Consider the following 140,199-nt stretch of genomic DNA (forward strand, 5'->3'; position numbering starts at 1 on the left):
CTCCCCTGTTCCTCTTTCAGCTTGTCATTATTTTCCCTTCTTACACGATTCTTTAACTTGGCTGCCTAATGTTGCCTTGTTAGCAAGTATGAATAGATAAATGGGTTTTTAATGGCACATCTAGCTTTGTTTTTTTATTCTTCCTTTTTTTAAGCTATCATAAGCACTCTATATTAACTCAGCTAGAGGAACTAAGACAGGGAAATCTCAAAGAAGTCCATACAGAATTTCAGGAGGACAAATTTTAGTGATCTCAGATCAAAGGTGGATAGCATGTCATGGCTTAAAATTCTAAAAAGGTCTGCATTGCTCTCCTACCAAGCACTGGTCTGTGGCCCATTGCTTGATTGATGATTCTTTTACTGTTGAAAGTCAATCCTGAAAGGCAGAAGCTATCCATCATTTTAACATTTTCACTGTCAGTTCTAAGGCTTCTTTATGGACTTGTTATTGTTTGTTCTTCTTTATAATTTAATCACAGTTCCATTTTTCATTGCTTCTCGATTTTCATTACTGGAGCTTCCAGATCATTTGCATTTCCAGCTATCAGAATAGCGTAATCAGCATAGGACAGATTATATTTTTTTCCTCCAGTTTTAAAATCACACTCACGCTCTTTCAATCCATCCTCTCTCAATATTTACTTATTAAATTTTTCACACCACCTGCCTGCAAGCAACTATGCCTATAGGTTGAATAACGATGGAGCCTAACGCTTTATTTCACTTCTTTGCCAGTCTGTTTTATCATATTCCACCCCGGCTATGATTTCTTGCCCTGTGTAAAGGTTTTGCTTGAGAACAAGTGTTCTGGGATTCCCATTTTCTATTGTTAGGACAACCATTTATTTTATTGATATGAAAAATAACTCTCACAGCTTTTGTGGCAGACATTTGTTTGCAAAAAGAAAATATTGCCTTTTTTGTTACTTAAAATCATAATACTGTCAGGGAAGAAATTGTGTTCCTTTAGCTACAAAAACATGCTAATTCAAACCATCAAGGAAGGTGCAATTAATCAGGAAGAATGGACTTTAAAATAAATAAATAAACTTGCTTTCCAAGCTAAATCAGGTCACCAACCAGGTTATTTATTGGCATCTGTATGCTGTATAAAGTCTTACTTCAGACATTAATTCTTTTTGAAAATGGACGAATGACAAAGGAATGTTAATTTTGTTTTCGGTCTCCTTGGTAAGAAATCTATATGTTTCTTTTCATTCATCTTGGTATTTGTATTGGAAAAACCTGACAGGCAATAATGTGCAGCAAGACAGAGGTCACCATGGGGAAAAGGGGGAGGGAGGGAGGGAGGGAGGGAGAGAAGGAGAGAGAAAATGTTTTGTGATCCATCGGCCTATTGTTCAGAATGGGCAGGATTTTTCTCTCTCTCTGCCATATGTTTTAAGAGAACCAAAAATCATCTTGCTTCTTCTCAATGAGTCTAACTAAATCTAGCCTAATTTCAAATAAAACCATTCCGGGCTCCTCCTTTTTATCCCCCTTCAAGCATTGGTTGGCACTGGGATCTGTTTCGCAGATCACAGCTAGCAAGTTCAAGCTAATTTAATTTCTGAGGGGCGGGGGAGGGAACCATGACTTGCTAAATGAGCTGTTTGCTTGGTCTTTGTGAAAAACAAAGAGCCCACTATCTGGATATTTTTCTATGAGCAAAAAATTGCTACTGTGGGCGTGCGATTTAGGTTTCTTTATAAAAATAGTGCCCGGATAATAAGGATTTGGATCAATGTTATTGCAGGTGTTAGATGCCAGGAAGAGAAGATTTGATTGTGGTTGTAGGAATTCTTCACATGTACTTAAGCGAGTTGAGCCATTTAATATAGCTGCTTCATTGCTGATGTTTAAACAACTGTGGGAACACTTGTTTATGGCACAGCCCTTATTCATCTTCAGAACAATCCTAATAGGTTGATTGTGATCACTTGTAAGAAAAGGAAAATAGAGAATGAAAAAATGATCACACCTTCTCATAAAGCCAAAGTTCCGGGTATGTAATGGTTCCCTTTTTCACAGGAGTGAGTAAGTTGGAAGGAATAGTTTACAGTTTAATACAATACCTTCCAAACACATCCCAGTTGTGATTGTCAGTTTTGCATTTTCTTTTCTTCCTTTTTAAACATTTCTGGGGAATCTGACTCATGACCTACTTTCTAAATAGGTGTCTCAGTAGGGTGGTTTTTTTTTTTTTTTAGTGATTTCATTCTTTCTTTCTCACCAGTGTCACAAGCCTGCCAAAAGCAGCTCAATGTTTCCCCAGATAACCCAGACATGTAAAATGTCTTGGTTGTCAAGGCAACCAAGAGCCCAATGTTGAGGAAGGAAAAACAATCTCCACCTGTGTAAATTTATTACCAAACAAGAGGAATACAATACCACCTTATTGTCATCCTTTTTTTTTCAAAACCAGCCAGAGGGAATTATTCAATCCCAGCAGATTAAAAAAGATTTAGTGCACTGAGAAGTCATTTTAGGCAATTCTAGTAAAATAGACATCCAAGATTAGTTCCTTTTCTGGATTTGGGTTTGACTTCATCTTTCTTTCCTTCTACAGTTGGAAAAAAGGAAAAATAATTACCCTGATAATTTCCTGAAGCTCCACAGCACCTGAAGTCAGCCTAGCATTAATACAGATAGCAATCAGGTTCTCACCAGCCTGATTTCTGTCTTCTCCAATTTTTCCAACCCCTTCAAGCAGTTCAGCCAAAGGAAGCAGCAGGATGCATAAAGTTTTTGTGCTGAAAATGGCTGCACGTAGGAAGGAAGGTCTTGGAACACTGTTGTCAAAATTTGGGTTTGGAGGCAAGGACTAAGAGTGTCCTATATTCTTTGATAGATTTGGACGCCCTTTGAAACACAGTTATATACTTCAGTGTCACCTCTTCCATTGACTTCCCAAACTACAGTCTCCTCTGTTTAATAATTTAATAATGTATTAAATGTACAGTATATGCTGGCTAACTCCCAGCGACTCTGGGTGGTTGTCACAATTCACTCGGCTTCCATATTTATTTTGACTTCCTGATCACCTTGCCTCCCTTCACTGGCTGTTCAGAAAAGACTGTACACTGGCTGTATTCAAGGGGAAAGTGCAATTTTCCTTAATGGATTATCATTCATTTTTCATACTCCTGGTCGATAGCCATTACAACTTCAATTTAGATCAGGGGATGCCAACCTTGGCAACTGTAAGATTTGTCGATTTCAATGCACTGAATTCCCCAACCAAACTGTCTGGTTGCAGAATTCTGGGAATTGAAGTTCATGAATCTTACCAAGATTGGATACACTTGTTTTAGATCATGTAATATAGCAATACTCTTCCTTCTAATTTTATATATTTTTTCTTTCCTCCAAGCCCCCAGTTCCCCAGGCTCTGTCAAATTCAGTGAACTCACCACAACTTCTGTGAATGTGTCTTGGGAGCCCCCGCTTTTTCCAAATGGAATCCTTGAAGGCTACCGGCTCATTTATGAACCCTGCATGCCTGTGGATGGTAAGGAACTTACAGGGAGCAGATATGCAAGTCTGGATGTGCATGACTGACTAAATCAAGCACAACAATTAATGGCAAGGGAACACACCTTGCTGTCTTAGAAGAATGTTCTAATTTATGACTATGGGACTACAGATTTTAAAAGTTATGTCTGCCCATAACCAGGACCTTCTGAACTTCAAATTGTATTTCTACATCTCAACTGCATAAGCCATCAGTAAACCCCCAGCCATAAAAGCAAGGGGTTCTAATAGCCATAACTTAATCAGTTATGAAAAGATAAAAGGCATTCTTCAGACAACCTTTGAACCCTGGTGATTGGTTTATTTTTCTCTATCTATCTATCTATCTATCTATCTATCTATCTATCTATCATCTTTTATTTGTTTACATTGTACCCCAATGTCAGTCCACATAATACAAAAAGCAAAGTTGAGCCCTGTGAATCAACATCATTCAACAAAACAGATGTCAAATTGTAGTTCTCAATGCTGCTTTCTTACTGTGTTCTCACATGAAGGATTAGAACCATTGTAAAACCATCGTCACAAGGCCTGATCCTGCCAAGTGGCCCAGTAAAATATCATGGAGAATGGGATACTGAAATCAGCCACTGCTTCTTTCCCTAGAATGGCCCAATAGCAGCCTCATCCCCTGTTGCAGACCAGGGTGCTTTTATTGGATGCCCCCAGACCATGCTTTATTCCCCACTCTACCCAGTCTCCTGAATCCATCTCAAAATATGCACCTTTCTGCCTTCCAGGCGTCAGCAAAATTGTGACCGTGGACGTGAAGGGAAACAGTCCTTTGTGGTTGAAAGTCAAGGACTTGTCCGAAGGTGTCACCTACCGATTCCGAATTCGAGCCAAGACCTTCATTTATGGTCCAGAAGTAGAAGCCAACATCACCACAGGGCCAGGGGAAGGTAAATCAAGGAAATTGAGAGATGAGATTGCTTTCTCCATCATACTTCACCTACTCTTAACAGATCTTAACAATTAGAATTTAAACTAGGACCTTTTTTTTTTTTTTGTCTTTTAATGACCCCATAATCCCTTACATTGGGGTGGAGTCAAGGCAGCTGAATGGAGCAGAGTGTTTACTGACCGGATGCCCTTCCTGTAGCCAATGCAGAGTTCGCAGCAAATACACATTCTGCCAGAGAAATATCCGCTGCTACCTAAGGTCAAACTCACAGCCTCCTGATCGTGAGGCAAGAGATCCACCTCTAGGCCAGGACCATGCCCAATAATAAACCACCACCACGCCCAGAAATATTTCCTCTATGACTCCAGTTTTTTAATAGGATCCTGCCTAATCTGAGATGCTTAAAAAGTACTGGATTCAGTTTCAGGTTTGATAAAGAGTTTCTCCTTCCAAGTCTGTTGATTAGTGTAGCAAAATCATATTTCTTCTTTTTTCATATTTAGACAGAATGGAACTGAATGGTTTTCTACAGTCATAATCACATAGAAAGCAAAGAGATAACTACACAAATAAATATAATGGCTAATTATACACACCATCATTGTTCTGAACTGTCCCCCGATCCCAATGTTCTAGAGTTCTCCCTATTCCTTGGCCTAGCAAAGATCATTGAAAAAGTTGGCATCAATTCATGTGGCCCATGCAAATCCTTAAAGAGAAAAAAATGTCATAAAATAATCTGAAATGCCAGAGGCCTTCGTGTTTGTGTAATAATAAGGTGACTCTTTGTAAAAGGAATCTCAGTTGTGCTTACTCAGTTGTTTCTTCATATGTTCCAGTGTTGAGTCCAGCATTGTAAACCTTTTAAGCTCAGTAAATGTGGATTACCCAGTATCTGGAAAAATTTCTCTCTGAAAGCCACTTAGTTTTGCATATGGAATGTTTTCCCTAGCTGAGAAATGCCTATAAATAGCAGGTATATTATTTAATTAACCGAACGGCTAACATCCACATTAAACCAAAATGTCTATATTATAAATTCATGAATCAGCTCAAACTACATTTTTAATGCTTCAAAAGTTTCTTTTTAAATATAACAGGATAACAAGAAATGAATATAAAATAGCTTACTCTGTAAAATATCATTTTTCTGGTATTTGCAACCTACCAGAATTGTAAAATTCAGCATCAAAACACACCTTTGGTAACATTTTTTTGTCTTTCATATATTATTTAGTGCTAAAATATTTTATTGATATATTTTAGTTTTATAACTTGCTTTTCATTCAAGATTTCAAATGAAATATTCACTTTCTCCTCCCATCTCTGCCCACATACCAAATAACCCTATTATGAGTAGGTTTAGGCTGAGAAAGCTTAATAGCCTTCAGCCACCCAGTGAAACTTCATGAGACTGCACTGTAACTAAATAATATGTTACTTTGTGTAATGAATTAGGCAACATTCAAACATTCTTAAAAACAGGTTGTAAAATTTGGCCCAGCAGTCCACTGATGATGTCACTTTTCATATTCCTCCTCAGCCTGGGGGGAAAAATTTAAAAGTTTTTTTTTAAAAGTAGCCTTTGGGAAGGGGGGGAACCTTGCTTGTTTCTCCCCCAAACCATTTATTGCGCTCTTATTTGGGTCCATTTGACCCTAATTAAAGCCCAGAAGATACTTGGGTTAGGACTGAGTTGTCCAGCTGATATCTGCTTAGAACAGGGCTAACGAAATCCCGGCTCGTGGGCCAGATGCGTCACATGCTGACCACGCCCACGCCCGTTTTAGCATAGGGGAAAAAAGTCTCGATACATGACATGACGCAGCTGTGACGACGTGAGTTTCACACCCTGGCTTAGAAGATGATATAATTAAGGCCACTGGAGATAGACAATGTGGAGAAGGAAATGCAAGGTCCACCATCAACTCCACAAGAATACTGTTTCAATACTAGAGGAGCATTCTCCAATATCCTTTAAGACAGAGGTCTCCAAACTTAGCAACTTTATGACTTGTGGATTTCAACTTCCAGATTTCCTCAGCTACCATACGGAATTCTGGGAGTTGAAGTTCACAAATCTTAAAGTTGCCAAGTTTGGAAACCCTTGCTGTAAGGCATGATTCTTATAGGGCTCATCTGAAGTCTTTGTGTTACCTCACAGCACAATTTTTCCACTGATATGATATAATGATGTTGTTGTTAAAAAAAAATGCAGGTGCTCCAGGTCCTCCGGGTGAGCCCTTCATCTCCAGATATGGTTCAGCCATCACAATCCACTGGTCGAGTGGTGACCCAGGAAAAGGGCCCATCACCAGATACGTCATTGAAGCACGTCCTTCAGGTACTGATACTGGATTCAGTTCATCTTCCTTTGATTGTTTCACCCATGGCTCTGGGCTCCTTTGATTATTTGAACAGCCAGAAAATCAACTGAACTTTCTTACCTTGAGCCCCGTTTCTTCCAGAAGATCTCTAAATGAGTAATTTATTTGGGTGTGTTCTTCTGCTACCTCTGGATCAGAAATGATTGAATAATCTAGTCAAAGAAGAGATGAGATGGAATTATTTTTTCCTTATGAAAAAACTAGACAAAAATGGTAAATTAAGCAAAGGTCAGTTTCTTCCATGAGTAACATCATATATTCATATAAGGTGTTAATATTCATTAGTAGTTCTTTCATAGCACAGTTATTCTAGCTGCACACATTTTGGAAATTAACTTTTCTGGTTCTTGATGTCATAACAATTGTGAGCTGCTTAAGTAACTTGAAACTGAATATCCAGACCTGGGAATTTCTTTCTGAATACATTAAACTAATATATTTCAAATCTCTCCGTAATGTGGAATGACAAATTAAAGGCACTTTTCCCCCATTGATGCATTTGCCTCTTTCCAGCCAAAAATCTCATTGGATGAATTTACTTTTTGGGAGTCTTCCTCTCCCAAAGGATACAGTATACTCAGCTTTCTCCTCCTCCCTTTTATAAGAGGATAATTCCGGGAAATGAAATGTTCAGCTAAAAGGGATGATTGATGAACCCAGAGGCCAGGAATTGAGTACATACAAGGACATAAATCACCCAACTGCTTTGAAAGAGACTTGGGGCTTCCTTTTTTAATAAAGCTGCTGCAAAATAACTGTCTTTCACAGACCTCAAAATGAGCAGATGTCAGGGCATGGAGGTTATTAATTGTCATTAAGTCTAGAATGCTTATCAAAGAATGTGTGAAAGACTGACAGTACTTATCCTGACACAGAAAGTTAACAGTACCTGTAATGGATTATTGATGTGCACATATGAATTTTGCTAATATTGTACACAGCCAAAGGAACCAAAACTGAACAAAGATGCAGCCACATTAATAGAGAGATATCATTCCTAAGCCAGAGATTGTGGGTTCAACTCCCATCTGGGGTGCGTGGAAAGAAACTCAGGCAACTGTGGCAGAGAGCAGGCTGTCAGAATAGAGCCTCGAGTACCACAAAGTACCACACAACTGTCAACTTAGGAATGATTTACAAGTTGACACAATCATTTTAGCATCCTGAATGAAACAGGATGTCATTAGAATTGAAAGCATCGTAAGTGAAGAGAATCATAATTGATCTTCTGATCTTTGCACCCCATATATTTTCCAGCTTCATAATTTTCCTTTCTAATTCCATTCTCACATTCATTTATCCTGAATCTCTTTTCTGAACTAGCTTTTACTTTCTCTTTTTATACAAATCCCTCTTTACAGTTCTTATTCTTTTTTTTCAATGATATCATTATGGATTCTTTCCCCCTTCCCAGAGAAATCAAATTACTTCTGAGCATTTATTTGTGTTCATCCTGCTTCTTCTTGCATCCCATTGTCTTCAGCACACCATCAATTTTTAGACTTTAAACTCCTTGGAGTGCAACCTATTTAAATTTGGATGCCACTCTGGATTTTCAGAAGAAATAGAGATCATATTGCTTCCTCTCCATGTAATATAGAAGTCGAGTTTTGAAGTCTTGCTAGTATAACAGAAAGAACTACCAAGAGAGACTGAGGAATCATTCAATTCTATAGAGACTAAGTGCCACTCATACCCCTAAACTTTAACCAGCTTTATTTTGCTTTTTTTTTTTAATTTAAATGATTTTTATGGCTCTACCTAGTGCCTTCCGTGTTCTAGTTGTTGACACATTGTACAAAGGATGGCCAGGGGAAAATAAAGTGTTTAACATGGGAGGAAATACAGGTAGTGCTCAACCCATTTGTTTGATGACTGTTAAAAGTTACAACAGCCTGAAAAAGTGACTTATGACTGTTTTTCACCCTTATGACCATTGCAGCATGGTCGTGATCAAAATTTGGATGCTTATCATCACCTGGCTTATATTTATGCTGATTGCAGTGTCTTGGGGGTCACGCCTTTTGCCACCTTCTGACAAGCAAAGTCAATGAGGGAGCCGGATTCACTTAATAACCGTGTTACTAATTTAACAACTCTACTGATTCACTTAACAACTGTGGCAGGAAAGGTCATAAAATGAGGCAAAACTCACTTAACGACTGTCTCATTTAGCAATGGAAATTTGGGGCTCAGTTGCGATCATAACAACTGCCAATAAAAGCAGTATCTTAGGAAAGACCAAAGATTTCTACAAGAAAGAAAAAAGGAAAAAGAACGAAAGAATTCTTTTATTGGCCAGGTGTGATTGGACACACAAGGAATTTGTCTTGGTACAAATACTTTCAGTATACATAAAAGAAAAGATACATTCATCAAGAGTCAAGAATCATAAGGTGTCATCATTAAGTGTCATCACTTAATGATAGTCATAGGGTACAATAAGCAATCAAATCATACTAGGAAACAGTCAATATAAATCGTAAGGATACAAGCGACAAAGTTACAGTCATACAGTCACAAGTGAGAGGGGATAAGGAGTGATGAGAAGATTAACAGTAATAGTAGTGCAGACCTTGTAAATAGTTGAAGGGAATTATTTGTTTAGCAGAGTGATGGCGTTCGGGAAAAAACTGTTCTTGTGTCTAGTTGTTCTGGTGTGCAGTGCTCTATAGCATCGTTCTGAGGGAAGGAGTTGAAACAGTTTATGTCCGGGATATGAGAGATCTGTAAATATTTTCACAGCCCTCTTTTTGACTCGTGCAGTATACAGGTCCTCGATTGAAGGCAGTTGGCAGTAATTGTTTTTTCTACAGTGCTAATTCCTCTCTGAAGTTCATGTCTGTCTTGTTGGGTTGCAGAACTGAATCAGACAGTTACAGAGGTGCAGTTGACAGACTCAATAATTCCTCTGTAGAATTGAATCAGCAGATTCTTCGGCAGTTTGAGCTTTCTGAGTTGGGGCAGAAAGAACATTGTTCGTTGTGCTTTTTTGATGACATTTTTTGATGTTAGGTGTCCATTTTAGATCATGTGATATAGTAGAACCTAGAAATTTGAAGGTCTTTACTGTTGATACGTGTTGTCTAGTATCGTAAGAGGTGGTAGTATGGGAGGGTTTCTTCTAAAATCTACCACCATTTCTACGGTTTTGAGTATGTTCAGTTCCAGATTGTTCCGGTTACACCATGAGGCAAGTTGTACAACCTCCTGTCTGTATGCAGATTCATCATTGTCTCAAATGAGACCAATCACTGTTGTGTCATCAGAAAGTTGATCTGAGGAAATTAATCTGGATTTCTAAAGATTGAAGCTGAACTTCCTTTTCCTTTTCCATCTCCATGGCATTTATCCCATGGGTAAATAGAAGCCCCATACATTAATTTTTAATGTTGGTCCCTGTTAATCATGTGCAGCAATCTATCTGGCTACTAAAGCTATAAGGTAGTCCTCCAATAAAGAATGTATAATGTAAGTACCATGATGCTTCAGCAGACAGCTGTACAATGCAGATAACTCATAAATCATATAAATATGTTTCCTCCTGCCATGTAGGTCAAATATACAGGCCTGTGCTAAAACAAAATCATAGGCACATCCTCTTTGTGACTCCTCTTTGTTGCTTAAACTAATCAGCAGAAATTCTAAAATGTTCTAGTGAGTTTATAAGGTAAATCTTCCATCTAAGACATCCCTGTGCATCTTCTATGAATTACACAGTTTGAGGAGACAACATGATCTATATTCTCAACTGGCTGCAACTGCAACTAATTAAAAGTAAATCTTTCTAGAGAACTATGAACCTGCTGTACAATGACATTTTCACAACTGTTGTGGGACTCTGCTCACTGCTATTTGGAATTGGCATTCCTTTTGATTTTTTAAATCCCTATATATATATCTATTCTGCATGCAAGAATATTTTGGACAAATTGAAATTAAAATATCAAGTATTTTTTTAAAAGTAAAGATTCCTGTTGTACAAAACAAACAAATGCCGCAATTAATTGCATAAACAAATTGCTTGCATGTTTCTGTCATTATTTTTAGAACTGGGACCCTAAAGTCACTTTCCAGCCCATAGGACACCATTCTCCTACATCTGACATGTATTTGTGTATTCCTGTGTTTCTGCATTTCATATTGCAACTTTACTGATCTCTTTCTCTTCCAGATGAGGGATTGTGGGACATTCTCATAAAGGATATTCCCAAAGAAGTGACTTCTTACACTTTCAGCATGGATATTCTGAAGCAGGGTGTCAGCTATGATTTTCGAGTCATTGCCGTCAATGACTATGGCTATGGGACACCTAGCAGTCCATCTCCTTCAGTATCAGGTATTAAGGATAGAATCTAACTTCTGTCACGCCAACATGCTTTGAACTAACCTTTAAGTAAAAACTATAGGAAACAATGTGCATGGGGCACAGGTATCCCTATAGGAAAAAAATTACTTGATTCCTCTTCCTGTTTTGCAGCTCAAAAAGCCAATCCCTTCTATGAAGAATGGTGGTTTCTGGTGGTCATTGCTTTGGTGGGACTCATCTTCATCCTCCTCCTAGTCTTTGTCCTTATCATTCGTGGGCAGAGTAAGAAGTATGCCAAGAAATCTGATTCAGGTGAGTACCAGCATCGTCTCAAGCCTTCATTTGCCATAAGCAGGAGTTTTCCACTGAGGGCACTACACATCAAATAGCCATCCATACATCCATCAAGCTTGTGTGCCACCAAATTGGTAGAAACTCACAGCAGCTTGCAAGAAATTAACAAAAACACCCAAACCAATTTAAAAGTCCAGGGTAAATATAAAGATAATTATTTAACCAATCAAAATTACAAGGTGATGGTAACAAATTATTCCAGCAAATTTTCTTTGGAAAGATGCCCTCTTCGATACTTTATAAAACATGAGAAGGGGTGGGGTAAATCTTAATCCTTAAAAGGATGGTATTTCATAAGGCTGACACAGCAGTTGAGAAGTGGGACCACCTGGTCTCCATTCCCCTTATTTCACAAAAGTGTAGTAGGATCAAAAGTTTCTCCTGAGAAATACATACTGGCCAGGACAATTTGGATAGGAGAAAGTAATCCAGTAGGTACCTAAATACCAAGTCATATAAAGTTTTATATGTCAAAGCCAGCACTTTGACCCAAAGTAGTAACCAATGTAGAACCTAAAGCATCTTTATAGTCTCCTTGGAATAAGTAATATCCATCAGATACCAAACCATTGCATTTTGCACCAGTTGCAGTTTCGGGGTTGCCTTCAAATGCAAGATTCAAGATGTTCGTGTTTCTATCAGCAAAATGCTGTGTCAAATAATCTCAGTGACTACAGAGGAGTTCTCCCTGTTAAACCCATCTCCAATAGGGAATTGGCAATGCTAATGAAAGCTATTGATTTTGTGACCATATTAACTGTATCTATTTAGCTAAATTCCTGAACACTTCAGTGGTAAGCATTACTTTCTTGTAAAGATAAGTCACATATAAAAAAAAAGTTCACTGTAGGTGATCTGAATGCTTTGGAACTTATCTTTAAAAAATCCTCAAGCAATTCTTAACATAGCCAATGCAATTTGCACACACCTGTCATTTTTTCCCCTCTTCTGCCTTACACAAAATCCACCTTGTAGCACAGAGCATCATCTCCACTGGCCGGCTCTAGTGCTCCACAATCTTGGTCACAGTTCTCCAAGTGAGCACGAGCAGAAATTACCATGCACTGTCTCTTAAAATAGTCGTGTAAAGCTTTTATTGCTGGGAAGTGATCCTTCCCCAAATCCCCTCATTGAGGAGGTAAATGCTAGGAATCCCAAAAGGGCTCAGCACCCACATTTCAGGATTGGGAATACTGAGAGATAATTAATGGCTTGTTCTTAATTAGGAAATTGATGCTGATTTCCTTAAAAAAATATTTTGCAGTACTTGCTGTAAATCCTTAATTTCATTTAGCACATTCCTATTTACCCCAATTACTCTGTGTTATTCCTGTGTAGGATCAAGAAGAGGTAAATAATAAGAAATAGTATGAGAATTATTGTTGTAGTTGAGCAATGAGAGGCTAGACCAGGGCTTGGGTGCAACAAGACTTTATTGTAGCAATAAAGGACTGAACGTGTTAACCCTGCCTGGAGCAGGCTCACAGCGATCAGCAACTGGCCGGACCCTGCAGCTGGCTTTTATAGCCGGCTGGCGAGGGAGGCCAGCCAATGAGGGACAGCAAACGCCCCCGCAGCATGAACGGACCTGGGTGGGGACTTTGGCAAGTTCCAGGGACATAACACCCCTTCCCCCAAGATGCGAACACGCATAGTCACTTAAATAAGCGGGCGGTCTGTGCTGGCGCCCCGAGCGCCGTAACTCCAGTGAGTTACCAAGTGTCTCAGAGTTCAAGGCAACCGGTGGGGTTGGTGATGGGGTGCAGCCTCGCCCTGAGGGTTGCACAGGCACCGGTGTTGTGCTTATGTTTGGTGATGTCGTGGCCCCGTCTACTGGTTCTGGTGGCAGACCCGTTGGGCAGTCCCGGTCTACTGCCTGCTCTCCTGGTCCGGGCGGTGGTGGTGGAGCAACTCTGGCGTGGTCTTCGGTGGGAGCTTGGTGTGGCACCTGGGGGTCGACCTGAGCCCACGATCCGACATTGGCGAAGGTACCCTGTCGCTTCCTTAGCTGGTCCAGGTGTCTTCTCCAGATGCGGCCGTCTTCCAGCTGTACTCGGTACGACCGGGGACCGGTGATGGCTACTATCACTCCTGGAATCCACAGCGGGTCTCCGGCATAGTTCCTTGCAAATACATGTTCCTGCAAGACAAAATCTCTGACCCCCGTCGTTGAAGCGAGAGGGGTGTCAGGGCAATAATGAGGGTGGAGCCTATCCAACACAGTTCTTAGGCGTCTACCCATTAGCAGTTCAGCAGGGGATTTGTTGGTGACCATGCAAGGGGTCGAGTGTTGGCTTAGCAAGAAACGGGAGAGTCTGTGATGCCAATCTTCTTTGCTGAATCTGGCTAACGCTTCTTTTGTGGATCTAACGGCTCTCTCCGCCAGTCCGTTGCTGGCAGGATGGAAGGGAGCCGTGAAGATATGTCGGATACCAAGATTTGTGGCAAAACGGCTAAATTCTGTTGAGGCAAACTGGGGGCCGTTATCCGAAACTATGGTATCTGGTAGCCCGTGTGTTACGAATAGGCGAGTTAGAGCCTTGGTAACTGCTAGCGTGGTGGTCGTGGATAGTTGGGCCACATCGATCCATTTAGAGTATGAATCTACGACCACCAGGAAGGTTTTGCCGTGTATTGGACCCGCTAAGTCAATGTGTAGCCTTGACCAAGGCGCGTTGGCGCTCTCCCACTTTGTGGGGGTGGTGACAGGAGGGGATGGTCTGGATTCCTGGCAGGGCTGGCATGAGCTTACCCACTTGACGATGTCGTCGTCCAAACCAGGCCACCAGGCGTAGCTCCATGCCAACGCCTTCATCCGGACGATGCCCGGGTGGCCCTCGTGTAGTGCCTCTAAGACTGGTGTGCGAAGTGAGGCCGGAATAACAACCGGTGCCCCACAACAGGCAGCCCTGTATGCTAGACAGCTCCTGTTGGCGGGTCTTAAAAGGTGTGAATTCGGCTGAGAGGTTAGAACCCGGCCACCCCCTCCTCACCCAGTCTAGTACCTGGGCGATGGTTTTGTCCGTCCTGGATTTGGTGGCATGTCGAGGGCGGTGACAGGAAGGTCGAGCTCGGTGACATCGAAGATGGCATGGACCGGGCTGGGTCTTCTGCTGGAGCTGGCAGGGGGCAGCGGCTGAGGGCGTCTGCGTGGCTTAGCGTTTTTCCTGGGCGGTGGATGAGCTTGTACGAATAAGCCGCCAGGAACAAGGTCCACCTTGTCATTCTGGGAGACAACACTTGGGGAGTCTGCTTGTCTCCGGAAAGAAGACCCAGGAGAGGCTTGTGGTCCATGATTAGCTCAAAGTTGTGGCCAAACAGGAATTCATGAAATTTCTTAATCAGGCCACAGCGGCTAAAGCCTCCTTGTCGATCTGACTATAGTTACGCTCTGTTGCTGAGAGCGTTCTGGAAAAGAAGGCAATTGGTGCCTCAGAGCCGTTGGGTAGTCTGTGGCTTAATATGGCGCCAATCCCAAAAGGGGATGCATCCGCGGCTAGTACCAGTGGGAGGTGTGGGTCAAATTGAATAAGGACCGCGTCAGATGTGAGCAGTGACTTGACTGCACGAAAAGCAGTGTCTTCCTTGTGTCCCCAGTGCCAAGGTGCTTTTTTATCTAAGAGCCTGTGTAAGGGCTCTGCTACTGATGCCTTGTGAGGCAGAAATGATGCATAAAAGTTCAATAATCCCAAAAAGGCTTGGAGCTCGGCTTTAGTGGTTGGCGTGGGTGCCTCATGAATTGCCTTGACCTTGGACTCTAGGGGGTGAATGCCTGAGGCATCAATTTTATAGCCCAGAAAGTCCACCTGTCTAGTGGCAATGGCACATTTTTCCTTTTTTAATTTGAGGCCATGCTGTCTGAACCTGTCTAACACTGCTCTGACTCTCTGGAAGAGTTGGGGTCTGTCCCTGGCCGAGACCAATATGTCGTCGAAGTAGGGTACTACGCCAGGGAGGCCCTGTAGTATACGCTCCATGAGGGATTGAAGATGCCGGGGCAACACTTACGCCAAACTGGAGACGCTTGCACCGGAATGCACCCCTGTGGGTCACAATGGTCTGCAGTTCGGCTGTTTGGTTGTCAACAGGGAACTGTTGATACGCTTGCGACATGTCCAATTTGGCAAAAATGTTGCCAGGCTCAAAGGTATGTAATAAATGTTGAATGACCGGTACTGGGTATGCGCTAACTTGTAGAAAGCGGTTGATTGTTGTTTTGTAATCTGAACAAATTCTCAGGCTGCCATCCTTTTTAAGGGGTGTGACAATTGGCGTCTCCCATTTGGCGAAGTCTGTTGGTTCAATGACCCCTTGCTTTAACAATTTATCAAGTTCTGTGTCTAGTTTAGGCCGAATGGCGAATGGGACTCTGCGCGGTTTCAGCCGGACTGGAATCGCTTGGGGGTCAACTGCAAATGATATGGGGGTACCATTATAACACCCTAACTCATTGCTGAATACGTCTGAGTAGTCATTGAATAAGGAGTCAGTGTCAGAAGCTGAGACAGCATGGACTCCTGTTAACCCTAGGCCGAGGTAGGGGAACCAATCAAGCCCCAGAAGACTGGGGAGGTTGCCGTTAACTACCACTAGAGGCAGGTGGCCTTTGAAAGCTTTAAAATTAACAAGGAACTTGCCTTTGCCGAGTACTGGGATGTCTTTTCCCTGATAATCCCTCAAGGAGATCTGGCACTTCTGGAGCTGGTTTCTGGAGAGCCTGGGCTGGATTCTCTTGAGGGTGCTCCAAGAGATGATTGAGAGCGCTGACCCCGTGTCAACCTCCATACGACAAGGTTTACCTTCTAACAAAATGGAGAGTGTTATTTTACTAATAGAGTGACAGGTGTGGTTAGCATGGTAGCAAGTGTGACAATTTAGTACTTGCCTTTGGGACCCAGAATGGGAAAAAGAAGGAACCTTTTGTGCTGAGTTGTGCGCGGCCTGGCAGACTCTAGCGATGTGGCCTTTTTTGTGGCAATGGTTACAGATGGCACCCTTGAATTTGCACGTAGCTCTCGAGTGAGGTCCGCCACAGGATAGGCACAGGATGATGTGTTTGGGTGCGCTGTTGGTTTCTTGCCTGGCTCCTGCCTGTGGTTGTTTGGCATGGGTGAGGCGGTGGATGTCTGTTTGATCGTTAGGGTCGTCCTCGTTGACTACCTCTTCTGAATGAACGGTGGTGCAGCTTTGTTTGGGAACGGGGCCTTGGATTTCAGTGGCGGACTGTGTTGCCAGCTCTGCAGCCAAGGCTTCCTCGACGGCCTGGGATAGGTTGAGGTCCTTCCTGGCGAGTAGTCGCCTCTGGAGGTGAAGGTCTTTGACCCCGCAGACGAGCTGATCGAGGAGCATGTCATCAAGATAGTTCCCGAACCCGCAGTGGAGGGCTGCAGTCCTCAAGGCGGCCATATATTGATTGACGGTTTCCTTTTCCGCTTGCTTCCTCATCCGGAAGGTGAAACGCCTTGCAATTTGCGAGGGTCTGGGGGAGTAATGGTTGGTGAGAATCTCTAGCAATTCTGGCCAGGGGACATTTTTTAACTCACGTGGAGCGACGAGTGCTGTGGCGGTATCAAAAACGATGGCCCCGCAATAACTGAGGAAGAATGACTTTTTTCTGTGCTCCCCAGCATCAGCTAGACCGATAGCGTCGATGTAGTGGTTAAAACGATTCTTGTATGACTCCCATTTTTCTTCTTCCGGCTTGAACGGTGGGAAGGCTGGGTTGGAGTTCATGATGAGGACTCCTGCGTGATGTGCTGTTGAGAAATCTCTCTGGGACAACAAATGGCACTTGTGCTCTTGTCAGGCTAGTGACTACAGCTCTGGAGAGGCTCCACAGACCTCTCTGCTCTCTCTCTGGGCTACAATTGGGGCTAAGCTGCAACGGCTGTTGGCAGCGTTTTGAAATTCGCGCTCCTGGAGAGCGTAGGCGGTGATGGCTTGCTGCCTCTGATAGCGCTTTGAATTTCGCGCCTGCGTAAGTGTCAGTAGCTCGGAATAACAGCACCGCGCTGTATTCCGGCAAGAAATCCAAACGACAGCCGTTTGAATTTTGCGCTCTTTTTGTGCTGAGCGGCTGCGGCTCGCAGCGCTTCACTTTCCTCTGTAGCTTGCTAACAAGCGGCTACAGACGCTATTACTTTCGCTCTTGCTGACCGAGCTCTCCAGCGGTGCAGCTGCGGTTCAGCGGTTTTAGTGATTTCAGCTGTTGCGAATTGCCTCTGGTAGCCATCCCATCCTCGTCGCCAGTGTTGTAGTTGAGCAATGAGAGGCTAGACCAGGGCTTGGGTGCAACAAGACTTTATTGTAGCAATAAAGGACTGAACGTGTTAACCCTGCCTGGAGCAGGCTCACAGCGATCAGCGACTGGCCGGACCCTGCAGCTGGCTTTTATAGCCGGCTGGCGAGGGAGGCCAGCCAATGAGGGACAGCAAACGCCCCCGCAGCATGAACGGACCTGGGTGGGGACTTTGGCAAGTTCCAGGGACATAACAATTATATTAAAATTATAGTACAAAATGTTGTCCTGGGTGCAAAGCCTGTATGAACAATGTAAGAGATTAAAGTCAGGAAATTGTGCCTTACATTGTGTTAACAGGGATATTTATCTCACTCACTCAGCATCAAATGATAGCTCATAGAGGGGAGTTAGGTCTTGTTTTTCGCTGATGACTCACAATTTAAAAAAATCAGAAAGTTTAGAACAAACTTCTGAAATTCGTTCTTTGGGGGAGAAAGGAGCCTCTGTGCTCTAAATCAAAGAGACTCCAAATTACTAACAGCTTCTGTTCTTGTTTCCCTCACCCTGTTTCAGGGAGCAACTCCAAGTCAAATGCACTTAGCCACGGTGAAATGGTCAGCCTGGATGAGAGCAGCTTCCCTGCTCTAGAACTGAACAATCGACGCATGTCAGTAAAAAATTCCTTCTGCAGGAAGAATGGAATATATACAAGGTACCAGAGGCTTCCAGGCTCATGAGAAGAAGCGGGTGTAGGGGGTAAACAAATCTGGGAGCGGCTCCTTGCTCTTCCATTCAAAACTGGCTTCCTTCTGAATGACATCTCACGAGTTTCTGTGTCTCTCCTAAGGTCCCCACCACGGCCCAGCCCAGGCTCACTGCACTACTCAGATGAAGATGTGACAAAGTACAATGACCTCATTCCAGCCGAGAGCAGCAGCCTTACTGAGAAGCCTTCAGAAATCTCTGATTCACAAGTAAGCCACGTTAGAAGGGGAGAAGTTTTGGGCTGCAATACTACGGAGAGTCCATTTGAGAGGGACTGAGCACACGCGCTCCAAAATGAGCCTACAGGGATCTCAAGGGGTATAAAGGCACCCCCAAAACAAACTTTTGCCATAAGTGTTAAAAAAAAACACCCCGCTGAATTGTGACAAAATGATATTATCAGAGGATTACATTGCACACAAGTGTTTCAGTTTACTGACTTCCCTGGGCCTGCCCCAACTGAAGGATTTTACTAGGTTTATTGCTAGAAGAAGCCTGGTCATCTATCACCACAAAATAGTTTTTAAATAGATTGGATTGTTTGAATAGAGAAACCTGGTAATTGCCCACTAGAAAAAGTAATTTCCACCAGCTTTCCCACACAAAGTAACTCTGATGGTTCTGTGATCAGTTTCCCCACAAAATAGTAACTGAGCTGGTATAGTTTTGAGACTAGGTGAGCAGTCTCTCTCTCCATCCGAAGCCCCACTTAAATACTAGATTTCCTTCTCTCAAGATTTCACAGCTCTCATGTAGGTTTACTCTGAGGGTTGGTCATGCTCAAGTGTAAAACAGATGTCTGTTTATTTCATATGGTTTTACCACAGCACATGCCAAATAGCTGGCTGTCATAAGGACTGTTTAAAACAGATTGACGAGGCCCAAAATAAGCCAGACATTAGATTTAGACATTTGTTTTAAGGAATGGAACGCTGTGAAACAAATGGGTGTTTTTAAGAAGTGCTTCTTTCCAGTTGTCCTCTACCAGGTACATATACTCTCTTGATTCACTTGTCAAGGCTATAGTTGGGAGTGCCATTGTTAAGTACGTCTCTCTAAAAATCACAACCTCAATTCTATACACAGGAGGCTAATCAGAGAAAGAAGTCCCTAGCCCTGGGTGAAGGGGTCATTGGACACCAACCTGCCTGATTCAGTTCCTGAGTGCAAATTTTATAATATTTTAATCATATGTATTGCCTTTCCTCTTAAGAGTCCAAACTGATGTTTAAAATAGTAAGAATGTGGTGTCATTGCCACAAGCATGTAGCATTAAAAAACGAAAACAGAAATAACTTATCCTAGGATTACGATGTTCCTTGCGTTGCTGATGTATCCTTCTGGGGAAAGGGATACTGATCAGCGGAGGCAGCCGAGTGCCACCAAGGGAGGAAGGAGTACAGGGACATCTGCCTCAGAAACTCAGGATTAGGACACAGGCCATCTTACAGCCAGGCCTTTCTTTTCCTCACACTGTTGCCAATGGCGACAGGCATAGCAAAACAGTTCCTTTCTCCTTTTTTTTTGTCTAAGAACAGAATCTTTGCCAAATGGCCTGGCTCTCAACTAGCCCTCATCACCCCCTAAGGGCAATTAGTAGAGAGAACTGCCATGACAGCCAAACACTCATGCCAGAAGTACATGTAAGGTGCAAATCTCTCCATACATATTCTTCACAGATATCGCAACTAGATATCCTTGGAGCTATCAGCAAAGCTCTGGAATATTCAGAGGACCTTTTTATAAATGCATCAGGTCCCCAGTTTACTCAGATTAACAAAATATGTCATTAATGTCTGAATTATAGTGTTGTTGGAGGAAAAAAACAACCTAGCCCAGGCAAAAAGAACGCCCTTCCAGAAAGATTCCAGAATTGTTGGTTGATCTCAAGGACTTTTTACATGAAAAATAATCCCTTAATCCTGTACAAAGATTCTAGTGACCATGCTGACAAATGTTTATATATGAGTGAATTAAGTTTAGACAGTTACTGTCTACAGAAACGCTTATCTCCCAAAGACAGAAATGAAAGTCAGACTTAGCCATGTCAATAGGGACAAGCTTTGTACATATCAAGGCTGTGCTTTGAAATAAGCTTACCTAAATTCAAATCTTACTGAACTTGTAGCATTTTCTTTTAGGGCGTGCGGTGAAAGGGATTTGAAGAGGAAACGATGATTTGGAGTCATGCCTGTTGCACCTGTCAGCCCCTCTTAAATTAATTCCTAATCTTTGGGAATGGCATGTGAGCCTAAGAGAAGGTGTAGCTTCTTTAAGAACTTGCTTGTTGGTGTCCTGCGTGCTCTCAATCATCTTTCAAATCCAGATCACTGAACTGTTTCCACTTCTATTTCTGTTCTTTAGATTAGGTTTGGCTTCAGCAGGCTCCCCGTGATGTCAGAGAGCATCTGTGGAAGAATCCAAAAACGCCATTTCAAATTGCTGCGGGATTTCCTGGGGGCAACTTATGTTGCAGAAAGCACAGTTGTACTGATTTAGCATGATCCTTGCTGTACGCATATAAGTAGTCCTAGAACTATAACCGTAATGAACCTGCCCATTTACAGCCATGAATTATGATGTATGTATATCATGTTGGTTATTTGACCAACCCAATCTTAACAATCTTTATTGTGGCAGTCATTAAGTGAATGCTGTAGTCTTTAAGACAATGCTGTGGTTGTTAAGTAAACCCATAGAACCAACCATATGGCTGATTTTGCTAGAAACTTGAAACTAAATGGCCTTTATTGGCAAAACCATCATAAAGATGTCATGTGATTGCAGGATACTGCAAATGTATGTAAATGAAGTTTGGTTGCCAAAAGCTCCAAGTGCAGCCACATGACACTTTGAATCCAGGTTATAAGTACCCTCAGGGAGGTTCATTGTAATTTCAAACAGTTGCTAAGCAAACAGTCATAAGTCAAGGACTACCTGATGCGGCCCCAAGATTATCTATAAAATGTAGTGTAATAAATGTGAAGTGAAGCACATAGCATTGGTTTTAAAGGCGTGGAGAGAGGATCACAAAGCTCCTGAGATTGAGGGCTGCAGACTTTCATGACCTCTAAAATTAATATGGCCAGATAGTCCTGTGTTTGAATCCAGACAACCCTCTATTGAAGAGTCACATCCAGGAACTATAAGCATAGTTAATTGCAGATTAAACAGGTACACAAGTCATCTGACCACAGTCTTTTCTATCATGAAGGAATACGTTGCACCACTTTTTAAATGGTAGCTGTTCTAATGCCGCACTTATAGTTAAAATTATCGTATGCACTTCCTCTTTCTTTTAATAACACATAACTTGCCATCAACATATAAAGCAACATGACTGGATACTACATTTTCTGTGAAATGTCATAACTACCTTCTTTTTCTAAAACAAGAAGGTATAAAAAGCTCCCGCTCATGATAGAGCGGGAAGCGTTAAGATTCCACGCTAAAGTGGTTTAGTGACTGATTTATGATGCGAAAATGCCAGTTTATAATCAAAGGCTCGTTTACAGTATGTTCTGGAAGTTCCTTTTGTATTACTTCATCTTCCCTGCATTGCTGCTTAGCTTTGGGCATCTCTGAAATAAAGGGCCTGCACATTTCCCTTCCCATCTCTCTGTTTTAGACATGGGGGAGAGCACACAGTGTCTTTACTTTCTCTCCTTGTTCACCACCTTGGTTTCACTTCTCTCAATCACCTGGATGTCAAGACCTTCTTGTCTCCCACTTCCTTCTCCCTGATGAAATTAGTGCAAATGAGCACCCCCGTTGAGAAACTCTTGGAGCGCTAAGCAAGCTGAAACCTGCAATTTGATCTGTTCCCTAGCTGGGGGATGGGGGAGGGGGGCGCGATTCTCATGAAAGATCTCCATTGTGCGCCTGCAAACTGAGAAGCTGAATTCAATTAACGAGAACAGAGGCAGAGTTGAAAGGGGGAAAATGTGCCAAGTTTGCCCTGCCCTGCCCGATTCTTTTTCTTTTCTTCCCTCTATAACATTCTTTAAAATACAGATGTTCTCAGAGAATAAATATTCCATTACCAGCAGATGACTTTTAATACTAGAAAGTTCTTACTGTCGGGAAATTTATTCTTAGTCCTGGGTTGGATCTCTCTTTGGTACGTTTCCATATGTTACTTCTTGTCCTGCTCTCAGGTGTTTTGGAAAATAGATTGACCCCCACTTTTCCTTGTAGAAGCCCTTTTGATATTGGGACACCCCTTAGACACTATGTCACCCCAGTCCTTATTTTCATTAAATTAGACAGACCCAATTCCTTCAACCATTCTTCATTTGTTTTAGCCTTCGGTCCCCTAATTAGCTTTGTTGCTCTTCTTTGCGCTCTTTCTAGACTAGAATCTCAACATCTTTTTTATATTGTGGTGACCAAAACTGGATGCGGTATTCCATGTGTGGTCTTACCAAGGCCTTATATAGTTGTGTTAACACTTCATGTGATCAGAATAGAATAGAATAGAATAGAATAGAATAGAATAGAATAGAATAGAATAGAATAGAATAGAATTCTTTATTGGCCAAGTGTGATTGGACAGATTGATTCTATCCTTCTGTTAATGCAGCCTAGGGCTGCAATGGCTTTGTTTTGGCAGCTGCATGCAGCATACTACTAGAGTACAGCCTTCCAAATTACCATTTTAATAGCCAAATTATTCCAGTTTTCTGAAATGTTCAATGCTAAAAGTGCACTGTAGGGCAAAGGGGTTGGATTAGGAGCAGGTAGATCCAGATTCTACTCAGTAATGGAAAGTTACCAGGTGTCTTTGGGCCAGTCACACTCAGTCTAACCTGCCTCACGGAGTTGTTCTTTAAAAGAAAATTGGAGTGCGATGTGAGAATGAAAGGGTTTCCATATTAATAATGAAAAGTAAACTGTTCCTTACAAGCTATCCAACAGTCCATCTATAATTATAAATATATTTTTAAAAATAAATAGTATGTATTCGATATAAAATATTCCCCAAATGGCTAATAATTTAAGAATACAATTATAGAAAAGTATAAAAGGCCAATTATAGGCAAGGTAATAAAAAAGTATGAAAGGCCCAACAAAGTTACTGTGATGTAGTGTAGCGTAGTATATAGTGCATATTTGTCTAGAAAAAAGAATCCATAGATGGCATAATATTGTGGAAATGTTCTATGTTGTTACTTCTAACTTTCCAGGTTGTTTTTTAAAAATATCTAGAGAAATGTCACATAATTTATCTGAGTTCACAGACTGATTGATGTGTGATAAAAAGTTTTATATTGCCTTTAGCCTGTGGCGGGGTCATTTGACATCATACCAAGTGTGACTTTGTTCTGCCTAAAGAGCAGATGCAGGCCTTGGCTCAGTCATTGATTTTCTTTCTACCCAGAAGGTGATTAGCTTCTCTATCTCAGGGATGTCAAACATGGGGCCCATGGGCCACATATGGCCCGCCTAGGCCACGCCCACTCCAGCTCCTGATATTGGACTCAGACTCAGAGTACCTCACGGAATAGTCACAATACAGCCCACAATGCAATTTGACACCCTTGCTCTGACCATTTTTTTTTCCATCTCCCTCCACAGGGAAGTGATAGTGAGTACGAAGTGGATCAGAACCATCAGAAAGCCCATTCTTTTGTCAACCATTACATCAGCGACCCAACTTACTACAACTCATGGAGGCGCCAGCAGAAGGGCATCTCTCGGGCTCAAGCCTACAGTTATACAGAAAGTGACTCTGGAGATCCTGACCATTGCCCTATGTCCAACAGCACCAGTACCCAACAAGGCAGTCTCTTCCGACCCAAACCCAGTAGGACTCCAACCCCACAAACTCCAGTCAATCCACCTAGTCAGCAGAGCACTCTCTACCGACCACCCAGTAGCCTTGCCCCTGGGTCCAGAGCCCCTATCGCTGGGTTCTCTTCCTTTGTTTGATGGGTCTAAAAGAAAGAAAGAAAGAAGAAGAAAAAGGGGTAACAACAAAAAAGGATGGATTTAATAACAACCATGACTTTTGGGTCCAGGTGTGTTACTTTTCAGAAGTAATGTGATGTTGTTGGAGACAATCAGGCATAACCGAGTTTGAATTCAGTGACGGCTCCTGTTTCTAATATTGCACAGTGCTCCTCAAAGGAATTCATCTGTCTGCAGATGAACATCTGGAGCAAAATAGGAGATAAGCTTGTTTTCAGGCCTCTTGTTGAAAGAAGGGTGGAAGGCAACAGGGTAAAACTGGGAGCCTCGAAGCTAAGAGGACATTTGGTATTATAGTCACACCTCCCTGCAGATCAGTTTTCTAGAAAGAGGTGGGGGGGGAATGTAAGTTGATGTTTCTCAGAATAGTTTATTGGGGTTTGATTTGTTTGTTTTGTCCTCCAACCAAAGCTTTCCTCGGAGGGGAACGGGTTAGGGCTCTGCGAGCTGTAAATAGGAGCCAGTTGAATTGCTACAGTCAATGCTCTATATGCTAGATGCAAGGGTGAAGCTCAAAGGATTTGTCAGTGTGAATACGCTCCTGGTGGCTAGCAGCTGGCCAATAAGAAATGGAGGACTGCAGAGACTCACCATGGCCACGCCATGCCACGGCAACAGTTGCAGGGAGCCAGGACAACTTTGAAAGGCTTCCCGGACTGATGCTACCTTGAAAGAACCAGAGGGAGTTAAGTGGGAGGAGCAGCAACCACACTCAGGCCACCTTCTTCCATTCACACAGCTAGAGGCTATGCAGAATTTAGGTGAGCTCAACGGTGCTGACTAGACTCTGTACTGTATCATTTTTGTTTCTGTGCATTTTGTGCGACAACGGGAGAGAGTACATTTGAGAATGGTTGGAGAAAACATTGCAGCATTCAGAAGAACTGTGATACTGTCACTGGGCAACCGGTGCTCTTGGTATATCTCCTCTACTGATAGTGGTCTTCCTCTCGTATTGTGGGAGAAGTATGCATCTGCATCCAACCAAGCCTCAAGACATTTACCCCCACCCCACCCCACATGGTTGGATGGTGTCTCCACACCCTCATGTCTTCTCAGATCCTTTCCCCCCCTCCATTCACTTCACTGGGCAAGGAGGAAAGAAGGAAAGGGAGAAAACCTGATCCAAATCAAATGCAATTTGAAGGCACAAAATACAGGCAGGGGCTATATCAGGTACGAGATATACATGCGCTAAAAACTCAATTCTGCAGAGCCCTCTTTGCATTGGATCATTTCAGGGAGTTGTTCTATGGCTTCATTGCAGTGTTTGCCCCTCTGGTTTCAAAAGTAAAGCTCTCTTACAGGTCCATGGAACTGGAAAGTTTCTCCCCATATTCTTTTAAGGGATTTTTTTAAAAATATTCACAACCCACAAATATTAGGATGAGGAGAGGGAGTGGAACTGAACGAGGGACAAAATACATTGAAAGTTACAGTTCTCCCTTTTTTGCTTTTTAAAAAAAAATATTTTAGTGCAAGGGTCAGATAAAAGTTATTTTTGTTTCTAAGCATCTAATAGAGTATATATATATATATATACATACACAGAGAGAGAAACACAAACACACACACATACACACAGAGTGCCTATTGAGTCTCAAGATCTGCAGCGGCCATATTTTTTTTTTTCTAATAGAGTTTTGGGCCAGAGCAAGAAGTCCAGGAATAATTGGGGAAAGGGGGAAAGAGAAAAAGGGTGACCATTCCACTTTTGTTGGGTTATCTTCTTTCCTTGGCTATAGCTGTCTTCATTATATTCCCTCCACCTCACCCCATGCCTTTATTTGCACATTGTTTTCCAAGCCTGGTTTACAAAGCATTGAACTGGCACATTGGGTCCTTTTAATAAAGAATCAAACTGCAATTTGAATGGTTTTATGGTTCTTTCACCTTTTGAACTAACCGTCTCATAACAAGCTGTTCAATCATAAAATGAGTTGTGTTTTTTTTCCAGGAAGGATCGTAAACTTCTGCCTATTTGAAGAAGCAAAATAGTTTAATCATGGAAAAGGATCTTCAGGCCATCATGTGGATGCTTTGAAACTTGGTGACCTGATTTAATCCAAAAGATGAATAAACATTCTCATAAGCCTAATGTGTACCATTGAAGATATTAAAACAAGCAGAGCAACTATTAATTACACCAGTATTTTTTAAATTTGGCAACTTTAAGATCTGGGGACTTCAACTCCCAGAATTCCAAATCCAACTAGTTTACATCTTTCTGTTCATGATAGCTGATTTCTAGAGCAGAAGCTTGTCAAGAAATTTGAAGTTCAGAAGTTCATTTGGTAGCCTAATTCATAGCCCTTCCGTGTTTCCTTTAAAGACGCTATCAGAGCAGCTTCCTTGTTTTGAACAAAATGATATGGTTTGATTCTAATACAAACCAAGATAGTTGTAGCTATATATGTAACTGGCGGAGCTTCCACAAGGAACTGCATAAAGTAGTTCACTGAAGGATGCAATCTACATTGTTTCCAATGTCATTTTCTAGGCAAAAAAGCACTACCTCAAATCCACTTTTTTCCCATCAATCAAACATTTACATTGCTAAGGATCCCCCAAGATTAGCTGCAATTTTTTTTTTTAAAAAAAAAACAAGACAGCTACAGACTGCATGTTAGTCAATCACGAGAAACTTTGGTACCATCCATTCAACTATAGGCTATGGTTTGTTCTGATACAAGGTCATTTCGGAGAAATTTTCAACTTATGCAAGTCACAGATGGGCTTAGTCAAGACATTAGAAGGGAGATCACTAAAAAAAGAAACACAGGTAGGCTGGGCTGCAAATAAACATCCTGAAAAAAGGGCAAATATGAAATATTTTAATATTATTGCTGACCAGGAGTTGAGTTCTGCTTGAGGATGCCTTTATTTTTACCACACACAAACAGGTTTGAATGTGGCATAGAAATCTTTTCTCAAAGTAGCATTTATTTCCTGAAAAATGCCCAGATTTCATATATACATCCACAGAGAGAGATGTTTGAGCGTATTTTGGGTTGTTATTGGGCATGGTCTTTCACTAATATCTCTACTAGCATTATACCCCTAAAGATCTAGTGTCCTTATTGCAAAAAACAATTATCATTGTAAATATAAAGAAGGAATCTCATTGGTGGTGTAAGGATCCATATGTTCAGATGATCCAGATATAATTATTTGGCTTACACAAATGACCAAACTTTATAGCATTCTAGCAACAAATAAATGCAAATATAATTCAGAAAAGGGTTTTAAGAAAAAGATTTCAGTGTGGCTCTTGTATGTCATTCACATCCCTTGAATGACTTGTCAAATAAATATAGAGCATTTATATGCAAATTGCTTACTACTAAATATTAAGTTTATGCTGATTTAACCCACAACTTTGTATGAATTTGCACAGATAGTTCCAAAATTTATAGTCATTCTTCACCTCTCAACTTTTGAAAAGGCAGAGATCTTATTTTTTTCCCAAGTTTCTTGGAAGTTGTCAATATTCTCAGAGTTAAAACTATTAATGCATTTATTTCTTATGGTGCTAAATTGGAAAATGTTCACAACTAGGAGCAACTTGATCTGATGGAGGAGTTTTTTCCAAATTTCATACTGGGTTTATGCATTGCATGACTATTTAGGTATTCTTTTTCCCCTTCTGAAAAGATTTGTATATACAAGCTCTGATTTGGTTCATACAACTCTATGTTCTAATGGTAGGTTCACATGTCACACCAAGCCAAACCAAGCATATTAAGACTTAACATAGTATATGGATCCAGTCAGTGTCTTTGGAGGAAGTCATTTAAACTGTCATTCATCACTTATATAGTAATTATGGAACTCTGTGAAGGCTTTCATAATCAGCATTGCTTCTTTTTACAATCCCTTCTTATATTGATCCGGTAATCATCACTTTAAGCCATTATATGGTTTAGGTTGGGTTTAGCTGTGCATTAGGCAAACCCAATTACTGTAGTTTGGAAACTGATTTGTAGCTTAATCTATGGTACAAATTCAGCCAATTGAGGTTTACACAACCAACCAGTTAATTAAGCTCTTTAGCACTAGATATAAAATCCTATTGCAAAATAGAAGCTCTTTAGAGTATGCCTTATATAAAAATTAAAAGAGCAGCCAAATTGAGAGCCAGTTTGATGTAGTGGTTAAACAGCTAGACTAGAAACCAAGAGATTGAGTTCTACTCATGCCTTAGACACAAAGCCCGCTCAGTATCCTTGGCCTAGTCATACTATCTCAGTCCTAGGACAAGAGCAAGCCAACTTCTGAAAAACCTCACCAAGAAAGTGGCAGGGCCTCATCCAGGCAGTCATTGGGTGTCTCAGAGAGAGGGGGGAGGGAGGGAGGGGGGGGGGAGAGAGAGAGAGAGAGAGAGAGATGAAATAAAACATGAGAAAAGGAACTTAACAAATACCTGCTTGCTTACAAAATGATGGCTAGTGGCTAGTGTTTTTATGATGGTTCCATTTGTTTAACCCTTCAGCCTCTTTCTAGAACTGGCTGTGTCTTCCTGAGAAAACTATATTAGCAATTCCAGTCTGATGGATTGGAGGGCACTCTTCCCCCAACAATGCCAACAGCAGGGTTAGCAAGAGTTACTGAGAGGGCAAGGTGACCAGCTGGCGCCCTGCAGACCACAATTTAATTACCCATTGATGTGAGAATGAGAACGAAGCCACTGGCTTGGATAATGTAGCTGCTCACTTGAAAAGAGATTAACCCAGCACTGGGGAAGAGGTAATAAAGGCCGTTCTTCAGCAGCTGCTTGGCTGACTGGTAATTAATTGGCAAGCCTGAAGCCTATTAAAGAGAAGCCCATTAAAAACATCACTCTCTCTGTCCTTCTAAGGCGATGCAAAGTTGGCTACGGTGTGCTTTCTTTTGTAAGACGACAATGCTGAGGTTCATTGTCAGGAGAATAAGTTATAACCATCCATAGGGAAGCACAGCAGATAGGTTGGCAGTGTGGTTTAAGACACATCTTGGCCATATGTTGCTGTAGTAGGACAATTCCTACCCTGTCACCTGCAATTTTGCATTTAGCTGAAGGGCAGTATAGTCTATACTGAGGCCAAAGACTAAATGCCCTTGTTTGAGATACTAATGCTTGTAAAATCTGATGACTGCACTCCCTTTTTCTCTTCTACATTTATATTGGCCTTCGCCAGCTTGCTGCCTGCCACTAGCATGTTAGTTCCATGCCTCTTGCAAGTGTCAATTCATCTCATCAAGAAGTGAAGCAGAAGGTGGCTAATGGCATGTTATGTCGAGCTACAGTTAATTGCAGTCTACAGTGGAGACACAAGATGGTAATTTGATTTCTCACCATTTTAAGCCTTTTGAAGAAAGACATGAAAATGCTTAAGGGTGGTTCATGCCTGGTTTAGGAAGGCTGGTGAGGAGCCTCTTAGAGTGAACTGAATCCTAGACTCACAAATTGTCTCTCCCCAATTCTTCAAATATGATTCATATTTATTCATTCATGAATTTAGAAGGGAAAGATCCATATGAACAGTGGTAAGAGATCTAAGGTAATATCATGGAAACATGCTGGAAAGCATGTGTCATGCCAAAAAGCAAAGAGAACAAACAAGTGGCTATCTGACATCAAAACAGCCAATCAGCAAAGGGTGGCCAAAGCCAAAGGTAATAAGGATGAAGTTAGAAAGCTGAATGCAATTTTCCAACATGACACCAGGAAAGGCAAAAATAGGCAGTGAGAGGAGCAGTGTCAACAGTCTGGAAGAACCTAATAGGAAGGGATATACTAAGGTCATGTTTGCTGTAGTGAAAATGATGAGATCCAGCTTTTCAGCATGGCAAAGAACTGTTAAAAACCACAACAAGAATGTATTAAGTGACCAGCAGGAGACCAAGAACAGATGGAAAGAATATACAGAGGACTCTGTAGCAGTTTGACATACCATCAAGATGACAATGTTGAAAGCCCAATTAACAAAGAACTAAACATCTTGAAAGGAGAAGTAGAATGGGCCATGGAGAAATTGCCAAACTGGAAAGCCCCAGGTATTGATGGAATACCTGCAGAATTACTAAGACCAGTGCCAGTTAACATCATCACTGCCCTGTGTGAAGAGATATGGATTACATGTCAATGGCCTCAGGACTGGAAAAGATCTGTTTTTATCTATTAGTGAAGAAAGGCAATGCCAAAGACTGCTCCAACTATCGCACGATTGCATTGATTTTTCATGTAAGCAAAATTCCATTAAAAATAGTTAAACTGGGGCTATAGAATATCATCTATCAAAAGTTACCCAATGAATAAACTGGCTTTAGAAAGGGGCATGGCATTTGATATTAGATGGATTATCAAATATCAAAAGAATCCTTATATGTTTTTATTGATTACAGAAAAGCATTTGTCTGTATAGAATACAATAAGCTATGGGCAGCTTTGCATGATCTTGGTGTTCAAACTCACCTGAACAGACTCATTAAGTCACTCTACACTGATCAGGAGACAACAGTGAGAAGGTTTGATGGTGACCCAAACTGGTTCAGGATCAGTAAGGGAGTTGGGGATGTATTTTATCACCTTTTTTGTTCAACCTTTTTGTATGTGCTGGAGTGATCCTACAGAAATTAGATCCTGCAGAACTGTCTTGATGTTGGAGTGAAGATTAGGGGAAGAACCATAAATGATTTGAGGTAGGTAGGTGATACAATATTGTGAAAATAAGGAAGACTTGGAAAAATCAAAATCTGGAAAATCAAGGATGAAAGTGAAAAAAGTAGGATTGAGTTTTAACATCAGGAAAACAAAGATAATGACAACAGCTGCAGATGGACATAAGACTTTTAATGTCAACAAGGAGGAAACTGAATTAGTTCAAGAATCTTATCTTCCTTGGATCCAAAATTGTTCACAATGGCAGTTCATCTCCTGAAATAATAGTACAGGATAAACTTAGGCCACACTGCAATGGTTCACATAAATAAAATCTGGAAAATCAGAGATACTGATATAAATATGAAAAGCAGGCTAGTCGAAGCAATAGTCTTCCCTATAATGATATATGTATATGAGAGTTGATGGACAGCCAGAGTAACTAACAGAGAGCTATTAAATCTCATAACACCAGACACATCACTAGAAACTAAAATCATGAGATTACTTTTGATTTACTTTGCCAAGTTATGCATGCAAATTCATCAGAGAAGGCAATGATGCTAGGAATGGTTAATGGAACAAGAAGAAGGGGCAAGCAAAGAACTCTCTGCCTTGATAAAATCAAATCTAGCAAAGGTGAATATACAACAATTGAAAGTAGCTGTGCTTGACAGGATAGCATGGAGAACACTTGCCTATAAAGTCACCAAGAGTAAAAACAAACAATTCTTCAAAAAAGCCAAGTGATGGGATGCACTTTGCTTGAAGTTAGCCTCTCACGCTCACCTCTCTCTGTTATTCTGTAAAGCAGGTGAGCTCTTTTCAGGCTTCTAGACTACCCTGTAAAAAGCTTTTGTGCCATTTTTAACTCCTATCAACTTTAAGAAGTGGATTCCCTTAAAGCTGTGGCAGCTTTTCTCAAATATCCCGGGAAGCCTGAAAAAAAAATTAAAAAGTTAGGGTGTTTAAATGTGAAGAGGCTTTCTGTATTCCTGCCATGGCTGAAGTGTAGAAGTATATAGAGCCCAGCTGGATATTCCCCGGGAATGGTTTTGGCTGAGCTGTTTTTCTCTTAATTTTCTATTTTATTTAAAAGATGAAAATACAAAATACAAACGGGAAAAAAAGACAAAACAAGACAAGAACATTTTAAAAAATGCGAATTACAAGGACAAAAACAAAAACGCAGCTGTTTCGAAGAGGCTTTTGCATAAGAGCAGATGACCTGATACCCTGAAGCAACATTAGGAAAAACGATGAGTGCCAAAAATGTACTGGTTGCTGAAGTTGGAAAGTAAGACTTCTAGCAATCATTTATATACAGCTACAAATAGATGCAAACAGTTGCAATGGTTATATTCATGCTCCATGCTAAGCCATTATTTTAAATTGTACTTTTTTTATTAAGCCACACTTCATATGTTGCATTTAACTGAAACTACAGCGTGCGAATGCTGTCTTTGTGAAAGCCACGATGCTAGTTTTCTTGCCTGAAAAACCAATGGAAAATTTGTGATGCAGAATAGCAGGAGTTAAAAGGGGGGAGGGGAAGCATCCTTTTTGCAGCTTAAACAGACCTCCCAGAATGGTGGGAGTTCATGTTGCCGTCTCTCTTCTTGGAATGGGAATAAAGAGGCAAAACAGATTCATTTTACATCTAATCTTCCTCACTACAATCCAAACCGGATCCCTGGCCCCATCTTTTTTTTTTTGGAATGCACTGCTTGACTACTTATTCAAAGCCTGGAGCAATCCTCAAGACAAATGAGCTTGGGCATTCCTCTTCCAAAGGATACAATATGGTTGTAAGTTTCAAATAGTGAAGAGTTCCTTGAACATCAACAGAAAAATGGTTCTGGTGGCCTCCTTAGGCTCAACAGCATTTTCTCTTTTATTTTTGCATCCATATACAAAGGTACTTTGCATGCTAAATGGATGTATATATATATCAAGAGATAGCCATCTCTAGTCCCCCAGAAGATCAGGAAGTTGGCTTTTGGCTTTTGATTCCTCAGAAATTTTCTTCTTGTTATAAAAGGAAAAATCTAGATTTTGCCACCTGGTGTATCATTTCTAATATACTCTCCTAAAGTATATTAGAAATGATACACCAGATGGCAAAATCTAGATTTTTCCTTTTATAACAAGAAGAAAATTTCTGAGGAATCAAAAGCCAAAAGCCAACTTCCTGATCTTCTGGGGGACTAGAGATGGACATCTCTTGATGCAAAAACATTGTAAGAAGAGAAGGGCATAAATTATGCAGTGGGAGGTTGATCATAGTGTGTATGCGTGAATGGGAAGCAAGCTGTTTTCATCTCTCTCCTTTAAATCCTTGCAAATCCCTGAAAGCAACCCCCAAATCACGCTAGAAATTCAACCACTTACCACTGAATTTCAGTGGTGGAAACGGGAATGTTGGGATATGACACTCTCAAAATTGGAGGAGAAACTATTTTAGGTCATAAAAGTTGGACATCAAAAAGCTATTTCCTACTAAAATTCACAAACTGAATGTCAATGTTGGATGATGTCACTGATACTGAAGGTTAACTTACTATTGCATTTGGAAGATTACTATCAACTACCATTGCAGGACTTTTCAATTGACCCTACAATTAAGCACAATGAAGTCTTTACTCACCTTTCACACATCCCCACGCTGGATTTTGTTACCTACTATGATGGCTTCCACAGAGAATTCACCTTGAGACAGTCCCACGCATGGTCCTCTCTGCCCCCTCACAACATTGCCCTACTGATGGAAAATACAATACAAAGTACATGGGGCCACCTGCCCAGTAGTGGTATTCAGCAGATTCTGACCAGTTCTGGAGAACCGGTAGCGGAAACATTGAGTAGTTTGGAGAACCACCAACTATCACCTCTGACTGGAGATTTTACAGCATCCTTCCCCTGCCATGCCCACCAAGCCACACCACACCCACCAAGCCATGCCTACAGAACTGGTAGTAAAATGTTTTGAATCCCACCACTGTACCTGCCTCATGAGATGATTATGCTTTGGATTGATTTCTCCCAGCTTCATTTTCTTGTAGTTGTATATTTCCTGCCAGTGTTTAGCAACTAGGTTTGTTGTCTCCCCATCCTCTCTTTCCTTTCATGGAGGAATAAAGTTCCCTGTTAGTTGCACTCTTTATTGCACATGCAATATATGGAAAGCATATTTCCCCCCCAGAGTTATAGTTCAATTTTGGAAATGCAAGTTGAGGAGAACAGACTTCCAGCTTCCCCATTTTGAGCAATCAAAAATATCTGATGGTTAATATAGGATTATAGATTAAGATCAATCCTCTGCTTCAGCTGGGTGGGTTCTAATGAAAATGATGCTCACAAGAATTTGAGAAAAAGCTAGTTAGGCATCTTGGTGGATGGGGGATAAAAAAAAAACCCTTGACATGATTGAGGTCAAGCTGTCTGAAATGATAAATTCATAAAAGAGACAGAATTGCACAGGGGAGAAAGAGGGGAATGGAAGGGAAGCAGCAAGAAGATTGGAGAAAAAAACGTGAATCTGAATGTCTACTTTGTATTTTCTAGCACAGATAGAAACAGCACATTTTCTTTATCGATCTAGAGTGGTCAGACATTTCTCATGCATAGATCTATATGTGGATGAGTTTAAGGGAAAAGGAGCCAGTTGCAAATGGGACATAACCCCAACCTATTCCAGAATCTGAGGGGAACAGTAGCTCTTCAAAGCTGGTTTAGGACAACAGGGTTGGGGGTGTTTGAATTATGGGGGAAATGCTACTCCAGAAAACAACCACCTCAACAGACAAAATATTTCCTAGCCCATCTTTGGCTGCTTTTTTTCGGATTAAAAAAAAATGTTACAGAATGAGCAGAAATTAAAGGAAAAATAGGCCCCTTAAATAAGCAGGTCCTATGTCACAAAAGACTTTGTAGCTGACACCCAGAAATTTGACACCCAGAAGCTCATTGGTAACCAATACAGCTTGCGTGGCAGAAGTGTTACATGGGCATACCGAGGCACACTCATAGCTGTTTGTGGCATTGTGTTCTGGACCAGTTGTAGTTTCCAGGGCAGTCCCATGTACAATGCATTACAGTAGTCCACATGTAATTAATATGGTCTGTGAAAGGATGCAATCTCAAATCCAGGAGAACCTTAGTTTAACATTTTTATTGAGTTATAAGACAAAATAAGATACAAAATACAAAAGTAAATAGGAAAATAGTTGGGGAGTCCAGGAGAACCTTCAAATTGTGGCCAATTGTATCTGGGAAACGATAACCCCATTCAGAACTACAGATGGAGAATCTCCAGTTTGTTCATCACATTAAGATGAAGCATGGTGGACCTCTGGTGGGGGACCCACGGCGGAGCAGGAAGAAAAGGAACGGTCTCTGTTCTTTGATCCTGATTGTTTCATGTTCGGGACCGCTTGGGGATGCGGTGAGCCTGGAGAGCTACGTGAATTAGAGGGGAAGCCTGGGGGGCAGCGAGGTGAAAGGCGATCGCCCATTGCAATGAAGGGAAACCCCTACAACCCTGCGTGGAAACGTCTGTCATTGCGCGATGGCGGACTCGAGGCCATGACAAACCACAGACGATGAGGAAGCAAAGAATTAGTTAACAGGCTGTGTAAAGCGAAGCGAATAATTCCCATTACTATAGTAGCAGTGAAGTACTTGAGAAGATAAGTCCTAACTCTTAAGTTGGTGGGAAAAGGAAGCTCCAGCAGTGGGGAAATCCCTGAGGAAACAAGCAGCGACTTGGCAGAAGGAGCAGTGAGTCAGCAGTATTGTGCAAACTAAGGGATTGTAAGGAGGTGGGCAGAAAAATGGTGGAAAAAGCAATCAAGAAAAGCAGTGAAGCAAGAGGAGAAGAATTGAACGGAAGGAGACTGGAGGGAAAAGCCTGGGATCTAAAATGTTGGAGTGTGGTGAATAAGGAAGAAGGAAAGAGAAAGTAGGGAAGGTGGTGAGAGGGCATGGAATGGCAGGGTGAGAGTGGTGAGTTGGCTGACGGAGGGCAGAAGGAGAAGGGAGAAGGGAGCTGAAGAAGTAGATGCCATTGGAGGAAGAAAGGATAGGAACAAAGGGGGAAGGCGATTGAAGCTGGCACAGACAGAGAAAGAGAGTGGTGTGTCGGAGAGACAGTGAGTGAGGGAAGAAGCCCAGAGAGCATCGGAGTCTGTGATTTGGCTGCGAACTGAAACGGAAAGGGAGCAACAGGCAGGAGAAGCCGGTGGAAAGAGGTGACACTTTGAAGCAGAAGCTGGCGGAGACAGAGAAGCAGGAGAGTGGAATTTGAAGTATACCAATAGAATGGAGAAGGGGTAGAAAGATTGGAAAGTGGTAAAAGGATATAATATAGATAAACAAGCAAAGTAAAACAATTTAAAATTAAAGATAACTGAGGAACTAAGTTAACCTACTAAGTTTATAACAAGTAATATACTGTATTTAAACTTACTTACTTGCTTGTGTTTATATTGATAGATTGTTTGAGTTTATATTAACATTTATATTAACATTTAGACCTACATAATTGGAGATATTGAGACATATATAGAAGATAGCAATTTAATATACAGACAGAAGTGTGAATTTAAACTATGTTATACATACATAAATATTGTATTTCAGCAGATTTACCTACCTACAGTTGTAGTTATATTTGGATTAATAGAGATAATATATAATATACTCTGATATTTGATTAGACAGTTACAGATAGAGGAGAATATTTATAAAGAATTTATATCTATGTGTAAGACAATATCACTATGTATAGATATACATTGGATAATTGTTCATATTGGCTATATTTAATAGAGGACAGGAAAGGGATATACAGAATATACAGTTCTAAAGCAAGAGGGGTACGGAACTTTTTAGGAATTTGGAGTAGTATAATATCGGACAATTGGATTTGGGAAAATAATAACTATCAACTGTTTTAGTAAAGTAGAAAGTGGATGGTAGTGTGGGCAGATCGGATTAGAAGTTTCAGGAATATGACAAGCATTACAACAACAACATTGAAAGCCGGAAAGAAAACGACATCGAACCCAGCATTGACAGTGTCATCAGCATCAGGCCAAAGATCAATTGAGGGAATGCTGAACGTGGAGAAACAGACTGTAATGGTAAATGCACAGACGATGCAGACTACACTACCGTCCATCCAAGAAACTACATTGAAAATGCAAAAGACGATGTCTAAAAATCATGCTGATCTGAAAGAAGATATAAATAAGCTGGATAACAGGGTGGAAACAATACAACAAACAATTGAGAAAAACAAACAAAGAATAAAAATGGTGGAAACTAGGTTAGAACAGAGAAAAAAGTTAGAATTAGTAGATAAAAAAAATTAGGGGCTGCAAATAAGGAGCTGGAAGAGCAAATTACACATTTAGAAATGGACAGGGCATCATTTTACTTGCGCTTTCAAAACATTATAGAGGGAAAGGAAAAAGACTTGGGTGCAATTATGGCAGACTTGATTGCAGGAGCCTTGCAGAGGGATAGGCAGGAAATTATTTACAAAATTGACGAGGTCTACTGGACACATACTAACTACGCTAGACAACACAAACTGCCATGTGAGGTACATGTAAGGTTTGCCAGGAGGAAAGTGAGGGATATAATATACAAAATTACGAGGGACGAACCACTTTTCTACAAAAACAAGGAAATACAAACTTTAAAATAAATTCTGAAAAAAGTAAGAGAAACAAGGAGAGACTACCACTTCTTAACAGTACAATTGACCAAGTGGAATATACTTTTTAGATGGCTGGTACTGGAAGGGATGCTGGTATCCTGGCAGGAGAGGAAGATTAGAGTGGATAATTTGGATAAGGAAAGGGAATATTTCAACCAAATATTAAGGGTGGAAGAAGAGAGTAGCAGCAAGGAAAAACTGGAATCTAAGAGCCAGGAAGATCAGCAACAGGAGATAAGGGAAGTACTGCAAGATGGAGGAAGTAAGGAAGGACAGGAACAAAAGGGAGAAACGGGAAGAGAATTAAGAACACGACCACAAAGAGATATACAAATTAATAGGAGACAGAAGCCAAACTACTGATAGGACAGTGGAAAAAGAAATTTGGTTAATATCAATAAATATCAATGGGCTAAGCTCCCCAGCTAAAAGAAAACCAACACTCAAAAGATTGGCAAAGAAAAAAAACAGATATTACTTGCCTACAGGAGGTGCACATAAAAGACCAACATAAAGATTGTTTAGAATACCCCAAATTAGGGAATCTATATACTGCCCTGGCAAAGCATAAACAAAGAGGGATAGCAGTCTATATAAATGAGAGGTTAGAAGCTAAACTAAAGTATGCAGATGAAAATGGGACAATTTTGATAATCAAACTACAGGTGGGACAAAAATCAATGGCATTGGTAACAATTTATGCCCCAAATGAGAACCAAAAAGAATTCTATATGATACTACACAAAAAAAATTATAGAAACAGGACATGGAAACATATGTATTGTAGGAGATTACGATGCAGTGGTAGACCCGAAGAAAGATTATGTAACTAATTCATCTAAAAAGGAAAGGAAAACACTACCAACCTCCTTTTTTGATATGACACAAGAATTGAATTTGGCTGACCAATGGAGGAGGATAAACTCTAAAGGACAGAAATATACCTTTTATTCAAACCCACACAAATCATGGTTCCACCTGGACATGGCATGGATGAATGGTGAATTAGGAAATAAGATGGAAAGGATAGAAATTATGCCAAGCACATGGGCTGACCACAACCTCTTAACAATAATTTGGAAAGGACATGAAAAAGAAAGGAGACAATGGACATTAAAGCCACAAATTTTAAAAGAAAAAGAATACATTTTAAGGATAAAAAAGGAAATGGAAATATTCTTTTAAAAAAATATAAAACAGCAGGCCTCACTTCAGATAGTATGGGAAAAGCATATTTTGGCAAAAGCATATTTCAAGGGCATAACCATAGTGTCCATAGTAAAAAGAAATAGGAAAAGAAGGCAACAACAGGAAAAATTAACAGTAGAGAACAGAGAATTAGAACATAAGTTACAAAGAGAACCCCAAAACAAAGAGTGAAAAAAGATATGATCTTAGCTAAACATAAATTAAATATGGTGAACCAAGAAGAGAGGGTGAGAGATTTAAAAGCAGCAAAACAAAATTTCTTCGAACATGCCAATAAATCGGGGAGATGGTTGGTCCACAAACTATAAAGAGAAAAAGAAAAAAGGTTGATACAGGAATTGGAGGACGAAAACGGAGAGATACAGCATAGAATGGTAGGAAAGAAGAAACTAATCTAGAACTATTTCAAACGATTATATGAGGAGAATAGGATAGATATAGATAGTATAGAACAATACCTACAAGGAAATAGCTTAGCAGAGTTAAGGGAAGATCAAAGAGAAATATTAAATAGAGGGATAACAGCCACGGAACTAGAAAATGTGGTACAAAAACAGAAAAACAATAAAACCCTGGGGCCAGGTGGAATCCCGGCAGAGGTATAGAAATGTCTTTATGAAAGCTTTGAAACTATACTGTTGGAAGCGTATAACGACATATTGGAAGAATAAAAAATACCGGAGTCATGGATCGAAGCTTACATTTCCCTCATGCCAAAAGAGGGCACAGACTACAAACAAATTAAAAATTATAGACCAATCTCGCTGTTGAATGCCGACTATAAAATTTTCACCACAATAATGGCAGAAAGATTGAAGATAGTGCTGAATGAAATAATACATCCAGACCAGAACGAGGGAAATTAGAAACAACACAAGAATGGTTCTAGACATTCAATATTATGAGGCACATCCTGGAAAACAGGCGGCACTAATCTTTCTAGATGCCCAGAAGGCATTTGACAACCTTAATTGGCAGTTTTTGATCCAACAAACTAAGAATATGAGATTTGGAACAAAGTTTGAAAAAATGATTAGTACAATATACACCACCCAAAAAACTAGGGTGATAGTAAATGGAGACTGTGCCAAGATATTTGGAATTAAAAAAGGAGTAAGACAAGGTTGTTCTATGTCACCTCTACTTTTCATATTAACAATAGAAGTGCTTCTAACCCAGATCAGGCAAAACAAGGAAATAAAAGGATTACGGATTAAAAATCAGGAATATAAAACGCAAGCATTTGCGATTTAGTGTTCTTCATTGATGAACCAATAGAGACAGGGATAAATTTGATAAGGGAATTAGAAAGATATGGGTCAGTGGCAGGATTAAAAATAAACGGAAAAACAAAAGAGGGGATTAGAAGGAGAATTGGGATTACAAGTGGAAAAAAAGATTAAATATTTGGGGATCTGGCTCACAGGAAGATGTTTAACTATAAAGGAAGATAATTATAAGAAACTGATGTTACAAATTAAAAAAGACTTAGAGAATTGGAAAAAGCTGCAATTGTTGATGAACAGAATAGCCACAATACAAATGAATATACTACCAAAATTGTTACATTTATTCCAGACAATTCCTCTAAAATTAGGCCAAATTTTTTTCGAAGAATTAAATAGAATGGTACTCAAATTCATATGGATGGGGAAGAAAGCACGAATAAATGTAAAAATGCTACAGGATAGTAGAAGCAGAGGTGGCCTAGGACATCCAAAATGGGAACTTTACTATCAGGCGGCATTCTGCTTTGGATTAAAGAATGGATAAATTTAGAAAACAAAAGAGTTTTAACAATTGAAGGGCACGATCTACATACAGGATCGCATGCCTTCCTGTGGGATAAATGAGAAAAGATACACTCATATTTCTATCACCATCAATTAAGAGACTCACTAATAATGATATGGGGGAGAATAAGGAGGAAACATTATCTGAAAATACCAGACTGGGTATCACCAATGGAGGCAGTGATTTACTCAAACATAATGAAGAAGAAAAAGATGATTAGATATAAGGAATTATTAGACAATCAGGGAAATTTAAAAACAAATGAGGAACTAAAAGAACAGGGTATAATTGTGGATTGGTGGCTGTATTTGCAGATATGAACAAGGCATTAAAAGGATATAGAAGAATATGGAATAGAAATGGAACTCCAACAACTAGATCAAATTCTGACTGGGAAAGAAGAAAAAATTATAACTAGAACATATAACTATCTGCTAAAAATAGAAATGGAAGAAGTAGTAAAAGACTCCATGATTGCATGGGTGCAAAACATAGGGGATAGCATACAGCTAGAAGATTGGGAAAGAATTTGGATCAAAAACTGCAAATAATGTTGTCAATGGCATACAAAGATAATTTATTTAAGATGTTTTATAGATAGCATTTGACACCAGCGAGATTGGCTAAAATATATCCAAAAATGAAACTGGAATGTTGGAAATGTAAGCTTACAGATGGAACATTTTACCATATGTGGTGGCAATGTCCCAAAGCTAAAAAATACTGGGAAAATTTGAGGAAATGGATAAAAGAAATTACAGAATACGGCATTGAATTCAAACCAGAAATATTTTTATTAGGGATGATCAAAGGAAATTTAAAGGAACACATCCAATATGTCGTACAACACATAATAACAACGGCAAGGATTGTTTATGCCCAGAGCTGGAAAGTAGAAAATGTACCTTCTGAGGATATGGTAATAAATAAAATACTTGACTGTGCCGAAATGGATAGGCTTACAAGGAAACTGAAAGGTAAAGAGTCATCAGAGTTCTATGAGGTATGGGATATGTTGTACTTAGAGAAGAGAAATAAGGTTTATATGGAAAATAAATGTAAAAATATGTAAATGCTTGACACAGCACTGTTAAAAATGTAAATGGATATGCACTTTGAAAATAAATAAAAAAATTTAAAAAAGATGAAGCATGGTAAATTAGGTAATTTATTCCTGATTATTTAGGTATAAGTAAATTATTATTTATACCTAATAAAAAAGAAAAGTAAATTTTGTTGAAATCTTCCTAGGAAGCGTGACAATGATGAGAAATGTTATAATGTAGCACTTGAAACTAATTGCCTATTCCAAAGACATAAAATATGTGATCCCAGTAATTCATATTATAATATTCCCCCACCCCAAGCTAATATCTGAAACCCCTCATTATTTATTGGTGTGAGATTATTGAATCTGGAACCACATAAGCCTCACATGTGTCCTACCCATCAGTTTCTTCACATATCTGTGTCAGGATGAGAAAATCTTCCCTGTTTGTAGCAGTGAGAATGTAAGCAAACATATAAGGACAATTGAGATGCTGGCTAAGGAAATCAAGATGACTGCAGATGAGTCCAAACAAAGATCACTTAGGTCATTTGAAAGAAGCTTGGCATGTCTATTGAGGGGTGGCAGGGTTCTATGATGGGGAAAATAAGTGGTGAGGGGAATATCTCTGTTTGCATCTTTACCTCCCACAGCTATGTGATCAATGCTTTTGGGAGGTGATCAGCTGCAGAGGATAAAAGTGGGAAGCTGGATGAGTTAGTTGTCTTTGAAGATCGGCCTGCTGGGGGGTTAATCAACCTTGACAGGCCTGCTGGGTTTTGCTTTGTGATTTGCATATTTCCCAAGGTCAAAGATAGCCACTAACCAACAATGCCACTTTGTCAGTCATTGGAAGGAGGTAGCAAATAGCTTCTCCTATGTTTGCATCAGTGCAGGAGGCCAACATGTAATTGTTTGCTTTCATCTGGAGGCTATTTGTATATTCAGCTCTTCTGGCTTATACAAGAGGGTGGCAAATGACAATGTGCTATCAAGTCAATGTCAACTCTCAGTGACTCCGTAGATAGGTCTTCTCCAGGGTAAATAATGACTGAACAAAGCCACAAATTTAGTGAGCTTCTCTGAAAGTTACTGCAGTACAGCAGGGGGAAATTACCACTGTTTCAATCAATAAAGCTTTTAACACTTTATATGTAAATGTGGAACATTCAATTTCAATTGCCATCCTTAAAATGCCTGCAGATGCTGTGGAATGGTGGTACACAGTTTCAGTGCATCTGGATTGAAGCCAGACACTGGAGACTACACCAATCCCTACAGGCTCAAGCAATAGATCAGATGAATGAAAGAGTAGTCTAAAAGAATAAACCTTTGTACAAGAAGTTTGCTAGCTATTTATTTTTCTAAGGAAATAGATCTAGAGCAATCTTTGTGACCTTTTCTGTGCTCCCTCCTGTTACACTGAGAGGCAGTTCAGCATAATATCTACCATAAGGTTAAGGATCAGGAAGATCCAAGTTCAGGTACATCTCCCCAACAGAAGTCCTGGGGTCACTTTGGGGTAGTCACTTTCTCTCAACCCAACTTACACTGATAGAATGAAAAGGGATGCTTTGAGCTCCTGAGGATAAGTAACATTAACAAATAAAAATAGTGGACAGTTTACAACCATAGTGAGACAATTATGGGGCAAATTGCTGTTTAACTCAGCTAGGATATATTAATCTTGTTCTTGCTCCAAAAAACTCCATGATTTTTTTGTCCTCGAATGAGTATGAAAAATTTTCTGGGTTTGCACATGATGACACATCATCTTTCATTTTAACTATGTTGTATTCTAAAACCACAGTTCAAATATTGTGCTGATCATACAAGAGGGCTGAGCAACCCGCTGGTCTTACATGCCCTCCCTGTTTATTTATTTATTTATTTCATTTTGTGTGGTGTGCATTTTCTCCCTCCCCAAGATCCTGTTACTGAAATCAATAGAAAATCTCCAAACAAAGGTGGCAAACCTTTCTACTGATTTGCAATGGCTGAATGGAAAACATCTACATTTTTAATTTTGAATATTCTTACCCATTCGAAACATTTAATCCTCATCTCACAAGAACAGAGATGAGAAGGAAAAGTCTTCTTCTGACACACCCACATACCCAACAGCACTCTCTCACTTTGGGTGGCCCTCAGTAGATGTCCCAGGAAGAGTAATAATAAGCATAGCAAAAATAATGGCAATAACAACGGCAATAATAATGATTCCTCTGGTAACAGAAAGATTATCCATTAGAATGCCTGGTCTAATTAAGATAAGTAATAAAAAAAAACATTTCCACATTGGGCATAATGTTCCACTTGAACACTAAAGCGCCTGTAGGCCAGACAAAGAATAATGGATGGAAACTGAACCAGGAGAGATTCAACTTGGAAATAAGGAGAAACTTTCTGACAGAGAGAACAATCAACCAATGGAACATAGCTATGTCATGTTGAGTTTGTTTTAGTTCAGCACAGGGCTACAAAGTCTGCTCTGTAAAGAACCAAGCAACTGTAGATAGAAAGGAAGCTTTGCAATCACTTGGATTTTTTTAAGCCCACTATTTGTAGATATAGTTTAGCAGGACATGTAAAGCCATGATTTATGGTTGAAAGTATAAATACTGTCAATTGTGAGTTAGTCAACATGACTTGTTTAAAATTCTTTCTTGGCACTGGCCAACTTGAGCAAATCACCATTTAACCAATTGTTAGTAAATCCTAATAGATTTGCTCAACACCCTCAGCCAAATGCTTCATTTGCAAACTACAATGGATGACTTCAGGCAACTTTCTTCTCCACTGCCTTTTTCTCAGCTGCATAACATCCTAGGTGTATAAACCAAGTCGGCATCCCTGAACTAACTTCCCTCTTAGGATAATTACCAGAATAAACTCAAGCATTCCACCAAGTTCATTTGAGGACTCAGCATTGGAAACTAGGTGGAAATGACTTCCCTATTAACAGCCTTTTTAGACCCTGGTGCTGTCCTGAACAGCATGTGAAACTACATTGTAGGAAAATTGAGTTTATTCAACATGTTCTGAAGAGCACATTGTCTGATCAGCAAGGAAGATAATAAGGAGAACATTCTTGTTTGTCTGTTGGAAGCCTTTCGATTTCAGAAATCTGTTAATGAGATGGGAAGAATACATTTCTTTAATGGGTCTCATTTGTGGGAGGGAAGAGAGAAAAAAGTAATTATCAGTCAGTCCTCTGATGCTACAGTTAAGCTTTTCCTGTGGCAGTAGTGACTTTCACATCACATTTCCCCAGACCGAATCCGATCTGACCAGCCGGAAAGCTCCCTTCATCTGCACTAGGGCCCTTCCCATCATAATGCTACATCATCATCTTCTTCTTTGCCAAAAGAAAACACCATCCTCAAACTGGAAGATAATTTAATGTGTCCTCGGAATGGCTGCAACACCCCAGGTGATGGTTGCGCTTGTGAAGGCATTAGCACATTCTAAAGAAAGAAGCGTAGGTGGGAAATATCTAGGGCATTTGAATGCAGTGTCTTAAATCATCCAAAGTTCAAGAGCAAAATAGCCATCCAGAAAAGAGGAAAATCGCATAGCCAGCTGCCATATACCTTACAGAGCAATGAAGCAATGAATTAGCCTTAAACTAACTTTTGTGTAATCTAGAATGTATATGGTCCAGATCCCAAGAACCTAATTCAAAATCCCCTTTGGTCCAAACTAATGACAATGGATGTGATACCGCATGACAACCATGTTCCTGAGTTTGGTGAAATATATTTCCTAACATTTTCCAGTTATTAAACAACCCAAATTTCCTGTGTTTGGATTAGAAGACTGGTCATGCTTTCTAGCAGGGCTTAGCAGCTCCTCAGGGCAGGCCGGAAGTAGTACTGGAAATCCACTTTACTGACCTTGGCTGCAGGAACAGAATTTTGTAAGCCTGGTAGTGTTTCTCTTTCTCATATCAGAGGTCATTTTAAATTTCTTTCTAATATCCTTTTCTCTTTCCAGGCTTAATTCATGTTTTCACTAAAGGCTGTTGCATGCCTTCTCCAAGGTCATTTTTGCAGGGTTTTTTTTTAACCCAGGAACAATTGTGGGGCATGACAGCCAGTTTCATATAGTCGTTAAGGCAACAGGCTGGAAACTGGGAGATTAGGATTTCTAGTCCTGCCTTAGGCCCCAAGACAGCTGTGTGACCTTGGACCAGTCACTTTCCCTCAGCCCACTTCTGAAGAACCTTGTGTTCATTTATTCCAAATTATATGAATTCATTTTAAATCCCTGACATACAGCTTCCATGTAAATAATCCTTTTTGTCATAACTCAACTGATTTCAAATCATTCACAGGACATTGTGATTAAAAAGAAAAGTAAACCATGATATTAAAATGTACCACCTTGAAATTCAGTAATGCTACTTATTATTGTTGGTTAAATATATTTTACCTTGAGGCTACTCTAGGTGGCTTAAAGCCCAAATAAGAAAGATACAACAAAATGCTGTTTCCCCACTTCTTGAAAGCCTTTATGAGTTAACATACCACAGTAAAGATCAATAACTCAGGCTTCTTAGTGTGTTTGTGACAAAGCATTCAATTGCCTACGAAGGGACAAGTTCATTGGACACTGAACAAGTTCCACAGGCCCTATTCCTATTCTGAGAAAGCCAAGGTCTGATTCTTATCCTTCTTCAAGACAAGGTTAATGATTTCCTACCCGTGTTTTTCCACTGGGCCTTGAGAAGCATAATCTGAACTGAGGTATCTGAAGTATTTTCAGAACTCTCCTTTGCCTGCAAAAGGAACTGATCTGAAGGATCTTTAAATAGGCCCCTGTCCTCCACAGGCCTGTGCCTCATTTCCCTGCCACATCAAAGTGACTAGGGATTAAGAAGAGTTCCTATCCAGGAGGCACTTTTTCAATTTTATTGCAGATTTAATTCAGCCAGGTCTAAAAAGCCCTGGAAGTTTATCTAACACTTACCATTTCTCCACCATTCTAGCTTAGGAGATAGAGTCTGACCTCTGCTCTTTTGCAATTCCTGCAGGTTTGCATGGTGGCTTAACAAATGACACCTCTTCCACGTAGGAGTTGATTGGAGTTGTATATCAAACCTTCCGTTCTTCAGACAAGAACAAAAGAGGGAAGGGGTGCATTGCATGGTAAACCAGAAGACTTGCACCCAGCAGTGGGCCAGGGGGTTGGATTGGATGGTTTTTAAGATTGAAGGTTTATTTTTAAATGCTATTATTTAGATGTAGAATGGCTGGCATACTGTTTAATGCTGTCATTTTCATGAATAAAATAAGGATCAAAAAGCAGGCCAGTTCTGCCCAGTCCATTAGCTTTGCTCATATTTTTTTTTTTTTGTAAGAAAACCCAAGAGAATATTAAACTTACACTTCATTGTGAGCTTCATTGTAGTGCTTCTACATCTGAATGAAGATATAATTAACATAAGACCCAACTGGAGAATCCTGACCAAAAGACTACTCTAAGGACCAATATGTCAAGCCCGAAATTGACACATGCGTAGCAATTTTAGTTAGGCATAGTATATATTCTTTTTCTTACTTTCTCTCTGGTGGTCATGGGGGAAGGGTTTTGGGCTTGCCACATTCCTAAGGGGGGAGGAGTTGTTTAAGCTAGGTGGTTCTTCTTCCCCTGGGAAAATGAGCTGACTGTGTCCAGGCCCCTTGAGGTGGAGATTTATGACATCAAGCAACATTGAATTACTTCTATTGGAGAATGTGACTTTGCGGGGTTGTTTCTAACTTCTGATATTGTGGGGCAATTCCAGGTTGTGTCAGATCCGGAATTACCACGGACTTTGCCAATTTGATGCTTTCCTAAATAAAAGAAATTGTTTTGGAAGATGGACTTTGCTCTTTTCTTTTTAAATGGATTTCATCACTTGGTTACCTGACACAGTACTAGCTAATTGTCTCCATTTATGGCTACTAGCATGCTTTTCTTTGTTTCTTGATTGGTTTTGAGTACTAATTGGAACTGTTGCTAGTTTCAACAGAATTATCTCCAGCTTAGTGAGTATGTGAATACATGCTAAATTAGAAGTCTACCCTGACCATCTTTTTCACCCAACTTGCAATAAATTTTTAGAATTGGCCAGTATATGATTGACAGACTGTATGACATTACAAAGTAGGGTTCCCAGTCTTTTCCATCTTTATTGCTAGAAACATCAAATGGCATTTTAATAGCTCATTGTGGAGCCTTCTGCAAACTGGCTGCCATTCACATCTATTTGCTAGAAGGAAAAGTGGTGGGCTTGATTCCCTCAACTTCTGCTAACCCTAGACCATGCTCATTATCCTTCCCACTGCACTTTGTCCATGTGTGTGGATTGTGTGTACACACAGTCAAGGAATTTCAGTTCCAGCCAAAGCATACAACTGCACCCGCCCTCCAATTTTATTTTCAAGAGGCATTTTTGGTATAAAGTTGATCTTAGAAGTTAGCACCTGCTTGGCAGCAAAAAAAATCCAATCATATTTATGTTAGTTGGATGGCAGGTGAAGTTAGTGGATGTTAAGCCAGATATTGAAGATCAACACTGGGGCAGACAAGGAAAATTCCAGTTTCAGTGGCAAGAGGGTTTTGAATATCAGAGCTTAGGAACAAATCAGGGGTTATCCCATTCTTACTTGTCTAGCAAGATTTCCATGTAAAGGAATACTGGCCCAGAAATACTTTGATCCTGATTACTGCAATTCCCCTACTTCCATAATTAAGTAATTGCAGATCATCCCGCTGTCTTAAGCTTCTACCAATTGGCAGAATTGTCATTGCCAGAGACCTCAATTGTCTCAGTTGTTCCTCTGGAATCAGTTTTAGGATTAAATACAGACAGCACCATTTTGCCAAGATGGGACCATTAAAAGCCTCCTCCATCAGAGCAGGATTCCCTTTTTGTTATCATGTTGGGCTGCTTTCCAAGCAGAGATGGAAGATTATAGAATATTTCTGGCAAAACTCCACAGCCTGAATTTTCGATCAAATCACATTTATCAAAGGAAGAAGAAGAAACTCTTGTCTCTGAATTCTACTTGTTCTCTGATTCAGCATTCATATAAGGCTGGTAAGGGAAAAATTCAAAACCCAGAAATCAGACTGTGGTTTGTATATCTGTGATGAAATCTATAGTCAAATAATTTGAATAGAGGCTTAGTCCAAATAAAAGCATTGCTGACAAGACCAAGAATTGTTAACCAACATATGATTTAGATTGCAGACTACCATCCCAAAATGAAAAATATGTCCAAACATTTGACGTGGCATTATATTCCATGCACTAAACAGGGAAACTATCTTGATTTGTTCAGAGTCGGTCATATTATCAGTGAAAACTATAGCAGAGCTGATCCTACCAATTAGCAGGGTGATATAAGTTTCGCAAAAGATTAGAAAAGGTGGAAAGATCAGCCATAGGTTGAAGGACAAGGGTGTGAATGAATGTGTGGCACACAGCTTGTTCTGAACTTGTCCCAATAACCTCGCATATTGTCACATGTACATCAGTCATTCTGCTGGACTTTGGTATGTGAAGTATAGAAATGGGTTATATGCACACAGCTAGTAAAGGTTTGTTAACTAGGATTTATGTCCAGCATGTCATGCAAATTCAGCTAGTAAACCATGGATAAGCAAAGCATGTTAAACATGTTCTGAGAAAATAGTAAAAGATGTGATTTATGTGAAAGATACCTGAAGTATGAAGTGAAGGTCCTAAGTCCCTTCTGCAAAAGTTGTAATATAACCCAATGACCATGTGATCAAAACTCGGACACTTGGCACTGACATATGATAGTTCCAGTGTCCTGGGGTCATGTGATCACCTTTTGTGATTTTCTGAAAAGCAAAATCAATGAAGAAGCCAGATTCACTTAACAACCATGTTACTAATTTAACTTGCAATGATGCACCCACCAACTGTGGCAAGAGAGGTTGTAAAATAGGATAACACTCCCTTTAACAACTGTCTTGCTTAGCAACAGAAATGTGCTCCATTGTGATCATAAGTTGAAGACTAACTGTAATCAATGATAAAACACATAGGGAAAATCACGTTAATTCCCCTCTAGGGGACAGCAACCTGACTAGCCTGGAATCATCTTGAAAGGCTGAGTCAAACCTGGTTACTACTCAGATGGGGAACCTTTAAGGAATAGGAGAACAGAAGAACATCTCCACAAAGAAGTCATTTTATCCCACCCTGAACTTGTTCAAGAAAGTTTTTAAATCCTACAGGCCTTGGGCTAGTCCTGGGACAGGATCCTTCTCAGTTATAAGGCTCATTTTAGAAATTGTGGTTGTAGTCCTCACCCCTTGCATGTTATTTCTGGGGACTGTGTTTTTGAATTGTTTTGATATTGTGACAGAATTGGCCAGTTTTGCATATTTACTAAATAAATTAGGCTGGGAGTCAAAAACATCCTGGGAAAAGCCACAGTGAACCACTTTCATATTTCTGCCAGAGAAACTGCACAGCCAGGATGTTAGCAGGAATCAATCCAATTTGGAGACAGAATTTGTGGATTTGGTAACATAAAAAGTAATCAACTTAAAACAAGGCTGTTATCACCATCACTAACCCCTGGCCACTGTTTAAGATGCTCTTGCCCACAGCAATTCCCTGGTCAAAAATAAGTTGCTTTAGAAAGCAATTATTTTTATTCCCATATATATTTTATTCCCATATATTAGCTTTTAATTTTCTATCTGATCACTATGCTGTTCTTTCTCAGGAGTATTCATAATTAGAATCAATTTAAATATTGCCTAACGCCTAAACTATTTGGCTGGAAAGACTTTTTTTCCCCAGATAGATTTCTAACGGGGCTCATATTAAAAGGAATATAGACTCCTTTTTACGTCCTTAGAGCGGTGTACAACAAATCCTTTTTTTTTTCCCTCTTCAAATCCGTGGCCCATTAAATTATGACGGCACAGACGCGGCACCGCTGCAAGGGGGCTTGGTGCAACAGGGACCCCAACACGCCCCCCCTCTATTTCCTTTCAGGGAAGATCCAGGAGGGAGCGGGGAAGCGGGAGGCGCTGCGGGAGACACCCCCCCCCACACACACACACACCCTGCCGACCTGCCTCCGACCGCCTTCGGGCTCTGAGACCCCGAGAAAAGCCGGAGCGCTAATTCCGCTTTTGAATGGAGGAGGCCTCGGCTGGGCTGTTGACGTCGTCTCCGCCCATTGGACCGCCGGTGCTATGACATCACCGTTGGAGAAAGCGGCCGGGGAGGGGAGGCCGGACCAATTTGATTTGTTTGAGCAGTTGAAAGCCGGAGGGCGGGCAGGGCATGGAGCTGCGCGAACCGAGAGGCCCTTCAGCTGTTGCGCCGGCGACCAGAGCAGCGCCGCCTCGGTCCTCCTCTGCAGGTACAGCGGCTGCCGAGAGACGCGGGACGGGATTGACTGGCGGGCGGCATAGCGCGAGTGAGCGAGCCCGGGCGATAAGGGGTGTGTATGTGTGAGATGGAGAAGCATGGCGAAGGCGAGTAGCGTCGCCCCGGCGGCTGGGAACGCTGGGGCTTTTCGTCCTTCATCTCTAGAAGCAAGGAGAAGGAGGGAAGGGAGAAGAGCGGGTCGTTCGAGGGCTGCCTCTGCGCCGGCTGCTCCCATGGCGGGAACCCGGCGCGGAAGGGAAGGGTCTGTTTCTTGCAAGATTTGCTCCGACCCTCCCATCCCCTTTGAACCTGGCCTCCCTCCCCGGAGGGAGCGGGAGGGCTAGACTGGGCTGAAGCAGAGGAGAAAGAGCGCGGGGAGAAGCCGCGTAGCCGAGAGGCTCGCCCGCCTTTCCACCAGATCTCTCCGGTCGGGAGACGGGGCTTGCAAATTGCAAAAGCCGTTCCTTCCAAGTCGGCAGCAGGCGGCCCGGGCTCTGGCAGCCGCTTCGCCCTCTTGTCGGGAGAGTCTTGTCAGCTTCCCCTTGATGGCCCTTCCCCTCCCCTCCCTGCACAGTGCCCAGGGAGGGAGTGAAAGGGGGAGAGAGGGAGTGGGGGAGGAACAGACGGGAAGGGCTGCCGGACCTTTGCGGCGCTTTGTTTTGGACTCGGGCACTGCTGGGAAAAGCGGCGGCTGTTCCTCTTGTACCGAGTTCGGATCGCTTTTGCGCGCGCACACACACACATACACACACACAAACTGTGGGAGCCCTCCAGGTAGCGTTGGACTCGTTTTGTTTCGGGAAACGGCAGCTGTTCTATTGTGTCGAAACTGGGGAGGGGACAGAAAAGAGACGACAGAAAAGCAATAAATCGTGTCTCTCGGAGATCCCGTGAGAATTGGATGGGGCGGCTCGATTGTGGGCCGCCGGGGGTGCGCCCGCGCGCGTGTGTCAGGGCTGAACGCCGAGAGCCCAAGTGCGAACCTCGGGGGAAGAGTTTACGCCCTTCAAATCGATCCCTGGATTTGCCCAGGTGGAAATACATTTGGAGAGAAGGGTCGTTCGTAAGCCCCACAAAACGATCTTTTCATGGCCAGAGGGGACCGGGGGGATCCCCGTGGGGTTGGGGGTAAAGCAAGACCCGCTTTGCTGACGGGCGGACGCAAAGGGGGGCTTCTATCTTGTGTGGATTCAAAGTGGCGGGGGGGGGGAGGGAGATCGTTTCTTCCGGATGATAGCCCGGTGCCTTTGGAAAAGGAGGTCAGGTTTAAAAAGGAGAAAATAGCCTTGAGGGGAATGAACTTAAGGGAAAGCTCTCGTCTGACTCTGACATTTCCTGAGCTTTTTTTCCCCCCTCCCTGTCTCCAGTAGAAACGAGAGGCGTGAAAGATTAATTGCAGCCAAAAGTTGGAAACGGGATAGCATTATCAGCCCCTTATAAAATCAACAAGCAGTCCATTGAATCAACTAACTCCTCTTTGAGCAGCGGTTGAGATGTCTCTCTTTCTCATTTGCGCGTTGTTTGTGCAACTTGCACGGCAACTCCTTCCCCACCCCCTTCGTTTATTTTTCTTTTTTAACAAGCTCGGATTGCAGCCCTCTGTGATTGTTTCAAGGTGCCTGGTGAACAAGGATTTCTGCCTCTCTGGTCCCACAGGATTGAAATTCTCTTCCACGGTATTGAAATGCAGCTTCACAAAGAGCTCTGAATTGGAATTCCGGACAAAAGGAGCTAGGCTGGGGTTTCACTTTTCTTCCCTCTGCCTTGCTTAAATTTCAAGTGGCTTTGCCAAGTTCTCTGTGAGTGGCTCTGTTGTGCAGCTTTTTTCCTATCCATTCCTGCAAGAAACAAGGATAAACTTGTCTTGTTAACCAGGGCTTAAAGTTTTTGAGGCTGGTTCCAAGAGGATCTTTCCTAGCTCTTAGAAACTAAGGCAGCATGCTTAGTTTGATACATGTGATCTATGCTGGAAAAGGGATGCTCTTTTCAGTGTGCTGGCAGGGTTTGGCAAATATTTAGGCCAGTAATATCTGGGTATAATGATTTATCTGGGCTTCTTCAGGCATGCACACACATGTACAACCTACACATGTACAGTTTTCTGTGGTCAGGGAGAATGTTAATGGATGGTTTAAATATTAAGTGGGTTGTTGTCTCACTTTTCCAATGAACTCCATATTCTTGTTCTCTAAATAGTTGGGAGTATGGGATGGGCAAAACTTTTTTAATGCTTAACAATTAAGAAATAATTAAATTAAACAATTAAAATAACATTACATTTTTCTCAAAGTTTTGCTGATATGTAACCTGGGTACATATATGCTTACCCAGAAGTAAAGTCCACAGAGGTCAGTAGCATTATCCCATGGAATGTGTGCTGCTTGCTGGGACTTTGGCTGAATTACTTCCTCAGTTCAATATCTGGAAACTTAGTTGTTTCTTGGAAGAAACAGACCAGTTGAACTTTTACAAAACTGCAACAAGCTTGCAGATTTTGAGAACTCTTCATGAAGGAAATTGCTTAGCATGGGAGGAAGAACCATCACTGATTTTGGAGCCACATCTGAAAAATACCATATTTACCCAAAAGGAACATGGTTCTAAATTTAGAATGTTTCCTTTATAAAAATGGAAGCTTGAAAAGAAAAATTCATTTGCCTTTGTTATGTAAATTATTTGGGAGAACAGAAGTAGTATTTCCTTTAGGTAAATATTATAAGGTTTGTTCCTCCTTGCCAACACCAATACTATTGTTTTTCTATTTAAGAAGTTAATATTTAGGACTTAATTACAAAAGTTACAGTAAGGAAGCAAGAGATCCTGATCTACAAATCCAGAACATCTGTGCTAATTCTGGCCACTTCGTTTGGAATTTGTAGCTCTAATAATTGTATGAAGTAGTTGGTAATAAAGTCTTCTTCACCAACAGAAGAAACTGGTCTTTCAACTTAAGTCATTTATACTTTTCTATTTTCTTTCCTCTAGCAATTTATGCTGGAAAGTGAACCAAGTGGGTAGAAGAAGTAAAGCCTTTAAAGCAATTTAGATAATGGGTTTAAATCTCAACATGTTTGTGTCTACACCTTCCAGTAGGTAATAAGAATTCAAACAAATTGTTTAAAAGAAACTTAGCTATCCCTCAGGGTGAAAAGCAATCTTGGAGACTGCCTGTGTGGCTTTTGTTTTAAGTGGTGGTTTTTGCATAGGTTACTGAAAATAGCTGTGCAAAAATTATCTAGGTGAATAAGGACTTTGAATTGATATTGATACCCAATTTCTCCCTGTGCAGAGAGTCCTGAGAAGCAATAGATTTGTTCACGCCCTCAAAAAAGCTATATTACGCAGAAACAATGATAGAACCAACACAACAGCAACATGTTAGCTTACAGATACTGATTTCATGCATCTGTGATTTGTAAAGCTGTTTGCTTAAACCATTATAATTATATGAATTCATACAATATGGTAAGTCATAGCCATAGTTAGGCACTATAGTGATTGGATTCGTGTAACACCATATGCCAAGATGAATCAACTTGCATATTATGTAGAATGATAGGTGGATCTCTTACACACACATAAACTTTTTGTGTTTCTTTCATATAAACACAATATCTTCTTGTTTCTAGGAAGAACACAATCCTTTTGTGTCGCGACTCTTTAGATTATTGTTAAAATATGTCCACAGTTGGATATAAGCATAACTGTGAATTGGAGATTTCTTACTGGCTGGTTTATACAGCATGCCATGTTAAACTGTGGTTTGTATGTCTTTAACTCCAGTGCCAACAATCCAGCCAACACTTTATGAACCATGATGAATGTTGTAATATCTTGGGTGAAGCCAGTGATGGTTTGTTAAACCATTATTAAGCAAGCTATGGCTCAGGGGCCTATGAACTTGCCCTCTATCTGGTACAAGACTTTCTAAAGTAAGAGTAAAGGAAGTGGGTATATTCCCATCTTTTTGAAAGCAGTGGAATCTTCCCTTCTCGCCCTATTTTCCCAGCCCTTCTATGTGTCTACTTGTGGTTCTTTTGATTTAAAAAAATGCTGTGTTTAATCAGGCCAACGCTTTGCTGTTATGCATGGTATGAAGATAAATCTAATCCTGAATGAAGCTAATTTGATTTGGAAACCCTCAGCTTTGACTCCTTTTGAACAATTCCACCAAAGCCAAGCTTGTCTTCATGGCTGACTTTTGTCTTAGGTTGGTTGGCCAAGCAGCCTTTTCTACAATGGAGCTACCCTAGGAAAACTTGGTGAAGAGGGCTAAATTAAATACTGATGTTGTTTTATGGCATGTGCATAATAAACAATGGGCAATTGCTCTCCAGGAGAGGCAGTAAATCCTAGGTCCCTCTTGATTGTTTTCAATTGAACTAGCTCTCCCAGTCCTGCTATAGTAATTTTTTGTGCTCTGGGAGGGTTGGTCACTTGAATGGCTCTGCTGACAGCAGCAGTTTGCTGAATAACACATTCTGTAGTTCATTACTGGGGTAATATCAGAATCATGTGAGTTGTTATTAAAAGTCAACAATCCCCCTAACTGCTTGCTCCATCCAAGCAAATGCTTCCATCCTATTGATTTGAGAAGCTTTGACTGAGGCTCCTTAGTTCCTGCCAAAACCTGCTCTGAGCCAGTTTGATGTCAATATGCAGAACCAAACTCTCTGCAGGGAAGTTCTCATGACTCTATGCCTGGGACCAGATCTTGCACTGGAATAGAAGGTGTATTATGAGCACTTTTTCAATTCTCAGTCAAACGAATAGCCCAGAGATTTTCCAGTGATCTCCCATCTGATCTCCTCCCTGAGTTTTCTTGAGATCACAAAAGGCCATCAAGGTGCTGCCACCCACTTTGTCCTGTTCTGGGGCAGATACAACCATGGTGGAACAAAGACGTGCAAACTGTTTTTGTATCTTTGCAAGAAATGCAACCCTGCATGGGCATATTTATAAGGAAGTTGAAATCAAAATTTATAACATTAAAAGCTTTCCTTTTCTGCACCACAATGTATAGAAGTTTTTGTTTAGATGGAAGAGATACACCAAATACATTAATTCTACCTACTATTCAAGTCTGGCATAGATAGCTAAAACTTAAGAGTTTGTGTCCTGATAAATTTACAGGATTAAGATCATTCATGGATTCTGTACTTGGATATTATAGTCTTAATTACAAGCACACTAATGTGAATTTATGTACTAGTTAGTGGGTTAAAGACAGTTCAGGTTTTATAATTAAATATAGTGATGGAGAAAGAAGTGCGTCTTTCAATTTTTTAAGGCTAAAATTTTGTTCTGGTTTGAATAAACACAAGATTGCTGCACTAGATGATTAGAAAAAATTATGTTATAGAAAGAAAACATCTGGGAGAGCATAGATGGAAAAACTGGCATTTTAGGATTACAGCTATAAGCCCCAGTTAACATGAACAGTGTTGGGTGAATTTTTAACTCCATACCATCTATAAGGCCTCTTTCCTAGATGGAAATTTACATCCTGAAGGTATTTTATTGTACTCTTGGTGTATAACAATCAGAATATTTTCAGCTGCCTGAATGGAGAAGCCAGTAATAAATGCAGCCATGTCTCGCTCGCATTGTGGTGAGGTTTAATTGAATTTTAACTCTATTTATCCTCAATGAAGGAAAATCACTTTTTCAGGAACCTTCAAATTGGAACTAGTCTTCCTCATGTCAATAGAGGTAGAACTTAATTAAAACTGTTTCAATATAATTAAAACATCTGTAACCGATGAATTGGATCATGGTTCCGCTGAACTGTGACAAGAGATGGCTAGTTTTGCTGCAGAGAAAGGGATAGTTTTAACTTTTACTGCTTGGCAGCTTTTCCCGCTTAGTTCTCCCACTAGTCTATCAGGGAACTCAAGTGTTTTGTTTGCAGAGCTTGTCTCTTTGAAATTCTAGCCTCTAGTAGTACTTGATATAGCTCTTGCTGCCATCTTCGTTTCCGCTCCTCATGAAGAGGGTATTTCACACCTATTCTGGTCCTCTGGTCTTTTCTGTCTTCTGAAAAGGATTCCTAGTTTAAATTTAGTGTTGGAAGATGGGTGTAACTAGTCCAGGTATTTTTCTCAACTAGTCCAGCAAGAATTCTAATCAAAGGGTAGGTTTCATAATCCAGCCTTAACCTACACATTAAAGAAATATTGGACTTTGAAAAGAGAAGAAAGTACAGTAGTAAAATCTCTAATAATAGAAAAAGATTCATTGGCTCACTTAGAACCAAGCTAGATATTAACAATCCTGCCACTAGCTAAAAGCTACTCCTACTTAAATTATGGGTACCAAAAAGAAAAGGGAGGCCTATTATAAGAATGTTCTGGAATTAGCAGCATATGTTAAAAGAGACAAGAGAAAAGACATCATTATCCCCTCTGTCTGCTGTTTTTAGAGGACTGTTTGAAGGGTTGTGACCAAATAAGGTTTAATCTATGTTCTGCTAACTGATCAAAGCTCAGCTCTAATAACCTTTTCATCCCACATAGTGCTGCCTTGTGATCCAACGTGTTCCTCCCAGGCCCTTCTGGGCCCAATTCCAGTGCTAGTCATGCATTTAGTTGCTGAATTACAGCAAACATGTAGCAAAGTTAATTTCTGATGGAAAAAGTTCGGCCTAAGAGGAGGTAAACCCATCCCTAAGGTTTTTTACTTAAACAGCAAAGATTAGATAGATATACTTTCTTGTGAATAGCATGAGACACATGTACCTAGTGTTGAAAATCTACTTTTATTGATAGATTTATTTATATTTTGTATAAATAACTCAAAGCAGTGAGCATACCTAATAGTACTTTCTCGTATTTTCCCTACAGCAAGCACCTTGTGAAATGAGTTGGGCTGAAAAGGAGTGACTTGTCCAAGATCAGCCATCTGGCTTTCATGCCTAAAACAGGACTAGAACTCACAGGCTTCTGCTTCCTAGGGAGAGCACTATGGGAGGGGATGAGATTAATAGTCCCATTGCTGTTTCCTTGCTTGCCTCTGTGTGTGTGTGTGTGTGTGTGTAACCCAGTCTGCATCATTTCCCAGAAGTCAAGATGAGAAGTTGCGTACAGGTTAACACCCCTCCTTACAGGTCAGTAGGAAACAGCTGTCAGGAAGATCCAGGCATGGTGGTGAGCCCTCAACTGAGACATAGAGTTTAGTGGCTTCCTGATGACATGATGCTCATTGTGGTGCAGGTGTAGTTGTGTGCTCCCCTCCTGGTATGACGAAACAGAAGAACTAATACTGGGTGTAGTCATCCTAACTAAGAATTCTCTTTATTCTGAGAAAGTTTAAAGGGAGGGAATATCCAGTACCTGGGCTTCTCTTAAGAAAAAAAATGTCCTTCATTTATATGAAGAAACATAAGAGGGCTGCTCTTCTCTTGCAGAATCTCTTTATTCTGTAGAGAATGTGGTTTTCTGCAAAGACACATCTTAGGGTGCTGAATATGAATTTGCTGGTCATGATTGGGAGTATAATGCTGCAGAGTTCATGAATGTGTGAATGTATAGCATAATGAAGGTGATGAGGTTTTATTCCAGTGCTAGTTCCACAGTTAATTTTAAATGAGACTGCTAAAAATAGAGCCATATTTTGTATGCAAGGTGAGTGTGCTTGTACCTCCCAGCCTCAGTTCCTCAACATGAGTCTATAATATAGGAATGTTTTGTGGCCAAATGTGACTGTTGCCAGGATTCCCTGATAGCTTGTTCATTGCCATGGCTCAGATGTTTATTTTGGCTACAAATGGGACCTTTGTTTGCAATGAGCAATTCAGCGTCTAAACATGCCTCCTCCAAAAATGGTTTGATAGTACACGAGAATAATTTAGTATATTAAGACTGAAGATGAATAAAGAAATTGCAGTTTTAGTGTAATTGAAAAAGTGAGAGGTTCCAATAGAATGTTGTGATACGATTACTGATGAAAGGGAGACAAAATTCATATTTGAGTGTCCACTGAACAATATAAGGATCGTCTTATGTTTTCTGTAAGGTAATTCCTCTGGAAGCAATTTTTGCTAATCCTTTTGGATTGTTTGGGCACATTTCATACTTGAGTCCCCTCTAGCCATTTGAACAAATCAAATCATACCTGTGTGCATGATCTAATTGATCTATTGAAATTATTTCAAATAGCTTGGCATTCAAGGAAGCTTCTTGCCATGTTTAGGATAGTACTAGTCAACACGTGACCCATTGGTTCATAGTTGCAGAGGTATTTCCTTGCCAGATTCCTCAGTGCCTTCCACAAAGGCAGAGTTTCTAATGTAGTTGAAAAATTCAGGGAGATAATTCAGAGATGTATCTGCCTTGAAAGTGGCATGTTGAACTGGACAGCACAGTCAAACTTCAGGAGTTTGATGAGAGCCCATTTGAAATATCTTAGTTAAAAAAAGTTTAGCCCTATGATGCCTCATTTTGCTCAGTTAAAAGTGCCTGCCATAACAGGTTACTTTAAGTAGTATACAGATGGCAAATGAAGGCAAATATGCGTGTTCCAGGATAGTATTACAGGATCCAGTTTGGGTAAGTCACTGGGACCAGAGCTTTCGGATTCATGCTGGAGCCCATCTTCAGGAAACTTTTGAGAGCTGGGAGAAGTTCCCTGAAGGTGAGCTCAACCATGAGTCAGAAAGTTCAAAAGACAACATCTCTGGTCCCAGTGACCGACCCAAGTTGGATCCTGCAGTATATAGATTTTCTAAGCTTTGTTTTCTGCCCAGCTCTCCTCCAAGTCACAACATGTTTATCATAGGATTCAAGTCATCATACCTTGAACAGGCATCGTGTATAATGAGGGAGGAGGAAATTTTAAAAATAGTCAAGGGAAACAGGGTTTTGAGGAGGGGGAAGTAATAGTGCTTGAGGTTTCTGCTAGCTATAAATAAATGCAAGTTGTAGAGAAACTGGACAGAAAGTTGCTTTATTTTTCATTATCCTATAACCCCAGGTCATGCATGAAGTTGGTGGGTAAGTGATTTAGGACAAACAAAAGGAAAGATGTCGTATGTTGCATCTTTATGTTGTGGGAATACTGTCAAAGATACAGTGAAGGTCACTAACTGTGAAAAAGGACTGAACAACTCCATGGCTGCCCGGGCCACGTTTGGATTGCATGGGGGGTGGGGGGGGGGAGAGCAGCTGCCTCCCAAAGCCAATGGCCAGAGGAAATCAGTTGGAGAGTGGGTTCCCATGATCACATCCTTGTGAGCTTCCCAGGGGCATCTGGTTGCCACTGTGGGAAACAGGATATTGAGCTCAAAGGGCCTCTGGTAACTGTGGCAGTGTACTTCACTTCCCAAGTTAATTTTTATGCAGTAGCATAAAAGCTCCATATTTTAAGCTGTTTTCACTCATACGTGGACAATATTTTTTTTCAATCCAAGCTTCTGTAAAATAAAATGGCGTATTTCAAATGATCTGCAGCGATCTTCATGTTGCAGATCAGCTCTATAGGTAGTCCTCGACTTACAATGGTTCATTTAACAACTGTTCAAAGTTACAAAAGTTACTGATGACCATTGTAGCAATCCCCACAATCATGTGATCAAAATTCAGATATTTGCAGTATCCCAGGGTCATCTGTTCACTTTTTGCGACCTTCTGACAAGCAAAGTCAATGGGGAGGCTGGATCCACTAACAACCATGATACTAACTTAATGACTGCAGTGATTCAATTAGCAACTGTGGCAAGAAAGGGGCAAAATTCACTTAGCAAGTGTCTCACTTAGCAACATAAATGTTGGGGTCAACGTAATTGTGGCCATAAGTTGAGGATGTTACCTTGTATTAGGATCAGAGGTGGTATTCAGCAGGTTCTGACCAGTTCTGGAGAACCGGTAGCTGAAATCTTGAGTAGTTCAGAGAATTGGCAAATACCATCTCTGACTGGAGGTATCCTTCCCCTGCCATGCCCACCAAGCCACGCCCACAGAACCGGTAGTAAGAAAATTTGAATCCCACCACTGATTAGGATATGACCTTGAAGCGAGGGACAGGTTCTCCATTCCTGTCCTAATGGTGACTCTTCATTATGTACTGTAAAAACTGATACCTAAGGAATCACGATTCCAGCATTGCCTTTCTTAAGGCTGTCAGACCATAGCACTTATACACTCTATCGTACTCCTTTCCTCCGTCAAGCCATGTGTGCTGGGTAAATATTCAAATGCAATCAAAGCTTATTTTCCCTTTTTGAGGGAAAGAGAGATTACAGGGCTAGCTAGCATAATTTTTGCTTTGAGTAACTAATTTGATCCTCTCTATGTGGTTGATCCAGTTTGAGCCATATCTTCATGGCAGTTCAAATGTTTCAAAAACAGGTAGGGATTGGAAAGGCTTGCCCTAAAAACCAATAGGGGGAAAAAAGGAAGCCCTGAGTGCCAAAGAAGAAAATCAGTTCTCAGGCATTTTGGAAATGGATCTTTCAGGGGCGCTTTAAAAAACGAACATAAAGAGATGGAAAGGTTTTGTAAACTCTTGTTAAATAAGATAAAACGTCATTTGCTTTCTTTTGTGTGCCTTTGAGTGTCTTGTCTTTTGGGTAGGTCCCTGCAGTTTCCCTGGCAGGATTTCAGAGATGGCTTAAAAATTGCTTGCTTCCTAAGGCTGAGAGAGGGTGACTGGCCTGAGGATACTGAACTGGCTTTGTGCTTAAGGTGAGACTAGAACTCACGATCTCCCAGCTTGTAGCCTGGTGCCTCAAACACTATACCAAACAGGCTCTCCTACTTTCCATTATAATAACTTAAAACTATTGTGATCATTCTATCAGTCATCAAAAGCATTATGCAAGTATTATGCATGTTTGTATCCTGCTTGTTTCCCCCACCATCATATTCTACAAGTCACCTGGGTTCCAAAAAGTTATTATACATAAATTGCCTTACTATTAAGAAGAGCAGAATGTTTTAAACCATTTACTAATCAGTTACAGCTACCTAAAAAATAGTATCATCACTTGTTCAGGGGAGCACCAAAGCTGGTAAAACACACTATTATGACATCTTAAATATGAATTGGAAAGGATTTTTGGTCTCGATTATACCAATAAAAAAATCTACGTATTGATTTAGTGATAAAACCCTGATTGGAAAGACATGGGCTCATCGCCTTGAGACAATACAGTATTCTTAATTTAGATAACAACCCTGAGCATTCTCCCTTTTCTCTTTGTAGTCTAGCTTTCTTCAACCTGCCCTTTCCAGGTGTTCTGTACTACAACTCCCAGACTCGTCAGTGCCCATCTGAGGATTTGGAGATCCGTAGTCCAAGACATTTGGCAAGGGCTGGGTTGGGGAAGGCTAATACAGTATACACTTTGGCAACTTGTGGACTGATGCATATGTGATTTAGATTTATGTCGCTGGGGGATTCTGTTTTGAAGAATCACCTGAGGTTGAATCGGGAAATGCGCCTCAGCAGAAGGCCTAGACAGTCTGTCCTTTCTATTGCTATCTTTCTCCTGCGCCAGCTCACTCTTAAAGGGCAGATAATATTGGTGGATATGAATGCGCTGGATCCATCCCAACCTGATATGTATGCATATTCTTTGCCTTTATTGACTTTTAATGGGGAAGAGCGAAGCTACTGCAGACTATTAAAAGGCTCCATTTGGCTTCTTCTGAGTTCATGTCTAAGAAAGCAATCAATTCTGAGAAATGTCTTTCAACCTTGCATATAAGAGACTGCACCCACTATTTTCTGCATTGGAGAATCTCGATTACATCATGTTTTTAGCTGGCCAGCAGAAAGATCTGCAGTGAAAACCAAATGGCAGTAATAACAATGGCTTGCCAGCTTTTATGATGAGAGTGGTTGGCTGGCGTTGTCTCTCATTAATGAGAATCAGGATGGATAATAGAAAGAAGCAAATACAGATAGCCCTCGTCTTGCGACCACAATTGGGACCAGAATTTCCATCTGTGAGCAATGCGGTCATAAAACCCAACATATGACCACATTGCTTAGTGTCGGCACTCCCCATTGATGCAGAAATTGTGGGTGGTTAAGGAAAGACGCACCCAAAACTAGGCCATTCTGGCTTGGTCCTTCCCAGCTCAGGTAAGGTAAAGAAGTGCCTCTGCTTCGGCTTACCCTATCCACCTCTCTCTCCCATCTCTGCCCTTTTGGCTGTCCTGCACCCTGATTTGCGGGGCAGCAAGTAGCCTCAGAACTACGTAGCTCTGGGCTACTTGTCACACTGCTAGAGCTGCAAGATGCCACAACTGCTCTGGAAACAGCCCCATCTGCATGGCCCCATCTGTCCCAGAAAACCTCAACCAGCCCATCCCGATCCCGGCCATAGTACCCCCACCCCCCTGCACTCTGAGGCTCCTGTGCTCTGCCACCCCAACTGACCTCTGTCTTCTTGCTGCTACTGTTGACAAGGCCCCTTTGCAAGACAGCTGCTGGTGTACGAGGCCATCTGCCCTGTTCCTATTGGGAAACCTTGGGAAGAAAGCCTCATGCGGCCAGCAGCTGCCTCCCAGAAGGGTCAGGCCAGGCCAGGCATGCTTGGCCAACAGCAGGAGCAAGAAGACGGCAGAGATCAGCTGGGGGAGGGCAGGGGATACGAATGCAGATGGTGAAGGGGGCATTGATAGGTGGGTGGGGAGTTGAAGTGTTCCTGCGGTTGTAAGTACAGGTAGGCTGTCAGCACAAATTTTGATTATGTGACTGGGGGAGACACTGCAACGGCCATAGCTTTGGGGACTGGTCATAAGTCGCTTCAGCACCACTGTATGAACAGTCACTGAAAGAATGGTCGTAAGTCGAGGACTATACTGATGACAGTCAATCTTTTTTCCAAAATAGGACCGGAGCTGCTGGGGAAGAAGAAAAGGTGGTTGTGTTCTTTTTCCATGGAGCTGCTACGAGCGTCCAGATTGGGAGGTGCTTCAGTCTCGGCTCCTACAGGCTGAGCTTGAAATTGAGGAACGCCTCTTGCCATCACGTGGTCCTCCGGCGTCCCAGTTTTTAGCTCAGCCTCTCGTGGCAGTCAGGCTGTTCGCTCCCTTAGCTCCTTGGCTGATCGTTTTTTCTACTCATTCTACTCATTTTATTGGACCCTCTCTTCAACCAGCGCAGGAAAATTGAGGTTTGGACTCTCAAGGGAGTACCCTGATACAAGGGGGAGAATTTTATCGCGTATTTCAGGGGCAGAGGCTAGCCTTCTGAACGCCCCCCCACCCTCCCCACCCCCACCCCTCCTTCGCTGGTCGCTCCTTCGGCTCCGGTGAAAACGCATCGTTTCTTGCCTGCCTTGACTTTCTCTTCTCACTGTTTCCCCCCACGAACGCCTTTAGCTCAGGGGAAACCGCTCCCCTGCCTCTTCCTTCATTAGGAGAGTTCCGCCGCTGGGTTTAGCTCAAATTGTTTGCGGCGCCATTTTGGGGCTCCGCATGGCGTCCGCCATTTTGAATGTGGCCTCAGCATGGCGTCCGCCATTTTGAATGTGGCCTCACCACATGGTGTCCGCCATTTTGAATGTGGCTTCAGCCAGCGACGCCATCTTGAATGTGGCCTCACCACATGACGTCCGCCATTTTGAATGTGGCTTTAGACAGCGACGCCATTTTGAATGTGGCCTCACCGCATGGCGTCGGCCATTTTGAATGTGGCTTCAGACAGCGACACCATTTTGAATGTGGCTTTCTGGCCTACCTTTCTTGTCTGAGGCACTCTGTTACAGGCTGCAGGTAATTGAGACTCTAGGCAGCCCCGGGACTACCTAGACTACCGCTGCTTTTCCCAGGCCTCTCACAAGGCTTACAGAGCTTCAAGGGTCCGCTGGCTTCGCAGCCTACCCAGCAGGCGAGGTAGCAGCATAGTAATCCCACACCCAGTCCGTCCGGAGAGGGTAGCTGCTTGGCGTTCACCTTTTTTGGCTGATTGGTTTCAGGGGCCAGGCCCTCAACCTCGATAGCAGTTCACCCAAAATTTTTTTGATCAAAGGGGGCGTGAAACAGTTGCTAGGATTCCTGGCCTTCCGTAGGCCACATCCAGACGTGCCAACCGTCTAATACTAACCCAAAATTCCTTTTTTTGCTCCTTCAGATGGCAGATGACAAAACACCTCGTGGCCCTTCCTTGAAGGCCAAATCAAAGACTCATCACCTGCGTAAACAGACCCAGGAAGCCTCTAAAACCTCCCAGAGAGATGCCCTCAGGCGACACAGGGCACTTGAGAAGGAGATCGACAGGCGGTCCAGAGAGTTAGGCTCCGTGCCTCTGGCTCCTTCCGCCCCTACTCCCTCAACTTCCACCCAACCCCCTCCCCTCCTCCCGGCACCCTCCTCTCACTCTCAGCCTAGACAGGCCCCTGAGGCCACATTTACTCCCACCGCTGCAGGTCTACGCCCAGAGGAGCCTCACCCACCTCCCGTGCTGGAAATCCCGGAGAATCTCAGGCAGTGGATGGAGTTGGCCATCCGACAAAGCATAACGCAAGAGCTCCAGCATATAGCCGCCCGGCTCCACATTGCCCGCGACCTCTGAAGCGCAGGCACCTTCCGTCGCTCATTCTCTGGATCCGAGGCCTCGCACGGGCAGGTAGCATCCCACGGGAATTTCCCCCTGTCTTTGGAGGAGGAGGTAGAAACTCAGGAGCTCGGGATCCTACCCAATTTGGGGAAGGCGAGGACCTAGACTTGGGGTCCATTTCTGGCAGTGAGCCCTTCTCGGGAGCAGACCCACTGGAGGGGGACATGTCGGAGGACGAGGGCCTCACTCCGGACCAACCCGCCTTCGTGGCTTGTTCAAGCCGCACCTGTTTAGGTCCATTCTATTTAAGGCCAAGAATACCTCCGGCCTGACCTCCCCCACTCCCTTCCCAACCAGCGGCTTCGGGGGAACCCCTCGACTCCATCTTTTCCCAGCCCAGGGTGGAGACCGATGTGGTCCCCGTCCCACCTATCTTCTCGGACATGGTCTCCAGGCAGCTAGCCTCCTCAGGACCTCCCCTCCCTCTGCCCAGGATAAACGCTTCTTTAATCTTGACCCGCAGTTCACTCTTTTGCTAGATCCCCCTGTGGGCCAGCCCATTGTAGGACTAGCTTCCGGTCTACTCCCTAGCGATGCTCTCTCGAGGCCCTCAAGCCGAGGACAAACGAGCCGAGCTGGCCCTACGCCGCGCTCATCATTCCGATGCCTGGGCAGTCAGGGCATCCACTGCTGCTTCTTTCTTCATTAGGTCCTCGATTAAATGGCTCCAACAACTCAAACAACATGTCCCTGCGGCCAACCTCAGAGCCCAACAGGACATCGCCAAACTTATGGCGCGGCTGAATTCTCGGCGGATGCCACCTTTCAAGCCGCTCAAGTTCTCCACCAAGGCCATTTCCTCCCAAGTCACTGCCCGCCGCTTGCTCTGGCTCCGCCACTGGCAAGCGGATGTCAAAAACAAGGCCAAGCTGGCCTCAGCCCCCATTTCTGGGGGAAACTTTTGGACCGGCCCTCGATCCCTTTCTGGCCGAGACTGGAACAAACGCCACGTACCTCCCCTCTCTCTTTTCGGAGGCCCACCCCAGAGGCCCCTCCCCTCCCCTCGTCGAGGCTCCTTTCGTCCCCTCCAGATTCTCCCAACCTCCCTACAGAACCCCCTCCTCGCAGGTCCGGTCAGACTCGTCCTGACAGGTCCAGACGAGGTTCCTTCAAGAGGCCTTTCCGGGATCCGAACCGACCTTTCCGTCGATCTCGCTAGGGCAAACCTTCCCATAGGCGGCCGCCTCAAGCATTTTGCTCACCAATGGGAGGCCATCACTACTGACGCATGGGTCAGAGATACGGTTCGCTCTCGGACTGGCACTCGAGTTCCACTCCTCCCCCGAATTCTTTATGTCTTCCCCCTTCCAGGAACCCTGCAAACGGGCCCTCATGGAGGCCGCCATTCACCACCTCCTAGATATAAGGGCCATCCAGCCCGTTCCCTCCTCTGAACGGGGCGAGGCTTCTACTCCCACCTGTTTGTAGTGCCCAAGAGCTCGGGGGGTTGGAGGCGATCCTAGACCTTAAAAAGACTAAATCGCTACATTGCCCCCGCAAATTTAAGATGCACACTTTGCAGTCGATACTTATGGGAACCCGTCGAGGGACTGGCTATCCTCAATTGACCTTTCCGAGGCATACTTGCACATTGCTATTCGTCCCTCCCACCACAGGTTTCTACGTTTTGCCTATAATAGACAACATTTCCAGTACGTCGCGCTTCCCTTTGGTCTGTCCTCCGCTCCCAGGGTGTTCACGAAGGTTTTGGCGGCCTTGCCGCCCACCTGCGTTCCTTCCCGTCCGACTTCACTGTTATCTGGACGATATCCTCATCCTCTCATCCTCTAGAGCTCTCGCCTTAAGAGATACCAAACTCACCCTTAATACCCTGCAAAACCATGGGTTCATTATCAACTGGAGGAAAGTCACCTTTCCCCTCTACCCAACTTACTCACCTGGGGCAGTGATTGACTCCAACCGGGAACTAGTTTTCTCTGTCCCCAGACAGGTGGCTTAGCATCCAACAGTCAATTAAGGAGGTCAGGAGGGCAAGAACAGTTTCTCTCTTAGAACTGTCTAAGTTGCTGGGGAAGCTTATTTCATGCATATCTATCATTCCCTGGGCCCGTTTCCATTCCAGGTCTCTACAATGGTTCCTGCTGCCGTATCAACGTTCGGAAGGAGCAACTCCCGACTTGGTCAGAGTTCCTCCGAGAGTTCTTACGTCCCTCCTTTGGTGGACCAGGCCGCCATAAACAAAGGTCATTACTTCAAAGAGCCCGACAGGCTATCCGTCACCACGGACGCGAGCCTACTCGGTTGGGGAGCTCACGTCCTCTCCATATCGTCACAGGGCAAATGGTCACCAACAGAGCAATTCTGCTCCATAAACTGGCTGGAGCTTCACGCTGTCCTCCTGGCGCTTCGCAGCTTCCTACCCCAGGCACGCGGTCGTCATATCCTGGTCCTCACGGACAACATCACCGCAAAGGCCCACATCAACAGGCAGGGGGCACTCAGTCAGCAAGCCTCATGAGAGAAGCCGAGCGCCTTTGCAGGTGGGCGGAATCAAACCTGGCCTCCATCAGGGCAGATCACATATCCGGGGTCCTAAACATTCAAGCGGACTGGCTCAGCAGAGCCACCCTAGACCAAGCGGAATGGCGCCTCCACCCTTCTCTGTTCAGGGAAGCAGCCTCCATCTTCGGGCCCCCTTGGTGGATCTCTTCGCTTCCCCTCTGAACGCTCAACTTCCGAGGTTCATTTCAAGGTACCCCTCTCCCGGGCAGAGAACCACAATGCCCTCCGCTGCCCTTGGCCCCCAGGGCTCCTTTTATGCCTTTCCCCCTATCCATCATCCCCAGGGTGATCCACAAGTTGATCCTGGAGCAGGCAGAGATCCTCCTAGTAGCTCCTTTGGCCCAGACGCCCTTGGTTTGCGGACCTCCGCAGCCTCTCGGTGGCCCCTCCCTGGAGGATCCCCCAGACAGGATCTCCTGTCTCAGGGCCCCTACTTCATCCCAAACCCCAATGGCTCCAGTTAGCCGTTTGGAGGTTGAGCGGAGCCGTCTAAGGGCTCAGGGAATTTCTAACCAGGCTATACACACCATCCTGGCAGCCAGACGATCCTCGACCAACCGCATATACAATGCCACATGGGCTGCTTTTCGTTCTTGGGCCCTCAGACGTCGAATTAATCCTCTTTCTCCTTCCATACCCCAAATCCTTGACTTCCTCCAGGTGGGTCTCGACAAGGGTCTTTCTACCAATACCCTAAGACGCCAGGTTGCTGCCCTCGCAACCGTTGTCCCCTCAGACACTGGGGTTCCATCTCCCACCACCCCCTTGTCAAGACCTTTCTTAGGGGAGCTGCCAACCTCCGCCCCAACCATACACCGTTTTCCGACCTGGGACCTCAACAAGGTTCTGGTCGCCCTCACCAAGTCCCCTTTGAACCCATAAGGGAGATTCCCTTACAGCTCCTCACCTTCAAGACCGTCTTTCTCGTGGCCATCACATCCGCCCGTCGGATCTCGGAGTTGGCGGCCCTCTCTATTAGACAGGATCTTTGTACTTTTCACTCTGACAGAGTCATCCTCCGTCCCGACCCCACCTTCCTCCCTAAAGTGAACTCGGCATTTCACAGAAATCAGGAGCTCATACTTCCTGATTTCTGCCCCAATCCTTCTCACGAGAAAGAGAGGCAGTGGCACTTCCTTGATGTAAGACGCGCCTTGAGGATGTATATCACACGCACCCAGCCCTTTCGCAAGTCAGAGGCCTTATTTGTGTCTTTCCATCCTGCTTCTCTCGGTCGCAAGGTGACGCCTCAACTGTGGGCCGCTGGATTAGGGCCGCTATCGCCAAATCCTACCAGGCTCAGTCACTTTCCGCTCCAGTGGGCATCACCGCCCACTCCACCAGAAGTGCGGCTACTTCTGCCGCATGGGCCACGCAAGCCTCGATACTTGACATCTGTAGGGCTGCCACCTGGACATCCCCTCTCCTTCATCAAGCACTATAAGATTGATATATTTGCATCCGCTGAGGCTTCCTTTGGCAGGCGTGTCCTTCAGCGTGTTATCGAAGTTCCAGAGGAGGTTCCACCCCAGACGGAACCCACCGGAGGACTAGCCAAGCTTTGGTATGTCCCAATCTGGACGCTCGTAGCAGCTCCATGGAAAAGGGGCGTTGGTTCTTACCTGATACGCTTCTTTTCATGGGGCTGCGGAGAGCGCCCAGCCCACCCATTAAGCCGTCTGGTGGGGAACCTCATCGTTCAGCCAAGCACATTAACGTTCTTTAGTTAGCATGAGTACAGGGCCTGCCTTCTCGTCTTCGCAAAACTGGGACGCCGGAGGACCACGTGATGGCAAGAGGCGTTCCTCAATTTCAAGCTCAGCCTGTAGGAGCCGAGACTGAAGCACCTCCCAATCTGGACGCTCTCCGCAGCCCCATGAAAAGAAGCGTATCAGGTAAGAACCAACGCCCCTTCTGATTCTTCCTGCCTAGTGACTGCCTGGTCCAAATTTCATACGGAGTAGCAGGGTTCCAAGCTGTATTTTTGGGCAAAGTCAGAATGTCTATTACAGAAAGCCAGGGAACGTATGCAAAAGCACCACTGACCAGATAAACCAAAGCTAGTTAACTTGCACCAACCCTGCTTCTTTAAGAAGGCCACGTAATAGATATACGGACTAGGATTACAATTCCTCGGAGGCCACAATTCCTTATAACTTCACAGCATAGCTTCTGCTCCGATGAGTAAGATGGCATAGAACATAACAATAGGGGACTAAAATTGTAAAAATCTCATTGGTTTTCAATATATTTTTCCTTGCAGCATCCCAGCATGCCTGGTGTTTTCACTGCTATGTTAACCAGAACAAAAATGCCATTGTTGAAGCATGAATAGTGGAAATTGTTCAGCTAGGTCAAGCAAAGGAGCATTCCCCTCCCCCCTCCACCCCATGGTTCATCTAATGCTGCCCAACGATGTGTGATCAAGCATGGTCGATAGATCAGAGGCTAATCAAACTACTTTAGAAACATGATGGGAACAAGAACAAGTTGAAAACTCTCTCCTAAATATTAGAAGGCATTTTTCATAGCAAGATTGGGGATACGACTAAAACAAAAAAAATTGGTTCCTTAGCTTAGTAAATTCCGTGACCGGGAACTTGAATCCTTTTCAGTGTATGGTCTTAATGAAGAGTACTATGACCTCAGCTATATATATACTGACGTGAGGACATTGTCAGGGATTTGCGTCAGTAAAGTTAAATTCTGGAACCTCCAAACACTAAGCAAACAACACACACTAGGATGTTCCACGTCTAAATGTTGCTTGCTTTGCATGATTTATTCTGACTGGCACAAAAGGACAGTTTTTTCTCAAGCCCTGTTCCCCAATGACTGGGGAAACCTGTCCCATTGCCAGGCCTAATTTCTGAGGCTGTTTGCCAAGTATTAGATTTTTATTGAATAAGCCCAGCCTTCCTTCAATAACAGGTAGAAGCTTAGATTTTAAGTGAAGCAACAGCACGAAACATCTATCCTGCCGGTAGATGTCTTGTGAACAGTTATATACAGTCCCATTTGCCCTGGGGAAAGTACACATCGTGTATGACAGCTCATGCTGCAGAGGGTGTCCATCCTAGTCTGCAACTTCTTCACAGGACTTGCTTTTCTCAGCTGAGAAGAAAACCTTTAAAACTGAACTCCAACCTTTGTAAATTTACTTTCATGCCTATTCTGTCTTGAATTTCTCTGGTTACAGCAGGTGGCAATTCCTAGACAGACTTGGTTGATCTTGGAAAAATTACGGGTAAATACCATTGGTTAGATCTAGCTAATATTTGGAAGGAAGGCTGGACAGGTAAATTAAAAAAAAAAAACTGAACGAACGCAGTGATGGAACTGACTACATGTCTTACTATTGTTAAGATGACTACATGCCGTAAGATGTTGAGTTCTACTCAAGACACTTTACTTTTAAACTTCCTCCTTTAATTTTCTTCAGTTCGTGTCCGATTCTCTACAGTTTTCTCAGCTACAGTCTTCAGGCTGCCTCTTTCCTAAGTCCAAGAAATAGTAACTGGCCCAAAGTCACCCAGCTGGCTTTATATCCAAAGCAGGACTAGAACTCATGGTCTCCTAGTTTCTAGCCTATTGCCTTCATCCCTGCACCAAACTAGCTCTTACCCTAAGGCAATACAAATTTTAAATGGTTTTGTGATTTTTAATGGAAATGAAAACATGTTTTGAGTTCCACTTTTCCCCACTGGCATACCTTTTACTTAGTCTCAGATCATAAAAGCAATGCATTCGGATTCTAAAGCTGGCAAATTACAGGGACCACTACAATGTGACTGAACAAATGGTTTTCATTGATCAATCTTTTTGCTCTCAAGCTTTGTTAAGGAGACAGAAACCTCTGAACAGTTCAGAGTAATTAACAGGTTCCAAAGTGCCATTGCATGCTCTTCAGTGCTGCTCCTAAAATAGTAAGGTGGGGCATGCTCAGGTAGTACACACACATGGCCAGCTTGACAAAATGACAACCACAGGCAGGCACAATTTCACTTGGGAGGGAATGGAAGTATATCTGCCTCAGATGTGGGATGTTTACCTATTGTGTGTGTTACTTTCAGAGTAGCATACCTGATCAAAACAAGGTTTAATCAGGATTTACTTCTAACCAAGAGATTAGAAGTGAGTAACATGAGCGATCTTACTTGTATCCTGACACAATTTGGCTAACCTGTCTCAGGCATTCTTTCAGGATTGAAAAAAAAGTGATTTGGATTGGCACAGATAGAAACTTTTATCTCACTTAAGTCTTAAGTACACCAAAGTGGGTTTTATTTATTTAAAAGATTACTGTACAGGTATCTTTACGTATCAGCTGCAATTGGGACTGGCAATTCTGTCGCTAGACAATGTGATCGTAAAGTAAAACGCCACATGACTGATAAGACAACCCAGCTTACAATGCCAGCTCCACTTGTGGTTGTTAAGCCTGATGTCATGTGACCTTGCTACTTCCTGCCAGCTTCTTCATTGACTTTGCTTGTCAGAAGCTGGCTGTGAAAGTTGCAAACGGCGATCGTGTGACTATAGGCTGCTATGAGGGCTGCAGGTTTGAGGACTGGCCATAAATTTTTAGTTCCATTGTATTTTCAAATGGTTGTTGAACATATAGTAAACAAGAAGTATCTGGATAGCCGTTCATTCTTAAAGCACAGCTCTGGGTGGCTAGCAACAACAGTAAAACTACAAAACAATTTAAAAATGATTTTTTTAATTTTTTATTTAAAAAGGTACCTAATCCATCCTCCTGGGATGCGCCCAACAAGCCATCCACAGGCTCCCATTTCACTCTCTCCCATGCTGGAGGAAGAGCCAGGTCTTTAAGACCTAACAAGACCAAGTATGTAGAGATGCTACCAAGATCCTGGCTAGGGCCGCTACAGAAAAGGCATCTTCATAGGTCCCACCAGATGGCAATATTTAATCTGGGAAGAAGGGCCTGTGGAACGTAGTTCTGAACTAACTGGTAACATTGCTATTAATAAGCACAATGGACGATAATCTTTGGTTAATTTTATTGCTGGATATTGGTTTCAGACACTGATTATGTGACTTATTATGGAGTATGCTTTCCATAATTACTTGTTGTACTTCATTTTCCCTGCCTTCTGAAATGAAGAAGCTAGAAGAATGGCATAACAGTGTTCATGAATCCACTTAGTTTATGGATTGACCTTTTTTTAAATTTGCGCACTTATCTTTAAGTCATGGTTCTCTTGTCAAATTAATTTAATATCCAAATGCTAAGCTGCGTCGGATCATTATCTGTTTAATTTTTGAAAAATATAGGATTGTTTTTTGTCAGTGGGACTGCCCATGATTGATACCCTTCATGAACTGCTTCAGCGGAACTGGAGATAACTTGGTACAAGTGGAGTGAAGGTTTGATCCACTACTAATAGTTTACTACTAACTGATGGAATTGGACTGAGGGCTAGGATAATTTCTCCGCCAACTATGTATGCTTTTTCTTTGATGCAAGTCTATATTTGCTGCCAGCAACATTTATGTTCTGGACATTGTTGTTCTAGTGGAAAACCGATCTTTTTAAAGACAAACTGACTGACTGATTGAATGGGAAGAGTACATCTTTTAAAAAAAAATTACAAAATTTTAAATATTGAAGCAGTTTAAAGAAGTTAGTATATAGAACAAATCAAAGCTTTCCATGCAGTCTTAAGCCATCCTAAGAAAATTTACATAACAAAAGGCTATGAACAGCACTAGGCATGGTATGTGGCAGAAATATTACTCACCATAAATGATGACATTGGCATTATCCAATGCTACCTAACCGATACCATCTTTTGGTACCATCTTTTGTAAGGTCAGGCCTATTAAAATATCTGTAAACCGGTTTATCCACAAAGCAAAGCAGAAGCAAGATCTCTAAGAAAAATAGCAATACTTGGAACGTAACTATTTATGGCTAAAGTTGATCTCCGTAACAGCCAAATATTTTTTGAATAGAATTGCCTTTTGGACACACAAATTGAGAAAATACTAATTTGTTGCGAGACAAACTTACACTTTCAGGGGAAATTAGGTACCAAAAATGGAGAGAGTTTCACAAATGAATGAGCCGAGGTGTGCTTTAAAGAAGAATAGGAAAGCATGTCTTAAATATTCTTCAGTTCTCTTGTGACCATACACCTCAGCTCTCCTTTCATCAACCTGGTGGGCACTTAAATATGTATTTGGTTTCAGATTGCTATGCAGCAAGCAAATCCTATTTCCAAGTAAATAAGAATTCCTGCAAGGGAGATTCCTGCAAGGGAGATTCCTGCAAGGGAGATTCCTGCAAGGGAGGGTGGCGAGTTAGTGTTTAAATGCCCATGTTGAACCATGATTACATACAGAATCTTCATTGCCACTGACCTCTAAAGCTATGATCCTGTAGTCTTGTTCTCATTGTAAAGCGTAATCAACTAGGCCCACTTTTTTTAGGGAGAAATTTCTGAAAACAATTTCTGTATGTCTTGTACAGGTAGTCCTTGATTACAACCATTCATTACTGACTGAAGTTTGAAGTTACCGCAGCATTAAAAATATATATATATAATTTACAACCTGTTTTTTCACACTTATGACCATTGTAACATCCCCATGTTCACATGATCAAAATTCGGAGATTTTGCAACTGGCATGTATTTATGATGGTTGCAGTGTTCTGGGGTCATGTGGTCCCCTTTTGAAACCTCCTGACAAGCAAACTCTATGGGGCCTGATTCACCTAATTCACTTAACTGTATTACTAACTTAACAACTGCAGTGGTTCATTTAACAACTATGGCAAGAAAAATTGTAATTAAAAAAAACCCTCAAATTTTGGCACTATTGTGGTTGTAGGTTAAGGACGACCTGCCTACAGGAAAGAGAGCAGTGGCCTTGCAAGAATGTTCAGCTATCAATCTTCCAAAATAGTCTTCCCAATGATAAAAGCGAAAAGTTAAGAGAAGCAAGAAATTGCTTCTCCTATAGTTACAAAAATGAAGTTGGCATTTCCCTTTTTCAGCTGCATTGTAACATTTCTCTCTTTTTAAAGTTTTAGGCTTGGACTAATAGAAGGCCAAAAGAAGTTTGAGGACTTCCTGAGGGACTACAGAAATATTATTTGATCTACGTGTAATCCAATTTCACACTTCTCACAAAAATGCCTATATTGAAGCAGCTGGTGACAAACTCTGCAAATCCTAAACGCCGGTCTCGGGCTGATCTGACAACTGAGATGATCAGCGCTCCTCTTGGCGATTTCCGTCACACCATGCATGTGGGCCGGGCTGGGGATGCCTTTGGAGATACCTCTTTCCTCACTAGCAAGAGTGGGGAGGGAGAAGAGGAAGCTACAGAGGAGACCGCCTCCTTCCCTAAGCCTGGCCTGCTCTCACGGAGGTTCCGCAGCAGCAAGCGGTCTCATTCTGTGACACGTGACCGGCGGGACATGCTGGGCTCTCTGAGGGATTCAGCGATTTTTGTGAAGAATGCAGTATCCCTACCCCAACTCACGGAGAAGGAAGCAGACAAGAGTGGCAGGAAGCAGCTACCCAAGAGCCTCTCCTCCAGCCCTGTGAAGAAAGCCCCCGAGGAGAACATCCTCGAAGAGAAACACACAAATGGCATTGCTGAATTCCTCGACTCCAAGCCCCACAGTCCTGACTTGGAAGAGCGTGATTTTGGGAATGTGACTGATTTGCCTTTAGTCATCCCCAAGGACAGCTATGGCATGAAGCACGCCGAGTCCATCCTTTCTTTCCATATTGATCTGGGGCCTTCCATGTTAGGGGACGTCTTGAGCATTATGGATAAGGATTTGTGGGAACAAGAGGACTCTGGTTATCAGGGAGCAGAGGATCCCCAAAGAGAAGTTGGCTCCACAGAGACGTCAGCAGCCCGGTGGTATAGCCACGAAAGCAAACTTGTCCTGGATTCTGTGATTCAAAACGACGGCCACCGAGTAGTCACTTACAGCCCTGGATCGGCTCGCAGCGTCACCAGTCATACAACAATAGACAGCAGTTCGGTCTCCAGCTGCGTGTCCATGGGGGAAGAACAGCGAAGCTTAGCTTCTAAAGGACCCAGCCACAGCCTTCCAAGCAGTGGGAGGCACAACCTTGTGAAACAGCCAGAGAAAGAGTTCTCTTTCATGGATGAGGAAGATGATGAGATAAGAGTATAAAAAAGCTGTATACTCCCTTTGAATTGAAGGAGAAAATGCAATTGAATCTGGAATAAACAGCACGATACGAAGAGAGGGAAAAAAAGTGTTAAATGTCTTCACCAGCCTTCTTAGGCTGTAGATTTCATCATAATTATTTTCTTAAACCCAGGCTGCTGGAAAGTTTTTTTCCTTCTTCCCCATTTGGGGTTATTGCAAGGGTCAAGTTGGAAATTACGTATAAATGGTGTTGTATATTTAAAATAATTTATTCCTATGTTCATAGGGATACCTAAAGTAGGTTGCTTGAAGATATTTGGGAAGAAATGTTTCCAGGCACAAATCTGACATATTCAAACTTTTTTTTTTGAAAAGGGTAGCTCTTGGTTAACTTACCTATTTGCCTGTTTAAAGCAATACAGAGCTGAATATTAGGACAAAGCTCAAAAGCACTAGTTTTTCTATTAATACATAGATATATATTTTGTTTTCCTTTACCTTTATACTAGTGCTTGTAAGATTTTTTTTTCTTTTGTATATCCAAGAATTCCTTTCTGGACCTTACAGTAGTATGCAGGTTGTTACATGTTTGCAGAAAGGGGAAAAAAAGGAGTTTGAAATAACCAGATCTTTCAAATCTGCATATTTGGATGCTAATAATTTTCTCCTTGTGGGCAGACCTCTGGAAGTATTTATCACCTTTGGAAATCTCATATTTCTTTTTTTTTTAAATCATATGGCAGAACACTTTGGAAAAGAGATTGAGAAGAACTACACCTCTTATGTCTACCGTCTACAGCAGGACCCTTTCTTAGTTCTTGAGGGAACCAGAGATGGAAAGAATAAAAATGATAACCTAGCTTGAAACGGACTTCCCCATTTCTAAAATTTGTCACCATTTAGAGTGACTATATGGCTCTTTCTTAGGAAAGCACTCTCGGAGATGCATAAAGCTGCTGAGATGAGAATATCCAACAAGGTTGGTCAGCCTGGCTACCCATTACTTATTTACTTTCCTCTTCAGGAATTTCTTTTGGGTAAGCAGATGGGATGTCCTAATGACCATCTGTTTCATTAGATCAAACCATGGGATACGGGGACAGGAGAGAGAGACAGAGTTGGGTGAATGCTACTTACTTGCATGTCTTCAGATGTAAATGTAAGTCCCCCAAGTAACTTAACCAGATAGGGCTTCATTCTTTCTTAGTTTTTATTTTCTTTAGAATGTATCAGCAGAACTGACCGAAGCACAAAAAGCTTAGCATTCGTCATTCCAGGAACAATGGAGAAGGGCAATGCTGAGTTCCCTTCCCTTTGAAACTGTTTTTAGTTCACTACCTTCTCCAGGCATCTTTAGGAGGTGCTCCTAACATTCCTGTCTCAAAGATGGATTTTATTTAGGGCTGGTGGGTGGGGGTATTTTTCTTCATTGGCCTTTACATTTTTGCTGGGCGTTAAACACTAAATTGCTTTCTTATTTTTTTTAGATTTATATATATATATAAATATATATGTGCTATGTATTAGATTGGCCCAGTCCTTTCGGAGAAGTATTCCTTGGTTGTGACTTTCTTGTGTATGTACATGGTATTTGTTCCATGCATCTGATGGAGGATTTTTTTTAAAAAAAAAGACAAATGTTTGTTTTCAAATGCAAGGAAATTAAACTATAGTGAGGAAAACAGTCATTTTAAATGTGAATTTTTTGTGTGTGCTTGGGAATTGAAAGGAGACAGTAACCAGATGATTCAACATTCTCATATAAAGTTGGCTAGTTAAAAACACCTGAATGGCAGAAGATTTAAAGTGCAGCGGTACATTTTTCTGATCCTGCATCTTTGTTGTGGAAAAATAACAATCCCTATACACTTATCCTTTCTATAAATTTTTAACCAAATAATTTAAATACTTTCATCATTGACCAAGTGGGCTAGGACTGAGAAGAACTAGTTAAATAAAATCTGGAAGGCCATCCCTGTTCTGTGATGTTAGCTTTTTCTTCTTTTCGTATCTTCTTTACCTTGTTTACTTCATTCTGGCTGTAGTTGTCTACCAGCTTGATCAGAATCTTTGCTGTCAACACCCTGGGGCAACAAAAGCTTCACTTCATTATGTCACTTATATGTAATTTGGCCTGGTACTCATATCCTGCCTCCATTCAGCAATAGTTCATGGAAGTGGTTTTCCCATAAACCCCAGGCAGCATTGGCAGTTGGGAGGGGAATTGTAATCCAAAACATTGACTGGATATAAGGTTCTAGCAATATTACACTGAGCAAGGTCCCTGTTTGGAACTTTGAATGGTTTGAATCCCAATAGCTAACAAAACATTACTTTTGGAGGAATATATGGAAGACTATAAGAACTGCCAAGTCATACAGGCTGATGACACTGAACCAAGGTCTACATATAATTTTGACTGTCGGTAGTTGCAATCTATAAAGCATTTGAACCTTATAGCAAGTTACTGTAACTCACTGGTAGACCATAAACTAAACCTCTTCCAAAACTTCAAGGCAGTATAAATAAGCAACAACCCTCCTTCCCCCCTCACACATACACATTTCAACTGATAATGTTATCTAGCTGGATAATGAAACATCTGCAAATAAACAAGCTTAGAGAGCACCAAGACCTCCACAGTTCAACCTTGAACTCTTGTATTGAGACCAACAGAATTTCGATATTCAGCTTGGTGAGCCATAATTCTGTCTGCCTGCCTGGCGTCATCCAAGACCACAGTAAACTGAAACATGAGGCAATAGCATTCCTTTCAGGGACACCCAACATTTTACTGCAAGTTTTTCTTTTTCCCTTGTTTTACAAGCTGCTCAAAAAATTATCCTAACTACAGAGCTGTCCAAAGAATGACAGCTCCCACTTCTCTCCACTAAATGGTATCAACACGTACAGATTCTTAATATTAAAAGATTATACGCTTTGGGTATACCAGCATATGGCAGTGGTTTATCAAACTGTATCTCATCCACCTGCAGCTGTTTCTACTCCAGCCTTGACCTTAACTGCCTGTGGTACAATCCTCCAATTCTTGTGCAACCTGCCTTAATCTATGAAGCCTCACAGTGCTCAAGGTGCAACACAATGGGAATGTGGGAGGTCCAAACTGACCCTGCCTTCTGTCCTCTAGGGAGAGTCAAACCTGATCTCTGTGTTCCTCTTGGCACTTGAGTGACTAAGCCTGTTGTCATGGCAAGGCTAATAAGAGTTGAGTTTCAGTGATTGGAGCCATTAAAAATGTGACTTGTCTCAGGCTTTCCTTGTGATGTGTTGGTTTACAATGGCCTGAAATCTTTATGTAAGCAAGTTTCGAATCTGTCCTAACAGTATAATGCAAATGACAGGGAAAGGGAATGGCCTGTATCTGGTATGTATAAATGTAGCTTAGAAATGATAATGGACTGATTTGTAAAGAGAAATGTCAAATGATATTAAGGCTCTCTGTATCTCCACTCTTCCAGAGTGCCAGAGTCCGCTCCCTGTTGTGTAAGCAAATACATAAGCAGACAATGCAGGATCTATCCTATGCTTAATCCTCATTACAACAGAAATGCTAGTCTGGGACACTGATCCATTGTTTTAGGAACAAATAAAAGCAGCCTCTGGTTAGAGAGGGCCTTTATAAACTACTGAATGAGAGATTCAATCTGCTGTTTCCTAAGTAGCCAATACAGCAGGCTATGTCTGCACCTTCAGATAAAAGGGAAGTCTTCTACTGTAACTTGAACCTTTGAAGAAAGCAAAATTACACACTATATGCCAGTTTGGGGTCTTATGTAAGCTCCTATATGTATTGGGTTAGATCAGTGGTTCCCAAAATGGGCGGTGCCGCCCCCTGGGAGGCGGTGGGATGCCTTAGGGGGGCGGTAAGAGGCAAGGGGGCCGGCCCTGCAGGCTCACTGACTGCCGGCCACGCAGCCCATTGACTGTTACATGGCTCCGTAGCCGGCACCTCGAATGTGGAACCCGCGCGCGGTGAGACTTGCCAAGCCGGGGGCGGGGGAGGTGGTGGAAAGAGGGCGCCTTAGCTTGCAGGCTGCCCTCTCCGATGAAAGCGGTGGAGGCATGCCAGAAGGCCCGAAAGCAAAACCCTCCCAAGGCGTGCAGTGGAAGGGGTGGGTGGTCTGGGGGCCCCCTTCCCCGGAGAACAAGGGAGCCCGCCCGGCCTGCGCCTCTCCAGCCGGCCGGGCTTGCGCGCAGGATGCGGATGGGTGCAGCTGCAGCTTTCCAAAGCGCGTGGCTCGGTTCGGTTCGGTTCGGTTCGGCTGTACGTGGCCGTCCCGGACCTAGAACCTAGCCTCCCTCTGCAGCCCGGTTCTTCCGACCGAGCCCTGTGCTTGCTTGCTTAGTTTCCAAGCGATCGTTTCCTCCGCCTCCCCTGGTCTGGGCTGCTTCCGCATGCCTTTCTCCGCCCGGGCGGAGCATACAGATGGGCGGAACGCTTCACTGAAGTTGGGAGTCTCTGAGCGTGTGCAGAGTACGTCCCCTTGCTTGGCCCGACGGAAGTGGACCTTCGGTTGAAGCAAAGAGGGTGAGGTCGGCTGCATCGCTGCCCCGGGGAGGTTGGCATTGCAAAATTGGATGCCAAAGGGGGCTGGAGAAGGGGCAGAGGGGCAGCTGCATTAAGGATCAGGAAGATCTTAGCCATGGTTTAGTCATTGACTAAGCCGGAATCAAACAGAATGCTAAACTCTAAACCAGAATGGCTGGGTTAATATATTCAGCCCGTGTTTCTCAACCTTGGCAACTTGTGTGGACTTCAGTTCCCACTCTGGCTTTGCTCTACTTTCTCAAAGTGCCACTGCTGTCACAGTCATTCTTTCTGTCTGTCCATCCATACGTACATACATATACAAAAGGTCTTCCTGTCTGTCTGCCTGCCTTTCTGTCTACCTACCTACCTATCTACCAATATAGATCTATCTATCTATCTATCTATCACCTATCTATCTATCTTACATACATCCAAAGTGTCTGTCTGCCTGCCTTCCTGCCTACCTACTTATCTACCTTCCTGCCTACCTACCAATATAGATCTACCTACCTACCTATCCATACATTCATCCAAAAGGCCTGCCTGCCTATCTACCTACCTGTCTACCAATCTATCTACCTACCTACCTGTCTCTCTCTGTCTCTGTCTCTATCCATCCAGCTATCCATATTCAAAGCGCCAGCCTTGCAGGCACATTGGGAAAGTTGAGCAAAGCCAGTCTAGGAGGGTGCGGGGAGAGAGAGAGAGACACCTGATGCATCAGATTGAAATGCACCACATTGAAACATCTTTGCCAGCACATTGAAACATCTTTGGCTTCTATTAAAGGTTTTGTGGACAAAACATGGTCAAGACTATCAGGAAGCTCTCACATTTTGTTGAGGCTTTAAACAGGATTCATTGGACCAGATCTCCATTCTAAAAATTACTTTTCCCCAATGTATCAGTGCCAATTCTGTAGAAGGCAAAACCAAAATGTACTGGTAAATTACAAGAACATACACAAGCACACACTCCCTTCTAACCCTGCTGGAGCAGGTGATTGGACTAGAATAGATGTCTCGTTCACTTTCTCCTCCCTCCTCCTTTCTTTTTCTTTCTGTCCCTTCCTTCCATCCCCCCTTTCTTTGTCCCTTTTTCTTTCTTTCCCTTTTCTCTTTCTTTACTTCCTCTCTCTCTCTCTCTCTCTTCTTTCTCTTTCCCTCTCCCAGGCTCACCCCACTGACTTGACTTGCTTGGGCAGGTCCCTCCAGTGCAATGGGCTCAATGGGGGGGTGCCGACCTGTGGGGCCGGCACCTAGAACGCAGCAGTGTCGGCATGTTTGAAAAGTAGAGCAAAGCCAGAGGTCGGTAATTTTTGCTGCAAAGAATCACAAAAGCTTCTGGGTTGTGTACAAGAAGGGACACACATGTCAATGCAATTCAGCAACATAAAGAGATACAAATAAAACAAATCAACAAGAATCGGCAAAGCATCTCTGATTAGATTTTATTCACTGCTAGAATCTAGAGATGCTTTGCTGATTCTAGTGCAATGTCCTGCTCCAGCAGGGTTAGAAGGGAGTGCGTGTGTATGTGTGTGCATGGCTGTCAAAACTCCAAAAATGGGTCAAGTATCTCTGGGAAGGCCAGTCATAGCTAAACAATGAGCCATTAAGTGAGGATCACTTGTATTTGGTTTGCCAGTCACCTGGCCACACCCACCCAGTCACATGACCACCAAATCACACCTACCCCGTCATGTGACCAGCAAGCCATGCCCAGCCAGCAAGCCACACTAGCCAGTCATGTGACCAGCAAGCCACACCCTCAAATTAGGCCACGCCCAGAGAAATTTGAATCCCACCCCTGGGTAGGGGACACCGAGGATGAGTTTGTAGCACCAAGGGGGTGGTGGACTGAAAAAGTTTGGGAACCACTGGGTTAGATGATCGTTTTTGACTGGCATGTAACACATAATTCTCTTATTTAAGGCAGTACATAAATGCCATGTGTTCTTTTCAGTTATATTTCTGCAAGCAGATCATCTGAGATCAACAGAATTGTTCACAGGCTTTCAACTTCGTTAATTGATTGAAATCCTATTTCTTCAAGTAATGTCTCTGTTCTTTCAAGAAGGACCTTAACTAGGCAGTATTTTACAATGTGCATCTTATACTCCAGATACTCTGAAAAATATGGTACATTAAGTCAATATTTTAACCATGGCTTTCCATGCAGTGGCAGTCCCAACTCTAAAATGCTTTCCCAAGGGAAGGCAGACTGGTGGTCATCTTGCTGACTTTTCTTTGGCATGCCAATATTTTGGATTTCTAATATTTCTATTATTTTCTACACTTTCATTGCTATGGTATAACTCGTTACTAACAGTGATTTTAGTATTTCATCTGCATTATGTTTTATACTAGATCATGTTTATCTGTGACTTTACTACTGTGTTGAATTCTATTTGTTTATTGTGACTTCAGTCATTTATTTAATAGCATTTGCTAGAGCCATGCTAGAGACACTGAGCCCTGCTAGACGCCGAGCAATTAACATGCAAATAAAAAATCATACAAAAAATAGCGGTAATAATAATGAAACAAACAAGATGTGACAAAAACAGATTTAGAAAAAGGCATTTTATTAATTTTATTACTAAAGTTAACAATAGAAAATCCAAAATGTTTATTTTACAAAAATATAAATAACATAATAGTTTGCAATTCTTTTCTAAGTGATTGTCATCCTGAAGGTTGATCCCGGAAATGTACTGACAGCTACATATGAAAACATTTAGGTCCTTCACATTTATTTTAAGTCCATAATTTTAAGACATTCTATTGATTGGTTTTAATGTCACTATTGTTATTGCTTTGCTGCTCTAAGAACCTGACCATTATGACTGCACGTTATGGCATCTGAAATTTAATAAATATGAATATTAATACTTGGGGGAGGCTATCCTAGAAAGCCTGTAGAAGGATGACCGAAGATGGGCAGCCAACAGGGGACCAAATCATTAAGTGGGCCTAGACTTCTGCCTGGCCCACCTCTTGTGCTTCACAGATTGACCTTCTGGCAGTAGTAAGTCCTAAGCAGAGTCAAGTTATTTGAAATCTATTCACACTTATTTCTTTATTTAATCAATGTACAGATATTACTCCTGAAATGAAAAAAAAAAAAACCCTAAATGATAAAATACATTGTGCCAGATGCAATTCAATTCAACCAAATTCTCTTAAACAGTCAAGATGAGCACAAAACTTCCCAACTATTGTCAATTAAATGAGGGTATGAGGTTACTATAGCTAATTCTAAAGTGGAAAATAAACCCAGAGTTATTTTTGTACAAAAAAAAATCAGCTTTGGTTTTAAAAAAGTGCTTTTTTTTTTTTCTACAAACAAGGTTCCGATCAAAGGACATTTGAGTTACCGTGCTTAATGGCATGGATTTCTTTCTCCAGAAGTACTATACTGTATTATTAATGTTACTTCTCTGCTGTAATATTTTAAAAATCATTGTTGTAATACTATTGATTATTTGATGGTATCTGTTCAACATGGCATTGATTGAATCCATTTGTGCTTTCCTTCTTAAGCTCTAAGAAAAAAAGCAGTTCACCTGCTACCCCTATCCTGCGTCATGATTGATTTGATAAACCCACCAGTTTAACTACAGTAGGACATTGTCTATAGTAAAGAGGCAACATTTGGGCACCACTAAGTTTATTTGGAATTTTTGAAGCATGTCATTCATTTTCCTACAATAGTTGCCAAGAGGGGCCCTTCTTCATTCACAGTCATAAAGGGTGTAGCAAGTCACAGAAAGCCACTTTATCAGAAGTCAAGGAAGTGAGATTGCTCCTGCTTTCCTGGGGCAATGTTCCAGAAGAAACTGCCTTATTTCTGGACAGGTGGTCCTGCTTCCAAGAGTGCCAGGCTGTACCTGTTCCATATACTGTGTTTATATCTGAATAAGATCTATAATGTACCAAGTAGATGATAGGAACTGAATCTTTATTAAATTTGCTTATAAAATTATTTGCTGCCCATCTTGCCGCAAGGCGACTCTGCAATGTAGTTGGCCAGATTTGCAGGTATTATCTCGCTTGTGTGGGAGGCCCAATGTAAGCAGCAAATCCTTCAAGATATCCCTGAGACAGAATCAACCACCTTTCTGGGCTAACGGATGGCAGTGAAAGCACTACCCAGAGGGTCTCCTGAGTTTCATCTTCCCAGCTACACCTACCTTGAGCTGAGACCTCTGAGGGTAGTGATGCTTGCTTGACACAGGCCTTAAGAAGGTGGCTGTCTTGCTTAATCCTTTCTTCCAATGAATCATACACACTGACATTAGAAAAACCATCTAACCCGGGTTTGAGGGGTATCGCAGACCCCCTCCCCAGCTGGCAATAACCCCCTTTTCTCAAGGCAGTGGAGCGGCGGTCTTAATGGCCGCCACAAAGAAGCTGGCAACTGGATTAAGAATGTGCAGGGGGAAGAAGAAGGAAGTTTTAAAATGAAAGTTTTTTCTTGGCTGAACCGGGACTTTAAGGACATATCTAATACCTGGAAAATTACTATTCTTTTTGGATGCTACAATGTTCCCAATGGAGGTTTTCAGTGGCAAAGGAAAGTGTTGAAAGGGAAAGTTACTCTCCCTCCCTTATGGAATTAACAAATGGATATGGAAAAACTGCTTTCTAACAGAAGGTAAAAACTTAAAGCCCTTTGTTACAAGTGGGAAGGGAGAGGCTTGGGGGAAAAAAAATATTTTAAGACTTTGTTGGAGAAGATGCTTTGAAGATAGAGATTAGAAGCTAACTGCAAAAAAGATTTAAAATACAGATTGGGTTTTTTCCCCTAATTGACTTAACCCCAGGAAGAGAAACTGTAAAAGGAAGAAGTTTGTGCTTTGCCTGGACTGTTTGATGACTCTGGGGGAATGTTTTAAGTTTGGAAATATTTGATTGGCTTAATAAGAGGAGAAGGATGCAGAAAGAAGAAAAAGTTTATAATGGCTCTATCTCTCGATGAACTAAAAAAACAATATCTAAAAATAAGGAAAGAAGGCAAGGACGCTATGGGAGAAGCTCTTTGTTTTCTAGATATGGCGCTTGCTATGTGTCAGCAAATTAAACAACAGCTGGAAGAAACGGAGGAAGAAGAAGCCATTTTTAATGAATTAAATGTGTGATTAAGAAAGAAAGGAGAAAGAGAGGAGGGAAAAGGAAGGACTTAAGAAATAAAAAAATATTTATGAAAGAGAAAAATAAGATGCAAAAACAATATAATGCCAGAAAGCAAAAGGAAAGAAGAATGCAACAGAAAGGGGAAGCCAAGAAGGCAGAGGTTTGGAGAGGAGGGGTAAAAAGTCTAGGTGGGCCAAGAAAGAAAGGGAAAAGGGGGAAAAAAGTTACAAAGGTATAAAACAAGATGGGAAAAAGAAATTTTTTTTTAGGGACAAAGGGTAATGTATGGTTTTTTTTAAAAAAAAAAGGGGATTCTGCAAAGTACACATGATAGTATTGTAGCAGTTGTATTTGTATTAAAAATAGACAATTAGAATTCTATAAGATTTAACAAAAGATTAAAATATTAAGGTATAATGTTAAAATGTTTAATAATGATTTTAAGTTTTAATAAGATATTAAAGGAAATGTTTAAAATATTAGTTTAAATATAGAGTTTAATGGGCTAATGTGTTGATTATTATAGATTTATTATTGTAGTATTTGTTTTTGAAATAGTAGAATGTACTAAGCAGAATCAGATTGGGACTTAGGTGTTATTTCAAACTTTAATTTAGGGGAATGATAGAAAGGCATCATACTCTGATTAGTGACTTCAGGGGAAATTATCCTTTTTTTATGTTGGGAATGAGATAGATGTAAATGGAAAAATGGACAAAAGATATAAAAATATTGTCTTAAAGCAAGATGAAATATATAAAATAGAATTAAGAAGAGGGAAAAGTGGGGAGGAGTTATATGGAAGATATAGAACGGTAAACAAGATAGGTAATGGTATATAAGAAGAGCATGAATTTAATTGAAGTCCATACAAAAAGAGGTAATCTGGGGCCAAGTTACTTTCTAAAAGGAAGTTTTATGTTTTTGTGTTTTATGTGTGTGTGTTTAATTGAGAATTAATAAAATCTCGGAGGAAGGCCAGATGAGAACAATTGTAAACAAGCCAGAGGAAAATATAAATGTGATGATTGAATAGCAGATAAATTGGAAATGTGATTGAATAAAAGTAAAGAGAAATAATGTGAAATTTGTTAAAGGGAATTTACGTGTCTACATGGAATGGAATAAATTATAAGTATGTGATATAAAATAATGTGTTACCTGCCTTGTAAAGATTTATAATGGAAAGAGGTTTTATGTTTTTAATGTCTAATGATGTTTTGTTTTGTTTGCTTGTTTTTAAAATCAATAAAATTTGCTTAAAAAAACAACAACCACCTGACCCGTCAAGTAGTCAAAGAGGCAACCAAAATATTGTGCTGTACAGGCCAAATATTGTAACAAACATGCACCACTTTCTTTGTAAGATGCTCACTGGCGCTAACATTGATGCATCATGACAATCGGAAGCAAGTAATGGGCCTGATGGTAGGTGGTAATAAAGTGCTGGAATGCACAATCGTTACCTTCAAATACAACGAAAAATTATTCCTTTTCTGTATCTGGAGATGGATTCCATGCTTCCCCAAATACACTTGTCTCAAATCTTTAGCTGAATGACACTGATATTTGGGCTAAAATGAGCCCATGAAATGAACCTATTTCAGCTGGGCTAACCACTGTAATACACACTTGAGTGGTTGGAAATAAGACAGAATCCTCTGGAAGTATTTCTTATTTAATAGCTACAGGAAGCTGCTGGGCCCAAGTATCTCATTTTTCAAGATTTAATACAAGGAAGTGACTGGCAGGTTGCCTGAGCAAAATAAGCTGAATTAAAGAACAAACCGAAATGAATTCCACAAAATGGCAATGCTGATGGTTAGCTGAAAGTTTGGCTCTCTTGATTTGAATTATTTGAGATGGAAGCTATGCTACTGCTAATGTGCAGACAGGAGTGTTCTTTGATTCAGTGTTGTGACTGGACTTTCAAGGGGACAGCAATAGTAAGGTCTGTATTTGCATAACAGCCACTCCTAGAAAAAGACTGTTTTGGAAACAGTTACATTTTGGTTACATAATACCGAAGCCATTGCAAAATACCAAATATACAACTATCTGTAAAGCACCTGGAAAGTTCTGTCTGTAGCAGCTAGATGAAAACAGTGAAGATTACTCTAGAATGCAAAGATCTTGGTAATTATTTTCTCCATATATCTGGTTCAAAAAGTTGGTCTCAGAATTCAAAACTAAAAGGGCTTACAGCCTGGCTCTATAAGGCAGGGGCCCCCAACCTCCAAGCTGTGGCCCACTACCGGGCCATGGCGTATTCAGAATTGGGTTGCATGAGTGGCTGGCCAGAGCTTGCACACGTGTGTGGCTCAACCTGCACAAGTGGTAGACTGGCAGGCATTTGTGCACATGTGCACCAGCCCAGTGCTGGTGCAAGGGGTGCACGCTACACTGGCCCACCAGTCACAGGGCCCCCCCCCCCAGCCAGGCTACCAAGCCACAAAGATTGGGGACCGCTGCTATAAGGAACCACCTGCCTCACAATAAACCCAACTCTGTCTTGTTGGATTTCAATTCAGTCAGTTTTGTTCCATTCAAGTCAGGACTTCCACAACTCCCCCAGTTAAGCTTCCAGTGTAATGAAGAGTTATGGCTCATCAGCATACTGGTGGCATCATACCAAACCAACAGAGAATCTCTCCCAGCACTTCCACATGAATGTTTAACAGGACAGGGAAGAAAATCAAGCCCTAATGTACCCTAGTGGGATGTCTTGTCTTCCCCCACTATGGTCCACTGAAACCATTTCCTGGATGTGGCCCGCTGTGCTCTTCCACTCCCAGCACTTACAGAGGACCCAGGTGGCAGAGGACAGCCCAGAGAGCACTTTCTCCACTAATTACATTCTGTGGGTCAAAAGGAGTCTCAAATAAACACTGCAGATGGTGCAAAATGGACATCAGATCCTGCCCAAGAATAAAGCCAGGATTACGAGATTGTTTTTTTTTTTAACCAACATACCACAGGAGGTTACCATTTCTAAAGAGATCCCAAGTGACTAGTCAAAATACTGTCATGTTACTTCTGCAGCACAAATAATATCCATTTTACTGGCCAGTTGCATGATTGAGCAGTATGCAAATGCATAATATTTATACTGTTGCATCTTCATCTGGGTATTTCCTCTGCTTAAATTCTACAGGAGCAGGAACAAAAGACAAAAGAGTTATTATAGTAATGATATGCATTGTAGCACAGATATATCTACATCAATTTAACTTCCCTGTTGATTTTCCCTAATATTCAAATAAATATAAATACCTAAAGCACCATCCAATGTTGGGAGTAAAACTCGGCTAAAACTCAAGATCTTACTTTCAAACAGAATAGCATAATTCTGCTTTGTGAAAGTATCCAAGTTATAATAATTATGTATTTATGCAGTAAAACTTAGAATTCAAACTATTTTGTACACCACACCAAGCTATGTGTTATGTTTGGGTTTGGCTTAGGAATTAATACTTGCAGTTTTTAAATTATGACTTACGTTTCTCGTAAATGTATAAATCTACTCAATAGGGCATATTCAACAAACTATAACTAAAAAAATTATGGCTTTCAAAAATAATGCAAGGTATTTTCAATAACTAAAGGCTTAGAGTCAAATCCAGCCACTGACATATACAGACTTAACCCATTTCCAAGTCCAAACCTATCAACACTCATATAATCCATTTCTCTGATAAAATTGTAAATACAAGGGAAGAAACACTTACTAATGTGATCTCTCCAAGCATAGCCAAAGGTACACAAGCCCAGCAGCATCAGAGAAATCCCAGGCAATCCATACTTTTTCACATTAATGTTCCTGTTCAAGTATCCGTTCCAGGCTATTGAAGAACAAGTAGTTTTATGAAATACAAGCAAAATGATACTTCCTTTATCATTCACAACAAAAGTTAGACTCCAGCCATCTTCCCCTGCTAGTCCCTGGTTATTATAACAAAGCTTTTATCCGTTTCAAAGCAGAATGCAACTTCCTCTCACCTCTGAATGTTGCTTCAAGTATCCTCTGTGGCAGACCCTGAGGTTTGATAACCTTTAGATTCTTTTCTGGCAGAGGAACTGGGAGACAGAACAGTTAGAATGATGTTAGTTTATATTTTATGCAAGCCCTCTTTTCAACTTTCCAAGGCTGACTATAGCACCTATTTTCATTTCTTCCTAGGTACACCAATGTACTGTAGTATTTCCTGGTAGAATATTTGGTGCTTCCCTCCAATTTAAGCTATAATGTACATGGGAATACGTGCATTTATTTTTAGTTAGTTTAATAAGAAAATGGATGGTCAGTGAATAGACTATGGTTCCTAACATTCTGAATTTGTGTCAGTTCATTTGCATGTGTATTCTAGTCGGTGAGGATGCAGACAGCAGTATGTTGGCTTGCAAGATAATATTTGAATTACAATATCCTACCTTGCAAAGAACAGCAAAAGCAAGCTTAAAAAAGATTTAAATTGCACTTCTGAATAGGTACAATTAAAGTTCATTTCACTCTAATTTGTTGTAAGCATGAAATGTCCCACCTAAAGTGCAAATCTGGCTGTTGGGGCTTAGAACAGTGTTTTGATAGAGCATCTCTATCTTAAGATTCTTCCAATATACATTTTGTGATCAGAACAATAGTTAACCAAGGGGATATATTATGAATAAAAGTAATCTCTGCACCTAGAAAGCAGGATGTCTAAAGAAACCATTTTCATGCTGTTTTTTGCAGGGAAGCAACAGTGTAGAACATTTTGGCAGAAAAAAAGAATGTTTTTTCTCGTTTCCTTGTAATATAACCGGTTTAAAAAAACTAAACCAACATAATCTGATCCTCAATTTTGTTCATTACAATCCATAAGAGCCTTGGTGGTGCAGTGGTTAGTGCTGTACTTCAGGTTACTTCTGCTGACTACTGGCTGCCTGCAATTTGGCAGTTCAAATCCCACCAGGCTCAAGGTTGACTCAGCCTTCCATCCTTCCAAGGTGGGTAAGAAGAGGACCCAGATTGTTGGGGCAATAGACTGACTCTGTAAATCATTTAGAGAGGGCTGTAAAGCACTGTGAAGCGGTACATAAGTCTAAGTGCTATTGCTATGTAGAGTGGTTTCTTCTAGAAATTTGCCATGCCCGTAGCAGGAAAAAGTGTGGCTCTGTGATTATATGCCAAGCTACAATGTAGCTTATGTGGCTTTGGTTTGGCATGTGCAGAGAATGGTAGGTTATTTAATAAGTCATGGATAAATATGCTTTGGCCTAGCACAATGCATCAAACAGAACCACATTTGCAATATCTTATACATTCAGACATGTAAAATATTATCCTATCTATAGGTTGTTTTAGGATTTATTTTATTACTATGTATTATTTCAGTGTGCCTGTACATTCTATTAACAATATTTGATTCCCAGGATTCAATTTTAATCGCTTAATAGCATATATTTTGCACTAGGTCAGGAGTTTCACACTCAAGGCCCAGGGGCTGGATCCGGCCTGCGGGGTGCTTAGATTTGGCCCATGGGACCGCACTGGAAACAGCAAAGGACCAGCCCGCTATGCCTCTGCCAGCAAAAAATGGAACTTGGGAAGACTGCATGCGGCCCTTCTGAGCTCTGTTTTGCAGAAGGCCATCGCAGTTGAAAACAGAGCCCATTTTCACTAGCAGAGTGCTCAGGCATCCACAGACGCCCCCAACATGAGTGATATTGAACTGGCCATGTCCCCCGCAGGTCAAACACAACCCTGATGCGGCCCTCAATGAAACTGAGTTTGACACCCCTACACTCGGTGCTAAAGAATATACTCTGAAACACAGCATTATATGTTAAGCATAAAATATCTCAAAACATTTTAAAGGATTTTTATATAGATTCTACAGGTAGTTTGCTTGCATTCCCAAAGTATGTGAAAATGTTTCTGTGCACACAAGTATTCTGCTATATATAAGGACAAAAAATGCAAAGAGACATATACTTAAGTTACACATGCATCTATTTAACAGCCATTCCATCTCTCAAGGAGGGGCTTAGAACAACATTCTCAGCCTCTTAAATAAATCCCAATTTAAAGAATGCTATTTCAAAGAATGTCCTAGTTTGCCCTTGCACAACGAATTCAATTTAGGCTAACTGACAAACTGAAATTAAATATGCCTCAGGGAATACACTGATTCTATCGAACAGTAACTTATACTATGCACATCAATACAGAGAGTCCTCAACTCACAACAGTTCGCTTAGTGGCGGTTCAAAGTTATAACAGCACTGAAAAAAATGAGTTATGACCATTTTTCACACTTACGACCATTTCAGCATTCCGGGCTCATGTGATTTCCTTTTGTAACCTTCTGACAAGAAAAGTCAGTGGGGGAACCAGATTCACTTAACAACTGTGTTGCTAATTTAACAACTGCCGTGATTCAATTAACAAATATGGAAACAAAAGTCGTAAAATGGGGCAAAATTCATTTAACAGATTTCTCACTTAGCAACATAAATTTTGGGCTCAATTGTGGTCATAAGTTGAAGACTACCTGTATTTGTCTCTCTTACAGCATAAACCATACATGAATTAATATCCATTTGAAACAGTCTATTGAGCAGCTATGTTCCTTCTCTGATTTCTGTGCAATTTAAAACTTTTACCTTTGTGATTGCCACAAAGCAGAACGTGAGCTTCTGATATTTTGGTATCCCATTCTGATTGCCTCTTTAAAAGTAAGCCCAGCCTCTGGTAATTGGGATACAGTTCAGAGAACCACTCCAGTCCTAATGAAGACTGTTTTATGCTTTGTTCTGGAAAAGAAGTCATTTTTAACTTTTGGAGTGAGGGTTTTCTCAAACTCATCACTGATTTTTTACCTTCTTTTGTCTCAAAGGCTCTTGAGCACAAATATGTATTTTTCTCTAAAGCACTTAAGTAGCTAGAAGTTTTATCAACTTTCATTTCTCTGAGAATTTCTGTGAATGTATGACAAACATTTGGCCTAGGATCTGGATCAATTAGGTGTTCCTTAGGATAATCCTCTGCTTTCAAAAATAACGAATTTGCATTTAACTTACTTTTAAACAAGTGGACTGGACCTCTGGTAACCTTTCCATAGCTGTCTACAACAACATGGCCCTGTGATGTGCATCCTTTAATTGTGAATATGTCATTTTCTGTACTTTGATTTTTGAAATTTCCTTCAAGTTCTAAAATGTTCTTCTTGTCCACATTGCCTGTAATAATTTGCTGCCTATTGGCCAAAGCAATGTTTGCTTCTGCTGACACTGATTTCAGAGGCCACTGTCCTGTTTTACTGTTATCAAGGATATTTTCATTTGACAAACTATGACTAGAGGATTCATATCTGTTTTCTAATGCTGTCACATGATGAGAGGCAGTGATCTGTTCTATTCTGCGACCAAGTCCTTGATGTATTGGTTGAAGACTCTCAATGAAATTATTTGTTGAAAGGGATGCATGCTGCTCTCCAGGTGACTCTACGTTCTGTTTTGTGCAGGGTTTTTGATGTGGTTCTGAAGTGGCTTTTCCACTTTGTGTCAGTGATTCTAAACTAAGACCAGGTATTATCTCTTCTTTAAGTAAAGAAATTCTATTGTTTTTTTCGACTGTGGATAACTTCTCTGGAAGATTTGTTTTTGGAAACAAATCTACTGGTGCTGAAAGCTCTTCTGAAGTTTTTTGTTTATTTTCCCTTGTTTGAGGAGACTTTTCACTAGCACTTTTAATTTTCTTTTCTGTATCTTTATCTTTAGGCAGGTTGCTGTTTACAACTGTTTCAGTTACTCCAATATTTTTTCTTCTTCCTTTTTTTGTTACCAAGTCAGTTTTACTCTTTTTGCTTTCTTCTTCGGGGGAAGCTTCTAAGCTTCTGATCTTTTTCTTTTTCTCAGTACTTAGCCCCTCAGAATCACAAGCTTTTTTGAGAGGCAAAGCTTCTCTTGAATCTTCACTACCTGCCATCTTACAGTGAGGCAGGTGAGACTTGAGACGTTTAAACTGCTTTCCGCAGTAGGGGCAGATTTGTATTTGTGGTGAGTTGCCAGCCATTTTTCTACCTGAAAAAGAAAATGGAACCAGACATTGGAAGAACAGGCAGAGTTAAGAAAAACTTGCCTGAATGAAAATTTGGGAAGAGCTTAATACCAGTTGAACTTGTACCAAGGATATAGAATGGTTCAAATGCCAGAAATAATAATTGCCTCACTTTTTCCAACACATTTGGTCTTTTCATTTTTCATTCAGATATTATTGTGCAAAATAGTACATAAGCATACACTATAGAGATACTTTGAAGCTTGTGTTTATATTTTAAAAAGTGTAGAACATTTCTCCCATCTTCTATTAAAACAGATTTTAAAGAACACAATTCCTATCATCATCTATAGTATATTTACTGTACTATTGACCTACCACAAATATATTTTACCTAGAACCCCACCGATCAATCATTTGGAAGAACCTAAAGAACAGACTCACATGGCTTAAATAATAATAACTTAGTCGATACCTAGCAGCAACCGGTGCCAGACAATAACATTTGTGATAATTTTTAAATGTTCAGTTGGCTTTCATGTTTAAAGAATAAAAGTATATAGTAATATTTTTTAAAATTGCTTAAAACAGCAATTCATCAATAAAAGTTCCTACGACTGGCAAGAATCGACGTCACAGATGCCCATCCAGGGCCATTTACTTCGAAAAAAGCTCCGATCCATCACTTTCCTTCGGAGGAAAACTCGTTCAATCCCACATAATGCTTACCCAGAAGATGGATTCCCTCCTGGGAATAAAAAGCCGCAAGCGAAGAAAGGTTTTACTCAGGAGGAAACCGCGCTGAACTCGAACTCAGCTACGGTTGATAAAGCAAGCAGCTCACGAATCCAACGGTTGGAAACGACAATCAAACGCCCCTCCGGCGGAATTGAAACCTTTGACCTTCCCCCACGAGCGGAGCCCGAGTCAAGTTGGACGACGGCGCCTGCGCCGCACGCGTCATCCGTCGCCTTGACGCACATGCGCTCTAGAGTCACGGCTTCGTGGGCCTCACCGCCGATGCGCAAGCAAAGGCGAGAGCGTCTCTGGCCTTGAGGTGGTCCCGGCCGCGCTCCTTCGTGCGCTTGCGCAGGAGGCGTGCACACCGGAAGGGGAGTGTGCTAGGCTTGAGAGAAAGAAGGAAGAGGCGGGTGGAAGGGGGGAAGGTTGTTTGGGAGCCGGATCGCGGTGGGGGGAGGGGCCTTGCCGTCTTCGCTGCTTGGAGCCCGAGCGGACTGGGGTTCAGCCCGGCCATGAGTTGCCGTGGGCCGCTGCCCGGCGAACGAGGAGCGAGACAGAGGTGAGCGGGCGCGGAAAACGGGATGGCCTCGGGGAAGTTGGGGGAGGAGGGAGACTTGAAGCAGCCGCGGGCAGAAAAGCCGAGGGCGAAGGCGACCAAGCTGGGAGTAGCAGGGCCGGGACGCCTGGCGAGCGGAGGGGCTCCCCGGTGGCGATTGTGTGGTCATTGCCGTGGACATTGCCTCCGGCCTTCGCGTCAGCTGCGACTTCTGGCCGGAAAATCTGGATTGCCGTCTTCCTTTCCTCAATGTTGTCGGAACGACAGTTTCCCAAAATCGTCCACCCGCAGGCGTCTCGCTCCTTATGAGCTGGCTGGGGAGTCTGGGAAGTGGGGTACAATTAGGCGATGGGAAAGGCTCAAGGCTAACATGGGCCGTCTCGCTTCGACTCGGGTTTGGCTTAAATAGTCACCTCACATTTTCCTCTTTTTTCGATCTTTCCCTTGTAAAAATAACGACGAGGACAACAATAATAATTACTTGGTCGATACCTAGGATGCTGGCAGCAACCATCAGTGCCAGTTAATAATATTTGTGATAACATTTTTAAATATTCAGTTGACTTGAGTTTCATGTTTAATGAAAAAAAGAGAAAATAATACTGGTAATAATAATCCAGGGTACTGGCCATTTTGGTTGTGCTGCTGCTACTGCTGCTTTTTTAAAAGAATGTTTTATTTTTCCTTGAAGTAGTTTAGGCTGATATATACTCTCTCGCTCTCTCTCTTTTTTTTGCAGGAACACTAGTAGGTAGATTACATCAAGAAACTCTGCTTGAGCTGAGGTCTTTCTGTCAACTTGACAGAAATAGAAATTTGACCCTGAAGTTTCTCAGAAGCCAATCTAACTTAACAGCTTTCTCGGCCATTCTTTAAGGCCTTGTAAAACCGGCCTTGAATTATTATTACAAAATTGCCACATGTAAAAGTTTGAATGTAGAAAGAAGAGGTTTGTAATTTTTCTAAAAGCCACCCAGTGAATTTATGGCTGAGTTGAGATTAAAAATGGAGATATAGCTCATAGGGTTGCAATGGAATCCTATTTAGCAGCTGTGCTACTCTGATGTTATTTATGAGAACATGTATATGTTGGTGTAGCACATTAGGCCCATCTATGCAATACTTGTAAATGCATTTCTGTCAAAACCTAATGCCTGTTTCAAATCACAATATACTGCTTTATTAGTTCATTGCCTGATACTAAGATTTTGTACAGCTTGATAGTTTATGATGGTTGCATATTTGAGAAATCCCAGAAAAAAATAGTCATTGGGCTATTCAATATGTAAGGATTTACTGTTCATAATTGGAAAATGAAATAATTTTCAAAATTACAATATCTCCCTTTAAAAATATTCTCATTCAATAACTATATAAACAAGACAAAGAAGCTGTCAAATTGAAGGGCTGAATATTTTTATATATCTACCAAACCTTTGAAGGCTCTAGTGTAACTTCATTTTGCTTCAATCTTTTAGAACATCTAAAGAATGTTTGTTTATGAATAATCTTCATTTCGTGAACCCTTCTGAAATATTGTATGAGATATATTGGTGCTTTTGAGCATTGTCTTTAACAAAGGACATCTTAAAGAATATCCATATGGAACTTATGCTCATTTAAAAACAGAAAATGTTTTTCTCAAAAAATGTGTTTGCTTTGGACTTAAACTAACACTCATTATACCTGTCTGACATTTGTAACAAATAAAATAAATCCTGATAACCTAATAGAAGACCATTAAGTTGAGAAATATACAGGTAATTCTCAACTTATGACTACAATTGAGCCCAAAAATTTTGTTGCTAAGCAAAATGTTTGTGAAGTGAGTTTTGCTCCATTTTATGACATTTCTTGCCACAATTGGTAAGTGAATCACTGCAGTTTTTTAGTAATATGGTTGTTAAATGAATCTGGCTCCCCCGTTGGCTTGTCAGAAGATCGCAAAAGGTGAATACATGATCCCAGGACACTGAAACCATCATAGATATGAGCCAGTTGCCAAGCATCCAAATTTTGTTCCTGTGACCATGTGCAGTTATTAAGTTAATCACACGGTTGTTTAGTGAATCTGGCTTCTCCATGGACTTTGCTTGTCAGAAGATCGCAAAAGGTGATCGCACGACTCAGGGACACTGCAACTGTCATAAATATGAGGCAGTTGCCCAGCGTCTGAATTTTGATCATGTGACCATGGGGATGCTGCAATGGTTATAAGTGGGGAAAATAGTCATGAGTTGTTTTTTTCAGCGCTGTAACTTTGAATAGTCACTAAGTGGTTGTAAATCGAGAACCACCTGTAACTATTTTTCATTGCCAGACATTCCATTCAGGATAAGTTTCATTTAAAAATGTTTGCTGCTGAGATGATTTTTGAGCACTGCATTGAGATTACTAAGCACCTAGATGAAGTTTAAACTTTAACATTAAAAGATAATTAATCTGTACATGATTTTTAAACTAGAATAGGATAATGAAAGATGCTTTACAGCAGGGCCCTCCAGTCTACAGTCCACTACCAATCTGTTCAAAACTGAGCAGCAGGAGAACTGGGCAAGCGCTCACTCCTCAAATTCCACTGGTGTGAGCGGAGGGTGCTTGTGCGAGTAGAGCTTCATGTGCGAGCCAGGCGCCCTCCACTCATGTAAGTTGAGTTTCGCGTGCAAGTGCCTGTCACACAATTGGAGCTTTGGCGCGATGCGAGCGCAGCTTCATTTGTGAGTGAAGGTTGTGTGCATGTGTCATTTTTACAAATGAAGCTGTGCACCTGCGTGCATCTGCCACAAACACACACACACACACACACATATCCCACGTCAGCGCAGGTAGCCAAGCTGGAAAGGTTAAATAAAGGATAAATTGCACCTTTTGATATGGCTTTCTTCTGGGTTTAATATCTGATTCCTTTGTAGCAATGGGAAGATGGGGGAAAAAATGAATACTTTTAAACTGTATGTTAGCCGTAATTGTATCTTCTGAAAGTATGAACTAATTCTACTGCTCTCCAATTTTTGCTGCAGGAAGAGGAGACGAAATGGCATAGAGGAGGATGGGCCAGTTCCACAAACTAAACGTGGTAGCCGAAATTCTATCTTTCAGGATTCTTGGGATACAGAGGTAAGATTGTTTGAATATAGTTTTGCTTCGGCAGTTAATATATTATCCTGTTAACAGAAAGTGTGAATACTTTCTGTAGCCAAAGTATTTTTACATGGATTTTGTCATGATGTTCCCTTTCAGATAAGCTCTTCTACAAAATCATTTTTGTTTCTTTTGACAAATATTCCAGTTCATTGTGTACTATACACTGCCTTTCTAACAATATTTGTTTGCTTTAAATTTTCTTCATTACACCTACCTTAGTAAATATTTCATCAGGTGCATAATTTCATTGTTTCTTTGTCAAATGTATAACAAATAACTGGATGTTAAATATATTAATTTTCAGTTCTGTATTCCTTTAGATATAGCATATCTAAAATTCACTTTGTTCCCTCATGAGTGCTTTTTTGTGGATCTCATTAGCATAACTCCATATTATTCTTGGGCCCTGTAACATATTTCTTCTCCATCTGTTACAAGCTGTTTCCAAATCTTATGTCCTCTCTTTTGTTATTTAGTTGGAAGATTAATCTGTCTCTAACACTTCTCAATATTGGATTTGCATTTTCTTTTCGTGTATTTGTTCTGTTATAACATTTGCTGCTTTCGAATATTTTAAAATTTTCATTGTTTTCCAAGGTTCACTGTTGGTTCTACAGAAAAAGATCTCTCCCACACTCAGAATCCTTATTATCTTTTATCTTTCAGTACTTTCCTTGTATTCATCATAAACAAAGCACTCATACTTTTCAACAGATCGTTTTTAAGTGGATACACACCAATATCCATTCTCATATCCCCGAATGGCCCAATTATTTGTTCTAGTGTTTTCTCATTTTAGTCACATTACCTAGAAGATCCCATTATGTTGTGGATTTTCTTCAAATTTATCAGTTGTTGTGATATTGCCAACATTCAGAGAAACGTAACATACAAGTGTCACCCTACTTTTGTACGCAGCGCTTTGTTTTCTGAAATATATTTTAGTTCAGTCATTCATAATCAGACCTGCATCTTTGCTTCTGTCGTGATCTTTGTGTTCATCAATTTCTCCCGGAAGATTAAACCTCTTCCACTCAAATCCAGTACATCCTTCCCATTTCTCTTAGTCTCACAAATATGGATCAGTTCTCCTTCTTACATTATGCTTGCTGATATGGGCTATTTATAATTTATTTCTCTTAAATTTTGTTTCAGTCACTTTCTGCAGATGTTAACTTATGTCATTTTTCATAACTTGTGGACCAGAATTTTCACATAACACCTTTTGATGTGACTGCTAGGTTATCACCCTTGGCTTACCATGCCTTGTGCAGCATTCTTGAAAATATTAAGGATAGTACCAGTCATTTTTATCATAATTAGTCTGGCATGTCTTTTGTGAAAAGGAAGCTAGTCTTTCTCTCTGTGTTTGCACTATTTTCTTCCAACAAGAATCTCTAGAGATTAACTTGGAAGCTCATGCATGATTAGTAATATCCCCCCAACTAAGAGTGAATTGCACCCTTTTAGGACGAAGTTTGGTTTGTTAGTTTTGTTTACATTAAAATAAATACTACTACTGCATTTGGTGTTGATTCATAAGCTTTTCTTTCAAATGTGAATTTTAAATATGTATGCTTTTGTTTTCTTGCTCTATAACACAAGGCACCTTTCAAAGTGATTTTCATCAGAACTTATATGTTCATATTCAGGTCTAGTATCTTGAACAGTAGCAACATGGTATCTATGACTTTTCATTACCTGAATTTGTTCAACTAAAACAAAAAGAGTCACATTATGGCTCACTGTGATGTGTTAATCCAGCCAGTATCTTTCACCTTGATTTTTCTCTGAGGTCACCATTTGGTCATTGCTTAGTAAGTAGGAGAGCTATGGAAAATTATAAGAATGGTAGAATGAGGCAGGCAGCTTGAATTATCTCTGCCTATAAGGGAGGTGCCTGATGCCTTCCTGGCAGCTGGTATTATGTATATGCATGAACGAATGCTTCTAGTGTTAAACACAATTTACACCATTAAGACACATTAGTGTAATTCTTAACATTTTCTATTTTTGTGAAGGTGTAATTAAACATTAATTATTTGAATTCAGTTTTAAAAACCCACATTGTGGTTTAGCAAATATAGTAGCAAGAATGATTAATCTGTTGTGAGGAATCAACTGTACTTTGCTTCATGATGTTTACAGTGGCAGATAACAGTGATAGATGGATAAACAGACTCAAAGCAATTCAGTTTTATACTTAACATAGTATGGTGCTTAAAATTGTTAAATTTCAGCCTCAGATAAAATATTTGAATATTTGAAAGTATAAATATGACATCTGGGATTTGTGCAAGGCAGTTTTTTTCCTAGTGGAATTGAAAGTACAGAAAATTAGTTTATATTGCTGGACCTGCATGTTTAACTTGCTTATTGCAATGTTTCCCTGTAAAAACAGAATGATCAGGTTTTTGGTACCAGGAGACCTCCAGAAAAATGTCTGCTTGAGATATAAAGTTGCCTTTAACAAATTATGATGACCAGCCTCCTTGTGTGTCTTGTTCCACAGTCTTCCAGCAGTGAAAGTGGCAGTACCAGCAGTTATAGCAGCAGCAGCACCATAAGCAGTCCTGACAGAGCTACTGGGACAGACACCAGCTTACCCCAGATAATGCCAGGATCAAGTCCCGTTACGCCTCCTCAGTCTTTCCAGGAGCAGTCTGCACTATGCCAAGGCGCTTACTTCCACATCAACCAGGTCCTGAAGGAGGCGCATTTCGACAGCTTACAGAACAGGGGCCGTCCTCCAACATGATGAGCCTAGCAGCTCTCTGCCTTCTGTGAAGGGGGACAGCACTGTGTGATATTTCAACTTTAAAAAAAGAAATTGTTAAAATTGCACAAAATGCCTGTTGCCTTTTCAATCTGTATTTGGAAAAACAGGTTAACAGGTAGTTGTTTACTTGTGGTTTGCTGCACTACTGCAATGCAAAGGGAGCTTTGGAGTAATTTTTATAGGATTGTTCTGGAGACTGGTTGAGGGTGGAGAGCTGACATGTCGGGATGAGCCTAAGAGTCCACCTCTGTATTATAGGAGTGCATAATGAGTCCAGTCCAACTTCTCAATCTGTTTATTAGTAACCGATGCTTTATGTAAAATCCTTTCCAACATTTGTGTTTAGTTTTATAAGTTTTTTTTTTAATTTCAATAAATAGTGAATATGTTTTTATGGTAACTTTTTTAAAAAGTTAAGTCTTTATGTGTTAAGGCCACTTAAAAAAATACTCCCACAAGATAGAATGGGAGATTCTATTACTGGAGTGCAAACAATTGCTTCCTTATTACTTACACACATACACACATAGACGCACACACAGACACAGGAACTTTTCCATTGGTCATGGACTTAATTACATGGCTGTTTAAAGAAAATAATCAGTTAATAACTTCAGCTGCCTAAGCTGCATATCTTGCATTCTTAGATGCTCTGATTAGTTGTACAAGACATTTAAACCATGAGCTTCGGGCTACAATAGGGTGTGAATCATATGCCTTACACATCCTTTTGTCATTACACAGCCAAGACCATGATAGTTCGCATTTATTCAATTATTTGGTCATGCTTGAGAGCCAGCCAAGTTTAAACAAAGATGGTGCTGCAGTGTCTTCCTCCTCCTCTGCCGCCAGTTGCCTGAACAGGGACCCAGGATGCAGCGTCTCTTCTATTCTCATCAGGGCAGTGGTTGGAGCCTATTCATTTTAACAAAAAGAAAAGTCAATAGCCCCATAAGGGTTTGCTGGTTTTTTTGTTATTGACAAGAAACTGATAGCTATATGAAGACAGACATGAGCTCAAATTCACAGTAGCCAGCAGGACCACCTGGGCAAATTATGATATCTCCCTTCTCTGAAAGTGCTATACCTTAAAAAAAAAAAAGCTGAAATTTTGCTAGGAGAAATTCAGTGGGTATAAGCAGTTTGCAGCTCTGATGCCTTACGTTAAAATCCCCCCTTTTTGCTGGACTTAGTGCCCCACTGTGTTAATGATGCTAAAAATGGACGTTCTGAAGGTGCAAAACAAATGAAAGAACTAAAGCATCTGTTATAAACCAACCTCCCTCAAATTTTTGCTTAGCTACATTGCAGCCTTTAGCCAGGTTGTCTACCTTTTAATATAGAAAATCCAGTGCAGGATTTTTGAAAACGTTTGTTTCAAGAATCTCCAAAAGTTCAGAATCATTACATTCCTTAATTTATTGGCAAAAATGAACATGGTAGAAAAATATGGTTGGTAATAATTATAGAGTGGTTGATTGCCAAAGCATACAGAATTAAGCAAAGACTTTAAAAAGCTTTCCCTGACTGTATAGTCCAAGTCCAAAAACTGGCAAGCAGCTAGTTAATAATTATTAATAAATTCGGTTTTGCTAAAGTAGCTCAAAGAAATAGGCTCAGCAGAAAGCAATCAAAAGTAGCATTGTCAAAAATGAAATTTATACCTCTGTGTGTGTGTATGTGTGTTACACTCACAAGTGATAAAAGTTATTTATAATATTGCACTCATAGCAACAAAAATCTACATTTAAAAAAAAAATGAGATACCACATGGAATTAAAAAAATAACTATGAGAGGTAATTCTCTTATTAAAGGAAGGATATAATCATTTTCTAAAAAAATTAAGATGCAACACCGAAACCAAACAAAAGCAGGTACATCTTATACATGCACCAAGGACCTGCTCTTTTCAGAGAGCCCTGGTTCCATAATCGCAGGAGAAAAATTGTGCAAACGTCTGTTTTAGTAGGAGTTCATTTTCTGAGTCTGGTAATTTGACAAAAGGTCTCAAGTTCAAGGCACTACAGAAAAAAGCTACATGGCAGTGTTAGTTTTCTACAAAAACCTATGCATGGGGAAGAGGAGCCTTTCAATTCACACAGTTTAATACCCCAATAAAGTTTCTTCAGGAATTACTGGTCAGCATCACCCTGGAATAAAGGTTATAAGGCAGTTAAACAGACATTACTGCTGTTACTGCTGTTTATATCCCACCTTTGTTATTTTAATAACAACTCCCCACCACAAAAACCCTATGAGATGAGTTGGGCTAAGAGAGTGAATGGCCCAACATCACACCAGCAGGCTTTCATGCTTAAGGTGGTACTACAACCCACCATCTCTTGGTTTCTAGTCTGGTGTCTTAACCAGATAACGGAAATTAAACATAAATTTCATTGCAAAACACAACTAGCAAAACATTAGTACATCCTTCTATCAAGTTATTCTGCTACACAATTCATCCTGTCTGTAACCTTGAAACAAAGTAATGTGGTACAAATCCAAATTAATTACTGTTAAATATTAGGAAAAGATAGGAAAAATAGTATAGTGTACTAGAAAGCATAGACAGTTAGCTTCAGAAACCCCCTCGAAACTTCCTTTTTTCAGCCAGCAAAATCCTCTCTAGTTCCTGAAAACTGGCAGCGTAATTTTGAGTTGAGATGAAAACTAGTATTAGGCTTAAAATAGATGCAGCGCAACTTGAAACAAAAGCTAAATTATTAAGCTACTAGTCCCAAGTATTGCAGCTCTCCACCCTGACTCAAAAACCCACCAGCATCAAAAAGTTGCCCATCCCTGAAACAAAGGAACCAACCTGAGTTTCGTGTTCGGTATTTCTCAGAACAGGTTTAGCCTTGCGAGAACTTGATGCGCTGAGAGGCAACAGTCCAAATCTTAAAAAGAAGAAACGGGATGTTTAATTGCTTTCCACTTTCAGATGCTTTGTTTTTACAGGACATGGTTTTTATTGCTTACAGGTCTGAGTCACTTACCTGATCTGGCTAGAAGTTAGAGGTAGGATGTTATGTAGTTTTTGAGAAGTTAAAGCACTGCTTCTGCTCGTGTACTGATTCTCTGTTCCTGACAGTAAACCAAACAGGACCTAGAGGAAAGAAAAGAGAACCGTCTGACCTTAATAGAGCAACATTCATCTATAAAGTGTCCATTCAACTATAAAGTCATGTTAAATTAAAAAGTAGCATGAGAAATACATGTGCTGTAATTATTACCTACAATGCTTGAATAAGCGAGATTATCTCTCCGCCCACTTGCGTTACCAGTTTGAGCTGTGACACACAAACTGGAGTTTCCAAAGATCAATGCACTGTGGCCTATGATCTTCCCAGACTACATCCATTCAAGCCTTGTGGGGTTTCCTGGCCTATGGCTATTCAGGGAAGATAGTATTTCTAGTGAGAACTTATACTTAACTGAAAGCTTAATTAAAAGATGATCATCATAAGCCATTCGCTCTATAGGTTAATGACCACTTGTTCCACAACTGCTCCAAGTTACAATGGTGCTGAACAAGTAGTGGTTACAACCAGCCCTCAAAGTTCTGGCCATTCCAGTCATTCCCACAAGGACATCATCACAATCTGGGCGCGACAACCAGATCGCATTTACAACAGTGGCTGCATCCTGCAGTAAAGTGATCATGGTTGGTGATCTTCCCTGCCAGTCAATGGGCAGCCAGCAGGGAAGGACACAAGGCTAAGTCTCCCACCGACACTCTCTTCCCTGCCCGCTCTGCGCTTGGGTGGTGCTGGCCTCCCACATGATCTCAAACAAAACACCTTGAACTTTGCTTTGCTTGCGCCATGCCTTCTGAAGGCTTGCAAGCAGGCCAGCAGACAGGTTGGTGGTGGCTGCTGCCAGGTATGTGAGGAAGTGTGGCTGGCCGCTTGTGTATTTTCTCTCACCATTCACACACAGACTCCCTCAAGGAGCAGCCACTGATCTGCTTTGCTAGCTTACTTGCAAGTTTCCTTGGCCTGGGAACTTTTGCCAGCTTCCCCACCAACTCTGATCTTGGGAAGCCGGCAGGATATTATGAGGGGCTTGCTTAACGATACACAGTCCTCACTTAACAATGACAATGACAATGGGAACTGCAGGGATCCCTCTTGGCAAGTAATGTAGTCACTTGATGTGGTACTTTATGACTGCATCGCTCAGTGATGGAAATTCAGGTCCCAATTGCTATTGTAATTCAAGGACTGCCGGTACTACTATCTCATTCTTCATTTTCAATATATGATTTGGTTACCTAAATCATATAGGTAGTCCTTGACTTACGACTTATTTATGTCTTGACTTAGCAATGGGGTTGCTTAACTCTGGCATTCACTTAACAACTGCCACAAAACAATGTCGCAAATAATGGCTGGTGATATGACCGACCTTGTTTATAACCATCAGGACATATAACCATAATGGGCAGGCTCCAGTATGGTTGTATGTTGAGGACTACATGTATATAAAAGCAAAATACCTTGCAGAGTTTATGGATGTAATGGAACAACCATTACATCCATAAATTCTGCAAGGTATTTTGCTTTAGTATTAGTATTATCATTTCCTATTTGGAAAATTAGTATAATGTTCTTTCAACCAACATAGGTGATCTAAGATAATAGAAATCTACTGGGAATCATCTACATTCTCTCTTTGAACTTACAGAAGTTCGTTGTACCAGATGATTAAGGTTACTATTTAAGTGAGGAATAAAAACATCCAAGTCGAAAGGATCTATATAGCTCTCAAGAGCATCGATCTGTTTCTCAATCCTGAAACAAAGAAAAATAATCTCATTTACAATGTTGAAGGACTGCTCCCCATGGATAGGCAAATGCTGTTTTCTATGCAAAGAAATTAATTTTACCAGATGGTGGAAACCCCCATCATAACCCAACATATATAAACTTAATGAAATTAAACAATTTGCAACTATTTATGAAATGGAATGTCAAATATTGTATCTTGAACTAAGATAATCAAACGCTGCTCTTTCCCTTAATGCAGTCAGAAAGAACTTTTGAACTGATCATCTATTATTAAAAATGTTTCAGATACATCCAATAAATTACATTGATGTATTTTCCCTTCCATTTTTCTAGAATACAGTTTTTCTACAGCACAGTGACCTTTTTTAAATATTTACTTTATCAACTTTCAGCCAAATTAATTTCCTGAAATTCTGGTTCAGGCTGTCATAAATCAGGAAGATAGGTTAATCAGTTCCTGAATGTTGATTACCTGCAAAATTACAGACTATGTTGCTAAAAACAATAAATGCTCTTTTTAAAAAGGTTCTGTTTCTAGTACAACAGATTTTAGATTATTATAGCATAGCTTGAAACCTGTGTGTGTACATGTTGCAAAATATTATGTCTCATGGTAAAGTGGATATAGCAACATTCTTAAATACATAAAAATAAGACAGTAAATTTATACACATAATACTTTATAGTATACTTAACTGGCATCATGCTTGTTTCTGCTGCTTTTTATATCTTCGTTTTTAATTGTCAGGACTATATTCAGATAACGAAGATCATACAGTAGTTGCAAAGCCCTGTTCTGAGTAATTGGCAGCTTTCCTTCTTTCTGTACATGAATATCAGAAACAAATTCTATACACTCATTGAACAATGGTCTTTTCACATTTCTGAAGAGGAAAAGTTCGATCAACATTCACACCAATCAGCTAATTTAGAACTGATGCCTCTCCTGGCTACACTCTGCAGTTGAAGTGCTCCAATGCAGCCTTCCCCAACCTTTCCAAGTTGGCAGCCCAGCACAGGTGGGGTATGTGTGGAAGGAATGGTTTTGTGTGAGGGACAGGTACACATGCATGCACAGCTTCATTTGTGTGACAGTGGGTGCATGAGTGGGGCAGGCACTGGCACACACATGAATGGGGCTGTAAGCACCCATGCCCACTGCTTGCACAAATGAGATTGCAAGTGTGCCAGCCTGCCACTCATGCTGTTCGGTTACAAATAGGCCACAACTCGGTAGTGGGTTGCTGCCCATAAGTTGGTGACCCCTTCCCTAATAGTCAAATCTGAATCGGTTCCACAGCTAGCCCTCTATAGCTCTCATGCTACACTGATTAATTTCTCTAATAGCAAAATATGGAAATATTTGTGTGAGTAATACTGGCTATAAAATAATCAGCTGACAATTTCACAGAACAATATTTAGTTTGCTACTGTTAATGAGGTTGGATTCAATCTAGCCCATTTTACATCACAGATAATTTAATTTTTAGAATGAGTTATCAAGTATATCTACATGAGTAGTCTAAATCTAAATGAATAGTTTGATTATTACAGTATTTCATAGCAATCTTATCAGACTAATCTTATGATTAAAAAAAAAACCTTGTATATTCATTTTTCTCTTAAACACACAATGTTTAGGGTGCCTCAGAATACTGCAGATCACATGGGGGAGAATCCCTTATTTTTAAATTACATGTCCCACCAACCACAAGCTCCAAGAACGTACCTTCTCCCGTTTCCCTTCTAATAGTTTTTCGTAGCCAGCTAGTACTTCAGTCATGCACGTCTTGAGCAATTCTTGCAAGATAACCTTGGGAAGAGTGTGGCCTCCAACTCGATTTATTTCTTGACACAAGCTGAAGAGGAAGGACTGGACACACCAGGATGGCTGTAAAGAATATTGCAGTTTAACAGTGAAATACAGTTGGACTGGTACATAAATTGTCCAAAACAGAATGTCCAAGCTTGAATTCCACCCATGCTGGCTGGGAAATTCTAGGAGTTGAATTCCAGAAGTCTTAAAGTTGCTAAGACTGGACACTGTTAGAAATGTAAGTCACCTAACAGTTAGTTGGGTTGGAAAATATATAAACCAGGATAGACATTTTAATACTGTCTCTTTAAGGGAATGCTAAAATTGTAATTGGGTGTGGTTCCTCAAATGGCCATAAGATGGAGCCAGAAACCTGGGTTGTTCCATTCTGTTATTGCTGAGAGTGTTGCCATTCCTGCATTTCCCTATTGATTGTTGCCGACTGTAGTTATTCTTGGATTTGATGTGAGTCTTTTACTGAACTGTTTTTGATATTGGACTTTGTTACTGGATTATCCCTGGACTGAAAACTGACTACTATATAACCATGTATGACTTGGACTGTGTTTGGACTTTGTTTAACCGTTTACTGGAAATAAAACCTACATTTTACTATACAGCATAGCTGTGTGCTGTTTGTGTGTTATTCTTCACCACTCTCACTATGTCTCCCTGTGTGCACTCATTCTCCTAATGGTGAATTACCTCAGCAGACACCTCTGGTCTAAATCATATTTGATGGCAACACTCAGGTAAGAGGATGATTTACAATTTGAAATTTTTTGGCTTTCACTCTTCTCAAAGTTCAGACTAACAGCTGGGTCAATTAATTGTTCTTCAGTGTTTTCAGGAGAATTGTCATCCAAAGCTTTTTAAAAGGGTCAATTAATTGTTCTTCAGTGTTTTCAGGAGAATTGTCATCCAAAGCTTTTAAAAAGGGTTTTAAAGAAAATCTGTGAACCATTATTGCATTTTATGAAATTCCCAATTTCAAAGAAGATCAGAAGCAAATCTGGACTCAAATTCAGCTCTGCTACTGGACCACTGGTTAATTCTGGATATCAGTTACATTATCTTATCTTATGTGTAAATTCACAACTTAGTGTAGAATGATCCTTGTTTATGACACTGAGCTCTTATTATGAGTATATCTGTATATGTCTGCATATATAGACTGTTAAATAGACAGATACATACACAGATAGTGGTACTTAAAAGTTTGTGAACTTGTTTGAATTTTCTCAATATTTCTACATAAATATGACCTAAAATATTATCTATTCTCCACATATCCTAAAACTAGATAAAGAGAACTCAAACAGTTAGTCAAAAACATTATATTTGTTCATTTATTTATTGAGGAATCCAAAGCACCATGCATAAACATGTATAAATAAAAAATATTCATCATTTCTTACCTGGACAGGAAGCCGTATCTTAGATTTTATGCTGCTTCCACTTTCTGTCTCTTCTTCAATTTCACTCTCCTCCCAGTTGGTGGCTGTTGCTAGAATGGCTTCAGCTTCCTCTTTCAGCAAGGATTGAGTGAAGTTCTGAACAAGGACCTAAGATTCAATCACAAGAAGAAAAACTAAATAGCAGGATAGCTGCGGAGACAACTCTCATTTCATAAATCCATTACATTTCAATGCATAGTTCTAACAAAAGTATTTCAGCTTTGAAATGCTTGAAAGTAGACATTTTCTACCTACCATCAGTGCCCACCCCTATTAATTTTAAAATATTTTCTTTAGAACCAGTAAAATTATTCCTGGGACGCATAGGAAGGATTACATTTCTAGGACTAGTGGGTAGGGATGAGACAAAACTAATTTTGGTTTCATTACAGTGTACATTTCTTTAAAAAGAATCAAGTATTTAAAAATAACCTCCTTTTAAACACTGTAATTTGGTAACTTTTGGAGACGAAGGTTTTTGGATACAGCAAGCATCTCTGGGAATTCAAGTTGTCCACTTCTATTTTAATTCCTTCCATTAAAAAATAGATGTACTGAGTTAATTATCCTACAGCTGAATTTGTTGAACTTTAGTATGTTGGGAGGCAACTAGAGGAAAACAGATGTAGAAGCATAAACAGCTTGCCTGTCCTATTTTGCAATCTCAGCATATTTGCTCTCTATGGAAGAGCAATACAGATAGCTTGTGATAGTGGCAAATATCTGTAGCTCGGGTATAGGATGAGGGTGAAGGTGAATTATCTGATTTGTGGGTTGGCTTCCGAAAGTTTTGTTACCAGGACAGGTATAACATCTTCAGTGGAGTTTAGAGGATCAGAGTTCTTCTCTTTATAAGGCGGTGGGGATGTGTCAAGTGAGGGTCTTGTGATGGATTTTGTGATGGGTCAGGTGTGAGTCATCAGTGAGTCTTGTGATGGGTCTAATGATGGGGAGGTTACATCAGGTCAGGGTCATTGGGAGGTGAACTGTTGGTGGGGTGAGGGTTGTGCGGATTGGTTGAGGGTTGGTGTTTTCTCTGTTGGCTGTGCGGTTGATTTGGATTCTGAGGTACAGGTAGTCCTCGATTTACAACACAACTGAGCCCAAAATTTCTGTTGACACAGTTGTTAAGTGAGCTATGCTCCATTTTATGACTTTTCTTAACACAGTCATTAAGTGAATCACTTCAGTTAAGTTAGTAACACAGTTGTTAAGTGAATCTGGCTTCCCCATTGACTTTGCTGGTCGGAAGGTTCCAAAAGGTGATTGCTTGACCTCGGAATACAGCAACCATCATAAACAGGTGTCACTTGCCAAGCATCTGAATTTTGGTCATGTGGCCATGGGGATGCTGCAACAGTTGTGTGAAAAACGGTCATACCGGTAAGTCACTTTTTTTCAGTGTTGTAACTTTGAAAGGTCACTAAACGAATTGTTGTAAGCTGTAGGTTGAAGCTGCAAGGTTGTTTTGCTCTGTTCCCTTTACAGCTGTGGCAGGAAAGGTCGTAAGATGGGGCATAGCAACTGTCTTGCTTAGTAACAGAATTTTGGGGCTCAACTGTGATTATAAGTCCAGGACTACCTGAGGTAAGGTAGGGAAGTGCTGAAGGACGTATCTAGGTATGGTTGGTCTGAGTCTTGTTTTAACTTAAAGCAGAATATTGCAGTGCCAGTTAACATCTATTGCAAGAAAAAATCCCTCATCTGAGCACTTACTTCAGGTGCAAACAACCAGACATGCCCCCCCACTTGTACAGTTCAAAAAAGCTACTTTATTGTTCTATGCTTATTTCACAAGAATCTTCCCAGACTGATAAGATTTCATCTGGGAAGGACTAGATAAGGCTCAAAGATTGTGTGCATGTATCAGACCTTGCCTCTTACGTTTACATAATGATTCTAGATTAATTTCCCACTTAAGCCCTCCTCTTCACTGCGATGGTTGCTCTACAACAACTTAGGAGTATATTGATCTTGAAATATTTTTTCATGCTTCATGAATGACTCGCATTTAAAGCAGCAGCTTCCATTGGAGCAATCAAACGTGAAGGCTCTTAAAATGGGAGAAATAAATGTCTCACTTAACAACAGAAATTTTGGAGGCTCAACTGTGGTTCTTAAGTTGAAGGCTACCTATAGTTCCCCAGAATTTTCTTATTTTATAGCGACTTGTTATATTTCAGAGACAAAAATAATATCCCCCAAATCCTTTGTACTTCTACGTTGAGCGAATTAAATCATAGCTTGTTTTAGTCATCAGCCCAAATGGTCAGCGGACACCTCCTTGCCCCCCTCCCCCCCTGCGAAAGTCACTTACTTTAGCAGCAGCTGTGCTCCATATCCGATAAGCAGACAGGCTATCCTGCAATAGTTGTTCTTTTAATCCTTGCCATTTAGCCTGTACGGGATTCATTTCTTCGGTTCTACCTTTCCCCGTCTTCTTCAAAGACCAGAGCTCCCTTGTCATATTTTCTGGGCACCCTGATTTTCCCAGAATGCATTGCTTCAAGTGTGGACACAATTCCCCTAACGACCGGCAAAGCCGTGCCATAAACAAAAGAGTGTTGATTTGGGGGTTATGCAAGTTATCTGTGCACCCTTGAAGTACCTCCTGAGCATGGTGCAGCTTTTCCCTAACATAGCCCAGCAAATCATCCAAACAACGAATGCAGTGGCTGCGCAACAGCTCTTCAACTATGCTTGCGTCAGCAAATCTGTCAAAAGCAGAGTTCTTGGAGTGTCCGTATGATGGATCCTCGGATGACGAGGAGCCGGAAGGCAAGTAAGACAACAAGTCTTCCAGCCTGGCCTTCAGCTTGGAATCTAGTGCATTGCAGAAGTTCTGGACGCTGGGACTGTAGGCTTGCGCCTTCATAGACAATCCACTTTTAGTGAACTGGCTGCGGTTTGCCACACTGATCCAGGCAGCATCAGATGGCAAGTCATTAGGATTCTCTGACCATAGGAAAGAGGCCATGTTACATTCAAATAGAATATGCTTGCTTTGATTAGAAGAGTCAAATTTTGCTTCAAGTTCCTGCACAGTCAGAAGAAGCAGCTCTCCAGAGCTGCTGGAGATGTCATCGAATCCTTCCTTTGTCAGAGTCTGGAAAAGAAAATATTGCAGGGAGGAAAATGGTCAGTACCAATCATGAGCATACAGATGATTTTAGGAGGCTTCAGAAAATATAGGAACAAGCTTTGGCATATGGGAATCTTGGAAGCTGCCCCTTTCTTATCCCACTAAGATCTTTTCCATTCTTATATTCAAAACAGGAACCAAAGGATCAAGATGAAAAGATAGAATGGTGGGGGTTTTTTGCTTCAAAACTGGCAGCCAGGAAACTGTCAGAAAGTAAATGAGATATTTAGATATACTATGTCATGGAAGAAACAGACCCAGAGTCATTTAGGGAAGTGGAAACAAGAACAGGATATCCAGAGCAACAAAGCAATAAACATTGTTTCATTATGTTTTAGGTTATTTTATCAGCATCTCCTAGCTTGTTTCTTAGCTAAATTTTGTCAAGATCTTACCTGTAACCTGTCTAAAAAAAGCTGGTGTAGCAGATCTTCCCAGAAAGAGATGGACTTATCAAGAAGCCGATGACATACTGTCTCCCAGTTCTGACTCATAGATTCACTGGTGAGCAGCTCCCATACGGCATCACGGATCCTGGCCAAGCCTTTAAGGCTCTTCACATATACCAGTAAATCTGTGATCCCAGATTTAATGTCTTCATTGCACCTGAAAAGAATTCTAGATAGTAACTAAGCAGTTTCCTTACACCGATTACAGTTCATAGCGCTATTGAGGGCTACTTACAAGCTTGTACAAACTGTTACTTTTATTGTATAGGTTACAGCAAGGACCCATTACACATGATTATGAATCAACGTGACAAGAAACCGATGCTGATAATGACAACAACAGAATGCAAAATAAGCTAGGTTAATAGAAGACTAGAACCTTGTAAATATACAAGTCCTCTTGAAATTCTAAAAGAACAGGGAATGATTTATGAAAAGCCTGAAGAATTCAAAACAGCCTTTTATCTGTTTTCTGATAATATTTGGGGAAAAGGAATTTAGAAATATAAACTTGCAGATGTTGAACTATACTAAGCAGGATGGAGTCTTAATTTTTTTTAAAGTGACAAGTAAAAACTCAAATCAAATCTGGATTATTATCTCAGTGCTAGAGTAAATATGAACGAAGTACCAAGGTAATGCTTGTAATGCTGAACAAAGTTTTGCTATATAAGCTTAATTCTCCATCTTTCAAGATTCAAGGCTGTTTTGTCTTTATAAACCACAACAATATTCATTAATTACAATTACATTCCTACAAAGAGGCTATTCAATATATTTGCCAAGAAGGTCACAATACCAAATACCTCCAATAAGGTATATTCCTTACAGACTCACATGCTGATCCATTTCTGAAGTGTATCTCTAAGGCAATCCTGGCTTATGGGGTGTGCCAAAGTTCTGAGTGTTGGCTGGAATTCTGTGACAGATGGTGGCAAGTATTTGAAAGAGGTACTCAACCTGGTTTCTTCCTTCAACATGCTGAGCCCTTTCCCAAAGAAAATTGGAGCAAAAAGAGATCAGATCACTAATGATTAAACTGGATGCTTAAGAGACAAAGCAATATTCAATGGTATATGACAGGGGTCTGCAACCTGCGGCTCTGGAGCCACATACGGCTCTTTCGGCCCTCTGCTGCGGCTTCCCGTCAGCTGATCCCACCACTTGCTGGCCCTGCCCCGTCCCTCCTAGATACTCCTCACCTGGCCTAAGAAGGTAAGGGTATGGCGGAGGATGGAAACTCTCCATATTCCAGAGCAGGAGGTGACTGGGTAGGAGCGAATGACGTTGGCCACGTCCACCCAGTCACACTGATTGCTAAATTATTGGCTCTGATGTTTTCTTTTCTGTGGGAAACAGGTCCAAATGGCTCTTTGTGTGTTTAAGGTTGCAGACCCCTGGTATATGATCTTGCTCACCTGCTGAATGCTGGCTGGTGATGGTCTCCAAAGTCAAGAAAAGCAAGCCACAAGGAAGAGATGGATCTGAGGGTGTTCCCTCTGGCAGGTTATAGAAGAGGGCATGGGCTTGATACAGGGTTGTGACTAGAAGCTCCACCAAGGAGCAAATTTGTGCTTTGATGCCTGCGTCTGATTTAAAATGAACAAACAAAAAAGTATAATAGTAGCTGTATATACATATCCAACCAAAAACATCTACTTCAAGGAAAAAGTGTAGAATAACAAGTGTATTGAAATAAGTGTATTCATGGATAATAACTTTTTCCCTTACACACCATCAATCAATTAGAAGAAAGGAGTCATTCGATTATTCATTTCCATACTCTTAAAATTCTAAAAAGATGAAGGGAAAACAATGCTAAGCGATCAGCAATATCTAGAAAAATAATAACTAAAGTGTTATCAATTTTGAGGAACTAGTGGCCTAGGTTGATTTCATTTAGTTATAATTTCTAGCCACTATATAGTAACCCTAATCTTATTTTATAAATATAAATGCCTTAATATGGGAACAAAGAATAATCAACCCACAATAAGTCCCTGAAAAAGTTGGAGAAGTTGAAAAAGTTGGAGACTTTTTCAAGGAAAAAGTAGCTGCCACTATTTTAACTTTCATCTCTAATACTAATAAACTTCTTTACAATTTATTCAGCATGGGAAGGAACCTGCAAAGATTCATAAAGACGAGATTAATGGATACATGGAAGCTGCAGGTTCAAAGCGGATAGAATAGCTAACGTTAACATTATATGTGTACCAACCATGATGAGGCTGATTCAGAAGTTGCTGAATTGCAGATTTTCTGGCCAGCAGGAAATCTGCAAGAGCCTGGCGTGGTGAACTATCTTCAAGAAGCATGGCTGAGCACAAAGCTTCTGCTACTGCATGATCTGAAACAGTCCGGCATTTCAGAAGTGATTTGCTCTCCTGCAAGATAGTTGACCTAAGAGAGACAAACAAAATGCTAGGAGATTTATAATATTTAACAGAAGTTTAAACAATTAAAAGTATATGCCAAAAATAAAAATAGTTATCTAGAGCGATACAAACTTTACATTAAAAAACTAAATTTATTAAATATTTTATTTTGAAAGCAAAAGTAATAATCAAATGGAATAAAATCTGCTGGTCTGATCACTGACTACTCTGATAGTTTTTAGTGCCATCCGAATGCAGACCTCAGTTCTCAGAATTACAGCCACTGTGACTGGAAAAATTCTGGGAGCTGAAAGTCCATACAGAAAACACTCACATTTGGATTAAGCAGTTTCAAAAGCCAAAGCCAAAGTGGACAAGAGCTGTTTTAATAAATACATAAAATAAAACAATGCATAGATCAGGAAGTTATTGCTGATTTTGCTGTTAAGAAGTCAAACACCAGGGGGAATTTTAATATATAGTTGTAGCACTACAAAAAAGCCTTTATATAAAAGAGTAATGTAATTAAAAGCTGTCCAGGACAGTTTATTGATACTTGTTATTTAGAATTTTTACTGGTAATCAAGATGCATCTTTTGCTATTTCTGATACTATTTCAGTATCTGAATTCCTAAGACAGGAAACCACATTTTCTTTGTCAAAAAAAGAAAACATCCGAGCAATAAACCACATTAAACAATCTAGGCTAGGAAAAAGTATCTCAAGCTGCTTACCGGAAATGGCTAGCTGCTGCTACCTGTCGGGCAAGAATAGGAAAGCATGCCAGAATTGGGCTGTAGTGGGTACCGGAAGAATCCAACTGCAGAAGGCCACGGAGGTGGCAGCATAACAGGTAGAGCCGAGTGGCAGATAAATACTGAGAAGATTCCATAGCACTCCATATTTTCTCTGGAATCTGCAAGAGAAGCTGAATTTGCGCCGCCAAGCAGTAGAACTTCTCCTGGGACTGCCACGTTGTCTAGATAGAAACACACACGAGCATCTATGGAGATTCTCGGTCATCCAGGTCATAGTTGTCCCAAAGATGCTTTTTTTCAAGAGGCAATTGGACTTTCTGGTTTTCCTTTGAAGATGTTTTGCTTCTCATCCAAGAAGCTACTCCAGCTCTTCTGAAGCTTCTTGGATGAGAAGTGAAACGTCTTCAAAGAAAAACCAGAAAGCCCCCCCCAAAAGCTTGAAAAAAAGTACCTTTGGGACACACATGAGCATCCTATTGGCCCCTGCATTGAAATTCATTTGGGAGGACCAATATGATGTCTGTACTTTTTCTTCAATGTTGTCTGTGCTTTTCCTCAATAAACGTGGGATGCATGCGGTTTTATGTTATCTCGGTCCACCTGAATTACACCCATTCTCAAAATGCAAGCGCCATGAGCATTTACCCAGAAAAGGTAACCTCTAACTCTCAGAATAATATTCTTAAAAAGGAAGCCACGTTGCAAAGATTGCTGCCCCCCACCCCCAAAAGTATCTTCTTCTCTACTTAGGACTACGAAAGGATTATCCTTTGCTTCCAAATACTCTCCTTTCTCCCTTTTTACATCCCTCCTCTTTGTCATCCTCCACTTTTATTTATTTTATTTATTTATTTAATTTTGTCAAGTGATTATTAGATACCATGTTTCTCCAACAATACGGCCTCCACCAACAGGAAGGCCCAGCATGATTTCTAGTCATGAGGTGAAATTAAGACCCACCCCCAAAATTTAGGCCTATTTAATCCATGTGTTTTCCCACCATTTCTCACATCGTTCATTAGAACAACATGAGGTGAAGAGAAATGGGGGGAAGAGTGGAGGGGTGGGGAGAAAACTTGCCTTTAGGATTGCCCTGCAGGTAGCCTAAGCTAGAATACCCCAATCTACCGATACATCATCAGCCGATAGAAGCTCCCCGAAGGCAGAGTCCCCAGCCGCTTTGGGGCGAGATGTGGCTGCCCGTGTCCCCTCGCCATTAGGCAGTGTCTTTTGGGTGATGGAAGCTCTCCAACGGCAGTCACCAGCCACTTCGATCGGCCGATAGAAGTGGCCTCGCGGCAAGGGGAGTGTGTGTGTGCGCTCGCCCCAAGGCTGCTTCTACCGGCCAAAGTAGTGAGGTCAATAGTAGACAGTCTAAGGTTAAAGTTTTTGGGGTTTGGGGAAGAAACCACAGAGTCAAGTGGAGTATTCCAGACACTGACCACTCTGTTGCTGAAGTCGTATTTCCTGCAATCAAGTTTGGTGCGGTTAACCTTGAGTTTGTATCTATTGTGTGCTCTTATGTTGTTATGGTTGAAGCTGAAGTATTCATTGACAGGTAGGACATTGCAATGTATGATTTTATGTACTATACTTGGATTGGATAGAAGACGGCGTAGTTCTAGGTTGTCTAGGTCTAAAATTTCAAGTCTGGTGGTGGCATAAGGTATTCTGCTACAGTAGAGGAGTGGAGAAGTCTTCTTGTGAAATAGTTTTGGACTTTCTCAACTGTATTAATATCAGATATGTAATGCGGGTTCCATACTGATGAGCTGTATTCAAGTATTGGTCTGGCAAATGTTTTGTATGCCCTAGTTAGCAGTGTGATATTACCGGAGAAAAAGCTAGGCAGGATTAGGTTAACAACGCTTAATGCCTTTTTGGCTATGTAATTACAGTGGGCTCTAGCACTTAGGTCATTAGAGATGAGTACTCCAAGGTCCTTGACAACTCTCACACTGTCCAAGCATTCGGGGTTCCGAGCTTTAACGTCCAGTATTTTACTAAAACGGCGAAGGGGAAGCAATTCAACAGGTGAAGCTCTTCACCCCACCCCACCCCCACCTTGGTTACGGAGGGTCAGAGAAACTTTGTCGCGCGGTCCCTCCACGGGCCCGCCCGCCGCTCGGGACCCCGGGCTGCAGCCTTTCCCAGCCCCGCCCCTCAGCCAAGCGCCCACCTCGCGCCCTGCCTCGCGCTGGCTGCTGGCCGCAGGTCCGGCGGTCCGTCCGCGCGCCCGTCGCTGCTGAAGCCCCCGCACGGCTTCGAGCAGATGCTCGGCGCTGACGCGCATCTCGGCTATGGTATCGGCCGCCTCGATGAGGTCCCGGTACCTCTCCCCGACCATCTGGCGCAACTCCTCGCGCTTTCCCTCGATGGCCGCGCGCAGCTGCCGCTCCACGCCTCTCAGCTCGGCCGTCGTGTGCTTTTCGAAGAGGGACTCGACTGCCGCTGGCCCGCCTCGCTTCAGGGCGTCCAGCGCTGCCGCCTCAGCGGCCGTGGTCGCCATCGCGGCTTTCTCACCCCCGCCGCCTGTCACCCGGAACCGGCCACCTCGTCGGCCCTTTGACGTGTCACACGTCCACCATCTTTGCGAAGGGCAGCGGACTGGCTGCTTGGGAAAGAGGAAGCGCCTCCCCTTGTGGCCGCCATTTTTGTCCCGGGCGGAGGAAAAGGGCGGCTTCTTGGCGCCTTGCCACTAAGCGGTGTTGGGATCGACGGAAGTCTGTTTCTCTTCTCTTCAGTACAGCATCCACAGTTCCTCGCCAGCGAGGACGGGGAACCATGGGGCTTGTAGTTGGAATCTACATTGGAATGATCTATGGTGCCCCAACACAGTGTTATTTTTATTGCTGCAGATTAACACTCCTGATCTGAATATTTTTTCACTTTTTCACTTGATAAATCCTATCCAGCAATCCCTGAAAAATCTTTGACCCGTAATTTCTGTGTCTCACAATAATCTCTCATGAAAACAACTGTACCATGGAAGGCATTTAATTGAAAATTACAAATAAAGTGGGAGCCCTCTATTTTAATGCTTTTATTTAAGACTCGATGGTATTGCAAATATGTTTGTTTCCCCTTGCACAGATATGCTTTTTGTTCAAAAGGCAGGATTGAAACAAATAAGGTATATTTATCTAAGTTATATATTTATCTTACAGTTAAATATTTTGCCCTGAGAAAATGGTAAGATTTCCAGACTATTTTTACAAAATAAATAAATAAAATAGTAGGCATCCTAAAAAGTCCCTGTGATTTTTGAACAGCCAAGTGGACCAGATAAACAAATAGTTTGCTCAATTTAAAATAGTTTTAAGAAATTGGGAAATTCCCAGTCATTAGGTTCTTTTTGAAATTTCTAACATAAAACATTTACTATGGGAACTGGTTTTTTTTCATTATTTTCTCTTTTGACCTTCAGTTCATACCATCAAATTGTTCTGAGTGATGCAGTAGATTAGGGTTGTCAACTTCAAGGCCTACTGGCTGGATCTGGTGCTTAAATCTGGCCTGTGGGGCTGCCCATGGTGCTGTGTGCTACCTTTTCAGGCTCTGTTTTTGGCTGCAACAGTCCCCCTGGGCCCCGTTTTTCTCTGGCAGAGGGTTGCAGGAGGCCATCACAACCGAAAATTGGGTCCAGGGGGCCCATGCAACCCCTTGAGCTCTGTTTTCACTGGCAGAGGGCTAGCAAAACAAACTAAAAACAAAACAAAAGGAGAAATGTTTTCCCTTTTGCATTTGAGCGTGCAAAAAGGGACAAGAAAGGAGAAAGGAAAGAAAAAGAAAGGAAGATGGGAAGAGAGCAAGGAAGGAAAAATGAAAGAGGGGAAGGAAGAGGGAATGTAGACAGGAACATGCCTGAAAACCTTGTGGGAAGAAATATCCATCTGGTTCAGTTCCAAGCTGGGAAAAAAAGCACATGGAGGCTGATTGGAAAGAAGGTTCATTTACTGATGAACAGGACCACATGGAGTTGAGAGTGGGGAGGGGATTTATACCTTCTCTTGGGCTTTGCACTTGAGTTTCCTGTTTCTGTGCAAGAACATGTATTGGCTATTGTAGGGGTTATGTAGGGGTCATAGCTGGCTCTATAGGTTGTCTGAGCTCCCAGGTTTGGTTGAAGTTTGGACTGCTGAGATGATGCAATGAAGAAGCTTGTGTTCTGAAAAGGTGATGGGCAATACCTGTTATGGTTTAATGGCTTTGTCCTGGTTTGGATCTTGCGTGAGGACTACTCCTATCACTCTGCCTTTGTTCAGACTTTGCTGCAGGGAATTTCAAAATATCCTGTCTTGAATGGATTTCTGCCTGCACTATTTGCTTTGCCTATGAATAGAGCTATCTATCTCTTTATCTCTTAAGTGCTGAAATCTGCTGTGGACTATTAAGAAAAGTTGAGGGCTGCTTTCTTCCTCCAAGAGCATGTTTCTCCATTTCTCCCTTTAGGGAAATATAATATTCTGCCTTTTTAATATTTCCTAAAATATTTCATTCTTCTAGGAGAGGGGTGGGTGCTAACTTTCTACAGCTTTATATACTTCTGTAGGAACTTATGTAATTGCCCATCCTAACTTAGAAAATGGATGATTTCATTGGTAGTCTTTGCACTCATATTATAAGATGGCCTGTTTGGTGTCTCAAAGCAACAGAGTACTGAAAATAAATTATTAGATATCTAAAGTCCTTAGCCTGCTCAAGTTGTTTGTTATTAACATTTTAGCTAAAGGGACACTGCATCTAGCTGGAGATTATGAGCTTTGTTTTAGATAGAACAATTGATTTCTCATTTTTGGATCATAGCAACATGATGGATTTCTCGCTTTGGATCATAGCAACATGATGGTAGTGCTTGTAAACATGCCAAAGTCAATCTGCATGTAGCTAAAACAGTGGTATCATCTGCATACAAAAGTATGGAGATTAGACTGTGGACCAAAATTCAGTTGTGGAATTCATGTTTGGCAGAGCTTGTAAAATGTCCTTAAAATGAACATTTTTAAAAAAGGTCAGGATATATATCTTAACTCTACTTTAAGTGGTCATTAGGACTGTCACGTCACCACCATCCAATGTCGAGAGCATTTTAATATTTGCAAGAGTTCCAGAGTTGTCTCTGATGAGATAGGTGGCACATACACTTAATGCATAAATAAATATGTAAATAAATACATAAATAAATATCCATGAAGCATTATTTGTAAATTTATTAGCCACCCAGCTTGCCACACGATTAATTCTGGGTGGCTTACAATATTATTCCCAACTGGACGATGTGAGGCAGGTCAGTTGATACAGCAAGCTAAACCACCTCTACCAGTAAATGCTTCCTTCATAGTGATCACTCCCTTTAGTATTCTATCCTTATTCATTTGTGACCCCCTAACTCTTCGTTTCACTACCTTAAGATGCCTTATCTTCACTGTCTTCAATTTGCTTTCCTTTTTCTCCGGTTTCCTTTGCAATTAACAAAGTTAGCAAATCCTGTAGTTCTACACAATTACATTCACTTCTTTCAACAAAAGTTAATTGCTCTCAACAGAATACCTGCTACCTTTCTACCATCATCTGCACATGCTTTTTTCATCTGTAACATTTCATCAGGAACTATGTTTCAATAGATTATGGCACTAGATGGAGCTCTGGTAATAGCCCTTTAGTCTGTCTGAAAGTGGAACTCATGAAAGGAAAAAGGGGGGAAAGTGCCTTCCAGACAGTCGTGACTCCTGGCAATTGCCTGGACCAGGCCCTGCAGTTTTCTTGATAAGATTTCTGAAGTGGCTTACCATTGCCTGCTTCCTAGGATTACATTTTAGCATTTTATTGAGTTATATAAGATAAAATAAGATACAAAATAAGAAAATAGGAAAGCAGTGGGGGAGAAGTGAGGAAGGGTTGGAAAAAAGAAAAAGAAGCATTGATTTCCGACTCCCTCTATTGCAGTAAAAATAAAGCATTAACATCAAACCACAACTTTTTCTTTTTTCATAGTAATATAAACTAGCTATTTTCTATAAGGATCTATCAATCGAATTGGTAAAACCCAAAATCAAAGTTCCACTCTTTTCCACTTCAAGCACAAGGTTCAGAAGCAGCCTCCATATGGAAACTAAGGTCCTTGTATTCTTTTCTTTAATCAAAATAGTTAATTTTGCCATTTCTGACAACTCCATCAGTTCCTGCAACCATTTGTCCATGGTGGGAATCGAAGTGTCCTTCCATTTTTGTGTGTATAATAGTCTTGTTGCTGTCAACATACAGAGGGTCAAAATTCCATTTGTTTTTCACTCCAAGTCTTTTTCTATTAAACCCAAAGGAAAGTTTCTGGTTTCATCTTTATCTTCATTTTCAGAATTTTCTGCATTAAAATATGAATCATGCTCCAAAATTTCTTTGCTTTATCACATATCTATCATAAATGATAAAAGGTCCCTTCTTTACTTTTACATTTCCAACATTCATATGATATATCTTTATGCATCTTAGATAACTTATCTGGTGTTAGATACCAGTGATACATCATCTTATACAATTTTTCTTTTAAATTCTAATTTAGTGTAAATTTTAAGCCCTTTGTCCACATATTTTCCCATTGTTCAAGCATCACATTATATCCAAAATTCCGTGCCCACTGAATCATGCAATGTTTTACATGTTCACTTTCCAAATTCAATTTCAATAACATTTCATAAATCTTATCCTAGGATTGAGAGTGTGTGGCTGGCCCAAGGTCACCCAGCTGGTTTTGTGTCTAAAGCAGGACTAGAACTCATGGTATCCTTGAGTCATAATACTTACCCTTCTCAAATTGTTCAAGGAGTTGAGAGGAAAGTCTCATTTCTCTTCACCCCCACCCTATTCAAATTCACAAAGAATGTACCTTTCTGTTCCTGAAATGTCCAAATACACTGGACAGCTGGAAGCTTCACACGATCCAACATCTTGGATAGAGAAGAAAGCATAATGAAGCTTTCTAAGTGTAAAGCTGGGCAGATGAGAAAGTGAAATGATAAAATGGGGTTTTAAAAATATACATACGAAGCTGTTGAAGCAAATACTGTACAGGTAGTCCTTGACTTACAACCATTCATTTAGGGACTGTGCTCTTTATTATAAATAATATATAACAGTCATTTATGATGGTTGCAGTGTCACATGATCCCCTTTTGCAACCTAACAAGCAAAGTCAAGGGGAAACTAGATTCAGTTAACAACCTTGTTACCAACTTAACTGCAGTGATTTATGACACAACTGTAGCAAGAAAGGACATAAAACAGGGCAAAACTCTTACTTGGCAATAGAAGTTGAGGACTACCCATGTTTATTAATTAGTATGAATTGATAAATATTACAAATGTACATGTTCACAGAAACTAGATTAAAACCAGCAAGTTAAAGTGGTGAGGGCATCTGTTTTTGTTTGTACAGCTCCTGAGTATGAATAAGAGGTCACTGTTCCCAGATCTTCAGCAGAAGACTTCCCACAGAACAATATTATTAAGGCAATTGTTTTCTACCAGCCGCCAGGTGTTAGTGCAAAAATAAAATCCCAATGAGCCAGGCTTCTTCCTTTCTTTCTAAAGGACAAACATCCAATGTCTTTAATTGTGGCAAAAGTGGTAAGTACTAAAAAATTAAAAGCTATGCCAAGGGTCTGGCCTGTCGGGTTTCATTCATATTCATGAGCTGTCCTGCAAAGCATCTATTGAATTAAGACACAGATGGCCTTATTAGGCCCTTGTGCTAATCCAGATGCACCTCTCATACAAGAGCAGTTTGCTTAAGAAATGTATCAGAACATACTGATAAAGTATATGTGGGTTTTACATGGCACAAATACAAAAAGGAAAAACTTCCATTAGCAAAAGAAACATTGTATTTGATTTTTATTTGATTTTTATTTGATTTATTTGATTTGTCAATCGCTTACAAGATAATAGGTATAAGTATAAACATAGTTATGAATACATGAAATGGATACATATAAGAAAAATAAAAAGAAACAATAGGACAGGGACAGTAGGCACGCTGGTGCGCTTATGCACGCCCCCTACAGACCGCTTAGGAAAGGGGTGAGGTCAATAGTAGACAGTCTAAGGTTAAAGGTTTTAGGGTTTGGGGAACAAACTTCCTGTTCAGGTTGGACAGGAGCATTAAAAACTATTGGTAGTTCCTGAGTTACAACCACAACTGGGACCAGAATTTCTGTTGCTAAGCAAGGTGGTTGCTTTTGGCCACAATTGTTAAGCAAATCTCATTGTAGTTCAATGAATCACACCGCCATTAAGTAATCCAGCTTCCTTCATGCTGTGACATTGTAAATGCCACATCTTTTCAGTATTGTTGCAATAAATTTGAACAGTCACTGAACAAACGTTTGTAAGTTGAGGAATACCTGTATTTAGGATGTCATTTCAAACAGTTAGGGAAAAATTGCTGCAATCCCCCAGGAGTGTTTCAGAATGTCAAGTAAGAAATCACCTTGCAATCTTCTCAGTTATAAGAAGTCCCCTGTGTTCAATAAGGCTTTCTTTCAGGCAATTCTGCATAGGATCATAGCCAAAAAACTCAGTTCAAAATATACACTGCTCAAAAAAAATAAAGGGAACACTTAAACAACACAATGGAACTCCAAGTCAATCACACTTCTGTGAAATCAAACTGTCCACTTAGGTAGCAACACTGATTGACAATCAATTTCACATGCTGTTGTGCAAATGGAATTGACAACAGGTGGAAAGCATAGGCAGTTAGCAAGACATCCCCAATTAAGGAGTGGTTCTGCAGGAGGTGACCACAGACCACTTCTCAGTTCCTATGCTTTCTGGCTGATAGTTTGGTCACTTTTGAATGCTGGCGGTGCTTTCGCTCTAGTAGTAGCATGAAACAGAGTCTACAACCCACACAAGTGGCTCAGGTAGTGCAGCTCATCCAGGATGCGAGCTGTGGCAAGAAGGTTTGCTGTGTCTGTCAGCGTAGTGTCCAGAGCACGGAGGCGCTGCCAGGAGACAGGCCAGTACATCAGAAGATGTGGAAGAGGCCGTAGGAGGGCAACAACCCAGCATCAGGACCGCTACCTCCACCTTTGTGCAAGGAGGGAGAGGAGGAGCACTGCCAGAGCCCTGCAAAATGACCTCCAGCGGGCCACAAATGTGCATGTGGCTGCTCAAACGGTAAGAAACAGACTCCATGAGGGTGGTATGAGGGCCTGATGTCCACAGGTAGGGGTTGTGCTTACAGCCCAACACCATGCAGGACGTTTGGCATTTACCAGAGAACACCAAGATTGGCAAATTCACCACTGGCGCCCTCTGCTCTTCACAGATGAAAGCAGGTTCACACTGAGCACATGTGACAGTTGTGACAGGATCTGGAGACGCCGTGGAGAACATTCTGCTGCCTGCAACATCCTCCAGCATGACCAGTTTGGCAGTGGGTCAGTAATGGTGTGGGGTGGCATTTTTTTAGGGGGCCACACAGCCCTCCATGTGCTTGCCAGAGGTAGCCTGACTGCCATTAGGTACTGAGATGAGATCCTCAGACTCCTTGTGAGACCATATGCTTGTGCGGTTGGCCCTGGGTTCCTCCTAATGCAAGACAATGCTAGACTTCATGTGGCTGGAGTGTGTCAGCAGTTCCTGCAAGACAAAGGCATTGATGCTATGGACTGGCCCGCCCGTCCCCAGACCTGAATCCAATTGAGCACATCTGGGACATCATGTCTCGCTGTATTCACCAACGCCACGTTGCACCACAGACTGTCCAGGAGTTGGGGGATGCTTTAGTCCAGGTGTGGGAGGAGAGATCCCTCAGGAGACCATCCGCCACCTCATCAGGAGCATGCCCAGACGTTGTACGGAGGTCATACAGGCACGTGGAGGCCACATACACTACTGAGCCTCATTTTGACTTGTTTTAAGGACATTACATAAAAGTTGGATCAGCCTGTAGTGTTTTTTTCCACTTTAATTTTGAGTGTAACTCCAAATCCAGACCTCCATGGGTTGCTAAATTTGATTTCCATTGATAATTTTTGTGTGATTTTGTTGTCAGCACATTCAACTATGTAATGAACAAAGTATTTAATAAGAAAATTTCATTCATTCAGATCTAGGATGTCTTAGTTTTGTGTTCCCTTTATTTTTTTGAGCAGTGTATTTATTCAGAGGCAAACTGACCTGGTAGAGATTTTGTCCCTGGCATGTGTATATTTATTTGCACTGTATAATTACAGTGAAATACTTAAAGCAATACCTTCTAAAAAAGAATGAACACCTACAGGCCTCAAGATGTGTCTTCTCACTCATGTCAGAATTGAGACATTGAGTGATTTGTTTTCAAAGTGTAGATGAGGATCTATCCTTAGTAAAGAGATATCAGCAAATTCCTTTAGTCTCTTTCTTTCCCTCAGCAACTTTGCCATCCCTTTTCTTAGAACACACCAGATGCCGAATCATTGCATTTTCTACCATATTGTTGTAGAAAAGGAAAGTCCAAGGAGGTGGGGAAATTCCCTCAGAAAAAAGGTAAGCTGCTTTTTTTCCCTCAATGTCCTAGAACAAAAGTGTATCTGAAGCCACTTTGAAACCAGAAATATTCTTGTTAGGTATATTACCAGAACAGTATAATAAAGGGAATACATACTTAATTTTATACTTTTATACTTAATGGCAGCAAGGACTGTGTTTGCACAACAATGGAAAAGTGAAGAGATTCCTACTGATGAAAGTGTTATAAAAAATATTAGAATGTGCTAAGATGGATAGATTAAACTTAAAATAAAAGGAAGAAACAATACTTTTTAACATGGGACTTGTTTTACCAATGGCTAACTGACAGAAACAGAGGTTAGACTCTAAAAAGACTAAAAAGGTAATAAAAAATTTTGAATTGAAAAATGTGTAAGATGGATAAACTAATCATATTATTACTTTGTGACTAATATTGATATGTTTATTATGAGTACTATTATGATTAATGTTGTATCTCTATTTAAAACTAACTTTGCCCAGAAAACATGCTGTTCAGATAGATATGGAACTTTTTATGTGTGTTAAAAATGTATCAATAAAACATGTTTTTTTTTAAAAGTGTATCTGAAGCATAAAGGAGAAATAAAAATTACAGCTTGGCCACTAAAAGAGAAAATCTGCTTTTACCATTGTCCTTGTCTTTCTGGCAAGAAAATCAATTTATAAATGACTGAATGAAAGTCCAAATACAAAGTGTTTACAAATAGCACATATACAGAAATCGCAAATATCACAAGCAGGTCTATTGATTCCTCTACCTGCCTGCCAACAACCCACTTCCACTCAGGGAAATCAATATATATATCACAGAGGTGTGTGTGTGTGTGTGTGTGTACACATATACAAATACACATATATACTTATACTTGAATACATACACATATACATATACATTATGTACATATATACACAGTGGTGGGATTCAAAAAATGTTACTACTGGTTCTATGGTCATGGCTTAGTGGGCATGAAGTGGCTTTGTGGGCGTGGCTTGAAGGGCAACAAAAGAAGACCCGGCCGATCAGCTGGGACTTGGGAGGCAGAAAGTAGATGGGACGGGGCCAATCAGAGATGGTATTTGCCGGTTCTCTGAACTACTCAAAATTGCCACTACCAGTTCTGAAGAACTGGTCAGAACCTGCTGAATACCACCTCTATACATATATTCTTGGAACATTCAACCTTACTTCTGAATACAGTCAACTTTTGTCAGACTGATATTAACCTCTTGTTGAGGTCTCTTAACTGGGATTGTATGAACTTCTCCCTAAAAAGTATATATTGCCTTTATCTCTCTTACATCGGAGTGGGATGAAAAGGGAAAGTTCAACAGGCATTTCTGGACTGTACTAAATCACACTTTGAAGTTCAAAGGCCAATGTTCTCCCAGCTGCTGGAGATACATAGATGTGGGGAGATCATTTCTCCAGCTCTGGAGTTCCATGAAAAATTCCTCTCTTTCGACAAGGATATGAGAAGAGGAATGAAATCCATGTCTCTTTTCTTTAAGCTGGCTCACTCTACAGGGCTTTAGAAATGCAAGGACTCCAACCACAGAAATGCCTTGAGGAAAAAGGGAGAGTAATCTGTGAAACTATTTTGGTAGTCAGCAACATACAGTTGCCTCTCCAAAATCCTTGGTATAAGCATACAGTATTGCAATTACAATAGGTTTTCTTTTTAATTGGATTGGTTCACTTCAGCACTTTTCATAGCTATTGCAGCAAGAAAAATGTTATTATCTGTATTTTCATAATAGGCTAATTTCTTTTATAGTTGTGTAAAAGCTCTCTACTTATACTCTCTTAACGATATGTCTCCTCTTGTACAGCACCCATCAACAATGTGATTTTACAGCAGATTAGATTTCCAGTGGATGTTTTTCATTTACAAACTGGGGAAAAAATTACAGCCATGATCTTTCTGGCTGACCTGCAATTTCCAGAGCAGTTAAGTGACCTTCAGATGTTTTGCACTTCAATTCTTATGAGCTCCAGAAATTACTGCCAAAGGCGAAATGCTGTGGATGATCAGCTTATAATTGCTGGTCTTTTGTATTCCTTGAATATCACCAGAACTCCCAATTTTACATGGAAGACTTTGGGGCAATGATGGCGAACCTATGACACATGTGTCAAAGGTTATACTCCATGACATTTTGCCAGTGTTCACCAACACTCAATAAGCCATTTTTTTCTCAAAGGAATGCCACATTCTCATGAGTCTTCTGAAGCCTTTGAAAATTACACGAGAATTAAGTGTGTTTTTGCATGGGTTTGGGGACACTGCAAAAGCAATGGAAGAGCATTTTCTAAACTGCTCCAAGAATGAAGGCCATGTGCAACCTGGGGCTGCTGTGGGTAGCCACAAGGGCCTGTCAACAAAAAGAGAACACCTGAGGGTAAGTGGCATATGGCAGGTCCTGGGGATCAAACACATGATTGGACTGTCTTTTCCAAATTTTTGTCATCCTGAGTCTAAAAGATTTGCCATCACTGCCTTAGGGGAAGGAGGCATTCCAGAGAGCTGGAGATTATAGCCACATCTTAATAGCACAGTTTGTACATCCAAGCCAATCAGGCCAGTTAATGAGATCTAATCCTTCTCCACATTTTTTGAGATTCAAATTTTTTTTCTACAGGTGTTGTGGGCATGGCTTGGTGGGCGTGGCAGGGGAAGGATACTGTAAAATCTCCATTCAGAGGTGGCATTTGCCGGTTCTCCGAACCGCTCAAAATTTCCGCTACCGGTTCCCTAGAACTGGTCAGAACCAGCTGAATACCACCTCTGGCTTCTCCCCTTCCCATTTCTGTTGTAACACTTGATTCTTTAATCATAGTTCTAGGCTTTGTAATGGTTGCTTATAGGTAGTTCTCGACTTACAACCACAATTGAGCCCCAAATTCTGTTTCTAAGTGAGACAATTGTTAAGTGAGTTTTCCCCCGTTTTCCCACCTTTCCTGCCACAGTTGTTAAGTGAACCACTGCAGTTGTAAAGTAAGTAACACAGTTTTAATTGAATCTGGCTTCTCCATTTGATGTTGCTCTTCAGAAGGTCGTAAAAGATAATCACATGACTCTGAGACACTGCAAAGCGTCGTAAATATGAATCAGTTGCCAAGCATCTGAATTTTAATCATGTGACTATAAGGATACTGCAATGGTTGTTAATGTGAAAAATGGTCACAAGTCACTTTTTTCAGTGCCATTGCACCTTTGAATGGTCACTAAATGAACTGTTGTAAGTCAAGGACCACCTGTACTATCTCAACCTGAACAACCACCATTTTCAGGCACTGGTAGAAGTTTTCATTCTTGCATCACAAAATGGGCTTGCCAACTCCATAAGAAGTGTGAAACAGTCATTTATGATAATTGCGGCTTAGTGAAATTTCATGGTACATTTATCCATTAATTTATAAGGGTAGTCCTCAACTTACAACCATTTGTTCAATGACTGTTCGACATTGCAACAGCACTGGGGGGGAAAAACGACTTATGACCACTTTTCACACTTGTGACTGTTGCAGCATTCCAATGCTCATATGATCCAAATTTGGATGCTGGCAACTGGCTCATGACGTTTTCACTGTCCCAGAATGAGATGCGACCTTATGGTAAGAATTAAGTCATTGGAGAAGCCAGATTCCCTTAACCACCGTGTTACTAATTTAACAATTGCAGTGATTCACTTAACAGCTGTGGCAAGAAAGGTCATGAAATAGGACAAAACTCACTTAACAACTGTCTCAGCAATAGAAATTTGGGGCTCAGTCGTGGTCATAAGTCAAGGACCACCTGTAATATATAACAAACTTCAGAGCATGGCCAACATAGAGCTGTTCTGAAACATTTCTCCATGCTGGTTCTCTTCTGTCAAATGCGTAAACCAAAGGAATGAATGCAGGAGAGTCCATTTTCTGGAAGTCTATATCTGGAAGTCATATTTCTCACTAGGGATAGTTTAGCCCCGAGTATGGTTTTATTTGCATGCACAAATACTACAATATTTCTATGGCCTAGCACAGCATTACTTTGGGGATGTGCTATTTAGGAAATGTGTTAGCACCAATTACTCTGGTAGATGAAAAACAGAATTCGTTTGTACAATGAATATACATTATTCAGTCCTTTTTTTTTTTTTTGAATAGTTTGATGTTCTTCCAGCTACAGAAAAGTTTACAACAAATTTGTCCTTTGCAGAAAGTGGTATTTACATATAAGATTTTTTTTTTTTTTTAAAATGAAAATACACAACCAAAAGTGAACTCCCTGACGGGAAAGTCTCTTGTGATTCTGGTTTCACAATTTTAGAGGTTACAGAGTGTTACAAATTTAACAGGCTCACATACAAAAACGGCTAAGAAAATTTATTGCAATCCTGTTCATTTTTTTTTCTTTTAGGAGGCACTCAAATGATAGATAGCCTGCTAGCAAGAATCCTGTGGGAAAGTTTTCTTCCTACTGCTAGCGAGGAGCCTTACTTTCCATTTTATGTAGCCTGTTGATCATCCAACTGAAACCAGTTTAATGCACTGGCAGCAGCCAAGTATATTCCAATTGCAAGAGATTTGCTTGTAATCTCTTTTACTCATAGTACTGAGAACAAGGCTAGTCTGACTTAATCTTTCTGAACGCTTCCTGGCATTCACGCAATCTACCTTTAACAGACTCTAAGACTCTAAGACAGTCTTTTTTCAAAACTAATGGCCTGATGTGTTGGACTGTAACAATCCAGACTGGCAAAGGATCAAACCAGTACACATTGAGGGCACAGTATGGACAGCAGAAAGTTAAAATGACTGCTTTAATTGATCAAACTGTGCAACGCTTTAAAACCAGCATGTTCCCAAGCCTCTCAGTAGGAATCTTCAGGCTAGTTTGAATCAGATTCAGCTAATGAATCCAGTTGGCTTTCCAAAGCTCCTGCTATAATTACATGGAAGGAATGGCAAGGAGGATACCACTGATGGCCCAATGGAATGGTAACCTCGCTAGTGGCTAAATTGACCAATAAACTACCCTGAGCTGAACCCCAATTCCAAAATAACTCTACAGGTATGGAAAAGGGATGTAAAGTTAAGCAGGGTTGAAGCCGTCAATATTGCCCTTTGAGTGGAAGAAGCAAAATTGTTCAGATGCTTGCAAAATGGTGTCATTCCCTCCCCCCATCCCCAAAGTAATCAATAAACAGTCAGAACTAAAAGCCTGTGTTGGCAGAAGCAGTGAAAAACTTCAAAGGAGTCCTAAACCCAGATATATAAGAAGCCAGGGGTGGGCTTTAAAATTTTTAACAAAGGGTTCTCTGCCTGGTTGCTGGGTAAGTGTGGCCTAGTCAGCTTCCTGCACCATGGCAGGAGGGTTGTTTTTGGCCTCCCTGGGCTGCGGAGGCTTTCCTTGAGCTTCTGGGAGGGCAAAAACGGCCTCCCCGGGCTCCGGAGGCTCTCTGGAAGCTAGAAACGGGCCCATTTCCGGCCTTCCCAAACTTCTGGGAGGCCTGTTTTTCGACCTCCCTGAGCCTCTGTGCGTGCCCTGCACTTACCTGCATCCAAACGGGCCACATGGGGACTCCTGGGAGGGGCAGCCAGGAGTGGGATTTGGGGGTTCTCCAAACTGTACAGAATCCTAGCTAGGGACTCTCCTGAACCCCTGCAAACCCCCAGCTGCCCACCCATGTAAGAATCCCACGTAAGACTTGGCAAGTATGTCCAAAAGCACCATACGGACCGTGTGTAAACAGATACCTCTGCAGAATCCAGGAGTCAAAATGTGGCTGCTCTATTCAGAACAAACTTGACCTTTTCCTGAATGGTCAGTCTCCTTACCTTGCTATGTTTTACACACCCAGATGAGCATCTGGCTCACTCTTTGCATCCAGAAGCTTTAGTTGTGCTGGCAATTGTGGAAAAGAGAGGAAAGTACGATGCAAAAAGCATGGCCTTCTGCTTTGTCCTGAACTTTTGGTAAGTGTTAGCCACATACTGGCTAACAAGCAAGCCTGCGTCTGTCCAGAAAAGCACCAGAAGTCTTGGCATAGGCAATCCAGATTTTCCCACACCCCCAGTCATTTGAGGTTGGGAATGGAAAGGTTAGGGGATAGGTGGGAATGAAAAGAGTGTCATATAGTCTAAAAATTCCTGCAGAACAAGATCGATCAAATGATGTCATGCTTGCCTATTGCTATGCAATATATACCAGGAGCCAGATGCAAAGCAAAGGAGATGATTCCTGTGAAATGTATATGCATCTTTAGTTAATAACACAGAGTTGCCATGGATACACATTCTATTTCACAGGCCCTGATCAGACCATATAGTTATACACTCCTTTATATGCGACATGTGGTGAAATGCAATGTCAAAAGAAGGCAACTAATCACATTTCTCAAAGACAAAAAAGGTGCTCAGTCTCCACATTAGCAGCAGCAGACTGAGTTCCTGCAAACCAGTTGAACCGAGTCTCCAGATGCTATTTTCCATTTCCTTCTCTATTTCTTCTTTTTCTTCTCTTCTTTCTCTTTAACCTTTTGCCATAAACAGTGATCTTGTGTTATTTCCTTTCCCAAGTGTGTTCAATCACATTATCCAGGATTCCTTGTGATGGAAAGCAGGTGTGTTAATTCCCACCCCCACCCCACCCCCCAAAAAAGGTAGAGGAAAGTGAAACAAGAACAATTCTAAAGCTTCAAGGTGTTTTGCTGACCTTAAATTAACCACTATACTTTCAGGGAAGAGTATACACAATAGATACTTCATTCATATCCACAGTACACACCGTGTAGTGAATTATCCCTCCTTAGACGGGACCAGAATTCAAAGGAACAGAACATGCATAATGGCAAATATTCAAACTCTTGCTTTTTTTTTTTAACCTATCTTTGGTGTTGCAAGTCCAATTGTGTTATGTCTCTTTTTTAAAAAAATATCTCAATGTTTTTTAAACTGCAGCATGTTTAAAGATTGCTGCTCCTGAAGGCTGGGTACCATTGTCTTGCAGAAGAGAACATCCTAGACTCAGGGGTATGATTCTACTGGTACAGACTGGTTCAGGCAAACCGGATGTTAAAGTTACATCTGGTTCACCGAATCGGTATTTGAACCAACCGGCTGGCCCCACCCCGCCTGCCCCACCTCTCCCAGAAGTCTCCATGCAGCCCATTTTTGATGGAAGTAAGTGCAGGGTCTGTGCAGAGGCTCTGGGAGGGGGGAAACCAGGCCTTCCGGAAGTCCAGAAACAGGCCTGTTTCCGGCTTCCGGAGGGCTTCCAGATCCCGGGAGAGGCCATTTTTTTCCCTCCTAGAGGCCCGGGGGAGGCCTCTAGACCCTTGGGAAGGTAACAAACAGTCCTCCCGGAAGTACCAGAAGTCCAGAAATGGGCCTATTTCCAGCTTCAGGTGGACCTCCAGAGCCCGGGGTAGGCCGTTTTTGCCCACTCAGAGGCCCGGGGAAAGCCTCCAGACCCTTGTGAAGGCGAAAAACACCCCTCCCAGAAGTTCTGGTATGCCACACCCACCATGGTCATGCCAACCCAGCAACCGGGCAGCGAACTGGTTGCTGGGAATTTTGAATACCACCCCTGCCTAGACTGCATTCATATATCACATCATAACTATATTTTGTTGTTATCCATGCCTTGTCAGGCGAGGCAGAAAGACACGGGAATCAGTCAGCCAGGTAAACAGAATAACATACTAGGCCAACTGGAGCATTCTTTTTTTTAAATGCTCTTCTTGCCTTGAACTTCAGTTAGTTGAGTAAAAGGTTAACAAGAACATAGAAACAAACTTAGTCAGAGCACCACAAACAGTTGTCTCTCTCTTCATAGTTTACACCACGCCACAGTTACAGTTAGCAAACTAGCAGCATAGCAAGGTTTCAAACTCGTCATTGTGCTAAAACCTAGCTATGATTTATTCATTTTATATTTGAATCTCCCTTGGGACCATTTAAATGTTGAAGGCACTAAAATCCTGGTGCCAGCTTGTCCTTCAAACCTCCTTTCCTGACATAATTTTTCTTGTTGTCTTCACCTTTTCTGCTGATTATGAATAGAAGCTAGGCAAGAAGGAGTTGGAGGTTAAATAGGGTACTGTCTCAAATATATGACACTTAAATGTTCTTTTTCTTGATAGTTCACATGAGAATGTATAATGGCTTTTAAAATAGCATTGCAAAAACATTTTTTTATGTTTTCCACTCCAAAAATGGTATTTGGTAACTACTGTATGATCAGAACTAGCAATTTAGAGGCCTCCCAAGGAGTTTAAGGTGTCAGAGTGTAAACCCAGTTGTCCAGTTTCAATGTCAGGTTATGTCAATCATGAACTAAGCCTTGGTGTGGTTGGTTGTTTCCAAGTGAATATGTCAACACAGCCCACTTAACAATGACAAAGAATCTCAATCTATCCCTGTTGTTTGCTTAGATGGGGAACTTTCATTTCCAGGCATTTGAGCACTTCAGAACCCGGGAAGCCTCAAAGGAATCAAAAACGTCAAGCTGTCTTTGGACACCAGTTTGTTCCCTGTCAAAGAGAACCTGGTTAGTCTGGGAACAATTCCTGTGAATAAAAAAAGCCAAAAGACAATGCCATGAACCTCATTCCCCCTAGAGGTGGCCAAAGGCTCATCTTCAGCCAGAAAAAGAGGGGACACTTTCTCTCTAGAAGGATTAATTCCAGCTACTTTACAGGTCACAACTCTGCTCAGTTTCACCACTGCTTGCTTTGCTTGGCCTACTCTACAAGTCTAGACAGTTTCAAAGAACCGAAGAGATCTGTCAACATACCAAACAACCTGGATCATTAATTTTCAGACATGACTCAGAAAGCTTGGGAGATGGAAAAGCTAATTGCTAGAAGTGTGGTGGGACAGGGAGAAGTGATCTGATGAGAGCTAGTCAATAACAACACTTTAAAGTCAACAGAAAGCTGAGCTACTGAAAAGTAGCAAAACTGACCCCACTTTTCTCTGCCAGGACTTTGCTCATTAGAAAAGATAATGATTTCTCTGCAAACCAACTATGTCTACTGCTTTTTAAATACAACCTACGTTGTATTTAATGTTGCTCTGATGGCTGGACTGGAGAGGGAGACTACAAGCAACAAACAGGGAATGATGCAACCAAAGTTAATCATTTTAAGCCATATTGATTTTAATCTGAGAGAGTTAAGCCCATACTAGCACTCACACTGAAATCAATAATTTTTAAAGTGCTTATATGCGTCTGATTCTTAGAGATTGAGTAAAATTAAATTGTTTGTAGGGAAAATATAATTATTATAGGTAGGACTTTAGAAGCTACATTCAGAGTCGGGGAACTATTTTTTTTTTAAGAATAAAACATCTAGCAAAGGAAATGTGGAACCATAAATATTCTATTTTGTGTATAACCTTACAGATTTCCCATGATGTATCAAACTAAAACAGATGGAAAGAACTAGATGTGGTTTAATTTAAAGAAGGGAGCACTGATTGACAGGATTACAGATTACAGATAATCAGAGTTGGAAGGGACCTTGTAGGTTATCTAGTCCAACCCCCCGCCCAAGCGGGAGACCCTACACCATTTCTGACAAATGGCAGAGCCTTCTTGAAAGTCTCAAGTGATGGCGCTCCCACAACTTCCGAGGGCAAGCTGTTCCATTGGTTGATTGTTCTCACTGTCAGAAAGTTTCTCCTTATTTCTAAGTTAAATCTCTCCTTGTTCGGTTTCCATCCATTATTCCTTGTCTGGCCTATAGGAGCTTTAGAAAATAGCTTGACCCCTTCCTTCCTGTGGCAGTCCCTCAAATATTGGAAGACCTCTATCATGTCTCCCCTGGTCCTTCTCTTTACTAAGCTAGCCAAGCCCAGTTCCTGCAACCGTTCGTTGTATGTTTTAGCCTCCAGTCCCCTAATCATCCTGGTTGTTCTTCTCTGTACTATTTCTAGAGTCTCAACATCTTTTTTATAATGTGGTGACCAAAACTGGATGCAGTACTCTGGGTGTGGTTTTACTAAGGCTTTATAGAGTGGTATTAGTACTTCCCTTGATCTTGACTGTATCCCTCTGTTAATGCAACTTAGGATTGCATTACCTTTTTTGGCAGCTGCTGCACACTGGTGGCTTATATTTAGCTGGTTGTCCACTAAGACTCCAAGATCCCTATCACAGTTACTGCTATTGAGCCTGGTTTCACCCAGTCTATATGTGTACTTTTGGTTTTTCTTGCCTAAGTGTAGGACTTTACTTTTCTCTATATTGAATTTCATTTTATTAGATATGGCCCAGTGTTCTAGTCTGTCAAGATCCATATGGATCTTGAGCCTATCTTCTTGGGTGTTAGCTATTCCTGCCAGATTAGTATCATCTGCAAATTTTGGTAAGTCCCCCTTCTATTCCCTCATTAATGAAGATATTGAAGAGTACTGGGCCTAAGACGGAACCTTGTGGCACCCCACTGCTTACTTCCCTCCATGTAGACTTAGACCCATTAAGGACTACTCGTTAAGTACAGTTTGCCAGCCAGTTGTGAATCCATCTAGTGGTGGCACTATCTATTCCACTTTTTTCTAGCTTACTAAGAAATAGGTTGTGGTCTACTTTGTCGAATGCCTTGCTGAAATCTAAATATATTATGTCCACAGTATTTTGCTGATCTATTAATTTAGTCACTGTGTTGAAGAATGAAATAAGATTGGTTTGGCATGATCTGTTTTTAACAAACCTGTGCTGACTGCTAGTTATTACTTTACTTGTTTCTAGATGTTGGCAGATCTGTTTTTTTATTATCTTTTCCAGTATCTTCCTGGGTATTGATGTTAGGCTGATTGGTCTATAGTTTCCTGGGTCTGTTTTTTTTTCCTTTTTTGAAGATGGGAATCACATCAGCTCTTTTCCAGTCCTCTGGTAGTTCCCCAGTGCTCCAGGATTTTTGAAAGATATGGTGCAGTGGTTCTGAGATGACCTCTGCCAGCTCCTTTAAAACTCTGGGATGTAATCCATCAGGCCCCGGAGATTTGTTTTAATCAAGATCAGACAGGTGTTCTCTTACTATTTTTTTTTGCTTATTTTAACTTTTATTTCTGGTGTCTTTTACAGTTATGTTTTTGGTGGGTTGAGCTATAGTTTCTTTTTGCATGAAGACAGAGGCAAAGAATGAGTTAAGCAGTTCTGCTTTCTCTCTGTTGCCTATTACTTCCTTGCCATATTCTCTCTTTAGTGGACCGACTGTTTCCTTGATTTTTTTCTTGTTATTTATATGTTGGAAGAAACTTTTTTTTATTATCTTTGACTTTCGTTGCAAGTCTTTGTTCATTCTGAGCCTTTGCTATCCTGACTTCGTCTTTGCAGATTCTGGCTATCTGCTGATATTCTGCCTTAGTTGTATGTCCTTCTTTCCATTATCAGTTAGAAGCATTAAGATCTATAAGAAATTTGAAAGAGAAGGAAGTCTGATTGTTCTCATAGATTAAGGACAGGACAAGAATTTATGATGCCACTTAAAGAAAACTTCAGCAATTCCAAAAGTAACAGGATTTTGATAACTTAAAAGTGGTTTTATTAGTTCCAATTTTGGTGAACTGATTAAAACTAATTGGATGTCAATTTTTCTTTTCTTTTTTTAGAAAAGTTTGGTCAATCTGATGGACTTATGTTTCAAAGGCAGCATGCCCCACCTGATAACATAGACCAGGAAAAATATAGGTATGATAGAATTTGTTAATCTGAACATAATTTAAAACATGAAAACAACTTTGTATCTTATGAGACTTGGTTTATGGAATGATCAGATGCAATAGAGGATGGATTACCTGTAATCTCTAAGTTTGGAAGAGAACATAGTGGTGGCTAGTGTAGTTTGTCCTGTTTACCCAGTTCAAACGTGTGAAAAGCTGCACCAATCACAATTATTTTGCTTTTATGGTTAAACTTTGCAGCAAATGCTATAGCAGGGGTGTCAAACTCAATTTCATTGAAGGCAGCATCAAGGTTATGAAGGGGACACAGGGGGCGTGATCGAGGTGGGCGTAGCCAGCTTGATGTCACTCATGTTGGGGATGCCTGTAGTGGACCGGGAAGGGGCTGGGGGGATCCATTGTCTCCAGCAGAGGAAGGCAAGACTAGAGAGAGCACCAAACCTTTATCCTCCAGAGGAGCCTCGCCATCCTTCTCAGGCTACACGGAGGACCCCCTTGACCTCCTCCAGCATGATCAGTCACCACCAGGTTGTAGATCACCTTCTGGTCAGCCTGGGCTGGGCTGAAGCACCGCAGGCTAGTCCTTCGCTGTTTCCAGGGTGGCCCCTCAGGCCAGATCTAAGCATCCCGTGGGCCAGATCCAGCCCCCGAGCTTGACATCTCTGTGCTATAGAATCCACTTATGAATTTTTTGTTTGGAGAGCATAATATCTCCATAATACCTTGGAGAGCATAATATGAAGGAGGAAAGTGTCAACCTCATCCACAAATTATCTATCAGGATTCCCTCAAAACTATTGATGTCATTCATTACTTCATTGTTTTTAACCTTTCTGGCCAGAAATTGCCTTAAGCCTTGGTTGATTTAATTGTGATTTATTAATCAAGCCAGAACTCTTTAGTCATTCAACCTAGTAAGATATGAGCAGTTTTATACAAACACAATGTACTAGGTGTCAAGATGGAAGCTGATGAGGTGAATATTCTATTGTCATGCCAGTGAAATCCATTTTACAAACAAGGGACAGATCATACAAACCTTCACTGTTGGAAAACAAGTAGCCCCAAGGCCAGTAACTCAAGACAGTAGGAGGATGAGATCCAGGATACAGACGTTGGGACTAACATATATAAAAGGCAGAATTTGGGACTGTTATTAGATGAGAATTTCTTGTATGGTTGGCTTCTTAATTCTCTGCAATAAATCTATTTGCTATTCATCTTAGACCAGTATGATTCCTTTCCATGAATGTGGAAAATGTGTATTCTGTTTGTAAAGCTCCAAGCGTCTTGATCACCTTAACAATTTTGATTACCTTAGCAATTCCCACGAGCCTTTGGACCAGGAGTTTTAAACAAGCCCTGCTGGCTGAGTACTTTGCTAAGACCTTACTCATTTGAAAGTGTGGCTTTTTGATTTCTAGCATGTGATTTGGCTTTTTTTTAAAAAAATACAGAAATACAGATTTTATTCTTTTTAGTTACAATTTTATGTCTACATTTTATTTTACCTAACATGGAAATGGTTAGGTAATTTCATTTGCTTGCAGAATTCTAGTTGATGACTGTAATAAGGAACTGCTAGCATTTGTCCAACCTTCTTGCCTGCATGCGATGGATTGTATCATCTATCCCTTTGGATTCTTTGAGAGTAAAAGCTATCTTTTAGGTGATAGCTGGCATCAGCCTTCCCATCCTG

The 140,199-nt window shown here is 41.2% G+C and overlaps 5 protein-coding genes and 2 long non-coding RNA genes across 19 annotated transcripts in view; 4 read left to right on the top strand and 3 right to left on the bottom strand.

Annotated features, from left to right (window-relative positions):
* SDK2 (sidekick cell adhesion molecule 2) overlaps positions 1-26,333 on the top strand; it is a 407,043-nt gene extending 380,710 nt beyond the window's left edge. For all 3 annotated transcript variants that reach the window (XM_087925011.1, XM_087925012.1, XM_087925013.1), the window contains 8 exons: positions 3,376-3,513; positions 4,277-4,438; positions 6,659-6,784; positions 11,002-11,166; positions 11,308-11,448; positions 18,305-18,443; positions 18,579-18,705; positions 24,074-26,333. In XM_087925011.1, coding sequence (XP_087781137.1) covers positions 3,376-3,513; positions 4,277-4,438; positions 6,659-6,784; positions 11,002-11,166; positions 11,308-11,448; positions 18,305-18,443; positions 18,579-18,705; positions 24,074-24,427 — 1,352 coding nt within the window. In that variant the 3' untranslated portion in view covers positions 24,428-26,333. The remainder of the gene's footprint in view (positions 1-3,375; positions 3,514-4,276; positions 4,439-6,658; positions 6,785-11,001; positions 11,167-11,307; positions 11,449-18,304; positions 18,444-18,578; positions 18,706-24,073) is intronic.
* A 24,826-nt stretch (positions 26,334-51,159) lies between these two features.
* CDC42EP4 (CDC42 effector protein 4) lies at positions 51,160-78,229 on the top strand. Of its 5 annotated transcripts, none has more exons than XM_026701733.2 (2): positions 51,160-51,282; positions 75,436-78,229. In XM_026701733.2, exon 2 carries the CDS (start codon positions 75,544-75,546, stop codon positions 76,564-76,566), a length of 1,023 nt encoding a protein of 340 aa, XP_026557518.1. In that variant the 5' UTR covers positions 51,160-51,282; positions 75,436-75,543; the 3' UTR covers positions 76,567-78,229. The 5 variants fall into 5 exon arrangements, with proteins under 5 accessions (XP_026557518.1, XP_087781133.1, XP_087781132.1 ...); XM_087925007.1 differs by lacking the exon at positions 51,160-51,282 and adding an exon at positions 51,319-51,339; XM_087925006.1 differs by lacking the exon at positions 51,160-51,282 and adding an exon at positions 51,376-51,397.
* A 3,151-nt stretch (positions 78,230-81,380) lies between these two features.
* On the bottom strand, positions 81,381-81,587 carry LOC148127033 (uncharacterized). Its single transcript, XR_015741449.1, has 2 exons — positions 81,523-81,587; positions 81,381-81,490 (listed from the first exon to the last, which is right to left on the bottom strand). It is a non-coding gene; the product is annotated as an uncharacterized LOC148127033 (long non-coding RNA).
* A 985-nt stretch (positions 81,588-82,572) lies between these two features.
* LOC148127034 (uncharacterized) lies at positions 82,573-87,873 on the top strand. Its single transcript, XR_015741848.1, has 2 exons — positions 82,573-83,277; positions 83,316-87,873. It is a non-coding gene; the product is annotated as an uncharacterized LOC148127034 (long non-coding RNA).
* Positions 83,668-95,198, bottom strand: MTNAP1 (mitochondrial nucleoid associated protein 1). 7 transcript variants are annotated; one of them, XM_026701730.2, is made up of 5 exons: positions 95,006-95,198; positions 93,298-94,299; positions 89,964-90,077; positions 87,514-89,383; positions 83,668-85,409 (listed from the first exon to the last, which is right to left on the bottom strand). In XM_026701730.2, the coding sequence occupies exons 2-4, from the start codon at positions 94,289-94,291 to the stop codon at positions 89,340-89,342; spliced, it is 1,152 nt and encodes a 383-aa protein (XP_026557515.2). In that variant the 5' UTR covers positions 94,292-94,299; positions 95,006-95,198; the 3' UTR covers positions 83,668-85,409; positions 87,514-89,339. The 7 variants fall into 7 exon arrangements, with proteins under 7 accessions (XP_026557515.2, XP_026557512.2, XP_087781128.1 ...); XM_026701727.2 differs by having other exon boundaries at positions 92,881-94,299; XM_087925002.1 differs by adding an exon at positions 90,235-90,312 and having other exon boundaries at positions 83,668-89,383; positions 92,881-94,299.
* Positions 95,199-95,279: 81 nt separating this feature from the next.
* Positions 95,280-101,896, top strand: VCF1 (VCP nuclear cofactor family member 1). The gene is made up of 3 exons (XM_026701731.2): positions 95,280-95,576; positions 98,594-98,690; positions 101,230-101,896. The coding sequence occupies exons 1-3, from the start codon at positions 95,530-95,532 to the stop codon at positions 101,473-101,475; spliced, it is 390 nt and encodes a 129-aa protein (XP_026557516.1). The 5' UTR covers positions 95,280-95,529; the 3' UTR covers positions 101,476-101,896.
* Positions 101,897-102,244: 348 nt separating this feature from the next.
* Positions 102,245-119,312, bottom strand: COG1 (component of oligomeric golgi complex 1). Its single transcript, XM_026701723.2, has 14 exons — positions 118,467-119,312; positions 116,264-116,508; positions 115,373-115,554; positions 114,570-114,740; positions 113,989-114,139; positions 113,098-113,308; positions 111,878-112,666; positions 109,522-109,668; positions 108,017-108,178; positions 106,983-107,110; positions 106,182-106,290; positions 104,494-104,603; positions 104,316-104,394; positions 102,245-102,411 (listed from the first exon to the last, which is right to left on the bottom strand). The coding sequence occupies exons 1-14, from the start codon at positions 118,794-118,796 to the stop codon at positions 102,271-102,273; spliced, it is 2,955 nt and encodes a 984-aa protein (XP_026557508.2). The 5' UTR covers positions 118,797-119,312; the 3' UTR covers positions 102,245-102,270.
* Between the last annotated feature and the right edge of the window lie 20,887 nt (positions 119,313-140,199).

The sequence above is a fragment of the Pseudonaja textilis genome, chromosome 2 (assembly GCF_049901715.1).
Source record: "Pseudonaja textilis isolate UNSWEBS1 chromosome 2, rPseTex1.2, whole genome shotgun sequence".
Taxonomy (NCBI): Eukaryota; Metazoa; Chordata; class Lepidosauria; order Squamata; family Elapidae; genus Pseudonaja; species Pseudonaja textilis.

Excerpts from the sequence above, each read along its gene's own strand:
- MTNAP1 (XM_087925001.1), bottom strand. The coding sequence starts at position 94,291 with ATGGCTGGCAACTCACCACAAATACAAATCTGCCCCTACTGCGGAAAG. Across the intron at positions 90,313-92,880 it reads GCTTTGTGGCAATCACAAAG|TTCCTCTGCCAGAAAAGAAT; the intron begins GTAAAAGTTTTA and ends TCTGTCTCCCAG. Across the intron at positions 90,078-90,234 it reads ACTTGAAGCAACATTCAGAG|CCTGGAACGGATACTTGAAC; the intron begins GTGAGAGGAAGT and ends GTTCTTCAATAG.
- VCF1 (XM_026701731.2), top strand. The coding sequence starts at position 95,530 with ATGAGTTGCCGTGGGCCGCTGCCCGGCGAACGAGGAGCGAGACAGAG. Across the intron at positions 95,577-98,593 it reads GAACGAGGAGCGAGACAGAG|GAAGAGGAGACGAAATGGCA; the intron begins GTGAGCGGGCGC and ends TTTTTGCTGCAG. Across the intron at positions 98,691-101,229 it reads AGGATTCTTGGGATACAGAG|TCTTCCAGCAGTGAAAGTGG; the intron begins GTAAGATTGTTT and ends CTTGTTCCACAG.
- COG1 (XM_026701723.2), bottom strand. The coding sequence starts at position 118,796 with ATGGCGACCACGGCCGCTGAGGCGGCAGCGCTGGACGCCCTGAAGCGA. Across the intron at positions 106,291-106,982 it reads AGAAACAAGCATGATGCCAG|GATTGAGAAACAGATCGATG; the intron begins TTAAGTATACTA and ends TCTTTGTTTCAG. Across the intron at positions 104,395-104,493 it reads CTAACTTCTAGCCAGATCAG|ATTTGGACTGTTGCCTCTCA; the intron begins GTAAGTGACTCA and ends CTTCTTTTTAAG.
- CDC42EP4 (XM_026701733.2), top strand. The coding sequence starts at position 75,544 with ATGCCTATATTGAAGCAGCTGGTGACAAACTCTGCAAATCCTAAACGC.